The sequence below is a fragment of the Microcebus murinus genome, chromosome 14 (genome assembly GCF_040939455.1).
Source record: "Microcebus murinus isolate Inina chromosome 14, M.murinus_Inina_mat1.0, whole genome shotgun sequence".
Lineage (NCBI taxonomy): Eukaryota > Metazoa > Chordata > Mammalia > Primates > Cheirogaleidae > Microcebus > Microcebus murinus.
In genome coordinates this window covers 73050372-73175570 of record NC_134117.1, presented here as the reverse complement: position 1 = coordinate 73175570, position 125199 = coordinate 73050372, and the positions used below count along the sequence as shown (strand labels likewise).

General features: G+C 53.7%; 2 protein-coding genes, 1 long non-coding RNA gene and 1 pseudogene across 6 annotated transcripts; 1 reads left to right on the top strand and 3 right to left on the bottom strand.

Annotated features, from left to right (window-relative positions):
* Window positions 1–4552: 4552 nt before the first annotated feature.
* On the bottom strand, window positions 4553–6674 carry LOC105877003 (URI1 prefoldin like chaperone). Its single transcript, XM_076010263.1, is given in 5 exon segments — window positions 4553–5426; window positions 5428–5478; window positions 5480–5521; window positions 5523–5712; window positions 5715–6674. Coding segments are annotated over 5 exon segments (1314 nt in total). The 5' UTR covers window positions 6511–6674; the 3' UTR covers window positions 4553–5191.
* Window positions 6675–12723: 6049 nt separating this feature from the next.
* On the bottom strand, window positions 12724–94628 carry RASGEF1A (RasGEF domain family member 1A). Of its 4 annotated transcripts, none has more exons than XM_076010261.1 (13): window positions 94561–94628; window positions 24943–25146; window positions 22200–22322; window positions 19332–19469; window positions 18412–18633; window positions 17956–18030; window positions 17481–17612; window positions 17074–17176; window positions 16918–16997; window positions 15993–16184; window positions 14988–15111; window positions 14489–14561; window positions 12724–14309 (listed from the first exon to the last, which is right to left on the bottom strand). In XM_076010261.1, the coding sequence occupies exons 2-13, from the start codon at window positions 25138–25140 to the stop codon at window positions 14285–14287; spliced, it is 1485 nt and encodes a 494-aa protein (XP_075866376.1). In that variant the 5' UTR covers window positions 25141–25146; window positions 94561–94628; the 3' UTR covers window positions 12724–14284. The 4 variants fall into 4 exon arrangements, with proteins under 4 accessions (XP_075866376.1, XP_012634388.1, XP_075866377.1 ...); XM_012778934.3 differs by lacking the exon at window positions 94561–94628 and adding an exon at window positions 49408–49556; XM_076010262.1 differs by lacking the exon at window positions 94561–94628 and adding an exon at window positions 49408–49491 and having other exon boundaries at window positions 17481–17573.
* Window positions 54237–69281, top strand: LOC142875579 (uncharacterized). The gene is made up of 3 exons (XR_012922918.1): window positions 54237–54322; window positions 57140–57242; window positions 69203–69281. It is a non-coding gene; the product is annotated as an uncharacterized LOC142875579 (long non-coding RNA).
* A 6311-nt stretch (window positions 94629–100939) lies between the features above and the next one.
* LOC142875681 (high mobility group protein B1 pseudogene) lies at window positions 100940–101874 on the bottom strand (annotated as a pseudogene).
* Window positions 101875–125199: the final 23325 nt, after the last annotated feature.

Here is a 125199-nt window from a genome sequence, read left to right as displayed (position 1 = left end):
ATTTAAAGTGAGAGAACTTAATTATTTGCAAAGGTAAGTTGCAGCTTGTTTTTTGAGAGAATCAAATGATAATTTTGTTCCTTTTTTTAAAACTAGCTTTTAATTTAAAGATGGAAGCTAAGGAATGGAAACATTTCTATGTTTTTGACATTAAATAGTACCAATAAAGTATTTTATTACAAAAAGTTAAATGAGAATGTAATAAATTTTATTATATTGTAAAATATCATAAATACAGAAAATATATAACATGTAATTGTGTGCTTTTTTTCTTTTTCATTTTCTTTGTTTATTTCTTTGTGTTTGTTTTTTTTTGAGACAGAGTCTTGCTCTATCACCCAGGCTGGAGTACAGTGGTGTCATATGCCTGGGCTCAAGCTATCCTTCCTCAGCCCCCCGAGTAGCTGGGACTACAGGTGCATGTTACTATAGCTGGCTAATTTTTCTGTTCTTAGTAGAGATGGGATCTTGCTCTTGCTCAGGCTGGTTTCAAACTCCTGAACTCAAGTGATCTTCCTGCCTTGACCTCCCAGAGTGCTAGGCTTATAGGTATGAGCCATCATGCCTGGCTGTAATTGTGTTCTTTAAAGAATCTTATACCAGTGCACCAGCTGCCCATATTAAAATATGAGGCATTACCAGTGACAGGCCAATGTGCCCCTTCTCCATCACATACTCTCATTCTGTCCATGGTAGTCACTATCTGATTTTTGTGATAATTTTTCACTTGCTTTTCTTCATATTTTTCTCAATTGTGTATGTATCTCTACCTAAGATACCGTTTAGTTTTAGCTGTTTTTGAATTTATATGCATTATTGTATCCTCTTTCATTTAGTGTTATTTTTGAGGATCACTTGTGTTAATCTCAAAATCAGTTCATTTTTACTACTGAATAGTATTCCATTGTATTGCAGGGATAGAAAAACTCCCCTCCATCTTCTTAGGGTTCCAGCTGAGTCTGAGAATTCAATTGGCATAGCATTGATTAACAGGAAAAAAGCATACAGATTTATTTAATACAAATTTTATGTGATACATAGCCCTCTAAAAGAAATGAAGACCCAAAGAAACCTTTAGAGTCGGTTACTTATATACTGAATTGGACAAAGAATAGTAAACTGAAAATATGACTAAGTTATGTGGGGAGGCTTAAAATATAAGGGTTACTCTAACAGAGTCTGGACAATATTCTCTTGGTCTCAACTTCTCATCATTGAAGATAAGGATGTTGCCTGTCCTTCTAGTATAGTGAGTATCTTTCACATGGGAATTCCTCTTCTGCTCTTAAGAAACAGCACAAAGGTCAAAGTGATCTTTTTGCACCTGCTATTTCTCAGGTGTCTTTAACATAAATAGTCAACATGTGAGAATAGCATATTTTAACCCCTTCAGTATAAATATACTATGATATTAATTCTACTGTTGGTAAATATTTTTGTTGTTTCCAGTTTTTTTGTTATTCTATTGTGGGTAGCTATTTGAGTTGTTTGTAGTTTTTTGTTGTTGTTTTTGTTATTAGAAGCAGTGGTGTCATGAGCACCATTGTACATGTCTCTTATAAGTGTGCCAGAATTTTTCTAGGAGTAAAAATGCTGAGCTAAAATGTTGTATGCATGTTTAACTTTCCAAATGAACCACCTTCTAGCACTGAGTGAGAGTTTACTTTGCATCCTTGACAATACTTAATTATGTCAGGCTTATTAATTATTCTTGCCCATTTAGCAGGCTTTAGGCATGAATTATAGTTATAATTTGCATTCCTAGTCTTTTTGCCCATTTTTACCAGTTCATAGAAATTCTTCACATATTCTGGATACTAATTCTTGTTGGTTAAATGTTTGCATATATCTTCTGCCAGGATGTGGCTTGTCTTTTTCCCATTCTTGATAGTAGTCTTTGATGAATAAAAATTAACTTTAATGTAACAGTCTTTTTTCTTTATTATTTCTACTTTTTAAAATAGAATTTATTTTTTAGAGCAGTTTTAAGTTCACAGGAAAATTGAGCAAAAGGTAATAGAGTTTCACTGTATCCCCTGCGCACACAAATGTAGTTTCCCCCATTATCAACATCCCCACCACAGTAACAAAGTTGTTACAGTTGATGAACCTACATTGACCAGTCATTATCACCTAAGGTCATAGTTTACATTAGGGTTCACTCTTGGTATTGCACATTCTGTGAGTTTAGATAAATGTATGACATGTATCTATGTCATATACAATAGTTTAACTGCTCTAAAAATCCTCTATCCTCTGACTATCTTCTTTCTCCCTACCCCCTGGCAACCACTGATTTTTTTACTATGTCATGTATTAATAGCTGGAATCATATAGTATGTAGCCTTTTCATATATTTGTCTCTTTCACTTAGTAATATGCATTTAAGTTTCTTCCATGTCTTTTTATGGCTTGATAGCTCATTTCTTTTTGGCACTGAATAATATTCCATTGTCTGGATGTACCACAGTTTACCCATTCACCTAATTGAAGGGCATTTTTTCTTTTTTTCTTTTTTATTTTGAGACAGAGTCTCACTCTGTTCCCCAGGCTAGAGTGCTGTGGCATCAGCCTAGCTCACAGCAGCCTCAAACTCCTGCAAGCCATCCTCCTGCCTCAACCTCCCAGGTAGCTGGGACTACAGGCATGTACCACTATGTCCAGCTAATTTATATATATATATATATATATGTTTTTATTTTTTAGTTGTTCAGCTAATTTCTATTTTTTTTTTTTTTTAGTAGAGATGGGGTCTCACTCTTGCTCAGGCTGGTCTCAAACTCCTGAGCTCAAAGGATCCTCCCACCTCAGCCTCCCAGAATGCTAGGATTATAGTCGTGAGCCACCACGCCCAGCCTGTAGAGCATCTTGATTGCTTCCAAATTTTGACAGTTATAAATAAAACTGCATTAAATATCCATGTGCAGGTTTTTGTGTGGACATAAGTTTTCAACTCTTTTGGGCAAGTAACAAGGAGCACAATTGCTGGATTGTATGATAAGAGTATTTTGTGTTTGGTAAGAAACTGCCAAATTGTTTTCCAAACTGGCTGTACCATTTTGCATTCCCACCAGCAATAAATGAGAGTTCCTGTTGCTTTGCATCCTCCCCATCTTTTGGTGGTGTCAGTATACTGGACTTTGGCCATTCCAATAGGTGTATATTGGGTCATTGGTGGTTTTAATTTGCATTATCCTGCATTTAATTTGCAGTATCCTGATGACATATGATGTGGAGCATCTTTTCTTGTGCCTTATTTTCCATCTGCATATCTTCTTTGGTTAGGAGTTGGTTACTATTTTTTGTTATTGATTTATGACCTCATAATAGGGAAGGATTTCTTATAGATAATGTTGTATATTACCTTCTGAATATCTCCTACTTGGTTTTGCTTTTTTTTAGTTAGGTCTTTAACCTAAGTGGAAGAGATTTTTCAGTACGATGTGAGGTGTAAGGATTGCATTTCACTTTTTTCCAGCACTGTGTCCATACTTGACCCACCTATCTGCAAAACCAGTCTGTCATCCATCAGATGTCCCTACATGCCTGGGTCCAATTCTGGGCTTTCTCAGTTCCATTCAGTTGTCTTTTACCACACCATTGCCACACAGTTTGACTTACCATAACTCTATATAAGTTGATACCTGAGATACTTTGTCTACTTCATAGCCTTTGTACTTTCATATACATTTTAAAATAAGCTTGTTAAATTTCACAAAAACTTTTCTGAATTTAATTGGAATCTCTCAGCTCTCTATAAGGTCATTTGGGGAGAATTGACATGCTTGTATTTATGTTATGACATGTGCCAATCCTGGAACATTACACATCTCTCTGTTTAGGTCTTTGTTGTCTTTCAGTTAAGTTCTATAATTTTTCATTATTCATGTATTATTTTCTTCCTAGGTACTTTGCCTTTTTGATGCCATTTTACCTGTCCTTTTATTGTCTGTCGTTGGTGTTTAGAAATCATTGATTTTTGCGTGTTAATTTTTGTGTTCAGAAACCTTGCCAAAAACTGTTAATTCTAATAATGTATTTTTAGTTTCTTTTGCATATTTCCTGTTTATATGTCTATATCATGTACCTATGAGTAGCGAAAGTTTTATTTCTTTTCAATTTTTAAATCTTTAATTTCTTATCTTCCTATGCTGGTCAGGATTTTGCTGTGCAGTGTTGATGGAAGTAGTAATAGTGGGCTCCCTGCCCATGCTTCTGATTTCAAGTGCAATACTTTTCAGTGCTTCATCAGTAAGTGTGGTATTTGCTGGAGGTGTTTTTGTAAATACCCTGATTATCAATTTAAGAAAGTTCCTTTTAATTATTATTATTTTTTTTAGAACATAAGACATTTTTATTTAAGAAATCTATTTTTTAGCATCTAGACAACCTTTCCTTCTCTCCCAGAACTTCATCCAAGTGAAAACCACACACACATACTGAGGGAGAGGCGGTACCCACCTACGGAGCCATAAGAGGGTTTGTCAGGAAGTGCAGGCAGCACATAAGAATCAAAGACACATCTATACTCTGAATCATAAAGTTCACAACATTTTGGAGACCAAGTTTCGTAAAATCTTTACTTGAAAAAAAAAATGTTTTACAAAATGTCAGACTTCCAACCAAAGAAACTTTCCCATAGGGTCCACGTAGCTTTCTGCCTTAAAGATTACAGTAGGACATTTAGAGGGGATAGGTTTTTTTTTTAAATAGCCACCTAGCTGCAAAAACCTACAAGAGAAGGAGATTTTATTTTAAAGTGCCTTTAAAATGTGAAAGCAATATAATTGTTGGAACTGTTTGAAATTTTAAAATTTTCTTTAAAATGGTCCGTATGGTAGGCACAACATTACAGCTGGTACAGAACTGCCTGTTTCATCTGAAACACAAAAACAATGCATATGAACAGTACTTTCTGAAAAGTAACTCAAAACGCTGCTACTGCATCATAAGGCAGACTTAGACAAGAATGTTGACCGTGTTCAGAGAATTAACAGAACAAGCTGAATATTGAAGTATTCAAACATTTACTTTGATTTTTTAAATAAAACAGATAAGGGCAGAAGAACCTGTTGCCAAACTAACTTAGGAAGCCTCACTTCCAACAACACGTAACATGTTCTGTTACGTGTGCTCTCAACAAGTGCACCGCTGGGTTTTAGGATGTGAATTCCCATTTCCCAGGCAGGGCCTAGTTTTTCTGTTGCAGTCTGGCAGCTTTGAACTTTGAAACCCTCTTTACAGTTTCTTCTGATGCCTCAGACAGAACTCTCCGTTCTGGAATGGTGGGGAGCGCGATGGCCGGGTGGGGCGCTAAGGTGGGCGATAAAAACTCTTTCTCTATCACCGTTCCAGAGAAAGCCTCGTGCGTCCCCGGTGAGGGCAGGAGTTTCTTCTGGTGGCCGCCCCGCTGAGGCTCCTCCTCAGAGCGCCCTCGCCGCCGTCGCTGCCGCCCCGTCCTCGCAGCTGAGGCTCCTCCAGCTCGGCGGCGCTGCTCTCGCTGGTGTCGCTGCACACGCTGCTCTCTGCTCCGCGACTTCAGGATGGACTTGCGGGGCACGCACTCTCCGTTCACCAGGTCCACAAAGACTCTGTAAATGTCAGCTGGAGTCCTGATGGCGGGCAGCTCCCGGGCCGAGTGGCCACCCGAGCTGCTCTTCCGCTTGCGTTTGGCTTCCTCTTTCTTTTCGCTGAATTTTAAAGTGGTGTTTTTCCAGTATTTATTCGGACCCTCTTAGGCTCCACAGTGTGCGAAAAGTATATTGTTGGTATAGAGTCGTCTCCGAGCCCTGAAGCGTCATGGTCACCGTCACCATTGTGGTCGTCGTCATCATCATCACTGTGATGAGAATCTGAGCCATTCACTGAACAGTTCGACTGACTATCCGTGTGACCATTGAACAGTTCTGAACTTGTCACGCCCTCGTGACAACTGCCGGGAGCGAGCGGGACTGTCACTCGATGAGTCACTCCCTCGTGTGTGCTTCCATCGTCCTTCTCCTCCTCAGAGGAGGCTGCGTCCTCTGCGTTGGCAACCACGGGGTCGGGCTTGCTATCAAGTTCACCCAGCAGTTCTTCTTGTCTCTCCAGCTCTTCAAGCCGAGCCCACAGCTCCGTATCAGCAAGCAAATCTTTGGATTTTACATCATTTTCAAAATCTGCTTCAAAAGTATCTGAAGTTTTTGGTTTGGAATGGGGTTTATGAGCAATTCGGTGTTTTGCTTTAAACTCAAAGTCACTTCTAATTTCTTCTCTTATGTCAACAATATCCCCTGCTGCATCACTCATTTTCTGCAAATCTTCTGTGAATTCAACTCTGGATTCAAAATTTTTCATCACTTTTTTTAAATCATCTATTGTTTTTCTTACATGTTCTTTCCGGTGCTCAACTAAACCTACGGCCTGCTTTGCCGAGCACTTCGCAAACCAGTTGTCCCCGAGTAAAACAGTGACTTCATTAGTGTGCACGAGTTTTCCCGGCATGAAGGCAAACGGGCCGAATGGTACCATAATATTATAAGACAACTTATCAGGCAAGGTACTGAGTCTTTCTCGCAGGGCATTATAGTCATTATCTACCTTCGTCCAATGCTGGATTTTCTCTTGGCAGTTAGTGACCACCTTTTCCTGCTCCTCGCGCAGCCTCGCCGCGTCCGGGGAGAGGCTGGGGCGGGCCCGGCGCGCGGGGCTCCGGCCGGCGGGGCCTGCATGGCGCGCGCGGCCTCAGCGGCGCGAACGAGTCCTGAGCCAGTGCCTGCGGGGGCGGCGGCCCGGCGCCCGCGTGCTCGCCCTCGCGTCCGCGCGCCCGGCGCCCGGGGGCCCGCGCCCGCCCTCGCCGCCGCCGCGGGGGCCGCATCTCACCGGCGCATGCCGCCCGCCGCCGCCGCGGGCTGGGAGTGCAGGCCGGAGCGCGACGCGCCGGAGGTGGCCGGGCCCAGCCTGGCGCCCCTTTTAATTATTATTTGGTGAGTTTTTATCATGCTAAGAGCATTTACCAAACACTTTTACTACATCTGTTGAGATGATCATGTTTTTCCCACTCCTTTAATGGGTGTATTAAATTGATGGATTATATTAACAGATTTTCTGAAGTACTCTTGCATTCCTGTGGCAAACTCCCGTGGATCATGATGTATTATTCCTATTTTACATTGCTGGATTTGGTTTGCATATATACATACATATACATTCATTTACATATCTGTGTATGTATTCATGGGGGGGTGTAGGTATGTTTATATTTCAGGTGTTTTTCATCTGTGTTTATGAGTAAGAGTGCCTATAACCTCCCTTTCTCATCGTTAACAGATTTTCCTATTAAAGTTACACTACCTTATAAGTTACAGGTGTTCCTTCTTATTCTGTTTCTAGAAAAGTTTTGTAAAACTGGAATTATTTTTTCCTTGAACAGTACTGACTGAAAAGCACCTGGGCATAAACTTTTCTGTATGGGAGGATTTTTGATCACTGGTTCAATTTACTTAATGGTTCCAGAACTATTCAAATTTTCTTGTTTTTTCTAGAGTCAGTTTTGATTGAGTTCTTTTGGGTAAATTATAATTTTCTTGAAATTTATACTGATAAATATGAAAATTCAGATTAAATGTACAAAGTTGTATGTAATATCCTCTTTATTCCTGATATTGTTTATTCTTTTGTTTTTTTCTTGATCAGCCTTGCCAGGGGTTGGCAAGTATTTTTCAATCCTTTCAAATAACTGACTCTTACTGGCCCCGTATGAGACATCCAGTTGCTTTACATCCTCCCTAACACAGTATTTCCAGTGTTTTTAGTTTAAACTCTTTAATTTTAATTTCTAGTGGGTACAGTCATCTCATTTTGTTTTTAATACATTATCATCAGAGAAATAAATACCTTATCATATGCTTATTGGCATGTGGCTGTCTTCTTTTGTGAAATGCCTGTTAAACTTTTTTGCCTTTTACAAAAAGTTGGCGTATCTTTGTTTTTTAATTGAATATAGTGAGAGTTACTTCTATATCATCGATTTGAGACCTTTGTAAGATTTATATATTGCAAATATCTTCTCCTTGGCAGGGCCTATTTTTCACTCTTTTAATGGCATCAGTTAATAAGCAAAAGTTCTAAATTTTAATAAAAATTATTTAATCTATTTTCTTTCTTTTATGGCTAGTAATTTTGGTGTCTAATTTAAGAAATCTTTGCCCTACTCCAAAATAAAGGAGAAATTTTTGTGGTTGTTTAAGACCCTTCATTACATTTCATATTTAGATCTATGATGTATCTGGAAATAATTTTAGTATATGAATTGCAGCAGGAGTCAAGATTCATCCTTTAGATTTCCTTTTAGTGGGTATGCTGATAGCAAACTCCATTTTATTTATTTATTTATTTGTTTGTTTGTTTATTTATTTTGAGACAGAGTCTCCCTCTGTTGCCCAGGCTAGAGTGCAGCGGTGTCAGCCTAGCTCACAGCAACTTCAAATTCCTGGGCTCAGGCAATCCTTCTGCCTCAGCCTCCTGAGAAGCTGGGACTACAGGCATGCGCTACCATGCCTGGCTAATTTTTTCTATATATATTTTTTTAGTTGGCCAATTGATTTCTTTCTGTTTTTAGTAGTGGTGGGGTCTCGCTCTTGCTCAGGCTGGTTTCAAACTCTTGACCTTGAGTGATCCGCCCACCTCGGCATCCCAGAGTGCTAGGATTACAGGTGAGCAAACTCCCTTTTAGTTTGTCTTTAGATATTTTTATTTTATCTCACTTAAAAAATATGTTTTTGAAGGGTAGAGAATTCTAAGTTGGCAATTGTTTTTAGCACACTGATGTTGTTATACTGTTTTCTGGCTTCAGTTGTGTCTGCTGTGAACTATCAGCACAGCAGTTGCCACTCCTTTGCAGGCAGTCCGCCCTCTTTCTTTCTGGCTGTCTTCAAGCTCTCTTCTTTCTCTTTGTTCTGCATCACAATGATGTATTTGTGTGTGGACTTTTTTGTCTGATCCAGGCTGAGATTCTCTGGGCTTCCTGGCTTATCTTTTATCAGTTCTGAAAAATTCTCAGCTATTATATTTTCACATATTACCTCTGCCTCAATTCTCTTTCCTTTTATGACTCTGATAACATGTTAAAACTGATATACCCTCCATGTCTCTTAACTTGTTTCTTATTTTCCAACTCTTTCTCTGAGTTAGATTTTAGTAATTTCTTTAGAATTATGACCAAACAGATTTGGGAAAGAACCAAATAGAACATATAGAACTGAAAACTACAATAATTGAATTTTTTTAAGTCCAACAGATGTGTTTAATAAGATTAGACCCAGCTAAGGAGAGATTTTTAAAACTGGAGTATAGGTCAGAATGTTTGCTTTTGCTGGGTACTTTGGGCAGTACAAGTCCAAGGCTATGTTAAACTAAATTCTCAGTTAAAAGTTTGTTAGACCAGTGTGATTTGTGCTGCAAAACTCACCACCTGTGGTCATAAATTATCAGGGGTTAAATTTCCCTGCCTCCATTCAGTGTTAAGCTTAAAAGTAGGCAGTTTTCCTTAACCCCCTTGGAGTTCGGGTAGAGCATTTTATTTCAAGTTCACTGTTAAACAGAGGGGTGGTTCTTTGGGATTCCAGCTTTATGGGCTAAGGTCTCCTATATTTGATTCTTTATCATGAGCAGGCCCTGGACTTTCTTCTTTATCCCCCTTGGACTTGAAAATGGAAGCTCATTGTCCCCTTCCTCAGGCAAAAGCTAGCTTCAGAGCTTCCCTGACTTCTCTGGGCTTCTTCCTTCACTTGGATTTCTTAATTTTACACAACTTTCCTGGTTGTTTTCAGCAGCTGAATACTTAGTCTTTCATGCTACCAGAAATGGACAGGTGTCTAATTTACTTTATTAATACTCTTCACAGCATTGTTGCAGAACAACTCAACACTGTCCTGAAAATCTGTACCTGAGTGTCCTGGTTCTGTTGGGGTGTATACATGGGAGTGTTCTGGCAGCCCCTCACCATCCTCAGTGTTGTGACTTCCTTTTTGGGAATAAATTATAAATTGTGTTAACATAATCTAACCTGGCCTGTACATGGGTTGTAGGTTTGCCTTTAGAAAGTAGTTTTGAATCTCAAATTTGTGGGGATTTTCTTCCATATCTGTATAGATACTAGTTGAACGCTTAAGTGACTCTTCAGTGATGTTAGTATTAATATATCATTGTATTGACTGGAATGTCAGGTGTTCCTTTGAGAAGGGGACTTATAAGCCTCTGCTTCACTTTTCCCTGAAAGCTGCTGCTTTCTGCAGGACACGTGCTGGCATCATTGGAGTGCCCCCGCCCGGCCACAACACACCGTGCTGCCACGAGCCAGGCGCCACGCTGCTTTGTCTGTTACCACAGCAACCTCATGCGAGAGAGACACCACAGTTCCCATTTTAATCATGAGGAAATGGAGGCTAAAGAAGGTGAGTAGCTTGTCTAGCCATCTCCACCTGGGAACTGGAAACCAGAGCTCAAATCCCAGCATTGCAACTTCACTTCCTTGCCCTTAGTGCCTGTTCTGCCTCCCTGAGGAAAGTGACATACATTTTATGTATAGGTATAGTAGGTGTGTGTGTCACAAGTCATGTTTGTCACAGAATGTATGTCTCTACATATTGGTCCTTAGCTTATTCTGCTATATTTGTTCCGAAACACGTGTGAAGTGTGAGGTGACATTCAGCTGTCACATGGGACTGTGAGGAGCCATACACTGTGCTGGCCATGGGACACAGCCGCATTAAAAGCAGCTTCTGCAAAGAAAGAGCCAGAACTAGCGCATGAGACAGACATGACAGCCCCGCAGGAGATGGGCGAGGAGGAGCAGGTCCCAGGGAGCACGGGGCCACCACCAAGGATGACCTGGGGACTCCTGCAGAAGGAACCAGTGCTTCCAGGTGTGTGAGGATGGGTCACCAGTGCAGATGGGGGCGTGCTGGCGGGTGTGAGGTCAGTGTGCCTGAGGAGGGGCTCTGGGGGGTGGGACAGGAACCCATTCAGAACCTCAGCAGCCAGAGCTGCTCACGGGGGGCATGTAGCCCAGTGCTGTTTCTCGATTCAGCAGGTCTAGGATAGGGCCTGAAAATGCATATTTCAGACAAGTTCCTGGCCCCACAGGAGAACCACAGCCCTGAAGGAACTGCTTGCGGGGGAAGGGTGGCCAAGAGCGCTCACCTCACACTGCTTGGGGTCATGTCCCAGGCACAGTCCAAATGACACGCTGCCCCTTCTTTAGCTGAGGCAGGTGGATACTTCTGAAAATAACTGCACAGGAAATGAAGGATGTCATTGGATTTAAAGACCTAAAAAGTGGTGTTATTCACCCAAAGCTCAAACATCCTCACTGGTGTCCGGGTTTGCTCCACAAACACCTGAGCCCTTGTCATGCACCATCTGCTCCACGGGGCACTGGAGGGGTGACAGGCAGCAAGGCCCTCAGGCCCAGCCTTCTGTTGAGTACAGTGGCCCATCCATAGCTGTTGAGGCTCACATTAGAAACGCAAGTCCTGTCACACTGGCCACATTTCAATGAGAAGTGCCCACGTGTGGTTAGTGGCTGTGGCACTGGACAATGGGGAGAACATTCCCTCCCACAGGAAGTGTTCTGCCGGGCAGCACCTGTCTCACCGCAATGATGGACGCTGAGGCATTATCAGACTTGAGCTGTCAGCTCCAAAGACGCAGCACAGGCTCCTACGAGCTGCATGGCTGGTCGGAAGGTGGTGAGTCATTTCCTGATGGCTCACAGTTCGTTATAGATGGACTCCCCATTACGGACTCTTTCTTATAGACCTGTTTCTCACAGACCCCGTTACAGACTCTTTCCTCCTCTCACCACTGCACTTGTCTAAAAAAGCTGTAACAAGAGAACCTCTGGGCCGGGCATGGTGGCTCATGCCTGTAATCCTAGCACTCTAGAAGGTCGAGGCGGGCAGATTGCTTGAGGTCAAGAGTTCGAAACCAGAAAGAAATTAATTGGCCAACTAATATATATAGAAAAAATTAGCCGGGCATGGTGGCGCATGCCTGTAGTCCCAGCTACTTGGGAGGCGGAGGCAGGAGTTTGAGGTTGCTGTGAGCTAGGCTGACGCCACGGCACTCACTCTAGCCTGGGCAACACAGTGAGACTGTCTCAAAACGGAAGAAAGAAAGAGAACCTCTGGTGTCTTCCAGCCAGGCCCTGTGGACATAGGGATGGGCGGCCTGGAGGAACGGAGGGTGGCTTTCTCTGGTGCCTCAGTTCTTTTCCTTCAACTCCAACTCCCCAGCCCTCTCAGACCCCTCTTCTTCAGTGCTCAAGTGCGGCTCACTGCAAAAGAAGGGGCCCCATCTAGACTGCGATCTGCAGGCTGCTGTGTAGGAAGGTGTCAGCAGGGGCTCCCCCACCCTGCCCCGGGAGAGACTGGCTAGCCCTGCACTGCGGGGGCCCTCACAACCTGGTCTAACTAGGGCTTCCAGACTCATGTGACCGTGTAGTATACACCAGTGATATCTTTTGGGGCTCACATTGAGGAATGCAGGACTAGAACACCCCTTGGGTATAGCTGTTTCTAGTCTTGCATTAAGTCACTGGAAAGCCCTTTGTCAGAATGTGTTGCCCGCTATAGATGACAGCCCCTTGCCCAGCCCCTCCTTGGAAGGCTGTGCCAGGCCTGGCAGCCTCCTCCCACGTCCCGCATGGGCCCGCATTTCTGCACACACACAGCAGGCAAGGCAGGGGAGCGATGTGTTCTTTTATTGATGCAAGTATGTCCAGTCACACCAAAGCTGACATCCTGCATTATGGTACAGCTTTATAATCGGAGTTCATCTCAAAATACCAAAACATCAAATTTAGGGTATGTATCAAATTAGGAAAATAAAGTAGCAGACGTAGACACTGTTTCAAGTAGGTACTAGAACTTACCACCTGTGAAGTGCACGTGGGTGTGAAGGCCCTTTAACACATGTACAGAAAACGTTCTAACACTATATTCCAAATATATATTCTCAAGTTTTAAGCCTTTGTCTCAAAGACAAACAAAGCAATATGTACTATCCATACACAATCTGTACTAGGTAGGATGTGGGAAAGTGCAAACACACTGTGACAATACAGTGTAACTATTCTTGCTCTTGCCCAAGGCCAACTCCTCCCCAGGGCAGCCTGCCCGTCTCCAGGCTCTCCCTGCAGCTCTGGGAGGCGGGACCTGGCATGCGGAGACAGACAAGGGTACTGAGCTCCCACAGGGAGACAGCCTGCCTCTGGCTTTCTGAGGGAGAGCCGTCCCGCCCCACGGTCAGTAAGGCCCAGGGCAAACGCCAGGAGGTCGGCATGGAAAAGGGGTGCGCTCCTCGAGGCTGGGCGCAGAGAAAAACCTCCCAGTGTGGGGCAGTTCTGTCTGCACGGGCTCCAGAGTTCTGGCGTGGCGGATTCTGTGTCTCAGATTCCAATCTGGGGAGGGGCAGTCCACTAGCACACCACCTCTCAAGCTGCTTCCCTCCCTCTGTGCATGGGCTTCAAGAGCAGCTCTACATGTCACTGTCCCACAGCTTGCTGTGCATTCTCTTCATCAAAGCTCATTGACTTTCAAACTGATGACTCCACAACTCCCTCCCTTACATTTTAGATTTCTTCTTTTCTAAATGTAACTAAAGAATGACCTGCCAGACACTTGCTCACAGAAAATATACTGCCAGGTGCCCTTGCCCCTCCCTGACCCCACAAATCCCTGACAAAGGAAAATGAAAATGTAAACTTTGGAAAGCCCATACTCAAAGGGCTTCCAGAAGTGTGCAGATGAGACCTCCGGGCCACTGCCCCGCAGGAGCCTCCAGGCCGGGGCTCGGGAGGGCGGCGCCTGCACGGAGCAGGAAGACAGCCCCAGTACCCTCTAAGGCACTAACCCGTCAGAGACACTGGCTGCAGAGGCGTCCGAGCAGGCAGGGCTCGAGTTGGTTTTGGTTGGGTTTTTAAAAATTGTTTTTGTAAGATGTTAATAGTCAAAAGTAGAAAATAAAAATCTCCATTTCGTCAGAGTAAGACGCTGTCGTGGATGCCATCTCCAATGATGCTCTCCCCACCCTCCCCAAGCAGGGCCTGCCCTGCTATTTAAAACAAACAAAAAACTTTGTAAGTGCCAAAGGTTGATGCATGAAATAATTACCACTTTTTTCTCATAAAAGTTATATACAAAACAGACCCCAACCAGTGAGGCCACCTCAGCTCAGCCGTGTCAATCAAGGTTCACACCTGGTGTGCACGCGTGCTCCATCCGCTCCGCAGCCGTGTCGCGCCTCAGGCTCTATTAAGGAGGGTGGTCCTGAAGGAGGACAGGACAGGCAGCGCTCAGGCCCCCAAGCAGGCAGGGGCAGGGCCTGGACCCAAACCAGGGCCTCGGCCTCCTGCCTACCAGGGCCGGGGGCCAGCAGCCCTGCACTGAGGCCCACCCGCAGTTCTCTCCCTTCCCTGCAGACCTGGGTGTTCCTGGAGCGCTCCTACCTGAGGGTCTTCCAGCTGTCCTTTTCCATGTGGTTCTCGGGACCTTCACTTTCAAAGGAGGCGATGAAGAGAGCTGAGAGATGGGGGAGGCGCTCAGAACCCACACCCCCATGTGGCATCTGTGAATACCCGGTTTTCCCTCCCAGGGCAGCAGCTGGGCCCAGGATATGATAGCGACCTCTGGCTGGGCTGTACAGTTCTCTACTGCGTGGGGCTCCCGGGCTGCCTGTCAGGGACCATGGGAAGGCTCCTCACCCTGCAGCGCCTGCCTGACCCTTTCTGGCCCTTCTGAGTGGCCTTGGAGCCTGATCTTCTGTCCTGTTCCCTGCTCACAGCCCACCATCACACTCACTTGCCCCTGTGGGCTGAGCTCGCCCATGTGGTACGGAGTAGCCACCAGGCCACCTCCCGGGCAACCCCCAACAGGTGTGGGCCTGGACAGGAGTCAGGGTGGCACATCCAGGTGGGAGGGCCATGCTGCCACAGAAGCATCCCTCACCTTCCTCACTGTAGATGGGCGCCGTGAGCAGGTAATTCTGAATCTTCTTGTCCTTCTCGAAGGGACACTCTACCTGTGTCCATGTCATGAACTCATGGATCTGTCTGGAGATCTCCCAAAATTTCTGAAAGGGAAAAGACCAACTAATGTTCATCTGTTTCCTTAACCTCCAAACCTTTGGTCAGTGCAGGGTACATGAGTTTTCGCCTCAGTCTGCTGCTCACTTTGCTGGTCCCAGCAAGATAGGACAGTGGCCCTGCATGGCTGAACCCATGCCAGCAGTGGCACATGGTATGGTGTTAGAGCCAGTAGGTGTCCTCCAAGGCCACTGTGTCCTGCCTGGGCCATCGGGCTGGCAGCACGTCTACGCCTCCCTATACAGGGACTGAAGAGGACCCAATCTGTGACCCCGGCCTGAGGCAGGTACCCTGGCCACACCCAGCCCATCAGCACCAACCACAGCATGTCAGGATCTCCCTCTCCAGAGCCTATGTAGGATCCATAGCTCCCACCCTCACCTGTGTGAAGTGGGCATCTAACAGCCATGCCCATCACCTGCCCAGGCACTCCTGTCGTGCCCTCCCGTCCTTGGCCAGGTGCCCTGAGCCCCACCAGGCAGGTTCTTGGCTTTCGTCTGGAATTCTCTGCCCCTGCCTCCCCTCTGCCCAAGGTCCTCCTGGCTCCCAACCCCCAGGGACAGCCCCTCCTCTGTCTCCCTGCTGAGGTCAGGCTGTAGCCACAGTCCTGAGTAAGTGCGGTTCCCTGTTGACTCCCAGCTCTGTAACCAGGTTGTCCACCCAGAAGGGCAAGGGGCACCTCACACATCACAGTCAAGCAGCACCCGACCCCTCCCCTGCCACTTTCAGACCTGAAGGCCCTTCTGACCTTAGGCAGGGCTCGGGAGACCCACAGACCCTGCCCCAAGGCCACAGCCTTGCAGCCACAGTGCATGGCCAGTGTCTGCCTGCCCCGCGTGGTGCTGGGGCGCTGGGAGGCTGAGCTCACCTTGAAGTTAATGTGCCCATTGGGCAGGTGGTTGGTGTGGATTTTGTGCAGGAAGTAGATGTCCTTAACGAAGAGGTTGAACACAGGGATGACGATCTTCTCTCGGCTGCTGTTGGCCATCTGGGACCTCTGCGTGGCGCCCTGCAGGGCCGTGCGGTAGTTGCAGAAGTTGCTGGAAGGGTCCATGTGGTGCTGTGGGCACAGGGAGGCTCTGGTGAATGTCCCAGGCCAGCGCCCCTCATGCCTGCTCAGGACACCCCTCTGCAGGGCCAGAGCCAGTGGACGGAGAAAGGTCTCCAGCGTGGGCGGCCCCAGAATGCGCGCACGGGAGGGAACGCCCAAGGGGACCTGGTTGAGCCCCACAGCCAGGGGCTTCCAGGTTTCAGTCCCAGTGTCTCTGGAAAGCTGGACAAAAGTGTCACAGCCCTACCTGCTGCGCCTACCCTCTCCTTCCTGCCTTCAAAACTTTCCTTTGCTCCTCTTTGCATGCGTATCAACACCTCCGAAACCTGAGCAGCCCCATGACATACAAGTGTTTTGCGAAAAATGGATTCTGGGATCGAATGCATCAGGTAAGGCTGCAGAAGAACTTGTCTGCCAGCCTCTGGGCCACCCAGACATCCAGGCCCAAGAGAAGGTGACCCAGGAAAGGCCAGCCAGGCTCCACTTACTCGCGCAGCCCACCTCACGACTCAGGACCCCGCTTTCGCCAAGCTCTTTGTTAACTGCTCTCCGGAACTTGCCCTGGGCAACGCTCGGTCCACCAGAAGCAGCAACGGCCTAGCCAGGCAGAGCTTGAGGACCACAAGCTTGAAGACAGCAGCGCCAGGCTGGCGGGAGCCGCCGGCGCAGCGCTGGCAAGTCTCCACCCACTGTCAGCACCCCTCCAGGTGGCAGGGCAAGGCTGTGCGGGGCTCCTGCCTACCTCCAAGACGTCGAACTTGGCCGTCTTGACTTTGGACCAGGTTTTCTTCAGCCGTGCCACGGGACTGAGGTTCATGCCAGCTACAAGGGACAGCAGGTAGGGTCAGGGCCATGGAGGCAGGCTGAGGCCCCCCACACTGGGGACCTGGGCACTCACAGATGATGGCCATCATGGAGTTGAAATTCCCCATGTTGAAGCACTCCCGGGCCACGTCGATGAAGAACTCCAACATGCGGGTCCGGTGCTTCTTCTTCACCACCTGAAAGGCGCAGGGTGGCCTCAGCATGGCGCCACCGGGGCACCGACCCTGCTCAGCTTTCCCAGCCGTGAGGAGAGCTGCCTGCCCAGCAAGGCCCTACGGCCGGCGGTGCTGGACACAGAGGAAGCACAGGACTGGGTGTCTGTCAGCACTGAAGGAGGCACCGCCAAGGCCCCAGACATGCAAGGAAGACTTCGTGCATTTACTTTTAAAGTTCCATCACCCAACTTCAGGTGGGGTGGGAGTGAGGGCCTCACAGGGCATGGAAACTCGGCAATCTGTGTTTGCTGAGGGGCATGCTTACCCGGCACACCTCTGTGGCCACCAGCATGCTCAGGCAGTTGAACCAGTTGTCGTAGGCCTCCAGGCTATAGGTCTTGGTCAGGTCCCCTCGGCACTGTGAGGACACAGCAGGTCTCAGGAAGCCTGGAGGACCCTGGTTGGACAATGAAGTCCCCATGGCTAGCCTGGCCCCCCAGGCCGCAGCTCAGCCTGCTTCACGGCAGCCCAGACCACTCCTCGCTGCCCAGTGCAGCGCCAGGCTGGCCCCCGGGCCGAGCCTGCAGCTCCCTGCTGCATCATGTGCACGCTCATGCAAGACCTCTGAAGCAAGTGCCCTCAGGGCCAGGGCCACACCTGCCAGGTCTCGTGGCCCCATGCTCTCCAGAACGTGCTAGGTGAGGCCCACACCCACCCTGCATGGGCCGCAGGCACCAGGCCGGCCAGGCATGTGGCGCTGGCTGGGGACCCAGAGCATGCCACCGGCCTCTGCCACTCACCCTGTGGTTGTCTAAGGAGTCCACATGGCTGATGATCTGCATCAGGTCCTCAGGATGGATGCTGCTGACCCTGTCCTGGGGGTGCGGAGACAGCAGGGGGAGGGTCAGAGCTGCACAGGGTGTGTTGGGAACAGGGGGCCAGCTCAGGGCACAGGCCCTTGGCCTCCTCCCAGGCCAGTCCTCCATCTTGGGGCCACCACGGTCCCCACTGCAAGGCAGCACTGCCCTCGTCTCTCCCTTTCACACAGGGCTGCCATGCTCCCACAGCCCCGAGTACCAGGCACAGGGGCACCTGCTGCTCAGATGGACACGCCGTCTGAGGCTGGGGAGCTGGCTTCCCCACCCATGACCCAATCTGACTATGGGCCCTACAGCATTGTGACAAGAAACACCACGGCCTGGTGGCCCTACACAGCAGCAATAGATAGCCCCCTCCCTGCATGTGGCAGCACTGACCAGCTCAATGTGAGTCAGCTGCTGGGCCAGCACCAGGGGGTCGCAGCACACACCCAGAATGTCCTTCTGGGCGGCTGGTGGCTTGGTCTTGAGGACGGACCCTTTGTCCACAGCTGGTGGCCGAAGCTTCTCTCGCAGTTCCTGGAACTGGCTCCGGGCGGCCAGGGACAGCAACAGGCTCTGTGTCATCTGGGCAATGGCCTTCTTCACCGTGCCATTCTCCTGCGGGAGTTGGGGGTAATGAGGGTGCTGGTGTGGCCCGGTGGCAAAGCCACCACCACTCTGGGGAAACCCATCTCACCTCCAGAGACATGCCTGACCAACAGGAGCCCACACCCCCTAGCCAAACCTGCCATGAGCCTTTGGACCTTGGATGATAGAGCAGAGTACAGCACCGGCTCCTCTGAGGGCCGCTGGGGAGGCTGCTTCTCACTGCCTTCCCACGGGAAGAGGGGCCCCAGAATGGAGCAAGGCATCGGGAAGAACTTCATCCCTGGCCAAGAGCAGCGGCAGCCTGGAGTCCCTGGCCCCTCCTAAAGCCCTCTCTGGGCCTCTTAAGCCCTCTGCGTAGACAGGAGCTACTGAGTACATGGAATTTTGGGCCAGGCTTCTCAGGTCCCCCATCTATACACCAAAGGCCAAGGTTGAGATCGGAGCCAGAAAAGGCAAACCCTTGATATACCCCACTCCAGGGTTCTTGCATACAGTGTCACGGGTGAGTCTGGCCAGTCGCTGACCAACTGAGCTGTCATCTAGGGTTGAGAGAGATTGAATAAAGCCACCCAGCAACCCTCTTGGGGGAGTGACAAGGAAGGGGACCATATATAGAGCTGTCCCTGAAGACACCACCCTCCTGAAGGCAGATGCCCCCACCCATCCACATATCCAGAGAGCCTGGCCGGAGCTGAAGGAGCACTGACCTCGTCACACTGGGTGACGCGGTGTGTGATGGCCTTCAGCTCGGCCATGGCCTTCTCGTCCTGGAAGTCATACGGGAAAGCCTCCGTCCACTCCTGCAGAAGCTGCACGATCTTGGCTGAGAAGGACTTCAGCTTGGCCTGGGGCAGCATGGGACAGAGTGAGGCCCCATGGGCCAGAGTGGGCAGGCGGCAAGATGGCAAGAGGTGCAAGCTGCCCGCACCCCAGGGCCTGTGCTGGGCACATCCCCCACCTGTGTGCACCTGCAACTTTGCCACACCTGAGCCACCTAGACTCCTGTTTGTTTCATTCCCCTTAATTCAACTTTCTTTCTCACTGAAATAAACTCATTCTCAAAAATCCTACCCCATCACTGCATAATATAAAAAACTACTTCAATTTGCTATAATTAGTAGTAGCTCTAGTTACCCGGAGGAAAAGCACAATCAAAATCAAGCAAAATGAGGTTAGATGAAACTCTCATCCTCCCCCCTCGGTTAAATGAAGGTTGGCAAGTGCTAGGGGGAGGGAGTGTGCGATCTCGTGTTAGGAAAGACGGCCCGGGCACCCGGTCCTAGCGCGGTCCGCACAGGCCAGGCGCAGGACACGACCGCGTCCATGCGTGGCCCTCTTGGCCACGCCAGCCCCGAGCGCTCCGAAGACGGCCGCGCAGCCTCTGCCCGGGGAGGGCAGGGGAGAGCAGAGCTGCCAAGCGCTCGGCTGCTGCCGTCCCACTGATCCATTCCGGACGCCCCCAGGGGCCACGACCCCTCCTGCACCAGCCAGCCCACCCGGTTCGCCCACGGCCTACGCCCGACTACCCCGCGACCCCGCTCCCGCACCACCCTGCCCCGACACCCTACCCTACGCTCCTGCGCCCCGGCCGCACCGCCTCGGCCCTGCCTGGTTCCAGTCAGACCCCACGCGCCCACCCGAGACCCAACCCACATCCCACACCGCCCCGCCCGACGCCCCGCAGGAACCAGACTCGCACTCCCGCGTCAGGCCGCGGAGCACGCGCAGGGCCGGGCTCACCCAGGGCTTCTTCCTCTCTGGCTCCTCCGGACCCGCAGCCTAGAATCGCACCCCAAGTCGCCCGCTCTGGCTTTTCTCCTCCTGCTCCTCAGGAGCCCTTTCTGACCCCCAGGCTGCGGCCCCAGCCTGACTGGGCCCCTGCCCACGCAACCTGCGGCCGCCCCTCTGGCCACACCGCCTGTGCCAACATCGAGCATGCGGCGGGGCCGGGCACTCGTGGCCTCCCCTGCGACCCTCCCGCGGCAGCAGGCCGGGCGCAGAGCGCCGCGCGGGCAGTCACCCCCAAACACGGTGGGCCCTGCTCTGCGAAGCCCGGCCCGGCCGCCCAGCGGCCCCCACTCCGCCCCTGCCTGGACCCTGGACCCTCTCCTGCCACGCCTGGCTGCTCCCCCCCTGCCTCCCCCCAGGGCCACTCCCTCAGCCCCCCCAGGGCCACCCCGCGGCCCCCCCTGCCCCTCTGCCTCCCCCCCCCCGCCCCTCTGCCTCCCCCCCCCGCCCCTCTGCCTCCCCCCCCGCCCCTCTGCCTCCCCCCCCCGCCGCCCCTCTGCCTCCCCCCCCCCGCTGCCTCCCCCCCCCCGCCCCCTGCCTCCCCCCAGGCCAGCCCCGCCCACCGTCCCTCTGCCTCCCCCAGGCCAGCCCTGACCCCCGCCACCCCTCCTCTGCCTCCCCCCAGGCCAGCCCCGCCCCCCCTCTGCCTCCCCCAGGCCAGCTCCGCCCACCGTCCCTCTGCCTTCCCCCAGGCCAGCCCTGACCCCCCGCCACCCCCCCCTGCCTCCCCCCAGGCCAGCCCCGCCCCCCCTGCCTCCCCCCAGGCCAGCTCCGCCCACCGTCCCTCTGCCTTCCCCCAGGCCAGCCCTGACCCCCGACACCCCCCCTCTGCCTCCCCCCAGGCAAGCTCCGCCCACCGTCCCTCTGCCTTCCTGCCTTCCCCCAGGCCAGCCCTGACCCCCGCCACCCCCCCTCTGCCTCCCCCCAGGCCAGCCCCGCCCCCCTCTGCCTCCCCCCAGGCCAGCTCCGCCCACCGTCCCTCTGCCTTCCCCCAGGCCAGCCCTGACCCCCGACACCCCCCCTCTGCCTCCCCCCAGGCCAGCCCCGCCCCCCCCTCTGCCTCCCCCCAGGCCAGCCCCGCCCCCCCTCTGCCTCCCCCCAGGCCAGCTCCGCCCACCGTCCCTCTGCCTTCCCCCAGGCCAGCCCTGACCCCCGCCACCCCCCCTCTGCCTCCCCCCAGGCCAGGCCAGCTCCGCCCACTGTCCCTCTGCCTTCCCCCAGGCCAGCCATGATACCCGCGCGCCCCCCCCCCGTCTGCCTCCCCCCAGGCCAGCTCCGCCCACCGTCCCTCTGCCTTCCCCCAGGCCAGCCCTGACCCCCGCCACCCCCCCTTCTGCCTCCCCCTAGGCCAGCCCCGCCCCCCCTCTGCCTCCCCCCAGGCCAGCTCCGCCCACCGTCCCTCTGCCTTCCCCCAGGCCAGCCCTGATACCCGCCCCCCCGTCTGCCTCCCCCCAGGCCAGCCCCGTCCCCCCACCCACCCTCCCCCCCACCCCGCCACCCCCTGCCCCTCTGCCTCCCCCCAGGCCAGCCCCGCCCCCCTGGCCACCCCCCCTAGGCCACCCCCACCCCCGCCGACCGCCCTCCCCCACCCTAGGCCGGCCCCCCGTCCCGTCCCCCAGGCCGGCCCCCCCCACTGCCCCCCAGGCCAGCCCCACCCCGCCGCCCCCCACAGGCCGGCCCCCAGCCACCGGCCACAAGGGGTTCGGCGGGCGGGGCAGCAGCCAGAGCCCGGCCTCGAACACTCCACGCGAGCAGCGGCCCAGTCCCCCGGCCCCCCGCCGCCTCACCTTTTCAGGCTCATCCTCCAGCTGCTGCCGTTGCTCCAGGTAGATCTGCCCCACACGGGCCAGCAGGTCGCGCGGGGGCACGAAGACTCGGGAGCTCAGGAGAAACGTGAAGATGTACGTCCTCTGAAAACGGCCGGGACAGCCAGTGAGGCGGGCGGGGCGGCGCGGGGGCTGGAGGCGTCGCCTGCCCGGCCCCGAGCCCGCCCGGGCCACACCCGCACCTTCCCGCGCTGCAGCCAAGCCGTGCTCCGCCCCCAAGCCGTGCTCCGCCCCTAAGCCGTGCTCCGCCCCCAGCCGTGCTCCGTCCCCCAGCCGTGCTCCGCCCCCCAGCCGTGCTCCGCCCCCAGCCGTGCTCCGCCCCCAGCCGTGCTCCGCCCCCAAGCCGTGCTCCGCCCCCAGCCGTGCTCCGCCCCCAGCCGTGCTCCGCCCCCAAGCCGTGCTCCGCCCCCAAGCCGTGCTCCGCCCCCAGCCGTGCTCCGCCCCCAAGCCCCACGAGGGCGCCGCAGCCAGGGTGCGCGGGGGACCGCGGCACCCCCTAGGCCCGGCTCGAGGCCTGTGGCCGCTCCAAACCCCACAGGGCCCGCTCCTCAGCGGGGGCGGGGCCTGCCCGGCGGGAGCGTGGATGGCGGGCGGGGCTAACAAGTGGGCGGGGCCTAGCTGGGCGCGTGCCCAGTGGGCGGACGCGAGTGGGAGCGTGGCACGCAGGCGGTGCTTACCCCTGGGTGGGCTGACTGGCAGGGGTGTGGCAAGTGGGCAGAGCTGACAAGCGGGTGGGACTCAGCCAGGGACGGGCCGACTGGGGGCGTGGCAAGTGGGCAGGGCCTGACCCGCGCAGGTGGGAGACGGTGGGCGGAGCCGGCCCGTGTGCGTGGGGGGGCGGGGGCGGGGGCGCGGGTCATGGCACGGTCGGCAGAGCTGACCTATGGTGGGTCTGACCATTGGGGGCAGGGCATAATGGGACCCCGCTCCTGTCTCTGACCAGCTATAGGCCTTGACCCCACCGGCCACACCAGGGCCCCTCCGTACCATGTCCACGTGCCCCCTCTCCGGGATCTTGACAGTCTGGACTGAAAGGCCGTGGGGGTCACGGCTGTCTGCCTACGGGCTCTTCACACTGCCCTGCCTGTGAACAGGGGGGACTTGCGGGTGGGGGCGCTGTTAGGTCCGGACCTCACTCTGCCGCACATAGCTGCTGTGCGCTGGGCGGCCAGGACTCTGCCCCTACTCCCAGCCGGAGGAACCAGGTTTTCCTTGCTCCAGCTGGAAGCAGGCCGGCCGCGCTCGGTGGGAACGCAGCCTCCTGGAGCAGGACTCGGGGGCCTTGGGCCCCACGCAGCCCACCCTGCAGCATCAGGGCTGCTCTAACCTCCCACAGACTCCCCGTGACCTCCCCAGGCTGTGCAGCACTGGCACTCGGCGGTCCCAGCCGGCAGGTGGGACTCTCAGGGTCCCCCTTCTAAGCAAACAGCTTAGATGTGGAGGGAAGGCCCACCACCGAGCTCTCAGCCAAAGGCAGGGGCACCCAAAGGGGAAGCCCGCGCACCTCCGAGGAGCATGGAGACTGACTGGTGTGCGCGTGTGCGCACGGGCGCGCGCCAGCACGTGTCTGCTTGCCCATGCATGCAGGGTGGTGGCAATGAGGGAAGGGCGGGGTGGGGGAAAGAGAGGACCCAGGGGCTCAGCAGAAGAGCCAGTGCCCACCCGGACAATCCTGCCCCGCCACCCTCTGTTCTCTCCTGGGAAGCAGGTCAGGATCCCGAGGCACTGTTCTGGGACTCCACAGGACTCCTCTGGGGCAGGCTGCTGGGAGGGCCAGCCCCTCCCCCAGGCCGCCTTCCCGGGCCTTGGGCCCAGCCCTTGGCGCGGCGCCCAGGCACTCAGTGGGCGTGTGTGCTCGCGCGCGCAGCCCCCGCCCAGCCTGACAGGGTTTACGGGGTGGACGGGCGGATGGATGGAGGACGGGACCGTGCAAAGCCAAGCCCTCCCAACCCTGGGCTAGTGGAGGTGGCCCCGCAGGTGGGGAAGCCAAGCTGACTCCCAGGGCCAGCAGCACAACTGCCCTCTGGAGGGAGAGAGGAAGCACAGCGGAGGCCTCCCAGAGGAAGGATGCTCAGCTCACAGAGGGGGGCAGGCAGGCTGCAAGGCCAGTGTTGCTAAGAGATGTCACCGGTCAGAGAAGGGGAAGTCCCACTTGACAAGGGAACGCTTTCTGTTTTGAGAATGTATGTGTGAGGCCATCTTGAGGCGAAGAGGGAGGATCTGGGTTGTTGAACCACCTGCTCTCCAGCTCTGCTCCTCCCTGTCCCCGGATCTGCATGGGGGGGAGGGGTGGCAGCCGTCCCCTTTTCATCCTGGACCACCTGACTTTATGCACAGAACGAATTTCCCAGCCCAGCCGTTGGCTCCAGGACTCAGACCTGCCTCCTCAGGACTCTTGAAACTACTGTCTTGCTCCCCAGAGCCCCAGCCAGAGCTCAGGCCCCTGGAGCCCCTCCACCCGCGGCCTGGGGAAGCAGCCGGGAGGCCACTGCAGGTTCCTCAGGCGCCTAGGCTGGGTGGGGGGTATGTGCAGAGCACAAGGCAAGATGGCACCGGAAGCGAGGCTGGGCCCCCACCGCCCAACCCCCCAGGCTCCGCCCACCTCTGCGGCTCTACCTGGGCTCCCTCTCCTCCCAGAAGCAGCCTCCTGGGGAGCCTGGGTCCCGCCCATCAGCCACACCGCCAGGGGCCCTTGGGAACTCACGTCAGGGTAATAGTCCACCCTGGGGACCAGGTGCTCCATCAGGGCCTCCAGGGACCCAGAGATGAGGCGTCCCTCTTGGAAGATGAGTTCTCCGGAGGCGCCGCCAGCCCCACCTCCCCGCTCCCCCATGCCGGGCTGCGCCTGTCCGCTACAGCTGGGCCCGAGGCAGCTGGAGAAGACGACGGACGTCTGGGGCATGGTTTCCTGAGAGAGAAGGAAGAGGCGGTGAGGCATCCAAGGCGCCTCCACGGGCCCCTCCCAGGCACAGGTGCACGGTGAGCCCCATCAGGGCCAGCGAGGGGCACCTCAGCCCCAGGGCGGGCTCCACAGTGATCCCCAGCTGCTGCACATCTGATCAGTGTCCCTTCAGCACCTGCTCCCTGGGCTAGTGGAGGTGGCCCCGCAGGTGGGGTGCAGGGAGCACCCCACCTGCTCCCTGCACGCTGGGGTTCCACCCAGTAAAGAGACAGAGGCAGCAGGCAGTGTGTGGCCAGGGTGGCCCAGGATGAGGTGGGGTTTGAACTGCTATTGTTTGCCCTGCAGCTCCAGGGATGAGAAAGGAATATCCTAGGGACAGTGGGTGCCAAGGTCCTGACCCAGTGTGTGTGCAGGGCCGAGCAGAGGGGCGGCCTGGGCACTCACACCATGACCACTGCGGGCGGGGTACGGTGCGCTGCTTCTCTGAGACACGGACCAGTCAGTGTGTTGCCACAGCCCAGCAAGAGGCCGTCAGGTAAGGTGGTCAGGGGAGCAGGGCTGACCCACACTGATGGATGGTCCCAGGCTGCACAACTGACTGGCATGAGGAAGGGCATGAGGGCAGGACTTGGGGAAAGATCTGGAACTTGCTTTGGGATTGGTGGCATCCGAATGCCCCTGAGATGCAGATGTCTGAGCAGGTGGGCAGCAGCGTGGTAGGCTAGGTGCTCACCCTGGACTGTCTGCTATGGCATGGCCCACTGTGACAGGGCCCGAGGTCCCTGCCTCACACTGCAGCTGGGAGCTCTCGTGAAGTCCAGGGGAGTCCGAACCATTTGGGCCTCAGTTTCCCCACTGCCCCAGACAGCCAGCCACACCTGGGAAGGACCAAGTGGGGACAAGGCGATGTGGCATTTGCCAGCCAGGACCTCTGACACTCGTGACACAAGTGTGGCCTGTCCTGGCCTTGGCTGGCACTTGGGCAGTCACTCCCTCCCCACCCTCGGAAGGCAGACAGGCACAGGTGCAGCCGGCTGGGGTCAGATGGAGGAGCCAGGCCCTCCTGCCACAGTGGGGCACAGTCTAGACCGCAGGCTGCCCTGCTGCTGTTGCTGGCAAGTGGGTGCTCTGCTCCAGCACTGGCTCCCAGGCACAGCCCAAAGCCACATTGCCATGGGGCATTATTCAGAAAGCAATGGAAAGTTCCTCCACAGCCCCCTGTGGGTGGAACCTGGGGAGGGGTTTTCGAGGGTAGAGACTGGGGAGGGGTCTGGTAGGGGGGCCTGCAGCACACAGGGGTTCAGCAGGGCCTCAGAACCCTCTGAGGGAATCGGCGGAGCCCACAGGAGCCACGTAGAGCCACTCTGGCCCAAGGGTTACGGATGCCCCAAGATCTCCCCCTCCTACTTCCCCTAAGAGCCACTCGAGATGCACCCAGGGGCACTGCCCCAGCCCACAAACCAAGTCACTGCAGGACCTAGGGAAGTCCCCAGAACCCCTCCCCATCCAACCTCAGTCCCTGGCAGGGTCCACTCCCACCTGGCCACCAAGCACTTTGAGGAGGTCTCCATGCTGAGTGCTAGGTGGGAGAGGCAGGGTCCCTGCGTGGCTACTCCCGGGTGGGACGAAGTGCACTCTCGGGTCAGAATCCCAGCTCTGCCACAGGCCAGCTCCTTGCTCCTGGCAGTCTCTCCAGCCCTCGACTTTCCACAGCATTTCAGCTGCCTGGCATCACCACCGCTGCCTCCACCCATTCTTGAGGTCCCTGAGGTCTCTTCTGTTCTTGCACTGGGTCCTCCTCTTCCATCCCAGCAAGAGCAGGAACTGTGGCCTGTGGCTGCACACCTGTGTCCCCGCCCACTACTGGGCCCCTTCTAGAGGAAGGGCCACTCAGAGCTGAGCCCAGGCTCTCTGGCTCCAGTCTCAGGAGCTCAGCATGACAGCTAAGGCAAGAGTACCTAGCATGTTAAGGGCTCGAGTTGAATGGTGTCCTCTTCTCCCCACAGTAACCCCCTCCCCCAGGCATTATTCTCCGCAGGCTGTAGATGAGGACAAGGTGCAGAGGGCTGACAGCTGCCCCAGGTCACGGCCAGACCACAGCAGCGACCGGATTCAAGCCAAGCCAGCGGGCAAGGCAGGCAGGCTGACCTGAGCCTGAGCCTGGCTCAGCCACTTGTCGGGGCTTTGTCAGGATCCTCGTCTGTAAAATGGGCACAGCGAGTGCTACTTCAGAGGGTTGCTGGGAGGATAAAACGAGCCCTTGTGTAAGGTGCCAGGCACCGGAGGCATTACCACCCCCAGGAACCACACCCACCGGCCTGGCTGGTCAGCGCCCCTGCAGGCCACACGGGTGCCCAGGACACAGGTGCCCTGAGTTCTAGGCACAGAAGCCCGATGCTCTAAAGCCAAGTGTGGTTCCAGGAGCACACGCAACAGCACCTTTTCTGAGTCAGAAGCCCTGGCAGGAGTGGGCCTCGCAACCCCTCCCAGTGGCTCAGCTGCACGCTGAGTTCTGGACCCCGGGCCAGCAGCAGCAGCAAGCCCCAGTCAATTATTAAAATGCAGTGTTTCGAGTTCCAGGCCAGGCCTGCCAGGTCAAACCTGCATCTGAGTGAGACACACAACGTGATTAGTGCGCAGGTGGCTGGGGGCCCAGGAAACCTGCCCCTCTGAGAGTTTCAGTCTTAGGTGAGCGGCAGCAGCTAAACCAGGTCAGTGCCCTCGTCTGTGGGCACAGTCTTCCAGGGACTTCTCATAGACACTGCCCAGCTACCCCCAGACTCTGATTTACCTGGTCTAGGGGGCAGCCAAGCACGGGCATTTCCCCAGGTTTTCCAGGGGCAATGGGAGCAGGAGGCACAGGCAGCCCCTGTGCAGAGCTCAGGAAGCCCCTGGCCCAGGCAGAGGCAGGCTGGGTGGGCCAGCTTCCCACCCAGCATCTGGAGGACCCTCGTCTCTGCCCCAAGTTCAGCTGGGCTGGCCTGGATGAAGCAGCAGCCCCTTTGTGGGAAGTAGGGGACAGGCTGGCACCCAGCCAGCCTCCTCTCGACTCCTTGCAGCTCCTCCTCTGTTCAAGAAGGAAGGCAGGCACCTTCTAATTATAGACCTAATCAACTCAGAAAAAATGTGCTCAGAGCGAGGGGGTTATAGTGACTCATTGTCTCCTAGAAGATGGGTCTCACCACCTCCAGTCTCCCACACAGGGCTGCTGGGAGTGGGGGCAGGTCCAGGCCACCAGGCAGAGGGGCCTGAAGGTGCAGCAGCCAGTGAGAAGGCCACACCCCTCCCTGCATAGCTGCAGCAGCACTGTGGGTGGCCACAGGTGCTGGGAGGCTGCCTGGCAGAGGCTGAGGCCCTGCGCCATGTGCCAGCCTGGTGGGCTGGCCAAGGGAAGGTGGGCAAAGCAGCAAGGCACAGGGGCTTTCTGCACTACTGCCCTCTCCCCAGGCACCACCCTGCCCAACCGCGGCTGTCCTTGCCCTCCAGGCTCAGCCTGAGGGGCTCCACCTAGTACCCCTGCTGCTGTCCCTAGAGCAGCTGCCCCTCATGGTCCAGCACAGGTGGTACTGCCCTGCGCAGTACCACTCACGCAGGGAAGCACCCACGCAGCCCCCAGCGTCTCGTGCCCTGTCTGCACCCACACGACTGAGTCTTTTCTCTTGGCTGCAGGCCCTGGGCAGGCTCTGAAGTGGAGTAAGGAGTCATGTTCTCTGTCTCCATGTCCATGGGGCAGCCACTGAGCTGCTCTGAGCCTCAGTTTCCTCAGCTGTAAACTGGGTATAGAGTTTCTTGTCCCACCTCCCTGCAGAGCAGTGGGGAGGGTTATGTGAGAAGGCAGAAGCTGATGTGGTTATATCCCTGGAGCAGCACCAGATGTGGTCACGTGCCACATCTGTACCTTGCTTCAGTGGCACCCGACTGGCCCAGCACCAGCTGCCACTGCTTCTGACCTTTGGCTTCTGACCTATGTCCTCTGATCTAGGGCCTCAGAGCCATCAGCGCACACCACACCTCCTGCTCCAGAATGCAGGTTCTGAGACGACACGTGGGCCTGGTGCACAACCCTGTGTGCACACCCTATAGGCACACTTCCACCCACGGGACACAGGGGCAGCAGGCAGAGCCCGTTCCTCACCCCACATGGACTATTTGGGGACACAGAAGCTTCACAGAGCCTCCCCAGAGATGTCCATGGGACCAGCTGAGGGAACACACCCCGGCGTCTCAACACACTTCACGCCCCGCTGCCCGGGCTGCAGTCCCGGCGAAGCGCTCCCACCGCGCTTTCGCCTCAGCTGACCCCGGGAAGCTGGGCTTGGAGAAGAGCAGCCGTTTGAGTCTGTGCCCCTCCAACATCTAGCACAGCCACTTGCTGATGGCTCCGCGGTACCCAGAGGGTGATGGGTCAGATGCCCAACACGGACACACAGGGGCCAGGCCTCCCCCAGCTGTTACTCCCTGTGTGTGAGCTGCAGCGGCCACACTGTCACACCTGACACTGACATCTGAACTTGACAGCGGCTGTGGGGTGCACAGGGGAGACGGAGGCAGTACAAGTGCTCACATGGCAGTACGAGTGCGCGTCAGTACAGACAGACGCTGCGCCGGGGGTCTGCCAGGCTGGCAGCAGGAACATGGCCCTCAACCTCTGGGATCCTTTCTGGAAGGTAAATTTTGGAGCTCTGGATTAGTACAATCCAGGTGAGAGGCCCCTTTTAGGGGACACAACCAAATACGTTAGCTTCTGAGTGCTCACAGCTCCCCCACAATACACACACATATGTATGCACAGGTGTGTGTGCACACAGGCACACATGGGTGCACATGCAGGTGCATACACAGGTGCACACATAGGTGCACATGCAGGTGCACATGCAGGTGCACACACAGGTGCACACAGGCACACACAGGTGCACACAGGCACACACAGGTGCACATGCAGGCGCACACACAGGTGCACACAGGCACACATGGGTGCACATGCAGGCACACACAGACACACACACAGGCGCACACAGGCACACGCAGGTACATATGCAGGCGCACATGCAGGCGCACACAGGCACACATAGGTGCACATGCAGGTACACACATAGGTGCACACAGGTGCACATGCAGGCGCACACACATGTGCACACAGACACACACGGGTGCACATGCAGGCACATACACAAGTGCACACACGGGTGCACATGCAGGTGCACACACAGGTACACACATGGGTGCACATGCACACACACAGGTGCACATGCAGGGGCACATACAGGCACACACACAGTTGCACGCATGGGTGCACCTGCAGGCGCACACAGGCACACATGGGTGCATATGCAGATGCACACACAGGTGCACGTGCAGGGGCACACACAGGTGCACACAGACACACACGGGTGCACATGCAGGCACATACACAAGTGCACACACGGGTGCACATGCAGGTGCACACACAGGTGCACACATGGGTGCACATGCACACACATACAGGTGCACATGCAGGGGCACACACAGGCACACACACAGTTGCACGCATGGGTGCACCTGCAGGCGCACACAGGCACACATGGGTGCATATGCAGATGCACACACAGGTGCACATGCAGGGGCACACAGGTGTGCAGACACACATGGGTGCACCTGCAGGCACACACAGGCACACATGGGTGCATATGCAGATGCACACACAGGTGCACATGCAGGGGCACACACAGGTGTGCACAGACACACATGGGTGCACATGCAGGCACACACACAGTTGCACACATGGGTGCACATGCAGGTGCACACAGGTGCACACAGGCACACATGGGTGCACATGCAGGCGCACACACGGGTGCACATACAGGGGCACACACAGGTGTGCACAGGCACACACGGGTGCACATTCAGGCGCACACACAATTGCACACATGGGTGCACATGCAGGCGCACACACAGTTGCACACATGGGTGCACATGCAGGCGCACACACAGTTGCACACATGGGTGCACATGCAGGTGCACACAGGTGCATACAGGCATACACAGGTGCACATGCAGGCACACACACAGGTGCACACAGGCACACACAGGTGCACATGCAGGCGCACACAGACACATAACCCCCCCACACCTTCTAAGGAACACACTGCGCCAAACCATGGAGAAAGCATGGCAGGACAGAGGGCCCAGGGGAAAGGAGGAGTTGGGCAGGTGGGGGGAGCCAGGAACTGAGAGACTCTCCCCTTTTAACAGCGTAAGAGCAGAGATCTTAGGCAGCCCCAGTGCAGCGAGACATCCCGGGAGAGACAGGCAAGAGAGTATAGGAAGTTTGTGCAGAAGACTATGAATGAAATTCCCTTTTGCGGCTTCTTCAAGGGACAGTGTTCACTAATGCAGTCGGTGCCCATCCCCCAGGCAGCACAAATAGAGAGGAGGGTCTGTCTCTGGTCACACTTGTGCAAGAGCCAGGTACATGTTCCCAGAGGGCAGCCAGGCAGAGACCCTGCACCCCACCCCATCGCTCCAGGGGCCCCTGGACCCCTGAGAGCTGCAGCTGCAATGGAGGCCCAGATGGTTCTGGGCCAGGGCCAGAGCCTGCTGTGCATGTCGTCTGCATGTACTCTCCAGCGTTTCCAGGCCTGGGTGACAGCAACAGCCCTTCCCACTGCCCTGAGGGTGCCCAGAGAGGGTGAGAGCGAAACAGGGTAGGGGAGGCCTGACTCCACCAGTGGTCTCAGGAAAGACTCCCACAGCTGAAGTTGCCATAAGGAATTTATTGTCCTTCAATGCATGTGGGTAAGAAATACAAGTGATGTTGACTCCAGAGGAACACCCAACGCTGCACTGTCGCTGTGCAGGGCCCTTCCTCCCTCCTCATGCCTGTCCTGGGCAGCCATGTGCCTCCAGGAGGGGTCTGCTTTCGCAGGGACAGGCCCTCACTCTCACCTCCCCACTGCCACGGCTGAGGGTCCCTGCCCAGGAACAGGGCCTGGGGACCTCCAGCTCACGAAGGGACTCAGTGACCAGCCTGGGCAGGGGCCTCAACCTTCGGGAGCCACAGGGGAGGGCCACAGCCTGCCCCGTCGGTGGGAGACAGTTCTCTGAGCTACCTGCTCCCAAGGCCAACTCGGCTCTCCGAGACCCATCTTGGGAAAGGGATGTGACAAGCAGTCACCCCCCACCACGTCTGCACAGAGCCCTGAAGGGACTGAGGGAGGAGTGTCAGAAGGAGCCCCTGGGGGTAACTGGCCAGCTCCACCACAGCAGAGTGGGAGCAACAGCCAGGAGGGGACGGGGTCAGGCCTCTGTTCAACTCTACAGGCAGCAGCTGCCTAGGGCGGCTCCCCGCACACAGTCAGAATCCTAGGACCCCTTCTGGATCCTGGAGTCTGCAGCTCTGGAAATGTCTCAGAAACGCAGAAGCAGAGATAAGCTTTCATTTGGCATGTTGTATTTAAGATGTTTGTCATTAGGAGTCAGAGCCGGGCCGTGTCCTGGGCAATCTATTAATATAACTCATCTCATGTAAATGCAAGTCTCCCATAACCCAGGGAGGCAGCCCAGAGAGGGCCATTTCTCAGATGGCGACGCCAAGGCTCCACTCACAGGACCCACCACTCAGGCCGGCAGTGATGCGCAGGTCTGCCCAGGCCTGCCAGCCCTTGGCCCTGCCTTTTCCTGGACAGTCATCTCTCCTCGACGCTGTCCCTAGATGCTCCCAGCAGGGCCATGACTCCGCTGCACCTCACTCAGAGGGAGGCTGGAGCCCTTGCCCACACACCTGGCGAAGGCACATTCCCAGCATGCTCTGCACATGGCCCCAGGGGCTGACAGTCTCCCAGAAGCTCATCTATGGACCCCAGATTAAGAAACCCAGCTTCCTGGAAAACTGGGACGAAAATAGCCCTCGGGGCCCATCTCACATGTATCCCAGGACCTGCCAGGAGGAGGAGGACGGTAGAGCAGCCCCCTGCTTCTGCCAGGCGTGGTAAGGGGGCTTCTTTCTGAGGCAGCATGTGTGCTTCTATTTTTTAAACTACTCAACAAAAACGGAGACTATTTTTAGCTCACCAAGCTGCAGGGCATCAAATTAGCAACTGAAAATTACACATCTTGCCTGTCTCCCTTCTGCAGGCTGCAACAAGAGAGAGAAAATGCTCCTGTGGGGAGCTGGGGGCTAGCCCTGCGCCCGACCCAGCAGGCCATGCACCGAGGAGGGCAGACTCGGGCGCGGCGGGGGAGAACCCTGCCTGCTACTTGGACCCGGCCAGTGCCATGGGAGCCCAGCTGCTCTCCAAGGACCAACCAGCTGGTTCTCTGGAATCATTGGCACTGGGTGGGGTAGTGGGTGGGGTGTTGCCCAGAGCCCTCCTCCTTGCCCCTTCGTTCATTCACTCATTCACAATGCCAGCAAGGACCTGCCGGGAGAGCAGGTGCACAAAGGAAGGAAACAAGGCTCCCTGGCCCCAAAGAGCCTGGTGGAGACTTCGAGGCTGGCACACACAAGGACCACGGATGACGGCCTGAGCTGCAGGCGAGAAGAGGACCTGTGCTGTGGACACAGGAGGGGAGGAGAAGGTGTCAGGAGATTGGGGGCAGGAAACCTTAACCTGGGCAGGGAGGGTGGCCTTGAAGGAGACTTCTGAAAAGGACAGAAAGGAGAGCCACTCCTTCCTTCCCGTTGGCTCTCCAGCAGGCCTTCCCTGGAGCACTTCCTGTCTGGATCACTTCCTCCAAAATGAGTATTTAATGAGTACCTGTGTGTCAGTCTGCAGGCGCCTGGTCCCCACCCTGCCAGAGCCCCGGCCACAGCTCATGCCACGGCGCGCAGGGCCGGCTGCAGTGGCCGCGCTCTGTATGGTCTGTTTCCGGGTGGACTCCAGGCTCCCTTCCTGGCTCTCCCAGGACGCTGTGGGGACCCTCACCTGACAGGCTCGCAGGGAGCTCTGTAGGACACGGCGAGGCAGGTGCAACTGCGAACGAAGTGCCTGTCTGAATGCACGGAGGGCACTACGTTTACAGGACTCCTCATGGGAACACAAACCTTTCAGCAAACCTTTAGTGGATCCTTTGCATCTGTGAGGATTTTGACCCACTCTGGGATAGGAGACAGCACTAGTTATACCGCCCAGGGGCTACCCCTGCCAGTAGAAGGGGCCAGGAGAGTGGGGGCAGAAAGACGGTAACCTTAACCTGGGCAGGGAGGGTGGCCATCAGGATGCTGGCGGTGAGCCAGAATCATAACTAAGAAGCTGCCCACTGTGGGGACGGTGGAAGGTTGAGGGGCCCACCCAGCTACAGGCTCAGCCAGCGTCAGGGAGGGGAGAAGGGAGGGGTCAGGTGTCCTCCTGGTGGACAGAGGCTCAAGGACTCGCACGGGAACCTCAGGACCTCCTCCTGCACAGCCTCGCCCTGCCGCCCCAGCCTGAGTACCATCAGGATTGGCCAGACGGCAGAGCAGCTGGGCCTCCTTTTCTGTCCCCATCCCCGTCCTTGCTTACTGCTCCCCTCTGGCCCTGCTGTTCCCAAACTGGGTTCACAGAGCAGACAATACAGGGCAAGGAGACACCTGGCCAAGGTGGGACCTCCAGGGTCCCACCTGCATCAAAGGAGCACGGGCGGAAGGGGAGAAACACTGTGGGGCTACCCCATTCCCTGGACCCCACTAATTGGCAGAGAAACCAGGCTGGGACAGCCTGTGGCCTGTGGGGCAGCAGGGTGGCTGGACCCCCAGCTGTAGAGGGGAGGCTAGGACCCAGCCCTGGGGGTGCCACCCTGGGACGGGAAGGGGGGTGTTTGTCCCACGCAGCCAGCCACCCCTGTCCATCCTCCTAAGGGTCTCTGCTCTAACACCCCTGTCACAGTAACCTCAGTGTCCCTGCTGCACACACTCTCCCCTTCTTACCCTAGGACTGCTGTGGCCTCTCAGCCCACACTGTGGGCCCGGGAGCCAGATGACTTGAACCCAGGTCCTCCATCCCCACCTGGGGCCAGGTGGGAGCCTGCACCCAGGTCCTCCCCAGCTCTGCAGAAGAAAGTGAGGTGACTTGCAAGTGGCCTAGCCCCTCTGGGCGTCATCTGCACCACAAGCAGGTGACACTTGCCTGAAAGAGTCTGCAGCTTAGTTCTCTGTCATTTCTAGAGATTCCAGTGAGTGCAAGATGGGCCTGGAGCCACACCCTGCCTCTGTCTGCCCCAGTGGGCCCGGGCCTGCGCTCACCCCAGGTAGTGCTTCCTGGCCCATATCAGAACCACTTCCCCCAGCCCCAGGGCCGGAAGGTGCCCCCACAACAACCCCGCCTGGACTCTGACACTCCTGCCCTGGAAGCTTCCTCCAGAAGCTATCTCCCCTCGCCAAAGCCCAGCTCTCACACCTTCCCCACTTTGAGCCGAATGTGTCTCCCCCAACTCTGGAAAGCCCTGGCCCTGTGTCCTGGGAACACGCAGGCGATGGGCAGGGCCCGGCTGCAAGTGCAGGCTGGGCGCCAGCAGGCTGGGAGCAAGCCAGGCCCGCCCCGTGCAGCCCTGCTTCGTGGGCGACCCTGAGTGTGAAGTGAAGGTCAGCGCCTGGCGGGCTGGGATAGCACCTGAGCTGTGGGACACTGACGGGCACCTGTCCTACAGGTGCCCCACTGCCTTCCCTCCTAGACACAAAGGTGGGGGGGCGGGGGCACCCTCTCCCTGACCTCACTTCTAGGTCCCCTCTCACCTCCCACGCCCAGGACAGGAGAAAGTGGAGAGAAGCTGCCTCCTGCTTCCTGTCCCAGGCATGGGGCTCAGGTGGGGGTGTGGCCTGGGCCTTACAGGCCTGCACCCGGGCAGGGGGTGCAAACCGAGGCAATCTTGGCAGTCAGGCTGCCATGGAGGAGCGGGCTGGGGGCCAGGTACAGACCCCATCCCAACTGAGACCACCCTCTGTGGTCCCTCCCTAGAGGGGGCATCCACTGAAGACTGCTCATCAGTCTGGGCAGTGGCCCGGGCATCCAGGGGCTCAGCAGGAAGACGCCAGAGTATCTTCACACCCAGGCCCACCCGGGGTGTGCGGCTGGCAGCAGAGCCAGGCCCAGAGCCAGCCAGGGGTGCAGCAGGACGTGGCCGCAAAAGAGAGGGGCAGTGAGCTGGCTGGTCAGGGCTGAGGGTCCTCGGGAGGTAGGGAGCCCGGGCCTGAGGGACAGGCCACAGGGCCAGCCACAGGCAGGCCTGCCCAGGAGGGAGAGGCAGCCTCAGCCCCTCTGCAGCTGCAAGGGATGCCAGAACACGGAATAAAGAACATACAGCTCTTTTATTTTTAAATGACATCTAATTAGACTGAGCAAAGATTTTTCTTTTGTGTTTAAAAACAAATAAAAATCCATTTCCCTTGCTTGAATTGTCATCCTCCTGGCAGATGCCCAGAGCGGCACCCCAAGCCCCCACTGCACTGTGGGGCTTTCAGCTGCCAGCTCCCCACTGGGTCAGACGGCATGGCCTTGTCCAGCGCCACCGCCTCCCGGAAACAGGGCCAGGACACACGCCCCGGCCTTCACAGCCCATGCTGTGTGCAGGAGCAGCTTTCCTGCCACATGCCCTGTGTCCCCTGGCCCTGGGGGCTTGCAACCAGGTGGTCGGACCCTTGGCAGCCCCCAGAAGTACCAGCCACATAGGGCAGCTCACCTCCTGCCACTGCGCCTCCAGATGAGGAGGAAAGGCCCAAAGGGCTTATGTCATCAGCTCCAGGCCTCACAGCCCAAAAGTGGTGCAGCGGGGATTTGAACCCTGCAAGTGTGACCACCGAGATCTGACATGCCACCCAGGGCCATCAGCACAGGGTTCAGGGCAAGGGGGAAGGGTGCCAGTGATGGCAGGTGGCAGCCAGCCAGGGCCCTGAGGGACAGACACGGCCCACACAAACACAGGCACACACACAGACACAGGCACACACACAGACACAGGCACACACAGACACAGGCACACACACAGACACAGGCACACACAGACACAGACACAGGCACACACAGACACAAACACAGGCACACACACAGACACAGGCACACACACAGACACAGGCACACACACAGACACAGGCACACACAGACACAGACACAGGCACACACAGACACACACACAGACACAGGCACACACAGACACAGGCACACAGACACTGTGTTTGTGTGGGCCTGGCCTGGAAGGAGCCTCGTGTGCAGGGTCAGGCCAGAGCACAAAGGGCGCTCCCAACCCGCTGGAGCCTCGCTGCCAGCCAGCAGTGTGATCGGAGGGCTCTCCACTTACTGGGCCACCTGCCACCTTCCTAGGGCACCACCAAGGCCTTGCTCCCCCCTGTCCAGACGAGGTGCAGGTGTGGGGCTAAGGACAGGCCTCCTGCCTGCAGGCCGGTCCTTCCTGCCAGTGTATGAGCCATTCTAGCAAACGAACTGAACCTGAGAAGGGCTCGTGGAAACGCCGATGTACCCAGTTGGTCAGAAGTACAGGTCACCACCCGAGACTTGTGACTGGCATCTGAGGCGGAGGTGGTCTTGTGGGACTGAGCCCTTGATCTGTGGAGCTGGTGCTATCTCCACGTGGGCAGTGCGAGAACTGAACTACAGGACGCCCAGCTGCTGTGCCTGGGGAATCTGGTGTCAGGTGTGTTGGGTGACGGAGAGAAGACAGCAGTGGGTCTCTTCCCCCATCTCTATTAAAGGCAGACTCCCAAGAACACAGCTGTGTCCAGGAAGTGCAGTGAACACCTCCACACGGTCCAGAGAGATGACCATAACTCGCTACAGCCCCTACAAGTGGCAGATGCCCAAGGGGTGAAAACACTGCAGCACATACTCTGGGAACAGAGAACCAGAAAGGCAAGGAGGCAGATGCGCGAAATATTGGGCCCCAAACACAGAAAGGCACTTTCTACTGCCCAGAGTCTCCACCCACACTGCCACACATTATAGCACCTCTGAGACCCAATGAAGTCCCCAAGCAGAAACGTACAGGTAACACAATGACATGAATACAATGTAATGAAACTGGATATTAATAAACAAGTGGTGAACCGAAAAATGGTACCCACCTCATAAAAAAACTTCCCTAAATCATGTTTGTGTTAAAGAAGCAATCCAAACTCCTATTAGAAACACGGCAGAAAAATAACCCTGATAAGAAAACTGTGTCATAATTGATATGGCCAAAGCTATACTCAGAGAAAAATTCATAGGCTTCAATGCATTAAGCAAGCAACACAAACCACTTGATTCAAAAAGCGTCTAAATAAAACAAACTCATAGCAAAGCAAACTAGAGGAAAAAATTGCTAAAAGGCAAATTAGTGGATTTAATCAAAGAAAGAGCTGAACCACTTATTAAATTCAAGAGCTGACTCTTTGAAAACACAAATTAAAAGTATAAACCTCTGGCAATTCTAATGAACCAAAGGAAGGCAGGAAGGGAAGGAGGAAGGAGGAAGAAAGGAAGAAAAGTAAAGATACTTTGGGCATGAAAAAGGGAATCTAACTACAGATATGGAGAAAAAACTTTTGAAGAATCAACTACCTAACTCTCTGCTAACAGATCCGAAAGCTCTTTCAACCGGGATACCAGCTAGAAATGTAAGTAACCAAAACAGACTAAAAATGTTTGGAACCCCAAAAGACCAATAACCATAGTACAAATTCAGTTGACAGCCAACTAAACCTCAGGGAAAAATAAAAGCAAGCTCTGGCTGAGCTTTTATTCCAAGCCTTTAAGACTAAGATAATTTTATATAATATTTAAAGCATTTCAGAGCACCACATGTACCCACCATCAAATTGGTTTTAACTGACCAACACTTAAGTGCACATATAGTAGGAACATTCATCAGGTGTCGGGCAGGTGGGAGGGGGAGGAGGAGATGGGTCTATTCACACCTAATGGGTGCGCACTGCCCGGGGGATGGGCACGCTTGAAGTTCTGACTCAGGTGGGGCAAAGGCAATATATGTAACCTAAACATTTGTACCCCCAAAATATGCTGAAACGAAAAAACTTTTTTAAAGAATAGTTTGCCATTAAAAAATAATAAAAAATAAAGTATTTCAACTACACAATTCATATTGAACAGCCTTCCTATTTATTTTATAAAGTTAACATAACCATGGTTTATAAATGTGACAAACAGATCTGAATATGGATGAAAAACACCCTAAGCCACACCGCGACACCCCAGTAAAATGGGCCCCGCAGCGTGTCTGAGCACAACAGAGCCTGGCCAGTGGGATCTGTCCCAGGCACAGGAAGGCGACTCGGCTCAGGGAAGCCAGTGAGCGACACACTGGCGGCGCAGGGGAGGCATCCCGTCCCGGGATTGTGCGGGGCGCCGCGGCTCTGCTGAAAGCGGCTCCGTGGCGCAGCCCCTCCGCGGCAGCGCGCTGGTCACCAAGAGTGCCCGTGGACACACGGCCAATCTCAGGCCGGACAAGACGCGACAGGCCTTCTCGTTAAGGGAAGCTCAAGCCAGAGGAAGTGCCATTATTTACTGCTACTTTGCACCTTTTAGAAAACACAGCAAGAAAATAAAAGACACATCAGAAATGAAGAGCCAGCACGCTCCTTATGTGCAGGTGACACGATTAAGTTCTCATGTCCTCCAGGAGGCCGGACTGAGCATCTGTTCAAACTAACACGAGAGTTCAGTGATCAATGACCTAACTTAAATTTTTAAAAAATCACTAGCTTACCCATGTACCTCCCACGGGCACAGGTGTTCAGCACGCCCGTGTGGCACCGGCACCGGGTGCTCACACCCGGGGCAGCAGGGGGACGGGCTGTGTCTGTGTGCCGTGTCCATGTGTGTCTGTGTGTGCCTGTGCCTGTCGTCTGTGTGTCTGTGTGTGCCTCCGTGTGTGCGTCTGTGTGTGCCTGTGTCTGTGTGTGTGTCTGTGTGTGCCTGTCTGTGTGTCTGTGTGTGACTGTGTGTGTGTGTCTATGTGTGTGTGTGTTTGTGTCTGTGTGTGTGCCTCTGTGTGTGCGTCTGTGTGTGCCTGTGTGTGTGTCTGTGTGTGCCTGTGCCTGTGTGTGTGTGTCTGTGTGTGCCTGTGCCTGTGTGTGTGTCTGTGTGTGACTGTGTGTGTCTGTGTGTGTGTTTGTGTCTGTGGGTGTGCCTCTGTGTGTGCGTCTGTGTGTGCCTGTGCCTGTGCGTGTGTCTATGTGTGTGTGTTTGTGTGTGCCTGTGCCTGTGTCTGTGTGTCTGTGTTTGTGTGTGCCTGTGTCTGTGTGTGCCTGTGTCTGTGTGTGTGCCTGTGTCTGTGTGTGTGCCTGTGTCTGTGTGTGTGCCTGTGTTTGTGTGTGCCTGTGTCTGTGTGTGTGCCTGTGTCTGTGTGTGTGCCTGTGTTTGTGTGTGCCTGTGTCTGTGTGTGTGCCTGTGTCTGTGTGTGTGCCTGTGTTTGTGTGTGCCTGTGTCTGTGTGTGCCTGTGTCTGTGTGTGTCCCTGTGTTTGTGTGTGCCTGTGTCTGTGTGTGCCTGTGTCTGTGTGTGTGCCTGTGTCTGTGTGTGTGCCTGTGTCTGTGTGTGTGCCTGTGTTTGTGTGTGCCTGTGTCTGTGTGTGTCCCTGTGTTTGTGTGTGCCTGTGTCTGTGTGTGCCTGTGTCTGTGTGTGTGCCTGTGTCTGTGTGTGTGCCTGTGTTTGTGTGTGCCTGTGTCTGTGTGTGTGCCTGTGTCTGTGTGTGTGCCTGTGTCTGTGTGTGTGCCTGTGTTTGTGTGTGCCTGTGTCTGTGTGTGTGCCTGTGTCTGTGTGTGTGCCTGTGTCTGTGTGTGTCCCTGTGTTTGTGTGTGCCTGTGTCTGTGTGTGCCTGTGTCTGTGTGTGTGCCTGTGTCTGTGTGTGCCTGTGTCTGTGTGTGTGTCTGTGTCTGTGTCTGTGTGTGCCTGTGTCTGTGTGTGTGCCTGTGTCTGTGTGTGTGCCTGTGTCTGTGTGTGTGCCTGTGTTTGTGTCTGTGTGTGCCTGTGTCTGTGTCTGTGTGTGCCTGTGTCTGTGTGTGTGCCTGTGTCTGTGTGTGCCTGTGTCTGTGTGTGTGCCTGTGTCTGTGTGTGTGCCTGTGTCTGTGTGTGTGCCTGTGTGTGTGTCTGTGTGTGCCTGTGTCTGTGTCTGTGTGGGACTGTGTCTGTGTGTGTGCCTGTGTCTGTGTGTGTGCCTGTGTCTGTGTGTGTGCCTGTGTTTGTGTGTGCCTGTGTCTGTGTGTGCCTGTGTCTGTGTGTGTGCCTGTGTCTGTGTGTGTGCCTGTGTTTGTGTGTGTGCCTGTGTCTGTGTGTGTGTCTGTGTGTGCCTGTGCCTGTGTGTGTGTCTGTGTGTGCCTCCGTGTGTGTCTGTGTGTGCCTGTGCCTGTGTGTGTGTGTCTGTGTGTGCCTCCGTGTGTGCGTCTGTGTGTGCCTGTGCCTGTGTGTGTGTCTGTGTGTGCCTGTGCCTGTGTGTGTGTCTGTGTGTGACTGTGTGTGTGTCTGTGTCTGTGTGTGTGCCTGTGTCTGTGTGTGTGCCTGTGTCTGTGTGTGTGCCTGTGTTTGTGTGTGCCTGTGTCTGTGTGTGTCCCTGTGTTTGTGTGTGCCTGTGTCTGTGTGTGCCTGTGTCTGTGTGTGTGCCTGTGTCTGTGTGTGTGCCTGTGTCTGTGTGTGTGCCTGTGTTTGTGTGTGCCTGTGTCTGTGTGTGTGCCTGTGTCTGTGTGTGTGCCTGTGTCTGTGTGTGTGCCTGTGTCTGTGTGTGTGCCTGTGTTTGTGTGTGCCTGTGTCTGTGTGTGTGCCTGTGTCTGTGTGTGTGCCTGTGTTTGTGTCTGTGTGTGCCTGTGTCTGTGTCTGTGTGTGCCTGTGTCTGTGTGTGTGCCTGTGTCTGTGTGTGTGCCTGTGTCTGTGTGTGTGCCTGTGTGTGTGTCTGTGTGTGCCTGTGTCTGTGTCTGTGTGGGACTGTGTCTGTGTGTGTGCCTGTGTCTGTGTGTGTGCCTGTGTCTGTGTGTGTGCCTGTGTTTGTGTGTGCCTGTGTCTGTGTGTGCCTGTGTCTGTGTGTGTGCCTGTGTCTGTGTGTGTGCCTGTGTTTGTGTGTGTGCCTGTGTCTGTGTGTGTGTCTGTGTGTGCCTGTGCCTGTGTGTGTGTCTGTGTGTGCCTCCGTGTGTGTCTGTGTGTGCCTGTGTGTGTGCCTCTGTGTGTGCGTCTGTGTGTGCCTGTGCCTGTGTGTGTGTCTGTGTGTGCCTCCGTGTGTGTCTGTGTGTGCCTGTGCCTGTGTGTGTGTGTCTGTGTGTGCCTCCGTGTGTGCGTCTGTGTGTGCCTGTGCCTGTGTGTGTGTCTGTGTGTGCCTGTGCCTGTGTGTGTGTCTGTGTGTGACTGTGTGTGTGTCTGTGTGTGTGCCTGTGTCTGTGTGTGTGCCTGTGTCTGTGTGTGTGCCTGTGTTTGTGTGTGCCTGTGTCTGTGTGTGTCCCTGTGTTTGTGTGTGCCTGTGTCTGTGTGTGTGCCTGTGTCTGTGTGTGTGCCTGTGTCTGTGTGTGTGCCTGTGTTTGTGTGTGCCTGTGTCTGTGTGTGTGCCTGTGTCTGTGTGTGTGCCTGTGTCTGTGTGTGTGCCTGTGTTTGTGTGTGCCTGTGTCTGTGTGTGTGCCTGTGTCTGTGTGTGTGCCTGTGTCTGTGTGTGTGCCTGTGTTTGTGTGTGCCTGTGTCTGTGCCTGTGTCTGTGTGTGTGCCTGTGTCTGTGTGTGTCCCTGTGTTTGTGTGTGCCTGTGTCTGTGTGTGCCTGTGTCTGTGTGTGTGCCTGTGTCTGTGTGTGTGCCTGTGTCTGTGTGTGCCTGTGTCTGTGTGTGTGTCTGTGTGTGCCTGTGTCTGTGTCTGTGTGTGCCTGTGTCTGTGTGTGTGCCTGTGTCTGTGTGTGTGCCTGTGTCTGTGTGTGTGCCTGTGTTTGTGTCTGTGTGTGCCTGTGTCTGTGTCTGTGTGTGCCTGTGTCTGTGTGTGTGCCTGTGTCTGTGTGTGCCTGTGTCTGTGTGTGTGCCTGTGTCTGTGTGTGTGCCTGTGTCTGTGTGTGTGCCTGTGTGTGTGTCTGTGTGTGCCTGTGTCTGTGTCTGTGTGGGACTGTGTCTGTGTGTGTGCCTGTGTCTGTGTGTGTGCCTGTGTCTGTGTGTGTGCCTGTGTTTGTGTGTGCCTGTGTCTGTGTGTGCCTGTGTCTGTGTGTGTGCCTGTGTCTGTGTGTGTGCCTGTGTTTGTGTGTGTGCCTGTGTCTGTGTGTGTGTCTGTGTGTGCCTGTGCCTGTGTGTGTGTCTGTGTGTGCCTCCGTGTGTGTCTGTGTGTGCCTGTGTGCCTCTGTGTGTGCGTCTGTGTGTGCCTGTGCCTGTGTGTGTGTCTGTGTGTGCCTCCGTGTGTGTCTGTGTGTGCCTGTGCCTGTGTGTGTGTGTCTGTGTGTGCCTCCGTGTGTGCGTCTGTGTGTGCCTGTGCCTGTGTGTGTGTCTGTGTGTGCCTGTGCCTGTGTGTGTGTCTGTGTGTGACTGTGTGTGTGTGTCTGTGTGTGTGTTTGTGTCTGTGTGCCTGTGCCTGTGTCTGTGTGTCTGTGTTTGTGTGTGCCTGTGTCTGTGTCTGTGTGTGCCTGTGTCTGTGTGTGTGCCTGTGTTTGTGTGTGTGCCTGTGTCTGTGCCTGTGTCTGTGCCTGTGTCTGTCTGTGCCTGTGTCTGTGTGTGTCTGTGTTTGTGTGTGTGCCTGTGTCTGTGTGTGTGCCTGTGTCTGTGTGTGCCTGTGTCTGTGTGTGTGTCTGTGTGTGCCTGTGCCTGTGTGTGTGTCTGTGTGTGCCTGTGTCTATGTGTGTCTGTGTGTGCCTGTGTCTGTGTGTGTGCCTGTGTCTGTGTGTGCCTGTGTCTGTGTGTGTGCCTGTGTCTGTGTGTGTGCCTATGTCTGTGTGTGTCTGTGTGTGTGTCTGTGTGTGCCTGTACCTATGTGTGTGTCTGTGTGTGTGTGTTTGTGTCTGTGGGTGTGCCTCTGTGTGTGCGTCTGTGTGTGCCTGTGCCTGTGTGTGTGTCTATGTGTGTGTTTGTGTGTGCCTGTGCCTGTGTCTGTGTGTCTGTGTTTGTGTGTGCCTGTGTCTGTGTGTGCCTGTGTCTGTGTGTGTGCCTGTGTCTGTGTCTGTGTCTGTGTGTGCCTGTGTCTGTGTGTGTGCCTGTGTTTGTGTGTGCCTATGTCTGTGTGTGTCTGTGTGTGCCTGTACCTATGTGTGTGTCTGTGTCTGCCTGTGTCTGTGTGTGTGCCTGTGTCTGTGTGTGTGCCTGTGTCTGTGCCTGTGTCTGTGTCTGCCTGTGTCTGTGTGTGTGTCTGTTTTTGTGTGTGCCTGTGTGTGCCTGTCTGTGTGTGTGCCTGTGTCTGTGTGTGTGTCTGTGTCTGTGTGTGCCTGTGTGTGCCTGTGTCTGTGTGTGTGTCTGTGTGTGTCTGCGTGTGCCTGTGCCTATGTCTGTGTGTGTGTCTGTGTGTGTCTGTGTGTGCCTGTGTCTGTGTGCGTGTGTGTGTGCCTATGTTTGTGTGTGTGTCTGTGTGTGCCTGTGTCTGTGTGCGTGTGTGTGTGCCTATGTCTGTGTGTGTGCCTGTGTGTGCCTATGTCTGTGTGTGTGTCTGTGTCTGCCTGTGTCTGTGTGTGTGTCTGTTTTTGTGTGTGCCTGTGTCCGTGTGTGTGTCTGTGTCTGTGTGTGCCTGTGTCTGTGTGTGTCTGTGTGTGCCTGTGTCTGTGTGCCTGTGTCTGTGTGTGTGCCTATGTCTGTGTGTGTCTGCGTGTGCCTGTGCCTATGTCTGTGTGTGTGTCTGTGTGTGCCTGTGTCTGTGTGTGTGTCTGTGTGTGCCTGTGTCTGTGTGCGTGTGTGTGTGCCTATGTTTGTGTGTGTGTCTGTGTGTGCCTGTGTCTGTGTGTGTGTCTGTGTGTGCCTGTGTCTGTGTGTGTGTGCCTATGTCTGTGTGTGTGTCTGTGTGTGTCTGTGTGTGCCTGTGTCTGTGTGTGTGTCTGTGTGTGCCTATGTCTGTGTGTGTGTCTGTGTGTGCCTGTGTCTGTGTGCCTGTGTCTGTGTGTGTGTGCCTGTGTCTGTGTGTGTGTGTGCCTGTGTCTGTGTGTGTGTGTGCCTGTGTCTGTGTGTGTGTGTGCCTGTGTCTGTGTGTGCCTGTGTCTGTGTGTGTGTGTGCCTGTGTCTGTGTGTGTGTGTGCCTGTGTCTGTGTGTCTGTGTGCCTGTGTCTGTGTCTGTGTGTGCCTGTGTCTGTGTGTCTGTGTGCCTGTGTCTGTGTGTGTGTGTGTGCCTGTGTCTGTGTGTCTGTGTGCCTGTGTCTGTGTCTGTGTGTGCCTGTGTCTGTGTGTCTGTGTGCCTGTATCTGTGTGTGTGTGTGCCTGTGTCTGTGTGTCTGTGTGCCTGTGTCTGTGTGTGTGTCTTCAGGAACCGCCCAGCTCTGGCTCCGCCACCATCGCCGTGGGCCTGCCCTGCCAACCAGGTCAGCCACCCTGCAGCCGCTTCCTGCTCACGCCCAAGACACCGCGCCACTGGGGCCTCAGGCTGCGCACTCCAGGAACATGCTCCTCCCTCTTCTAAAGATGTCTGTTGTGTGTGCCTGGGGTCCCCAGGGAGGCTGGGCCCCTCCTACTCCCGGTGCCGCTACAGTCTGGACCTCGGGAGCCTCAGTGTCCTCACCTGTCACTGCAAGGGGCGCTGGCCCACTGGGAGGCTCTGGCTGACAGGCAGGGCGCGCAGCAGCCACACGCACAGTGGGGAATGCAGAAGGCCGCACCCCAGCCAGGAAAGCGTGTGTGAGCGGACAGCAGGGGCAGGGTGACCCCAGGGAGCCTGAGACTGTGGGACAGTGGGTCTGCCAGCAAAACGTCTCAGCCAGCCACCACTACCAGGCCACAGGGCCAGAGCTTGGGGAGCTGAGGGCACAAGAGGGAGGAGCAGAGGAACACGGTGGGGCCCGTGTCGTCTGTATGCTCCCACCTGACTGCTCACCCAGGTCCCTTGGGAGCCCCCAAGACCCCACAACCTGTCCACCTTTGGGCCCCCTATCCTGGAACCCACAGGGACCAGGCAGCCCAGAACCTGGCAGAAGGTATTCTGCCTGGGAACTCTGACCCCTGACCTCCTGGCTGACCTCAGGCAAGCCACAGCCCTCAGGACCTCAGTTTCCCCATGTGTAAAGCAAGGAGGTGGGACTAGACAGTCTGTACAGGCCACTTCTACCTCTCATGTTTGTTCCTTCCTTCCTTCTCTCACTTACTCACTCAACAAACATCCACTGAGGCCCTCCTGGCCTCTGCTGCACACCTGGGAATGGGCCTCAGTGTCCACCAGGGGAGCAGACGTAAACCACAGCACAGCATCATCTCTCCGGGATTGGGGGTCTATGCTGGGGCTAGGCAGGCACAGGGGCGAGGAACTAGTAGGGAGAAGGCAGGGAGGGCTTCGTGGAGGGGCAATTCCGAGATAGGCATCCAAGGATAACCAGGGGTATTCCAGTGGGTTAAGAAGAGGAAAGACCGGGGGATATGACAGTTTGGGCTTCTCCTCTGGTCACTCACTGGCAGGCTCCCGGAGGGCAAGGCCCAAGAGCCCAGAGGTGTGGAGGAGCAGGCAGCTCCCCCTGCACCCACCCAAACCCTACTTGTCCTGCCAAAGCCAGTGTCCAACTCTGTCCCCCAGCAGCCCTTCCTGATTGCCCAGCCCGCAGGGGCCTCTCACGTCGTTGTGGTCCATGGTCCATGTGACCTTGCTGGTGGTGCTGTCTCCAGCGTTCCCTGCACCCAGCCAGGCCTGACCCCAGTGCACACAGGGGACTGGCGATGTGGAGGCTGCTCTCCTTCCCCAGCCCTGTACCCTGGGGTCACAGTGCCCCCAGGTTAGTCCTCACCCTGCCTCTCCTGGGGGAGCTCACACAGAAGGGGGCCCAAGCAAGAAGGCCCAGCAAGATGGGGTGTGGGCCCGGGACAGCAGGTGCAGGCACAGGCAGTGTGGCCAGGAGGTGGCACGGGTCCTGCAGGATGGAGCAAGCCAGGGCTCCAAATTAGCACAACCGGTCCAGACCTCTCCCTGAACTCTAGGCCTCCCACCCCACCACCAGGCCACATCCCCAGGGTGGGGGGTCAAACTGTCCCTGCCTCTGGCCCGCCACCTCCTGCTGCACCTGCAGCCTTTCCCACTCCAGCACAGCACCCTGTCTCCTGAGCCTCCCCTCACTAGCCTGCACCCTGCCCCCGCAAGGCCTCTCAGCTGCACCTTCAGCACCGCCTCGCCTCAGCCCGCCCCTCCCCCGCCACCTCCCTGTCTGAGCCCGTGATCTGCTCCTGGACCACTGTGGTGGCCCCTGCTGTCCTTGGCCCCTGCACACAGTAGCCAGTAGTGCCATCACAACCCCAGTGAGAGCACACCCCTGCCGGCCCCCACCAGCCACGTCACCTCACTGACCTCCCTGGCACCTGGACAAGCAGGTGGCTTCCTCTTCCAAGCCCTGTCCTGGCCTTTTCCTGGCATGCTCCCCTGCTCTCCCCTCCCTGACCTCGTCAGGGCCCTGTGACATGCCTGCCCTGGATACCCTACAGCACACACTACCCTACGGCACACACACCACCCTGGCTGATGGTCAGCATGCTGGGCACCGACCCTGTCAGACCCCTGCTTGTTGGGTGAGCAGCACTGGCATCACCAGTGCTGGGGACGTTGGGTGGGCCCTGGGGCCCAGCAGGCCCTGCAGCCGTGAGTGCAATGTCATGTCCCTCTGGGCTGGGGCGTTTAACTGCCAATACAGGGCCCTCCCCCCACCATGTGGCCCTGTCGGCCTGGGTCCCTGAGCAAGGGCAGACTGGAGCAGGACCCAGTCAGCCCACCATGGACACTGCAAGAGTGAAAACTACACCATGTGGTCACAGGCCACGACACTGGGAGTTGTTTTGTCGACAAAAGGACATTTGTCTACCGAATAACCTGAACTCCCCTAGCTGATCGCTCCTGTTGCGTTCTTGTCCTCTTCTGCCTTTACTTTCTCTGTTGAGCACCTAGCGCCTGTGACGCTGCACCTATTTCCCTCATCGGCCGTGCTCTCTGCGCCTGTGTGAGCGCTGCGAGAACGCGGCGGTGGCGCGTCGGGTTCCGCCGACTTGGCCCTCCACCGGGATGCCGACAGTGGCGCTGGGTGGGCGGCGGCGGAGGGGCAGGCGAGGCCCGCGTCTCCCGCCGGGTCCTCTTCCAGACCCGTCAGCACAGGGCCTGGCCAACGAGTCTGGGCCGCGGCTGCAGCAGCTGCCCCGCGTCTAAACAGACAGCCGGGAGGGGCAGGAGGCCCGGCGCGCGGGGAAGCCCAGACCGGCTCCCGGCCTCCTCCCGCAGTGCCCGCAGGAGCCCGCACTCCGGAAGCCCGCGCGGGGCTCGGCTCTCGGGGACGCGCGCTCGCCCACACGCCGCCCGCGCGCCGCCGCCTCGCAGCAAACAGGTGGCTCTGCGCACCTCACGTCCGGGAGAGGACCCAGGGCCGGTGGCCCCTCCGAGGCCTGGAAGCCCTCCCTCCCGCCGCGGGTGCCGCTCTGCCTCGGCGGCCCCGGGACAGCAGGCCGCGCCGGGAGGGCACGGCCACCTGGCAGAGGGTGGCCCAGTGGGGACGCGCAGAGTCGCGGTGGTTCCCCAGGACCGGCTGCCTCCCAGGCCGGGTCCGAGACGTTCCGGACCGTCGTACCCTTCCCGAGCCGCGCCGGCCGCGCGGCGGAGCCAGCGCCCCGCGCTCCCACCGCAGCCGAGGCGCTACGCTGCGAGCGCGCCCGCGCCGCCTCCCGCACCTGCCCCGCGCCGCAGCCCTACCTGGGGCTCCAGGAACATCCTTGCTGCCTGCTCCCCGCGCTGCTCCTCCGCCGGCGCCCGCCGCCCGCGGACGCCCCCCACCCGCAGCCTCCAGCCCGCAGCCGCAGCCGCTCTGCCGGGGCGGGACCCGGACGCCGAGCGAGGGGCGGCAGGGGCGGGCCAAGAGCGGGGCAGGCCAGGGGCTGGAGGTGGGGCGCGGCGGGGCGGGGCCGGGGACCCGCCGGAGAGCCGCGTCGGGGTCGGCGGGGACTGCAGGAGGCTGGGGGTGGGGCGCGGCGAGGGGCGCCGCGTGAGCCCAGGGCGCGCGCCTGGCACCGGGTTTGCGAGCACCGCAGGTGCAGAGGCGTGGGACGGCCCGCCGCGGTGTCGGTGGCAGGGCGCGGGGCCGGCGAGGGGCACCTTGCGCGTGGTGGCTCAGCGCAGGATGGTGGCGGTCGGTCGTTTGGTGAGGTCCTGCTGACGGAGGGCCCTTGCACCCCCACCTCCTCCCCGGCGCCTGTCCTGCCCCGCCCCAGCCTCACCTCATCGTAGATACCGGCCGCAGAGCTGCAGCAGGTGCTCGGCCCGCGTCTGGCTTGAATGCCTCCCCTGACGGGGCACTCACTCCACGCGGCTCTGGCCTCGGGCGCCTCAAGGAACTGTCTGTCCCTCCATCTCCTTGGAGCACGGGGAACACAGCAGCTGCTTTTGCGGGAGCGCTAATCCGAGACGCGGCGAGGGGCGGGCGGACACGCGGCGCAGCGCGGCTCATCCCGCCCCGCGAACCCCAGGGCCCAGGAGGAATCCTGTCAGGTGACTGGGCCTCCGCCGCGTTCCTGCAGCGCCCCACCCCGCCGGCTGTGAGACCGGATGGAGACGAGGGACTGCGCCGAGGAGCGCCCTCTGGGGCGTCGGAACGAGTCGCGAGCCCGGCGGCTCTGGGTGAGCCGCGCTGCTGCCTGGGGACGCCAGGGAGGGGCTGCCTCCGCTTGCACCGCACAGGGAGGAGCGGGGCTGCCCGCAGCGCTCCGACAACCCCAGAGAGTTCACAGGCATACCACTGGGCCTGGGTGGACGGCGATGACCCTGACCGTGTCCTGCTGGCCCAGGAGGCCCATCCCCCACCCCAGTGCGGCCCAGTAGCCTGTGAGAGGCCACCTCTCCTCCCACCTACCTCGCGCCAGCGCCAGCGGCAGGGCTGGCTGCCAGGCTGTCCTGATGGACAGTTATTTCTGTCTTGAGGAATCCGGGCCTGTGCTGGATCCATTTTCTGGCCTCCCCCAGGAGGGTGCAGGAGCTGGAGGCACCCTTCTGCAGCTCCCCAGCCCCTACATCTCTGCCAGTTAGTGCTGGCCCTGGACTGGGGCACTTCAGTGAGCCTGCACTATTAATCACTGCGTGGTACAGCTCCTGTGGGCGGGCAGTGGGGGACACCAGGCAACCAGGCGGGAATGGTGCATCAGCCCCCAGCATCACACTGTCCCCCTTCTGTTTCTGTGTCCCATTTTAGGCCAGCTGGAGGATGCAGAGCTCACAGTGGCCTCGTGGGTGACTGGTGGCATCAGAACAGTCTGGGCCGGTGGGTTCTGGGCCTGCATGGGCTTCACATCCCTTCAGACCCCTCCTCTCCACAGCACCAAGAGGGTTGAGGCTTGGGGTTGTGCCCCTGGGTAAGCCTGCCGGCAACTGCCCCCCAGCACTTTCCTCAGCCCTGACCTGTGGCCCTGCGGGACACCTGGTGCTGAGGTGGCCCTAGTTTTGCCTCGGGAAGTCCGTGTGGACAGTTGGCCCTGCTGCCACCTGCCTTCACAGCGAGCCTCCCCTTCTGCCTCCCTGGGCATGGCAGTCTAGAGGAGGTGGCTGACACGAACACCCCACACCTTGTTCCTATATGGTCACTGGGTCACTTGCCTCTGTGCTCAGCCACAGATTACACCCGAATCACCGAGGACCTGGAGAATGCAGGCCTCCCCAGGAGAAGGAGGGCCTCCACCCTGCTGTCTCCTTTGTTCACAGGTGAGGCCACAGCATTCATGTGTGTTCCTGATTCACGTCCTTCCCAGCCCCCAAGGACAGAGGCAGGCTCCTGTGCCAAGGGCTGACCCCAGCCAGGGTTCCTTCTGCTTAAAGCTGTGGGTGGGGCTGTCCTGCAGGGAGGACTTCTGGAGATCAACCCAGGATCCCACTGACCCTTTATTTATTTATTTATTTTTGAGACACAGTTTTGCTTTGTTGCCCAGGCTAGAGTGAGTGCCGTGGCATCAGCCTAGCTCACAGCAACCTCAAACTCCTGGGCTCAAGTGATCCTCCTGCCTCAGCCTCCCGAGTAGCTGGGACTACAGGCATGAGCCACCATGCCTGGCTAATTTTTTCTATATATATTAGTTGCCCAATTAATTTCTTTCTTTTTATAGTAGAGACCGGGTCTCACTCTTGCTCAGGCTGGTTTCGAACTCCTGACCTTGAGCAATCTGCCTGCCTCGGCCTCCCAGAGTGCTAGGATTACAGGCGTGAGCCGCCGCACCCGGCCACCACTGCCCCTCTAGAAAGGGGAGAACAAGCCCGCTGTGGTGTGGCTAGTGGACATCTGCTGGGGGTTCCATAAAGAGAAGACACAAAGGAAGAGATGCCCTGTCCTTCCTCCAGACACCTCCTCTAGGGGCTGGGCACGTGGCCCGGACCAGCACATCCATGACCATGAGAGGGCACTCCAAGGGTGGCAGAGCAGAGCAGGGAAGCCTTGTTCTGGGGTGACAGGGACCAGGACACCCTCACAAGTGCAGACACCTAGGAGCCAACAGGAAGCGGACACAGGAGACTGGACGGCTGCAATGGGCTCCCAATTAGGTCTGCCCTACTGTCTCAGCACGACAGCCAGAGGGTCCTGTCAGAACCTGAGTCAGGCCCCGAGCCTCCTCTACCCAGCACCTCCATGGTTCCTGCCCCATTCCCAAGGAAAGACAGAGTCCAAGCAAATGCCTGTGTGCCCTGGGGACCGTCCCCACCTGGGACCTCAGCGCCCCTGCCCGAACTCCTTTCCCTGCGAGGAATGTGCCCTGCCGAGCACCCAGAGGGCCCCCGAGGTCTCCCCTGCATGTCACCTTGTGGGCCGATACGTACAACATCTCACCCTCCACCCCAACCTCCTCCCCGCCGCGGACTGTGCCCCTCGTGGGGAGTCAGCCCAACAGCCCCGTCCCTCAGCCTGCTCTCAGAGGGCTCGAGCTCCAGGAGGGCAGGGTCCCTGTTTTGTTCACTGCTGCTCCCCAGCGACGGTGGCACGTGCCCATACACGCACTTGGCACCTGTCTGCTGAATGTGTGTGTGCAAACGGAGATTCGGAGATGCGGGTGTGGCTCGAGGTGTCCGCAGCGCGGGGCGGATCTCCAGAACATACCAGAGCCTGTACAAATCACAAAGGCAGCAGACCCATTTTTTTAAAATGGGCAAAAGACTTAGAGACACTTCACCAAAAAAGGATTTCCAAAGGGCAACGAAGATAGGAAACAGTCATCAGGGGAAGGGAAATTAACCTACAATACAGGTGTGTTTCCTGTACACCCAGTGGAACAGCCACAGGGAAAAGGCAGAAATGCCCGGTGCTGCCAGAGCTCTCAGCTGCCGGCAGAGGCAGCGACAGCCGCTGTGGCCACTCAGACAATGCTCCGAGGACAGTGCCCAAGAGAGCTGAGCACACGGAAGCCCAGAATCCCGCCCCAGTGCAGGCCTGGCAGAAATGCCGGCAGACTCGCACCAAAGGGCACACCCACGGGTGTTTGCCGCAGCACCACTCACAGGCCTTCAAACTGCACACAGCCCAGGTGTCCCCAGCAGAGGACTGGATCCTGCTGAGCGGTGACGTGTTCACACAGTGGAACTCGCCACACGGACGAGAATGGACAAAGACAACCACATGCAAGGCAAGTCTCACCACCATCAAGTGGGACAAAGAAACCAGGCACAAAGAACACCCAAGATGGGACCCCGAGCACACCCAGACCCACGGCCCCCAAAGACGCCCGCACTGCTGAAGCCAGGGCAGTGCCGGCCTGGGGGCAGGGTGGACCTGGATGCCAGTCACCCACCTATTCTCCCCACAAGCGTCTCCAAGGGCACACTATGACTTTGCAACCTTTCTGTGTATATGTCACACTTCAAAACAATTTATGCTCAGAAAAAACTGAGAGAGAAACACTAAGAAACGTCTTAGCCAGGGCAGGTAGAAGCCTTGTGGGTCCCCGGCCCTTCCAGGCTCGCTGTGGGCTGCACCTCGGAAGCCGCCCCAGAGGAAGGAGCACTCCAGGGTTTACTGCCCTCCCTGGCGCCTCGGCCACAAAGGCTGTCTCCGCGGAGATGCTGCGCCTCCTTGGAAAGGCACAGCCTGCAAAGTAAGGCCGCGGCGGGCAAGAGGTGTCCGCTGGGCTTGGAGGGCGGAAGGCGGCCTGGGGCAGCGACAGAGCTGGGGAGCAGAGAAGCAGGACCAGAGGCCACAGCGGGCGACCAGAGTCACACTGGTGCTCACAGAGACCCGGGAAGGCTGAGCCCACGGGGGACTTGGGTTCCAGAACAAGGGGTCAGGTGACAGCAGGGCTCTACCCCCCTGCCCTGCTGGTGCCACCTCCTCACTGGGCCGTGCCCTCGGCCAGGGGCCGCAGGTCTGTCCAGGGCACACAGCAGGCCGTCTGGAAAACAGGAAGCGCAGCGAGTCCAGCCTGAGCACGCTCCCGAAACCGGCCGGCCCCTCGCCCTCAGGCCTGGCTCTGCCCGCCGCCCCGCCGCCGTGGGCTGCCGTGCCTGCAGAGCCACGCACAGAGCCGCGCCTCCCCGGCCTCACGAGAGCCGGGACGGCCTGGGCACGCTCACGCCCAGGCTCAAGCGCAGCGCAGGCTCCAGGGTGGGGTGTCTGGAGGCCAGCCCTGTGCCCTGGGTGTCTACTGGGGACCCCAAGGTCTGGCGTTTCCCCAACACTGCCCCATTAACACTCCCATTTGGAGAATAATATTCCAAGAAAAGAATCGCTGTGGTTTTAGTACCACCAGAGCAAAAGGTGTAGAAAGCTGAGGGGCAGCTGACCCCGCTGGGGCCCCCGCATCACAGAGGCAGCCACTCTGCCTGAACAAACAATCCAGGGGCGGCCAGTTGCCCGCAGGCCTCCCCCCACAGCCCCACAGGCCCTTACCCTTTGTCCTGAGGAGACAGGGGATTGGGGGCGGCTGTGCCTTCCACCTTGACCGCATGTGAGTAGCAGGTAACTAGCCGTGACGAAGGTGCTGACTGCTCGGGACAGCAGCTACTCCCTGCACCCAAGAGGCCGGGAGCCACGCCTGAGGGGAAGAGACCTCGTGCCCACACATCATCATGGTCCCTGCGGCCACAGCTGTCATCCCCCAGGCCCAGCCCTTCCCGCTGCCTGAGAGCCCAGGGACCTGGCGGGCGGTGGGTCTACAGAGGAACAAGGTGGGTGAAGCAGGGAATGGGGGAGGGTGTCTGCGGCCGCCAGCTCAAGGGAGCCCATGCATGATGGGGTGCCATGTCCCACTCGGAGCCCAGCTTTCTTCGTCTGAGCCAAGCAGCTTGGCAGGGAACAGTCTTTCCCCAAAGGCGTGTGTACCGCAGGCTGGCGAGGTGGCCCTCCCTGCAGGTTGGACACACTGCACTCCCAGTCAGTGCCCAGGGTGTGAAGCTGGGCTCCCAGGGGCCACCTGCTGGGGCCTGGGGGCAGGGGCAGTCAGGACAGGGACCCAGAAGCTGGGCCTGTGGAAGGCATGTGACCTCAGGCTGGGCAGGCTGCTGGCCTTGGGGCACAGCTGAGGCTGCACTGCCCAGGAGGGAGGTTTGTCTGTGGGACAGAGACGACAGGGCTGGGGAGGATGGAGGCAGGAGAGAGGGACCTCCTAGGCTGGCACAGCCTCTCTCTCCACTGTACAGGGAGGGAGACTGAAGTCAGGGCAGTGCTGGCCTGGCACGGGGCACCATGATGACAGGCACTGAGCAGGGTGCGCTGCACAGGAGCTGCAGTCTGGCTTGGCACCAACCCACACAGCAGCACAGTCCAGGCTCAGCCTCTACAAGTCGCACGGACTGGGACCTGCTCAAGGCCCAGCTGGCTCGGGGGCTGGCACTCCTCTGAGGCTGCAGGTCCCCAGGGCTGTGGGAGGGCAGCGCGCCTGAATCTCAAGGGGTGAGCCTTGGGGTCTCCGCAGGGGGCTTCTCAGCATCCTCGGATCTGGCCTTACAGTGCCTTCCTGGGAAGTAGAAACAGCACCCTGGCCCTGAAGGGCATGGCTGGCGAGCGGGGAGCAGGCTGGCTCTGGCCCGCTCGCCCTCAGCCTGGCGCCGTGTGTGGCATGCTCTGGAGAGAGCACTTGGCAGAGCCTTCCTCAAAGGTAAGTGACCACAGAGCTGCCTTCTCCTGAGCGTTCCAGGAGACCCTGCAGTGGCCAGGGGAGGGCCCTAAACGCTCACCCCCTTGCTAGCTGGCCACTCTGGTGCATCCGCTCACCTGCACCTGGTCTGGCTGCGACTCCACAGTCCTGGCCCTGGGAGGCTGCCTCCAGACAAGGCTCTCAAACTGGACCAGATCACCCCAGAACTTGCTGAAAAGTCAATGCAATCCTTCCTGCCCCCATGGATGTGTGGGGACTCATTGCTCAGGGCGGGCAGCAGCGGGCAGAACTCCAGGAGCTTGGGGACACCTCTGCACCAAGCACAGCCAACACAGGTGCACAGGGGACAGTGAAAATGATGTCCAGGTAGAGACGGGCAGGACTCAGGCCATGGCAGGTGGAGCCCCGGAGGAGGCTGCAGCCACCAGGCAGGAGAGGTGAGGGCCAAGGCATGGCCTGGGTGGGAGACTTCCTGGAGATGAAGCAGGTTGTGACCACAGAGACCCCTCCCCCATCACGGGGCGGAGGACTGCTGTTCTAGGAGCACACACTGGGAGAACACTCCTTGACACCTGCTGAGAAAGGGGGCTTGCAAATGCAAACAGGAAAGGCCCATCAGCAGGGAGCAAACTGCTTCACAACAAAGCAGATTGCAATTTAAAGCCTGAGTCATCAATTTTCACCTGTGAAATCTGCAAAAATAATGTTAAAGGTAACACAGAGGGCTAGCTCTGGTGTGGGGCACAGGCCAGGGCCACAGTGGGAGAAGGAGAGGAATGACGGCAGGGAGGTGTCCATAGGCACTCACAGGGGCAAAGCCACTCCTTGAGGCAGGCATCTGCGGGGGCACAGCGCATCAGTGTGCGTGTGTGTGACCTTGTGTGTGCACGCACATGCACGCATGTACATGTATGCATATGCACGTGAACTTTGTGCATATGTGGGGTGCTTGTTTGTGTGAGTGCATCAGGTGTGTGTGTGTGCATGTGCATGTGTGTGTGTCCACCCCTAAAAACAGACAGATACATACACACACGACAAGGTCAAGCAGGGTGCCACCCCCATACCCTCCCCCTCACCTCATGTCTCCTGCCTCTCTTCTCCCCACGGCCTTGTCAAGCGCTGCTCAGGCTTTCTCCAGTGACTGTGAGTGGCTCTATCACAGCACAACACGATGCGTGCTCTTTTTCTAAAACCAGGGCATGAGGTTCCCTGGTCCCATGGAGGCTGCAGCAGGAGGCAGCAGCCCACCAGAGGTTCGGCACTCTCTGGGGTCCCTCACAGGCTCCCAGAGAAGAGAGACTTGCTCCCACCAGCCAGGGTGTAGCCAAGGAAGGGAGGGTAGGTGGGGTGTCGTGGATGAGCAGAGGGCACCTCCGTCCTCCAAGGGGCTGTCTTTCCACTCTGTTGTGAAGAACCCGATGAGTCCCCCACACAGATTCACCCACTCAGAACATGTCCCAGCGTGTGCTCGGCCCCTGCAGACACGTGCTCAGAGGTGCTCCCCCAGCTCCTCCTTACATCTCTCGCTTCTTCCTCCAGCTGGCAGACCAGAAGGCTCCACATGGTGCCAGGCAGGGACAGGCTGGGGAGCTGATGGGCGCAGGCAGTGGGCCCCTAAGCCAGCCTGACACACTCCCTCCTCGGAGACTTATATTACCCACCCTTCAAATTGTCCTTCTCCCTCCCCTCTGCCCCAATGCCTTTCAGACACCACCCTGCCACCTCCTCCAGGAAGTCTTCCTGATTCTTGGAGTGTCCTCAAGGGCCTGCCCCTTGGGCTGCCAGCCCCTCATGCCAGGTACCTCTCACCAACTCTTCCTCCCACTCACTCAGGACAATTGGCGGCTGTGAGGATCTAAGCTCAGAGTACCTGTCTTCTCCACAGGGTCAAAGGTGCCATGTTGGATTAGCAACATCTGCCTCAGGCGAGGGCGTGGGGAAGTAGGCCTGCACCCCTGCAGCTCCTCACCTGGGCTTCTCAACAACTGGTTGGTATTTCTGCATTCCTAACTAGACCATGTACTTATTCATTTAAAAGCAATGAATGTTTACAATGTGCCAAGTTCTCAGAGACACCGTCCCTGCTCTTAGGGCTAACATTCCTAGGCCTGGGCATTAGAGGCCCAGTAAACACATAAACAAATGAACGATGTCCAGCTAGTGACAGGAAAGGCGATGGCACAGACCTGTGGGGCCGGGAGGAGCGTGGGCCCTGAACACGCCCCGTGCAGCTGGGTGCCAACTTCTTCAGGACTGCGTGTTGGGCTGGGCACGCGTGCTGCAGGCCTCACTCCACCAGGGGTCACTGGGATCCTTGCAGCCCGAGGGGGGCACTGACCCTACAGATTGAGGCTTTGTTTCCATTTTTAAAAGGAGAGGGGGCTGAGGCCACTGGGGAGGGTGACCGGGGCTGGAGGGAACAGCGTTGGGGGCCTCACTGCCCCATCTCCCAAACCACAGCGCCAGGGAGGGGGGGTGTCGTGCGCTCTTTCTCTTGCAATCAGGGGAACGAGTCCTCCCATGTCTGTGCCATCCCCCAGCACCAGGAAGATGTCCCAAGACCACAGGGTCCTGTCTCTCTTCTCTGCACCTGGGATGGGGCTCTGGGGCCTGTTCATGGGCTGCTGACCTTCTGTTCTCTGGGCAGAATCCAAATGCCAGGGGTACGATTTTGGAAGTGCAAGCACAGCTTATGTGGACTTTAGGTATCTCAATAATCCAAAAATGCTTTTGTAAGAAGAATAAACAAAAAACAGAACCCATAAATAGCTCCTCCTGGTATGAGATAAAGGGACCCAGGGCCAGGACATGGAGCAGGACACATCACAGCTGATGTGTGGTACAGGTTGGGGTGCAGGTGGGCGGATGGGCCCCTGCAGGGCTAGGGGTGTAGAGCTTGTTGTGAGGCCCTGGGTAGGCCCTGCCCCTCTGTGGGACTCAGTTTCCCCATCTGGGCTGGGGGTAGAAGGGCCCTGGACCCACTTTGGGTCCCCCCATCTCTGCATCCCCAGCCCTGGCTCCAAAGGGCAGCACCCCAGTGGGACCCGGGCAGAACCACAGTGCCGATCCTGGTGTGTGCGACTGTACCAGCAAGAGGACAGCTGGCCAGCTGGGCCCTGAGAGGGGAGGGGACAGTGCTGCCGTGCCTCCTATGCCCTCTCTGCCCTCCATTTCCTTGCCTGGGGCTGGGTCCAGGCCAGGTGGAGGCTGGGCCACCCGTACTCTGGGAGCCTGCAGGTCAGCCAGGCAGGAGCAGGGTCCACGCTGGGCACTGTCCTGGAGAGGCCAACGTGGCCGCTGGGCCTGGCACTCCCACTCTGCTCTTTGGGGAGGGCCAGGGAAGCTGCGGGAGCCTGAAAGCAGCTGGACCGCCACAGGGCTGTGCCCGTCACAGACATGTCCAGGCAGGCGTCTCATTTGGTTGTTCTAGGAACTGGGCAGACTCCAGGGTCCTGGAGAAGGTGCCGTGGGGCCAGGTGACGACCTGCCCTCTCCTCTCCACCGACCACCTGACTGCTGCCCCCCATTCTCAGAGGAAACTGTGCCCAAGAGCACATGTCTGAGACCCCTTGGTGTGCGCTGGGCAGGGGAGGGTGCTTAGGGCCAGCCTGGCTTTGTGGGGGTCTCAGGGCCAGCAAGGCAATGACAGGGACTCTTAATTGTCTAGTCCTTGGCCAGCTCCAAACTCCTTCCCTAACCTCCTCAGCCTCCTGGGGCTCCTCCCTCCTCCCTGACCCTGGGGCTCCTGGTCTGTTCTACTTCACCCTCGGGGAGCCCTCGGCCATGGTGGGGCCAGTTCCTGGAGCTGACCACTGACACCCTGTGATGCCCAGTGTGGCCCTGTCCTCTCATTCTTACTCTTTGCCCCTTTTCAGACACACACAGTCTCCCTGACCCCAGCCCCTCTCTAGCTGCCTCCTAATCTCTATTTCTTCCTACCCACATTTCTAGCAAAAGCAGCCTGCACCTGCCCCTCCCCAGCCTGACCCAGCTCCTCACTCCTGGCCCTGCCTGGCCCGTTGGGGGCACCTGGCCAACTAACGTAGCTTCCCAAGCCCAGGCCCAATACCAGGGAGCCCCACATGCTCATGCCAGGATACAGGGCCAGCCCAGCTCTCCCGGTCCTAAGCTGCTCCTCCTCGGGGACTCCACTGCACTCAGTCCTCAGGGACCCCTCCCAGCACTTCCCCAGCCTCCTAGACCAGAGCGTTTCTCTGAGTGGGAATGTCTCAGGACGGCCACAGGGCCCCTCCTTCTCCTACGGGGAACAGAGGCCTGTCCCACAGTCACTTGGGTACAGCACACGGAGACCCACCCTGTACCCTGTGGGCGGCAATCTGGGCCCAGCATAGCCTCTGACCCGCCTGGCAGGGGAAAGGGGTGCTCCAGATCCACCTTCAGGAGGTTTTAGCCATTGCCAAACACGTGGTCGCCTACACCCAAGCTTCTGAGTTTACTTCACAGACCTAAAATATTTTAAATAGTTGCCCTACAGGTTTTGATGGCTCACTTATATTTTATTGTAGCTTCTCCCTAACCTCTTACTCCCTGTCCCAGCCCAATGTCCACATACAGTCCCGCAGCTCTGCAAAGGCGCCAGGGTGCTCCAGGCTGGTGGAAAGGGAATCCAACGTCAAACGGAAATGAGGCAACCACGTGTGCAAGAGCCCACATATGCTTCTAAGTCTGTGTCTGTTCCTACAGCAGAGATAAATGTCCCGAAGTTTCTTTCTTAGTCATTCCCAGGATCAGAGGCTCTCAAGTTCAACATGTTGGTATTCATTGTTCCAAGCAGCGGTGCTTGGCATGAATGCCCCGTGGCTTCTCCCCTGGCCCCAGACACCTGCAGCTCCCTGGCCAAAGCCCCTGGGTTCCAGGAGACTCCTCATGCTCTGTGACAGCTGCAGGACAGTCTAAAGGGAGGCTGCACTGTCACATGTGATGGATCCCCCGCAGAAGACGCGTCACCACAGACTACAACACTCCTGTAATGGGCATCCCCGACCAGGGGTTTTACTCAGACACATGACAATATACAGTATGAAAGATAAACTCCAATGTTGGAGTGTTGAATCAAAGGTTGTATGCATTATAAGTTTAAAGAGACTCACAATAACTGAGGAACAGAAAAGTAAATGCCACGTTATCGCTTATAGTGGTAGCTGAGCCGTGGCCACGCAAGGACACACAGGGTGGAATAACAGACACTGGAGACTTAAAAGGAGGGAGGGCAGGAGGAGGTGAGGGATGAAAAATTACCTACCTGAATGTGCACTATTCAGGTGATGGGCTCACTAAAAGCCCACTTTTTTACCACTATACAATATATACATGTAATGGAATTCAACTTGTACCCCCTAGATCTACTGAAGTAAAAAAAAAAAAAAATTTTAATAAAGAGACATCTCAGAAGTGTTTTCAAAAGAGGATGGCCCAGATAGTGAAATGGTGGAGTAAGGACCTCCAAAACCCTCTCTGCCATAAACACAACAAGAAAACTAGCAAAATGGTCAGAATCCATTTTTTTAGAACTTTAGAAATTAACCAAAAGCTTGCAAAAATCTGAGGAGCATTCATTCACAAAACACAACTGAATCTCAGTAATAATCACAAGTTTCACAGAGTTTGAACTTGACCTACTCACATCCCCAACTTTCTACTCCCCAGTGCCTTGAAAAATAAGACCCCATATTCGTCATGAAAAACAGCAGCCTGGCAGCCACTGGAGGAAACAGGACAAGGATGGAACTCTTCCAAGGCTTCATCCCCAGAAAACTGCCATTATTTGACTTGTCAGGTGGTTCCCATGGAGACCCTACTTGTAAGGATGTCTGACTCAGAGCTATCCAAGTACAAAAACACTATTTCCCAGGGATGATTGTCAAAAACAATTACAAGCATTTAATTTCACAATGCCTGAAGCAATACATAGCAGTGAAGCAAGCAACAGACTAACAAAAAAGTTTAAAAGAAAAGTTCGGTAATGAGGTGTCCATAAGGGCTTTAAAAAGCTGCATTGCATTCCTGGGAATCTGAGGGCTCGCGCATGCTCAGGTCTGTGCATGTGCTCAGGAGAGTCCTTACGAGATGCTAAGCTCTCGCTTCTAGCTAACTTTGAGGCTCCGTGCAAACAGGAAGTGAAAACTAAGGCAGGGCTGTCAACTGCCTAGCTGAGAGCTGATGGCACACTCCAGCACACAGAGCCCCTTGGCAAAGATTGGAAGACTTACTGGCTCTGAGTATTTAAGAAAATTTCTGTCCTATCATTAAATGACCACTAAGATAACTGAGTAGAGATTTCAGTACCATACATGACAAGAGAATACAGACTTTGCATAATTAATTCAGAAATGTCACAAAACAACTATTACTACAACAAACAGTAACCACAACAAACCTGGCAGAGGGGGTTGAATCTGATTTCCATAACTGACTTACTAGACAAAAACTTTACATTAGCTACTTTAAGTATGTTCAAAGAATTGAAAGAAACCATATCTAAAAAACTAAAGGAAATATAGGAACCAAGGCTTCACCGAGTAGAGAATATCAATAAAGGAATATAAATTATTTTTTTAAAGAAAGAACCAAGTAGAAATTATGGGGTTGAAAACTAAGTAACTGAAATGAAGCATTAACTAGAAAGGCTCAAAAACAGCTTTGAACAGACAGAAGAAAGAATCAGTGAACGTGAAAACTGACCAATTGATATTATTCAGTCTGAGGAAAAGAACAAAAAAAAAAAGAATAAAAAAATAAATAAATAGGCCAGGTGCGGTGGTTCACACCTGTAATCTTAGCACTCTGGGAGGCCAAGGCAGGAGAATCGTTTGAGCTCAGGAGTTCGAGACCAGCCTGAGCAAGAGCAAGACTTCCATCTCTACTAAAAAAAGTAGAAAGAAATTAGTTGGACAACTAAAAATATATAGAAAAAATCAGCTGGGCATGGTAGTGCATATAGTCCCTGCTACTAGCGAGGCTGAGGCAGGAGGACTGCTTGTGCCCAGGAGTTTGAGGTTGCTATGAGCTAGGCTGATGCCACTGGCACTCAAGCCTAGGCAACAGAATGAGATAAATAAATACATACATACATAAACAAACAGAGCCTCAGACACCATAATGGATAGCAACATATGTATAATAGGAGTCTCAGAAAAAGAGGAGAGAGAGAAAGAGGCAGAAAAAAATATATAAATCAATAATGGCCCAAACGCCCTAAATTTAATGAAAAATATTAATCTCCACATCCAAGAAGCTCAACAAACTCCAGGGAGATTTCTCATCAGAAACCTCAAAGGGCAGAAGGCAGTGGGGTGACTTAGTCAAAGTACTGAAAGAAAAAAAGAAAAGCTGTCAACCAAGAATTTATTTTGTAGCAAAACTGTCCTTCAAAAATGAAGGAGAGGCCGGGCGTGGTGGCCCACGCCTGTAATCCTAGCTCTCTGGGAGGCCGAGGCGGGCGGATTGCTCAAGGTCAGGAGTTCAAAACCAGCCTGAGCAAGAGCGAGACCCCGTCTCTACTATAAATAGAAAGAAATTAATTGGCCAACTAATATATATACAAAAAATTAGCCGGGCATGGTGGCGCATGCCTGTAGTCCCAGCTACTTGGGAGGCTGAGGCAGGAGGATTGCTTGAGTCAGGAGTTTGAGGTTGCTGTGAGCTAGGCTGACGCCATGGCACTCACTCTAGCCTGGGCAACAAAGTGAGACTCTGTCTCAAAAAAAAAAAAAAAAAAAAAAAAGAAGGAGAAATTACCCACATAAATAAAAACGGAGAACTTGTCACTAGGAGACCTGCCCTATAAGAACTACTAGAGAGTCCTTCAGGCTTAAATGAAAGGATACTATTTTAACAACTTGAATCTATGTGAAAAAATAAAGAGCACCAGTAACTTTACTGGTTTTATATTTATCTTTACATAGCTAAAAGACAATACAAACATATATTATGCTGTAACTCTATTTTTCTCCTATTGAAATAAAGCAACTGCATGAAACAATAATAATAAATATGCACTGATGAACACACAGCATAAAACATAAATTTTATGACAAAAACAGCACAATGTAGAATGGAGGAAAGAGAGCAAAGCTTTTATATACTATTGAAAATAAGTTTATATTAATCTGAACTACATAATTATAAGTTAAGATGTTAATTCTAACCTGCCAGGCAATAACTAAGGAAATAACTCAAAATTATATAGTAAAATAAATGATAAGAAAAGTTAAATGGTACACTAGAAAATATCCATTTAACACAAAAAAGTAATAATAAAGAAATAGAGGATGAAAAATGATATGACATGAAAAACAAATAGCAAATGAACCCTTATATTTATACTAAATTTAAATGGATTAAACTCTCCAGTTAAAAGGCAGAATTTAAAAAAATGATCCAACTATATGCTTTCCACAAGAGACACATTTTATAGAGAAAGATACAAATAGATTTAAAGTGAAAATATGGAAAAAGATATTCCATGCAAATAGTAACCAAAAGAAAACTGGAATGGCTATACTAATATCAGACAAAATAGACTTTAAGATGAAAATTGTTACTAGAGACAAAGAAGGACATTTATAATGATAAAAGTGTTAATCCATCAACAAGATATAACAATTACAAACATATATGTACCCAACAACAGAGGAAAATTCATGAAGCAAAAACTGGTAAAAGTAAAGGGAGAAGGCCAGGCACAGTGGCTCATGCCTGTAATCCTAGCACTCTGAGAGTGGGGAAGATTGCTTGAGGCCAGGAGTTCAAAACCAGCCTAAGCAAGAGCAAGACCCTATCTCTATAAAAAATAGAAAAGTTAGGCAGGCACAGTGGAGTGCACCTGTAGTCCCAGCTACTTAGGAGGCTGAGGCAGGAGAATTGCTTGAGCTCAGGATTTGGGGGTTGCAGTGAGCCCTGATGATGCCACTGCACTCTAGCCCAGGCCACAGAGTAAAAGTCTATCTCAATAAACAAAGATTATTTTAAAAAAGAATTAAAAGGAAAAATAGAAAATTCAACAAAAATAGCTGGAGACTTCAATAGCCCCACTTTCAATAATGGATAAACAGGCCAGGTGCGGTGGCTCACGCCTGTAATCCTAGCACTCTGGGAGGCCAAGGCAGGCAGATCACTGAAGGTCAGGAGTTCGAAACCAGCCTGAGCAAGAGTGAGACCCCGTCTCTACTAAAAATAGAAAGAAATTAATTGGCCAACTAAAAATATATAGAGAAAAAATTAGCAAGACATGGTGGTGCATGCCTGTAGTCCCTGCTACTTGGGAGGCTGAGGCAGAAGAATTGCTTGAGCAATACTCAAATTGACTTTGAGGTTGCTGTGAGCTAGGGTGATGCCACGGCACTCTAGCCTGGGCAAGAGAGTGAGACTGTCTCAGAAAAATAAATAAATAAATAATAGATAAACAACTAGACAGTTGATCAATAAACAAATAGAAGACTTGAACAACACTGTAAACCAATTGGGCCTAAAGACATCTATAGAACACCCCATTTAATAACAGCAGAATACATATTCTCCTCAAGGACACAAAAAACATTCTCCAGAACAGGCCATATGTTAGGGCATAAAACAAGAATCAATAAATTTAAAAGAACTGAAATCATACAAAGTACGTTCTATGACCACAATGAAATAACAAAAAGAAATTTGGAGAATTCACAAATATTTGGAAATTATACAACACATTCCTGAATAACCAATGGGAAAAGAAGAAAAAATCACAAGGGAAATGGAAAAATACTTTGAGGAAAATGGAAATAAACACAGTATACCAAAACTTATGGAATGCAACTAAATAGGTGCTTAGATGAAAATTTAAAACTATAAACATCCATTGGGGTGAAAGAAATAAAAAGAAAACTATAAACATCCATATTAAAAAAGAAGAACGTTCTCAAATGGATAACCTAACATTCCACTTTAAGAAACTAGAAAAAGAGAAGCAAACTACATAAAAAATAACAGAAAAAGGAAACATTATAGAGTGGAAATAAATGAAACAATGGATAGAAAAACAATTGAAAAAATAAATGAAACTAAAAGTTGGTTCTTTGAAAAGATCAACAAAATTGACAAACCTCTACTATACTGAACAAGAAAAAACAGACTCAAATTACTAAGATCAGTAATGAAGGAGAGGACATTACTACCAACTTCACAAAAATAAAAAAAGCATTCTAAGGGAATACTATGAACAATTATTTGCTAAGAAATTAGATAACCTAGATGAAATGTACAAATTCCTAGAGACACAAACTCTCCAACTGAAACTTACTGAGGAAGAAACAGAAAATCAGAATGATTTTCTATATAATCGCTCTATAAGGAGAGATTGAACGAATAATTGAAAAACTTCTTACCCACAAAGAAAAGCCAAGGGCCAAATGGCTTCACTAGTGAATTCTGCCAAACATTTAAAGAAGAATTAACACCTCCAGAAAGTCTCCTCCAGAAAATAGAATAAAGAGCATTAACCAACTCATTCCATGAAGTCAGTATTGCCTTGATACCAAAACCAGGCAATAATACCACAAGGAAAGAAAACTACAAACCAATATTCTTCAAAAATATAGATGCAAAAATCCTCAACAAAATATTAGCAAATCAGATCCAGCAGCATGTTTTAAAGCATTATTCACTGTGACCAAGTGGTATGTATCTAAGGAATGCAAGGTTAGATCAACGTACAAAAATCAATGTAATATATCATATCAATAGATCACATAATCATCTCAATGGATGCAGAAAAATCATTTAACAATCTTACAGCATAGTATTTAGAGGCAAATTTAAAAAATCATTTAATAAAATCCAGCACCCACTCTTTCAAGATAAAAATTCTCAACAAACTAGTAATTGAAGGTAACTTCCTCAACTTGATAAAGAGTATCTGTGAAAAATACACAACATTATACTTAACAGTGAAAGATCAAGAGCTCTCCCGCTAAGGTAGGGAAAAGAGGAGTCTATCTGCTCTCACCACTTCTATTTAACATTGCTCTGGAGGTTATGGCCAAAGCAATTGGGCAACAAAAATATATAAAAGACACCCAAATTGAAAGAAAGAAGTAAAACTATCTCTATTTACAGATATCATGATCTTATATATGGAAAAGTCTAAGGAACACACACACACACACACACTATTAGAGCTAATAAGTGAGTTCAGCAAGGTTGCGGGATACAAGATCAATATACAAAACTCAGTTGTAATTCTATACGCTGGTAATGAACAATTTAGAAATAAAATTAAGAAAATAATTCCAAGCCAGGTGTGGTGGTTCATGCCTGTAATTCCTGCACTTGGGGAGGCTAAAGCAGGAGGATCACTTGAAGCCAGGAATTTGAGACAAGCCTGAGCAACACAGCAAACCTCATCTCTACAAAAAATTTTAAAAGTTAAAAAAAAATTCCATTTATAATAGCATCAAAAAGAATAAAATCCCTAAGAATAAATTTGACAAAAGAAATGCAATATTGGTACACTAAAAACTACAAAACATAGTTGGAAGAAATTAATGTAGACTTAAATAAGTACAAAAACATGCCATGTTTATGGACTAGGAGTCTTAAATTGTTAAGATGGCAATACTTCCCAAATTGACCTACAGATTCAATGCAATCCTTATCAAATTCTAGTGGCTTTTTTGCAGAAATTGACAAGCTGTTTCTAAATTCACATGGAAATGCAAGGGACCTAGAATAGCTAAGCAATCTTGAAAAAGAAGTACAAAGTTGGAGGACTCAGACTTCCCTACCTCGAAACTTAACTACAAAGCTACAGTAATCAAGACTGTGTGATACTAGCACAATGACAGACATGTAAATCAACAGAATAAAATTGAGAGTCCAAAATAAACCCATGCCTCTGTGATCAATCGATTTCTGACAAGGTGCCATGATAATCCAATGGAGAAAGAACATTCTCTCCAACAAATGGTGCTGGGACAACTGGACAGTCACAGGTGAAAGAAAGCATCTGCACCTGTGCCTCACATCACACACACAGATGAGCTACAAATGGATCAGAGCTCCTACCTAAATGTAGGATCTAAAAACATAAAACTCTGGTTAAAAAAAAAAATTAGATGTAGCAGGTGTGGTGGCTCACATCTGTAATTCCAGCACTTTGGGAGGCCTTTGCAGAAGGATTATTTGAGGCCAAGTGTTCAAGATCAGCCTGGGCAACAAAGCAAGAGACCCATTCTCTACAAAAAATTTAAAAATTAGCTGGGTGTGGTGGCATGCACCTGTAGTCTCAGCTACTAGGGAGGCTTAGGCAATGGTTTCTTACATATGACACACAAATACAAACAATCAAATCAAAAGGAGATAAACTGAATTTCATCACAATCAAAAACTTGTACTTCAAAAGACACTATCAAGAAGTTGGAAAAAACCACCCTCAGAATGGGAGAAAGTCTTTGCATACCACATATACTGTAAGGGTCTAGTATCAGAATATATAAGGAACTCTTACAATTCAATGATAAAAAGACAACCCAGTTAAAGTGGGCAAAGGCCAGCCTGGGCAACACAGTGCAACCCTGTGTCTACAAAACAATTAGCTAGCCGTGGTGTGCGCGCCTGTAGGCCCAGCTACTTGGGAGGCTGAGGCAGGAGGATCACTTGAGTCCAGAAGCTCAAGGTTACAGTGATCGTGCCACTGTATTCCAGCCTGGGCAATAGAGCGAAACTCTGCCTCATCTAAAAAAAGTGTGTGAGGGGGCAAGGAATCTGAGTAGAAATTTCTCTATAAAAGATGGATAAATGACTGATAAGCACATTAAAAGTTACTCAACATCATTAGCCATTAGGGAAATGCTAGAGTGAGATACCACAATGAAATGCCATCTCATACCCACTGGCTGCAGTAAAAAAGACAATAATAGGCCGGGCGCGGTGGCTCACGCCTGTAATCCTAGCACTCTGGGAGGCCGAGGCGGGCGGATTGCTCAAGGTCAGGAGTTCGAAACCAGCCTGAGCAAGCGCGAGACCCCCGTCTCTACTATAAATAGAAAGAAATTAATTGGCCAACTTATATAGAGAAACTTAGCCGGGCATGGTGGCGCATGCCTATAGTCCCAGCTACTCGGGAGGCTGAGGCAAGAGGATCGCTTGAGCCCAAGAGATTGAGGTTGCTGTGAGCTAGGCTGACGCCACAGCACTCACTCTAGCCTGGGCAACAAAGCGAGACTCTGTCTCAAAAAAAAAAAACATTAAAAAAAATAAAATTAAAATTAAAAAAAGATAATAATAACAAGTGTTACTGAAAATTCTGAGAAACTGACATTCTTTTACATTGCTGGTGAGAATGTAAAATTGTACAATTGATTTAGAAAACAGTCTGGTGCTTCAAACTGTTAAAGTTATCATATGATCCAGCAATTTCACTCCTAGATATATACCCAAGATATTTGAAAATATATGTACATACAAAATTCTGTACACAAATGTTCATAGTTTACAGCATCATTCATATTAGCCACAAAATGGAAACAACCCAAATGTCCAACAACTGATGAATGGATAAACAAAACCGACAGCAACACAACAGAGTATTGCATGGCAATGAAAAGGAATGAAGTGCTGGCTCATGCTACACTGTGAATGAACTTGAGGACATTATGCTAAGTGAAAGAAGCCAGACACAAAATCACGTGTTGTGAAATTCCTCTTACATGAACTATCCAGAAGAGGCAAATCCATAGTCATAAAATAGATTCGTGACTCAGGGGCTGGCAGTGGGGGCAGGGCAGTGGCTGCTAATGGGTACGGAGTTTCTTCCAGGGATGAGGAAGATGTTCTAGAATTAGACAGCAGTGATTGTTCCACACCCTTGTGAATACACAAAAAAACTACATTATCTACTTTAAAAGGGTAAACTTTATGCTATGTAAATTATATATTTCAATTTCTTAAAAAGGAAGAAAAGATGATGGCCAACATTCCACTCCAGGACAGCACCGATCCCTCTCGCAGTACCACAGCCTAGAGGTGAGGACGGCCTCCGTGGGCTTCACCTGCATGGCTTTAGTATGAGTGAGAGCGAGCTAACAAGGTACCTTTCTTCTGGACTTGCCTGTTTTAGGGTTTCTCCTTTATTCAGCTGGCTTGTGGATTTTTTCTTATTCTTCCATTCAGTGAGAGCTGAGGGTGTGCCGTGCGCTGCTGCAGCAGTGCACGGTGACGATATGCCCATAAACACAGCCGACCAAGTCCCGGCCCTCACAAGCGCACAGGACCAGGTAGAACACAAGTACCAAACACGTAAATATCCACCAGCTGCCAACGGCCGTGGAGAAGCCGGAGCCGCAGGTGGAGCGGAGCAGGCACAGAGCCCGGGCTTTGGTCTGGTCGGGGCAGTCAGGGCAGACTGCTCCGACGGGGGAGTTCCCAGCAGAGACCTGCATGGCCACGTGGGTCCAGGCAAATCAAGTGCAAAACCCTAGGGCAGAGCCTGTAGCCTCTTAAGGAGCAGTGAGGAGCCCAGCGTTGCAGGCTGCAGCTGCAACGAGATAGCAGGAGGTGAGAACAGCCCTGGCGGGCCTGTGACCAGGACAAGGGCTTGGGTTAATTTCCTAGGGTTTGCTGTACAAATGACCAGGAACTGGTGGTGTAAAACAACAGAATGTCTTCTCAGTTTTGCAAGCTGACATTCTGAAACCAAGGCCTCGGCAGGCTGAGTTCCCTCCTAGCCTCTGGTGTGGGTGCTCCTCCACGGCATCCCTGCCTGCAGCCACCGACCTCCAACCTCTGCCTCGACCCCCGCCTCATCCTCAGCTAGTGTGACCTCATTTTACCTGCCACATCTGCACAGACCCTATGTCCAAATAAGGTCCCACCCATAGGTTGCAGGTGGATCAGGGAATACTGTTCACCCAGCACAGGGCCCCTCTCCAGCCCCTCGGAGCCGTGTCTGTTGGGGTGCCTGCCTCTGCCATCCATGCTCACACCCACTTCCCAGTGCTGGATGGAGAATGACCCCACTGGGTCTAAACCTCTCCGGGTAGTTTGTGGAGAGGAGACTGCCTGCTGGACACCTGCAGAACTGCCCATGCTCCAGGGCGGCCTGGACCTCGGAGGTCTGGCTGTGGCAGTACAGGGCCAGAGGGGCAGGTCCTGTGCTCGCAGAGGACAGAGACAGGGGTGTGCTCAGCGAGCAGATGTGGATCTTGAGAGAGAGAGACCAAGGACAATGTCACAGCTTTGGCCTGAGAAGAGGAAACAAGACCTACAGATTTATACGCACATTTTACACAGGAAGAGACCCTCTGACTTCTAGTTCCAGATGCTGAAGGGTCTTCCTTTGTCACAGGCATTTAAATAAATAAAGATGCCGAAGGGAGCACAAGCATTTTCCCTCCCCCCCCTCAGTGAAATAAGAGGAAAAGCTGTGGAAGGGGCAGGTGTGGGTGGACGAGAGCGCCCACACTCTGGACGAGAGAAGGCATGGGGTCTGGGCAGAGGACGCCGGACGGGGCGAGCCCAGCTCTGAGCAGAAGTGGGCGCCGACACAGCCGGCGCGGGACGGTCTGTGCCAGAGGGGCTCAGCGCCGCAGGGGACAGGCCGGCTCCCCAGAGGGCCCGGCGAAGCCCCCGACTCTGCACCAGGGCAGGGGGCACCCGCAGGGGAGGCCGCGCTGGGCCGGTCCGACCGGCAGAGAGGGAGCGCACAGCGCCCTCACGCCCGACGGCGGGCGGGCGGCCGGGCCCCAGGGCGCGAGGAGAACGAACAGCAGGGCGCAGAAGGCCAAAGCGCCGGGAAGGGCGGCCCGAGGAAAACACTCCAGCCAACAGAGGGCGCCCCGGAGAGCGCGGACCGAGCGGCGGGGCCGGAGCAGGCCGGCCCGCCCTCCCCGCCTGGCCCTGGCGGCCGCGCCGGTTCCCGCGCCTGAGCGCCCGCGTGTCCAGCCCGCGCCCGCGTCCCGGCGGACACCGCCTCTCCCGGGAAACTGCTGGCTCCCGCGGGCCCGCCCACCCCTGCCAACCTCACTCTCTGCCATCGGGGTCCTCCTGGGGGTGCTCTGCTGCCTCAGCTTCCTAAAGCACTTTAGTGGCTTCCCACCCCTCCAAGAAGGAAGACAAAACCGGTGACTTGGCCAGCAAGACCCAGACTCTCCGTGGCCGACCCGTCGAGGTGGGTGGCGCTGCTCCCTCCCTGCTGCCCCGCCCCCACCCTCTTCCCAGGCGCCCTGACATCCCCCCAGCCTTCCTGCCTCTCTCAACACTTCCCAGGTCAAGGCCACACACCCCTAGGGTCATTCCAGGACTGTCTGTCTCCACCAGACCTTCAGCTGCTTTCCCCCACCCCCTTCCAGACAGAGCGAGTCCCTGTGATCTCTTCCGCACTATCTGGGGTTTCTGTCCCCTGAAGGACGTCGCTGCCAGAGGAAGTCTGGAAACTCCGGCCACATACCACACTGCCTCTGTCGGGAAGAGGCTCTCAGGGGAAGGGGCTGAGCCCAGAGAGCCCACAGCCACTGTGGCCCTCCTTGCTGTCTGGCCAGAGCCCCCCTTCTCAGTGGGAAAGACAGAGCTGCTGCCAGGGGGTGGAGCTCTGCCTTTGCCTCCCTCTGGTGTCCCAGTGTGCCCACCTTCCTCAGACGCCCACAGAGTTCTGCTGCAAATGAACCCTCGTGAGGAATGAGACAGAAGTCATGATAACAATTTATGCTCCATCCACTGGTCTTGGGACAGGGGCCCCTGGTCGGGTGGGAACGATGTCCTCAGACAGAGGGGCTGGCCATGGTGTAGGAGCCCAGAGGGCTTTTCTCCAGGCCTGGGAGTTGGCTGTCCTGTGGAGGGGTCTCTTGGCTGTTTGCCACGACGAAGGACACCTGAGGAGTGAGGGCGGCCAGCTGTCCAGAAGTGGCTGAGGGAATCCCTGCTCTGGGAGGAAGTGGCCTCCTCAACCCTCCAGGGTGAAATCTCAGTGTCTGTGTCCAGGTGTGGGTGGTACCTGTGCAGCCAGGTGTCACGGCTGCTCGCTGCTGCCACAGCTGGAAATGCCCAAGGCTGGGGTCCCCAGGGGCAGTGTCCCTCTGCTCTGAGTTTCTGAGGTCTAGACTGTCACTGGGTTGGCCCCCCAGGCCAATGGCAGTGCAGGGTCCTGCCTTGCCAGCCAATATCACAGCTAAGATGGAACTAGAATGGCAGCATCTGCACATAGCTCAGGCCCGCAGGGCACCCCGACCCTGGCCAGCCCTGGATTGCTGCCCACGCCCCTGCCAGCCTGCCATGCCAACTGCGCGTCCCTCGGGAGGAGCTGACTGGGAAGGCTGGGCAAGAGGGGCCGGGGACACAGGATGCCCCTGCCCCCTCGGCTCCACACCAGGGGCCTGATGCACACGCCAGGGTCTGACCACACCTTGATCAGCAAAGGTGCTCCTGCAGACATTTTCTGTGTTTGATGTATATTTCAAAAGCAAGACTATTCAGTGCTCGCTTCAGGGAGAGTCCCTGAGGGAGGGAGACAGCACAGTGCTCACAGCAGGGCCAGCAGCCAGGGCGAGGACCCCACCTCTGTGTCTCCCACTGCGGGGGCTGGCAAAAGCCCTTCACCTCTCTGAACCTCCATTTCCTCATCTAGAAAATGTGGTGAGTGATGTGTGCCTAGGACAGCGGGTGCGGCTCCCGGCTGGGCACCCCCCTGGCACTGCACCCCATGGACCAGGGAGGTCCCAGGCCTGCAGGGTGCGCTGCCTGGGAGCCAGCGCCTTGGACACTGGTTCCTCTCCAGGCGGGAGACAAAGGAGGATGGCCGGGAGGGAGGGCATCCCCGTGCCAGCCCGAGCGGCTTTGCCAGTTCCCAGATCCATGTACCCCGTCACCAGCCACAGGGAGACATTGTCCCAGCTGGCCAAGGACAGTCCAGTTTCTGCCTATTAACTGGTATAATTCACCTTCAAAAAGTGCCCCCCACCCCACCAAGAAGACCACTAAAAATAGATTCCTGGGCTCATCCCCCAGACTAACTAGAGTCTGGGGTTGTGGCTCTGGAATTTATATTTTCCACCAGTTTGTTGGGTATTTTTTTCCAGAGATGGGGTGTTCCTCTCTCACCCAGGCTAGAGTGCAGTAGCATCATCATAGCTCACTGGAGCCTCAAACTCCTGGGCTCAAGTGATCCTCCCATCTCAGCCTCCTGAGTAGCGGGAACTACAGGCATGTGCCACCACACCTGGCTAATTTTTAAATTTGTGGTAGAGATGGGGTCTTGCTATGTTGCCCAGGTTAGTCTTCAACTCCTGGGCTCAAGGGAACCTCCTACCATGGCTTCCCAAAGTGCTGGGATGACAGGTGCATGCCACTATATTTTCCACCAGTCTAATGGGATATTCTATTGCTCAGCAAGGTCTGAGAACCTAAGTGTGGGGTATACATGCAGGAGCAAAAGAGGATGGGCACCCCAGTAGGGTCCCTTCCGTGTCTCCATTCTATGTCAGCTCTTTGTTTACATCTGCCCCTTGCCCAGCCCCTAGGTCCGGCCAAAAATGTCAGTGGCACCCAAGGGGGATTGTGGCCCAGCTGTTTTCCCACCTGCCACCTGGCTGCTTCCCCTGGGGAGGTGCAGAGAGGGATGGGGGCTGGGAATCATCAGGGAACATGGCTCCCCAGACCTGGGGACTGCACAGTGGGCCCTGCTGCAGCCAGAGACACCGGGGTCCTGGTGGAGCCGTGCCTGCAGGACCTGCCTGGCCAGGCAGAGGCTCCAGCAGCTGAATGTCCAGAAGGAACAGTGTGTGGAGGCGCCTGGACCTCACCTGGGGCAGTGGGCTCTGCCTTGAGCCCACAAGGTGTAGAAGGCAGTGGATGCCTCTTCAATGGACTGCAGGCCAAGAGAGAAAGCTAGGAAGGTGCCAGAAACCCAGAAATCCAACAGGCAGGGCTGTGAGATGAGGCCCACTGTACCCTTCTGAAACCCCACTTTTGAGACTTAGTTTCTCTTCCTGCCAGTCCCAGCACGCAGTGCTGATTAGCCGGTAGCTGCCACCTGCAGCCCTCATGAGAAGTGTCCCCGTGGGTCCCTGCGGTCCCCTGGGTGGCAGGGGCCACATGCTACCTGCCTGCATCTCCCTGCACGGCCTTGAGCAGCCCCTTGCCATTCCAGGACATAGGGTTTTCCCAGGAGCCCCTGCAGAGGAACCATCTCGGGCAGGAGCAGCAGCGGAAAGAAAAGCAAAAGCCACACAGGTTTCTGCCGCTCTTCCCGTGCTGCTGAGCACAAGCTGTCAGCGTTTGTGGCAGACGCAGAGCCCATGGCTGTGCGTCCCACCTCTAGACGCGGTCAGGGGGCAGCACTGACCCGTCAGTCGTGCAGACCTGAGCAGGCTGTGACCTGTGCTCCTCGCAGCAGCAAAAGAGCAGCCTCCCTGGCTTCCCGCCAGACAGGCAGGGGTCCAGGCCATCCTGCTTCCGCGCACACAGCCGCTCCCCCAGCACTGTGAGGTGGGCAGGTGCTGCTGGGCAAGGACCGGGCCCAGTGGTGGCCACGGGCCAGTCCTCAACCCCTCCTCGTTGCTGTCAGGTTCCGAGGGGGCAGGGGAAGGCACGCATCACAGGGAGTCCCTGCAACACCACTGACCATGGGTGATGCAGGACAGGTGGGTGGGAGACCATTAGGGTTGTGGCAGCACCCCAAGGACACACAGGGGTGGCGTCAAACTCCCACCTGACCCTGGTCAGGGGTGTGTTATCAGAGCTCAGGTGAGGACCCGGAGGGCACCTGCCCCCACTAATGCTGGAAGACTGAGGGCAGTGACTTGCCTGGGGCAGGCCCCAGAAGCAGAGCCCTGAAAGGCCGACCCAGGCACCCCTCCCGTGCTTGTGCCCCCCACAGACACGTGCACACATTCTCTGAGTCAGGGACAGTCCTCTGGGCTCGACAGTGCCAGCAGGCAGAGCAGGAGGCACAGCAGACCCTGAGGCTGGGCCAGGAAGGTAGAGCAGCCAGGCCCGAAGCTGTGGGCCTTTCCAGGAAGCCAGGGTGTGGACACAGAGGCAACCTGGAGGCTGGCCCACGTGGGGCTCCTTGGGACCTTAGTCATCCTGAAGGGAAGGGACGCCGTGACTGCCAGCACACTGCAGGGCCTGCTGGGGCTCAGATGCCTGTCAGGGGGCACACGTCCCGGCCTGGCAGCAGTGAGGCTTCCTACAGAAGGGGCCCAGCTAGGTCCACCTAGGCTGTGACAACCCAAGGCCCATCTGCAACAGGCCTCCCTGACACCCACCCTGCTCTGCCCACTGCCTCATCCTCACGTGACCCGCAAACCCAGCCTGTGTGGACACGGGCGTCTAACTGCCCAGACTGCAAACCCTGGGGGCTCCGCAACCTGGGGCTGTTCGCTTGTCAGTGAAAGAGACTCTGCAGATGTGGTTAGACTCTTGAGATGGGAAGACAGCCCCGGATTATCTGGGTGGTTCCAGTCCAATCACAGGAGTCCTCAGAATCGAGGACCCTCCTGGCTGCAGGCAGAGAAAGGGCGTGGTCAGAGAAACGGTGGCGTGAGGGGCCCAGCACATGCCTCATGCGAGGCCCAGGGGGAGGCCAAGAAGCCCCAGCCAGCAGGGACCTCACGGAACGAGATTCTCCCATGGACGCCTGGGTAACCACGGCCATCACCTGGGCCTCAGCCCACTGCAGCTGGAACAGCTCTGACCTGCTGAACACCATGACAGCCAGCGTGTGGTGTGGGAGCTGCTAAATGTGTGGAGGGTTGTCCCAGCAGCAACAGGAGACAGGGACGGCCACCCAGTGCTCTGCTGCACAGCACCGGGGACGGGGCGGGCGACACTCGGGCTCCACAGCACAAGCCTGCCTGCAGCGCCCGGGAGTCGGGCCGGGGCAAGGCCCAAGAGGACTGGGCAGGACTCCCGTGCCAGAGCCAGTGCTCAGAGGACGCCAGCCCTCCAGGCTGCAGTGCCGCGCCTCCTGTGCCCCGCCACCCAGGGAAGAAGCGAGCTGGGCAAGAATGCCCGACATGGAGGCCCAGGAACTGGAGTGGCAGAGGGCCAGGGAGGGAGGGAGGCTGCCTTCATCTGAGAGCGGCACCGAGACGGCGTGGGGCCGCCGTCGACCACCCCCGTAAATGCTACCAGCTGCTGCCTGTTGGGTCTGTGTGGCCCTGCTGAGGCCAGGCTTCCCTGGGCTGCTCCCAGCCAGGACAGGCACAGCAGGCACTGGGGCAGCCCTCCGCACCACTCCTGCCTGGGGTCTCCCTGGCAGGCACCTGTCCTGCGGGCCGCCCGGCCCAGCCCTTCTCAGGCTGCGGGCTGCAGCTCTCCTGCCGGCCCTTCCTGGCCGCGCCTCAGGGCTTCCGGCAGCATCCCTGCAGGACCCCACGTGCATCGTCCCAGGGGGCCTGGGACTGGGCTCCACACCCAGCCGCACAGGGCGGCGGGGCCCTGACGCGGGCAGGCGATGAGGGTGGCCGCTCCAGTGTGCCGCATCGCCACAAGCAAGTCTAGGCGCCGGGTGGTAGCGCAGAGGTGGGACAGGCCACTGTGGCGAGCCCCAAGCGGTGGCCATCCGGGGGTTCCTGAAGTCTGTGGCTAAAGGGAGGGGACAAAGGAGGCCCCTCATGACACGTGAGCAATGACCCCAGAGACACTTGGCCACGTTCCCGTCAGGTTTGACACTTGGGACCCCTGCAGCTGGTGGCCAGGGCCATCCCGGGACCTACTGGAGGCCCTTCCACCCAGGGCCTCCCAGCGCACAGCCCAGCTGAGACACCTGGGGCTTTCCTCCCAGGTAGAGGCTGCCACATTCCTAGGCATCTGGAGGAAAACTGGGAAGCACCAGGGTGTCAGCACCCTCCTGGGAAGCCCCCTAGGCCACTGCTTGGTCACTGCCTGGCAGAGTCCAGCCCCACCCAGCCCAGCCCCTCCACCAACATCGGGCTTGGCTGCAGGATGAGCCTCTGAGGAAGCACACAGGGATCCAGGAACCCCCACAGCCACTGCCTCACACGGCCCCACCCAGGAGCCGACACCGTCCCTGCCCTGCACTGGCCTGGCTGACCGCCCAGCCCCCAGCTCACCTCCGCTGCCTGCTCAGCATCCCTCCTTCCTGCCCCACTTTGCCACCTCTCTTGCCTGGCTTGCCACCTGGGCCTGGAGCCCCAGGGGCATCCTGGACAGTGGAGTGGGCCGCAGTGGGACAGCTGAACCCAGTCCCGCCCCATCTTCTTAGACTGCAAGCTCGGGGTGCAGGCGCCACTGCCCACAGAGCCCCGCATCTCTCGGCCACCAGCCCGTGCGCTGGACTGAAATGTTGCAGCTTTGTCATTTACTCTTTGCAGTCAGCCCTGTGAACAGTGCTACTGGCTCGTTGTCCAGAAGCACAAACTGAGGTCAGAGGTGTGAACTGAGTCTGTCCAAGGACACAAGACACTGGTCAGGGCCAGAGCTGAGACCACAACCCAGACTCCCACGTCAGGGGCACCTAAAGCCTAGTGCTGGCTCAGCCTCCAGCTGAGGACCACCAAGTGGTGGGCGTGTGGCCATTCCTGGGAGCCCCAGCACCCCTGGCTCCTCTGGGAAGAAGCTCTGGAGGGACAGCCTGGGGCCACCAGCTGGTTCCCAACTCTGTCTGCCTGCTCACACCCCACTACCCCAAAGAAGGACCAGTCCAGAGCAGGCCAGGCCAGTGTGGTCTGGGCTCCCCTCCCACACCCTCCTCTTCCTCTGGTTGCCAAGCAACACTACAAGCTGTAGCCTGCATGTGAATTAGGAAAGTCCTTCCCTCCTGCCTTTCCTCTCCTGCCCGCAACCTCTGCCAGGCTGTTCAGGTAAAGGCCCCCCTCTGCCTGAGGAAACACTGTGTAGGACGCCCCCAGAGCCTGCCCGCAACCTCTGCCAGGCTGTTCAGGTAAAGGCCACCCTCTGCCTGAGGAAACACTGTGTAGGACGCCCCCAGAGGGCCACAGGGGGCCTGGCTGCAGGGAGTCCACGCTGCTGACCGTTCTGGCCACACCACGCCATGCATGCTGTGGCACTCATCCAGATGTGGCCAGGCTCACCCACTGCTGGACCTGGGACCTAGGAGACAGAGCTGGGGTGAGCCCGTGGGCCTGGAGGCCCTGGGCCAGGTGGGAGGGCTTGGCAAAGGGTGGACCCGAGAACGCCGGGCCTGGGCCTGGCCAGCCTCCCCTTGCCCTAGAGCAGTTTCACAGAGGCAGTGGTGGAGATCCAGAGGTGGCAGCCACTCACACCAGGCAGGAGATGGACAAGCTGGGCTCCAACCCAGGGCTGCCCTTGCCGCCCACGTGCTTCCTAAGCTCCCCATGGGGGATCGTGTGGGCAAGCGGCTCACTGGCTTTGGACATGGGACAGAGGGAGAGAGGGTGACTGCATCTGCCAGCGGAGCAGGCAGGAGGCGCAGGCCTGGGCCATGCACAGTGCTGGGGAGCAGGTTCTAGGGGTGCAGGTAACCGGGGCAGACAGTCCCCAAGCAGACACATCAGGGCATCTCTGACCAAGGCACCAGGGCCTCAGGCCTCTCAAAGGAAGCACTGGCCTGGCCTCCCCCAGGAGGGGCGGGGAGGGATGGGGGCTGACTCATGGAGGGCTCGAGGAGAGAGTCTTTGGGGGCTTTGCACAGAGTGTCCTGGAAAGACAGCCCTGCTTCCCACTGGGCAGTGTATGCTGAGCCGCCATGTACCCTAGGAGAGCAGGGCAGCCTGAGCCCAGCTGTCCACCTTGCAGATGGGGAAACTGAGGCTGGGGCTGCCATGCTTCCTGTCTGACCCTCATGGCCCAGGATGTGGCTCCCACTGGGAGGAAGAGGGACAGGAAGAGGGAGGGCACATCTGGCCACCTCACCCCATCCAGCAACCAGCAATGGCAGCCCAAGAAATGCCTGTGGTGCTGCTTCACAGGCCAGCTGTTTTTGGGTGCTGCAGGCCAACCCAGAAGTCAGACCTGCCAGGGATGAGGTGGCCGTGGGGCCTCTGAGCCACAGTGGGATGCCTGGAAAGCCCAGGCTGTCCCCATGGCACCCACGAGAGCTCTGTCCACTGAGTGGGCAGAGTGACTAGAGAGAGAACAAGAGGGAATCCAATGTCCCTCTTGGGTTCCCTCTTGGGCAGCAGGCCCAGATGTCCGAGTACATGACCGCAGCTTGCAGAGAGCCTGCTGGCACCCTCAATGTGCTCCCCTGGGCCCTGGGATTGCGGCTTACCAGGTGGGCCCTTTCCCTGCCCCAGCCCAAGCCACCCAGCACATCTGGGGCCCAGGCCTCTGCTGCTCCCAGGGACTTACGCACAGCCCCTCTCAGTGGGCGCCAAGGGCCACGGCCACCAAGGGCACCCACAGCTGGAGCCCCCACAGCACCCCTTCTCACTCTGCAGTGAACAGCACTGCCCAGAGTGACTGGCTCCTCCTGGCGGTCCCTGCCTCAGTTTCCTCATCTGGACAAGGGGGCAAAAGCAGTCCCATCTGCCAGGGTTGCGGCATGACCCCGAGCCAGCATGGCAAGCCGCTCACCTATCCGCAGCAGCCCTCTGAGGGGCAGCACCCTGCACCGGAGCCGCAGCCCACACGCCCCAGGGTGTGACTGGGCCTGCCCTCACCGCGCCCGCTGCACCCGGGGTGGCCCTTCTTGCCCTGTGCTGAGGAGGGCTGTGCAGGGGCCTGCCCTGCTGTGTTTCCTGCTTCCTCAGGCTCTGGGCAAGGCCCTGAAGGTCAGCACAGGCCTGACTGGAGCCTCCTGGCTCTGGCTCTGTGGCACCTTGTCTGTCCCCGCAGGAAGGGGAGGGCAGGCGGCTGAGTGGCGGGGGGGGGCAGTGGGGGCCGAGAGGGTGCAGTCAGGGTGCTGTGGCTGCAGGGGCTGGGCAGGAGCGGGCCGTGTGCACCATCGCGGGGTGCGCACGAGCAGCGTCTTCAGGGCTCACTGAGGCCTGGAGGGGTGGCGACTGCCTGGATCAGTCCTGTGAGCAAGCGCCCAGACTGCTGGGGCTGCGGGCAGGCAGGGCAGGGCGGCAGGCAGCATCCAAGGTGGAGGGGAAGCCACCGGTGGGAGCGCCATGGGTCACTGTTGGTGACCAGAGGGAAGGCAGGCAAGGGGCTGTGGGCAGCAGCTGGGGCTCCTGGACACTCAGCGCAGGCCTGGTGAGAGGGGCAGCGCAGCTGTGGCCACCAGACGCACCTCCCGCCCAGGACTGCCCTGCTCACCATGCTCCATCTTCTAGAACTCAGCCTTGTGCAGTGGGTTGGGAGGCTACTGTTAGGTTTGCTTTGGGTGGGAGCAGGGAAGAATGTATAGGATGAAAAGCGGTTAATGGAAAGCTCAGAGTGATCACAAAGCCTGTGAAACAAGCAGGGGTCTGGAGTCCAGAGGTTGTAAATCTCACTCTGACCACAGGCGGCTGCAGACCGCTTAATGTTCAGAGCAAAAAATTCACCCTCCCCAGACTTCCATCCAAACCTATAAACCCCCGGCTCTCCCTTTTCTCTAGTGGACGCTCTTTTTGGCCTCCACCCGTCTGCACCCAGATGCTCAAATAAACAGCATTTGCTACACATGAAGCTCCGCGTGTCTCCCTCTCCGCTCTGGACCTAACAAGCGTTCATCCTGCCAGAAACACCACAGGGACTGCAGGGGCGAGCGGGAGAGGCGGCGCAGCGGGAGGAGGGCCCGCGGTGAGGTGAGTGCGGAGACGCTCAAAGCAAACGTCCGCAAGCAGCTCGGCTCAGCAGAACCCGGGGTGGCTGTGAGAAGTCAGCCCTTGCCCTGCTTTTTCTAATGGGCTGATCTCGGGGTAACCAAATAGCAATGGCTGATGAGGGAACATCTTACAGAAGAATTCCTCAAATGCATTCAGAAGGAACTGCAGAATTAGACAGGTGCTGTGTGGCAATCCTCGATGCCACACTTGACTTACACAGTGTTCATCAATGGATGACACTGTCAGGGGGACAGACGCCAGGGAGGACAGCCCATCTCCATGTTCAACCCACTGCGACCAGACCTGACATGGCGACTCAAAGGACATGGTAGCACCTTGGAGCACTCCTGCCAAGATAAGGCGAGCCTGCACAAAATGAAAACCCCATGTGAGGAAACACTGGGAGTGGCAGAGTCAGTTAAATGGCGCCACGGAGAAGTCAAACAGGTAAGTCTTAGAGGTAACATACAGACAACTCACTGAGTTTCTATAAGGCAATGACATTTTTTTTTAAAGAAGGGGGAAGGGGGCCGGGGTGGTGGCTCACACCTGTAATCCTAGCACTCTGGGAGGCCGAGGCGGGCGGATTGCTCGAGGTCAGGAGTTCGAAACCAGCCTGAGCAAGAGCGAGACCCCGTCTCTACTATAAATAGAAAGAAATTAATTGGCCAACTAATATATAAAGAAAAAATTAGCCGGGCATGGTGGTGCATGCCTGTAGTCCCAGCTACTCGGGAGGCTGAGGCAAGAGGATCATTTGAGCCCAGGAGTTTGAGGTTGCTGTGAGCTAGGCTGACGCCACGGCACTCACTCTAGCCTGGGCAACAAAGTGAGACTCTGTCTCAAAAAAAATTAGGCCGGGCGCTGTGGCTCACGCCTGTAATCCTAGCTCTTGGGAGGCCGAGGCGGGCGGATTGCTCAAGGTCAGGAGTTCGAAACCAGCCTGAGCAAGAGGGAGACCCCATCTCTACTATAAATAGAAAGAAATTAATTGGCCAACTGATATATATATAAAAAATTAGCCGGGCATGGTGGCGCATGCCTGTAGTCCCAGCTACCCGGGAGGCTGAGGCAGAAGGATCACTCGAGCCCAGGAGTTTGAGGTTGCTGTGAGCTAGGCTGACGCCACGGCACTCACTCTAGCCTGGGCAACAAAGCAAGACTCTGTCTCAAAAAACAAACAAACAAAAAAAAAAAAAATTAAAAAAAAAAAAAAAAAAAAAGAAGGGGGAAGGGGCTCCTTTACAATGAAGAGTCTTAAGAAAAATAACAACCAGGCCAGGTGTGGTGGCTCACGTCTATATTCCTAGCACTCTGAGAGGCTAAGGCAGGAGGATTGCTTGAGCCCAGGAGTTCGAGACCAGCCTGAGCAAAAGCGAGACCCCATCTCTACTAAAAATAGAAAAATTAGCTGGGCACAGTGGCGCATGCCTGTAGTCTGAGCTACCCGGGAGGCTGAGGCAGGAGGATCACTTGAGCCCAGGAGTTTGAGGTTGCTGTGAGCTGGGCTGAAGCTCTAGCCCAGGCAAGAGAGTGAGACAAGAAAGAAAGGAAAAGAAGAGAAGAGAAGAGAAGAGAAGAGAAGAGAAGAGAAGAGAAGAGAAGAGAAGAGAAGAGAAGAGAAGAGAAGAGAAGAGAAGAGAAGAGAAGAGAAGAGAAGAGAAGAGAACAACCAAACACCACACATGGAGTTTATTTTGGTCACTGACTTTACAAACCAACTATAATAAGGCATTTTCAAGACAGTTAAGGAAAACTGACTATGCGTGGAGTTTTAGGAAGGAACTGCAGCTAATTTTGTCCAGTGCAATAACGATCACGTGGTCCTGCAGGGCGCTGTCCTCGCCCACCCGCTGGCTTGCTATAGAGACCCACAGCCAGAGTGGGGGGGGGCGAATGACTAGGGCCAGGGATAGGCTTTAAATGTTCAGCCAAAGAAAAAAGAATAAGAGAAAGAAAGGAAGAGGGAAGGAAAGGGAAGAGGGAAGGGTGGAAGGAAGAAAGGAAGGGAGGGAGGAAAGAGGGAAAGGGAAGGACAAAATGAGTGAGCGCTGTAAACTGGTAACCCCAACTGCTGAACTCCAGCAATCAGCATGTGGAGGTTCGTTTTTTTTTTCTCTTTACTTTTCAGAATGTTTAGAAATTTTCAGAGTAAGAGTTAAATTTAAAACATGAGAACAGGCGTGGTGACTCATGTCTATAATCCTAGCACTTTGGAAGGCCAAGGTGGGAGGATCTGCTTGAGTCCAGGAGTTTGAGAGCAGCCTGGAAACATGGTGAGAGCCCATTTCTATAAAAAGTTTTAAAAATTAGCCAGGTATGGTGGCATGTGCCTGTAATCCCAGCTACTGGGGAGGTTGAGGCAAGAGGGGCACTTGAGCCCAGGAGTTGGAGTTGCAGTGAGCTAGTCTGCACCCCAGCCTGGGAGACAGAGCAAGACCTTTCTCAAAAAATAAATAATAAAACATAGTATCATTACACGAACACAGTCAGAACAATGAGGCAGACAGGAAAGGCTAGAAATGACCCCAAACACATATGGCAGCTTAGTGCATGGTAAACGTAATACTCGAAATCCGTGAGGACAAGGCGATTATGTAATAAGTGGTATGGGACAGATGGGTGGCCATTTGGAAAAACACAAGCTGGAGTCCTGCCAGATGGATCAAATATTCACATTGAGAAACAAAACCATAAGCCTATGAGAATACATGAGAATTTCTTTATAGTTTCAGAGTAGAGAAGGCCTTTCTGTTAGTTTAAACTCTGTGAAATTACTGAAAGGCAACCATTTATGACCTACAGAAAGAGTCATTTCACAGGGCTCACACCTAATATGCATGAAACAAAACCGCAAAATCATTAAAAAAAGATGGCTCTGGCTAAATACATTTTAAAAGTTCTACATGGCAGGCAAAAATCATAACATGAAAACAGTAAGTTGGGGGACCGTTTGCAGCTCACCCTCTGAAGTGTCAGTTTCCTTCACTCAGGCGGGAGGGCTCCGGTGAGTCAAGGAGAAAACCGCTGTGGCTGCGGGAGCCCGTCCCGTTCCTGCACCCAACGGGCGCCGGGGAGGAGGTCGGCCTCTCAGCTGCCCTGGGCGAAGGGCGGGGGCTGGGGGACGGGCTCCGCCGCCCACGGAACAGAGTTGGTGCGGCTGTGGAGCACAGTTTGGCAAAATCTATCAAAATGACAAGCGTGCCTCCGTTCCACCTGTTAAAAACAGCCAGGCCACTCTCTGTGCACCCAGGCAGGGGCTCCAAGATGTACCCTGAGCTAAGAGCCAGGTGGCCCGGACGCAGCCGTCACACGCAGGAGTAACACACTGCGCGTGCGCCACCTGACCTCGGGAGGGGACACGGGTAACCGGCCGCCTGGGATGGGACAGACATGCTCCACATGGACCCCTTTTACTTTTAAAAGGCTATTACAATAAATACACTTCACTTTGTAAATTGAGGTAGAGCAGGGGCTCTGGGCTATGGTCCTGGCCTTGCCACTAATCTGCACTGGGGTCTTGGAGAGGTCTCGTCCCTGGCTGTGCCTGCACCTCCCATCGGATCTGGCTTCTCTCTCCGGGTTCCTGCAGCCCTGGGGAATCCGGCCCTGCCTCTTCCAGCAGCTTCCAGGGATGAAGCAGATGGAAGGCTGGCTCTCTGGCCCGCTTCCACGGCAGCAGAAGGGACAAGAGTGGCACCAGCTCTGCCACCCACTGCCTGAACGCTGAGCTGTCTCCCCTTCGGAACCACTGCACAGGGGACCCGCAGCTTCATCACCAACCACTAGCCCTCCCCTCACACCGGTTCCAGGACACCCACTGCAGGCTCGAGTCCAGCACCATGTCTAGCCCTGACTGATGGAGGGCCCAGGGCTTCAGAAGGACAGGCCTACTCTGGAAGTCCTGTCTTGGCCCCACTCCCCCCGCACTCTGCCCTGCTGGACCCACTGACAGGCCACGCCCAACCCCACCGTTTGTTGACCGCTGACCACAGCCCAGGCCATGCACTGAGAGCTTTATGCTCCAATGTCACTTCATTCTTCTGACTGTCGTAAGAACAAGGATTTACCCCTTTACAGATAAGCAAACCAAGGCTCAGCAGCATAAGTAATATTTTCAACACCTTACAAAATTTTAGCAGCAGGACCAGAGTCAGAACCCAAGCTGATACTTCCCAGACTAGTGACTAAGGTCTCCCATCCCTGCCCAGCACTCTAACCCCACACCTCCTGGGTAGACCCAGGGCTCCCAGCCTGCTCCCAGCCGCACCACCCAGCCCGGTGCTCCCCAGTGCCGGCTCCCCCACAAGAGAGCCCAGCACACCTCCCGCAGCTCTCCGCTCCACCACTCAGGCGGCGCTGGGCCACGCGGCCAGACCGACACAGGCAGCTCTGACAGGCACGCAGGGACAAGTGGGCAGGATGCATCAGACGAGCAATGTCCTGGACAGGGAGGGGAAGGGAGAGGCACAGAAAGAGGGTGGAGTTACCCACAGGCACACATCCACATGCACCCAGGCAACCACACCACACGGCCGTCCTCCAGCACAGCATTCCTCGGAGGAAGCACCGCCTTCTCCAGTCTTCACAGCCAGAACAGTGCACACGCCCCAGTAAAAGGTTTCTCCATTACCACCACGAATGACACCTCCACTGTGAACCAGCCCCACCGCTGCTTCATCACCACCTCCATCACGACCTCCTCCTCCCCCTCCCCCTCCCCCTCCCCCTCCCCCTCCCCCTCCCCCTCCCCCTCCCCCTCCTCCTCCTCCTCCTCCTCCTCCTCCTCCTCCTCCTCCTCCTCCTCCGGTGGAAGCTTGTGAGAACAGATAGCCATGAGCAAACTGAGGTTGAGGGACAAAGGCCAAGAGCCCTGCAAAGGAAACAGGTCCGCTGCTAGCGGCATGGAGCACAAGACACCCAGACCTATAGGAGACGTATAAAGAGCAGCCACCACTGGGGAGGGAAGACAGCTCCAGAGGGGCTGAAAAGCTGAGGCTGAAGCTGAGCAGGGGCTCTGCAAGGAGAGAGAGTGAGATGCAGCGGGAGAGAGCCAGAGTGGTCTTTCCAGAGGCCCCAGCTGCACAGTGATGCACGTGCCACATCTGTTGGCTTTCCAGGGAACCCCACACTCAGTGCCACTCCATGGATCTCCTTCCCTCAAGCAAGCTCTGGTCCCCGGTCTGTCCTGGAGGAGGCACATGACTCTCCACATCGGGGCTGAGAATGTGTCAGGTGTGGACTAGCACATGCCACAGCTGGCCGGCGGCATGGCCTCCGTTGGCACCATCCATGTGCAGACACAGATGAGCTGTGGAGGTGGCATGAAATCCCCAGTCTACGTCCTCCAGCTTTCTTGCCATGCCTGGACGTGCCAGCATTCACCCATCTTGGGGCCTGGCACTCACTGTTCCCTCTGGGACCAGACATGCACTCAGCCTCCTCCCCTCTTCCTCCAGGCCTTGCTCAAACCCAGCCTCCCCAGGAGGCCGCCCTAAGCACCCTGGAATGGAAGCCCTGGCACTCCTCTGTCTCCCAGTCATCATGTTCGTTTGTTGTCAATTTTCAGACTGCGTCTGCACTCCCAGAGACCAAACTGCCACACACAGTGGCTAGGACCGTGGTCGACGCCTCTCCCCACGTCGCACCTCCCTTCTTTGATGGCTCTGCCCGAGTCCGTCCTTCAGGTTGGGGGACCAGAGAGCACATCCCTCACATGGCTCTGGAGTCACGGTGGCGTGGGAGGGGCAGTTGGCCTGGGTGCATGCCCGGGACTGGCCGCTTCTTGGCTATCAGCTGCAGGCAGGGTTCTTAACCCTCCGAGCGTCGGCGAGCATGTCCGCACCCACCTGGGCCACTATGCCTAGCTGCCCCGGACACATCAGGTGGGCGGCTCCAACCCCTTGGGGCCCTGGTGCTGACACCGTGTTGGGTGGGGAAGAGATGCCGTGACCATGTGGTGGGTGCCTCGGCCTGCCCCTCCTCCACACATCAGTCTCATCTGGCCCGCAGGGCTGTCCTAGGAAGTGACATTCCCCTTCCTAAGAGGGCAGGGGCCATTCTCCCACAGTCCCCTGCCCCGGGCCTCTACCCACGCCCAGGGCAGTGACTGCACAGGGTGCTGGTGATAACAGGGGCTCGCAGAGTGTGCTGTGCCCTCCGCATTCTGAAGCAGGCCTGGACACACATGTTCTCCACGCCAACCCGTGCAGCAGGCCGCTACCATCCACACCTGCGGCACGATGTCTGCCTGCGGCTGGGCTTACCGTCCCCTGGGCTCCTGCAGGGGGTATGTGGGCCTTGTTCTGGCCCCCTGCTGGCCTGGGGAGGAAGGGTGTATGCCCCAGGACCAACAGACTCAAGGGGCCGTAGTCCACTCCTCCTGCCGCCACCCAAGCCCAGGCAGTCAGTGCTTCTGGCCAAAGCACATGGCTGTGCCCTGGTGCGGGGCACAGGGCGAGACCGGGAAAGGCGTGAGAGCTTCCAAGGGGCACAGCCATCGCAGCTCGGAGACCACCTGGGCTGCACGGGTTTCCGGCCGGCATCTGTCTCCTTGAGCCGGGAGGGCCGGCAGGTGGGAGGGGCGCGTCATAAAGCCCGGGGCTCTGGAAACCGCTGTGCTGGCGCTGAGGATGAGGCAACTGAGGCACAGTCCAGGTTAAGTCAGCGTAGCCACCTGCGTCCTCTGAGCAGGTGAGGGTGCCACGGGCAGGTGATGGCCTGGCCTGTCAGGAGGCCCGCAGTGAGGGGCCAGGGCCGGGTGAACACGCCCCTCCTAACACCCGCCCTCATCCTTCATGGACAACCTGGTGCCCCATTTCCTCAAGGGACACCTGTCACAACTCGTCTGACACCAGAGGGGCACATGCCTTTCCTGGGGTGATGCTGTGGCCACACGAGGCGGCTGGTCCCTTGGGAAGGAGAGCAGTGTGGCCCAGATGGCAGGGAGCTCAGAGGGGCCTGGCAGGCTCGGGTGGGCTGCCGAGCCACAGGGCTGCTGGGCTGTGGCGCTCCCACGGGCCAAAGCACAGGCCCAGGATGCCTGTGGCTTCTCTTTGTGCCACACACACCCACGCTGGCCCTCATCGTCCACCATGCAGTGCAGCCTCTCCACACCTGGCAGGCTCTCCAGGCAGCCCAAGTGCCACTGCCCCAGAGCTGGCCTTCCTAGGAAGGGTGGGCAGGACAGGGGACGGCAGCAGGGAGAGGGTGGCTGGGGCCGGTGTGCGGGCCCTGGGCTCCCAGGCCAGTGCCCTCGCCCTACACCACCCTCACTGGTCGTCCCTGGACAGATGGACGGAGCTCCCCTGTCCACCATGCCAGCATAGCCTTTGGTCCTGGGGTCCAGCGATGAGGAGCACCCAGAGCAGACCCAGCGACACTCACAGTGGACCCCAGGAAGACCGACATCCAGCAGGGTAAGCCAGGAGCCAGCTGGACCTGAGGGCACATCCTGAGTCCCCTAAGGGCTGGCTGAGGGGCTGCAGGCAAAGCAGGCAGCCTCCTGCCTGGGGCAGCGACAGCGTCCCTGGAACCTCCTGCTGGGCCCACTCAGCTTCCCCAGGGCTGGGCATGCTGTGGCCATCCACCCTGAAACCTTCCCGTGAGCAGCATGCAAGGGTCAGACCGCAGCTCCCTGCCTCGGAGGGAGGCAGACCGTGCGCGGTTGACCCTTGGGAGCTCCCTGCCGGCCAGGTGCGGCCTCACCTGTAAGCGCACCTTTTCGGGCCTCCTCCGGCGGCACGGTGCTTGCTTCCCCACACGCGTCTCCTGAGGGTGCACACACCCTCTCTAAACCCCCACATCAGAGCCCCCGGCCCAGGTCCGTGTGTGGGCACTGGCCTAAGTCACAACTGTCAAAGGTGTGCATGAGATAAGAGGACACAGGACGGTGTCAGAAGCCCCGTATAGGAAGATGAAGGGAGGCAGCAGAGGAACACGTCACCCACCCTCCAAAGTGGTTCTTGGCACCAGGGAGAGACCTGGGCTCGAACGCTACCTCTGCCCCTCTCTCCAGACCCAGGAGGTTCAGCAATAAAATTGGTATAATGATGCCAGCATCAAAAAAAAGACTCTGGTGGGGACACACAGGTTGTGGGCATCTCCCTGCCACGCCCTGCCCTTCTGGGAAGTGGCTCCGGCTGCCTTGGCCTTTCCATGAGGAACAGCTCTCAGACCCCTGGCCAACCCTGCCAGCTCGGACCAGTGTCATCCCTTCTCCTATGTCCTTGAGAAGCTTCACCACCACCACCACCAACAACAACAACACCAAAGGCCAGGTGATCTGGCCCACGTGCCTGCAGGTCACCTCAGAGCAGGTGTAACACACTCCAGCTGGGTCAGGTGAGCTCGGCTCCCAGGGCTGCCCAGGCCAGAGGAGGGAGGGGCACAGGGCATGAGAGGCCCCCTCCCTCCAGCGGGTAGTATGGGCAGGACGTGAGATCTCCCTGGGCAGCTAATGCTCACCTGTCCTAGCTTGGCCTGAAAAGGGACTCCATTCCTCATCCAGCCCAGGACCACCCATTACTTATAACAATAATAAAATGAATAACTGACACACGTCCTGCCTGCTATGAGTAATTAACTCATGAAAGAATCAAGACACCCCCAGGAACTCCCAGAGCTCCTTCCTGTGAGTCTCCAAACCCATCCAAGCCTAATGCTCCCAGCTGGTCCACCGCCCCTCGCCCATGCTGTGAGGGCAGCACCGGGGTCCTAGCGACCAGAGCCAGGCTGCACAGCTCTGCCCAGGAGAGGACACAGCCCAGGAAGGCTTGTTCGGAGCACACAGAAAGGGCTGGCACAGGACAGTCTGCAGGGCAGTCCCAGGCAGGAAAAGTCTGCGCCTCTAGGTCTGGGTTTCCACAGCGACAAAATGCAGCTCCTCACCATGGAAATGCATGGGGCTAGGGTTGGGCACATGCACCTACCCCCAAGAAGGAAGGCACCCCTGCTGTGGCTGGGATCCAGGCCACACCCACATGGAATCCAAGATGACATTCACATTGGGTGGGTCTGGGTGCCGGAGGCCTGAAGAACCCAAGGAGAGAGGGTGGGGGAGGGCCCACCAAATCTGGACAGCCTTGGTGGGGGCGGGGAAACAGGCTTCCCGAACCAACCCATCAGAACAACCCCTCCCAGCCCCTCAGCTTCTGGGTGAGCCAGGCTCCTCCACATAAGCCACTCTTTGTTAACACTGTTGCCACGGCAACTGGATCCAGGAGAACTCTCTCTTCAAGGTAGAGTCTGGGGTGACACTTGGAGAAACAGAAGTAGAGGTAACAACAAGCAGGGTGCTGGCTTCCCAGCACTGCCCCTACTCTTCCTTCCTGAACAGGTCGGGCTTCCAGACACCCCCGTGCCTGTCCCAGAGCTCTCAGGTCTGCTCTCCTCTCTTCTCCCTGAAGGGGCAGCTGCAGCGCTGCCCAGGCACCTCTGCGCACACTCCCAGATGCCTCTGTGCCTCTGCCCCACCATGCACAGTGGCTCAGCGACTCCACACACATCCCATGAATGTTTGCTGAGTCCACCAGCGCAGCTACCATCTCGGAGCTGGGGGCCAACAGCCCTGGTGTAGGCGGGACTGCAAGGAATCACAGACAAGTACACCAGGGGCAGCGTGCTACAGAGAGATCTGGGGCACCCTGCACAGCAGGAAGGTGCAGGAAGGCACCCTAGGAGGCTGGGAGTCAACTGGTGGGGGAGCATGGTGGGGAATCCTAGCAGAGGCCAAGGCCAAGCCCTGCGTGGGGAAAGAAAGTGCAGGGAAGGATGGGGAAGGGTGCCGCTGCAACTGTCCAGGCCAGGGGTGCCAGCGCAGCCCACAGAGGTGGCAGTGTGCAGGGAGAGGTGGAGGGGCAGGAGAGAGATAGGACTGGCTGATGACTCAATGCAAGGGGACCCCACTGCCCATCTGCTCAGATGGGGAGCGTGGGGCAGGCTGTGCCTGGTGGCTCTGGAGTCATGTAGCAGGTACGCATGCTGCTGGAGCCAGAGGACAGGCAGGGCTGACAGGAGTAAGGAATGGAGGACAGGAGGGAACAGAAACTGTGCCTGGGGAGGGTGGTTGGGCCCAGGCCCTGAGGATCCCAGGACACAGGGGCCTGGAGGGAGGCCAGAGGACTAGAAGAACCAGGGCTGGCTGAGCCTGGGAGGCAGGTGCATGGGAGTAGGTCCGGTGGACGTCCACAGCCTCTCCAGAAGGTTCCCTGAGCTGAAGGGGGCACATGCCAGGTTGGCATGGGCTGGGAGTGGGCGGGAAGCAAGGACATGGAGGGAACGAGCCAAAGACACAGCTCCGCAGGCAGCCAGCAGAGGCGAGATGGGGCCGTGGCTAGGCAAGGTTTGTGTAGTTTCCAAGATGGGGGAAGCTTACGCAAATAACTTCACCTCTGAGGCCCACCTGTCCACCAGGCAGTGACGTCTGTGCACCCCACACATGAAGTGCTCACCCCAAACTGCTCAGTCTGCAACCAGGGCGACTCCTTGAGGCCCAGCCCCAAGGCAGAGCTCAAGGTGGGGAGGGAGCCCACAGGCTCTGTCTGTTCTCCCGTGCTGTGTCTGCATCCCAGCCCTGAGAGGACCCTGAGGAGCTTCTATGTCAAATGTACAGGCATTCTTTTAGAGACAGGGTCTCACTATATTGCCCATGCTGGTCTCCAACTCCTAGCTTCAAGGAGCTGGAGTTCCTTCCTTCCTCAGCCTCCCAAAGTGCTGAGATTACAGATACGAGCCACCACGCCCAGCCATTCCCATGCCAAATGAATGAGGTGCAGAGAAGCCTCCCAGGACGGGGCCCACTGGGTGTTGCCCAGAATAATGCTCAAAGGTGCCATGTGGTTCTTAGGAGCCACTTTTGCAGAACCTTCAGACATCTGAGGCCACGTGACTACTCCCGCTTAACTGCCCTCTCCCCTGCCCATTAGCCCGTATTCCCTGTGGATCCTAACACCTCATCCCTCTTGGCCAGAGAGCCCTCTCGGGCCCTCTCTCTGCAGCGCCCGGGGCAGGCCCTGCCAGCTGTCTCAGGAGGCATTCCGAGGCTGAGCCCTCCCTCACTCTGGGCAGGCCGGGATGACTGTCAGGGTCTCCAGCTTTCCTTCACCAATGCCAGCCGACCTTCCCAAACCCTGCTCTGGGGTCGTTAGACGGGACATTCTGAAGGGACTCGTAGCAGCTAGACTCTGGACTGCGCTAGAACATCTTGCACACACCCACAGCGCCGGGCTCCATGCCCAGGAGGAGGTGCGAAGGGCACACACCCGGGAAGAGGGCAGCAGCCCTCCCCAGACCCCTGCAGGCCAGGAGGCCTCATTAGGTGGCCAGTGGGTGTCAGAGGCCCCCCACAGCCGTGGGCCCATTGGTGCCACTTCAGCACCTCTCCCTCCCCCCACGCGCAAGGAGGGCGAGGGAGCCAGAGGCAGGCTGGAGCGGTGGGAGTTAAGGAGGCGGGTTTCTGCTCAGCATGTGGAAGCTCTCAGAGAACAACAGCCTGAGCGACCAGGGCTGAAGCAGAAGGCCTCCAGAGGACAGGGGGGAGGAGCCCGGTGGGGGGCAGGGAGGGATTTGGAGATGGCCTGAGTCTTCCTCCCCTCCCCCAGCCACACCCCTGGGGTCCACCCCCAGCACCCCAGGGCCTCTCCTCAGGGGTTGGGGAGGCACCGGCCCACCTAGCCTCTCTCCGGAGAGGTTGCCAAGCCCCAGCCCTGCCTTGACAGAGCACATTCACGTGGACTACTGGACGATCTGGCTTCTGCAGAACAAAGCTTTCCAATTCTGCTTTCTGCTGGCACTCTACAGGTGGGGAGGAGGCCACACCCAAGTGCCCCGCCCCCATGACGGTCTACTCCTCCCCTGCCTGGGCTCCTCACTGCCGCTGGTGCAGTGCTGCCCTCCCCAGCCAGCAGGGGCCTCCTAGCCTCTGTCCAGCACCAATGCTGTAACACCAGCATTTCTCCCTCCTCCCCCTCCCTCTCCTCTCCCTCCCCCTCCTCCCCCTCCCCCTCCTCCTCCCCTCCTCTTCTGCCTGCAGTTGCTAAGTTACACCAAAACCCCTCTGCTCTGTGTGAACTGTTCCATTTCCACGATTTGCCAGGTGGAAGGGAGCCATCAGGCTGGCAGCTTGAAGATGCCTCCCAGAGAAAAACAGTCACTGGCTGGCTTTGGGGGCCCAAGGCACACCTGGGGACACCTGCGTGCGCTCCCAAACCTGGGGAGCCGTGTCCAGGAGTACCACTCTGTACTTCACCAAGGAGTCTGAGAGCGCCACGCTGTCACTCCCTTCTCAGGGGCAGGGCCTCTGGCTGGGTCACTAAGACCCACTGCCCTAAGGACAAAGGCTGGAGGGGAGAGAACCCACCCACCTGTCCTCAAGCCACCCAGCTGAGGTCCTCCTGTCCTCCCACTCTAAGGTTCCCAAGCAAAGTGTCACTGGACATCAGCATGGAAATGCCTTCAGAAGTTATCAAAACGATGGTGTCAGTCCACAGATGGGGAAACCAAGTCTCGGAGGGCCTGCCTATGCTTCCTAAGTCAAGACCGGTGGTCCTCTGGCTCCCGGTTCAAGACAGACAGGAGCTGTTGCTTTGCTCTTTAGGCTCTGTCCCAGTAGAGAAGGGTCCAGACCTAGGACAGGCTGGGCTGGGCAAAACCGCATCCAGAGGGCAGCAAGAGAGCCCCAAGGGCAGAGAAGACCAGGACCTCCCTGAGGTTCCTTCAGGCCAACTGGCCCCCACGTGTGCTGGGCTCTGGGGCAGGTAGCCATTTGGCCCCTTCCCTGGCCCCAACAGTGGGAGAAAAATGACCTGGGTCGGAGGGTGAGCCATAGGTGGGGGACTCACTGCCCTGAGCGGGGAAGGAGGGAGCCCTGGCCACCACCAGGTCTCAGCCCCCGGGGAGCACCCAAGAGGCGGGCTGCCGCATCTCTGTAAATATCCACCAGGTCCAGCACTCAGAGGCAGCCAGAAACGCAGGGGCAGAGACCTGCCTGCATCCCTCTCAAATCAGCAGGAGCCCCCTCCGCTCGCACACACTCGGCCAGAGCCAGCTGCACCTGCCCCGGCTCCGTGCAAGCAAGGCCGGGGCAAAGAGAGCACGGTCCTTCAAATGACCCTTGTATACGGGGCAGAACAGGACACCTCTCCATGTCCCTGGCCCTCTCCCCTCAAATGCAGAGCTCACGCCCCAATTCCTCACCCAACAGCCATGGTGTGACATGCCACTGCGGGGGCCCAGAATGCAGAAGAACAAATGGAAACTTCCAACTGCGCAGCCCCAAGAGCCTCAGCTTCCCCACCCCTCCCCCACGCCAGACCCGGAACACGGACCTGGCCGCGGTGCCCACGCCCGCCCTCCGCGAGCGCTCCCGCCACACCCGCCCCGGGCCCTGCAGGGGGTGTGCAGGGGGTCCCGGCGCCGACCGGCAGGGGCGGAGTTCTCGGCAACTGCGTGCGCTGGGCTCCCGCCGCCCTTTCCCGCGCGCGGCCCCTGACCCGCGCCCGCAGCCTGCGCCCGGGTCCCACGACGGCCGCGCCGGGGACCCCGGGCCCGCGCCCGCCCCGCCCTGCCCGCGCCGGCGACCGGAGGGAGGGACGGAGGGTCGGCGGCCGCCGCCTACCTCGGTCGGGGCCAGCGTCACTCCCGCGCCGCCCTCGCGCCGCAGTCGGGCCCCGAGCAGCGCGCGGCCTGCGCCGCCGGCGGCTCATGCTCGGCTCGGCTCGGCGCCCGCCGCGGCCGCCCCCGCGCTGCGCCAGCTGCGGGCAGAGCCGCTCCCAACGCAGCCGACGCGGCGGAGCGCGGGCGGGCGCGGGAGCGCGGGGCGAGCCGGGCGGGCGCGGGAGCGCGGGGCGGGCGCGGGGCGAGCCGGGCGCGGGGCGAGTAGGGCGGGCGCGGGAGCGCGGGGCGGGCGCGGGGCGAGCCGGGCGCGGGGCGAGTCGGGCGGGCGCGAGAGCGCGGGGCGGGCGCGGGGCGAGCCGGGCGGGCGCGAGAGCGCGGGGCGGGCGCGGGGCGAGCCGGGCGGGCGCGGGGCGGCGGGGCGAGCCGGGCGGGCGCGGGAGCGCGGGGCGGGCGCGGGGCGGCGGGCGCGGGAGCGCGGGGCGGGCGCGGGGCGGCGGGCGCGAGAGCGCGGGGCAGGCGCGGGGCGGCGGGCGCGAGAGCGCGGGGCGAGCCGGGCGAGCTGGGCGGGCGCGGGGCGGCGGGGCAGCGGGCTTGAGAAGCGCAGGGCTGTGGGCGAAGGTGCAGGGGAAGGGAGGGCGCCCGCTGGGGCACGGGACGGCGCGGGGCAGGGAGGGCGCCTGGAGAGGGCGGGCCAGCCGTTCTTCTGATAAAGGACCAGGCGGCAACCCAAAAGGTGATGAGTCTCTGGGGACTCCCGAGAGCTGCCAAAATCTGTGTGGGGCCTCTGACAGTGACAGCGCCTCTGCGGGCGAATCCTGGTCCCTCGGGTAATTCTCCTTGACTGTCACAGTCACCCTGTAAGGCTGGTGTTGTTTTTGTTCCCATTGGACAGATAAGTAAACTGATGCTCCGGGAGGTGAAGTCCCAAAGCCACCTCGAGAGGTAATGCAGAACCTGTTCCTCCAGAACTCCAGGTAGACCCAGGTCTCTCTGAAGGGAGGCTCCTGTCGTGTGACGACAGCCCTGGGGGTCAGGAACGGCTCTTTCAGGCAGACTCAGGCCGGCAGCCACAGGGCGGAGGGTCTGCGTGGGAGGTCGGGAGGAGGCGGAGGCTCGCGGCCCGCACGCAAGTCCTGAGCTGCCTGTGCGGGCGCTGGGCTCCAGGCGGGAGACAGCCTCGAAGGCCGTCTGGCTGGAGTTTGCATTCTTGTGGGAAGTAGGCAGCGAGCAAACCACAGGAAGATAGTTCATGTGTCAGATGACGCAGGTCCCTGGAGGAAGCACAGCAGGGGAAGGGGTAGAGAGTGCAGTTTGTGGGGTGTGGGATTCTTTTTGTTTGTTTGTCTTTTGGAAATGAAGTCTCATTATGTTACCCAGCTTGGAGTGCAGTGGCTATTCACAGGTGCAGTTTACAGGGCACTATAGCCTCAAACTCCGGGGCTCAAGCCATCCTCCTGCCTCAGCCTCCTGAGTATCTGGGACTACAGGCTCAGACCTCTAGTCCCAGGTACTCAGCCACCACGAGCGGCTAATTTTTTTAAGAGGCAGGGTCTTGCTCTGTTGCCCAGGCTGGTCTCGAACTCCTGGCCTCAAGCAGTCCTCTTGCCTTGACCTCCTAAAGTGCTGGGATTACAGGCATGAGCTACCACGCACACCCTCTTTTAGTTTCTTAAGGTGGAAGCTTGGTTTTCAGCCTTTTCTACTGTACGCATTTAAAGCTTTAAAACTATACATTTTCCTATTAAGCAATGCTTTACTGTTTGTCACAAATTCGTTTTTTCGTTGTTGTGTTTTTTTGAGACAGAGTCTCACTCTGTTTCCCGGGCTAGAGTGCCATGATGTCAGCCTAGCTCACACCAACCTCAAACTCCTGGGCTCATGCGATCCTCCTGCCTCAGCCTCCCGAGTAGCGGGGACTACAGGCATGTGCCATCATGCCCGGCTGATTTTTTCTATATATTTTAGTTGTCCAGCCAATTTCTTTCTATTTTTAGTAGAGACAGGGTCTCGCTCTTGCTCAGGCTGGTCTCAAACTCCTGAGCTCAAATGATCCTCCCACCTCGGCCTCCCAGAATGCTAAGATTTACAGGTGTGAGCCACCACGCCTGGCCTTATTTTGACTTCTCTTTTAGCCCATTAGCTATTTGGAAGAGTATTGCTTATTTCCAAATACTAGGGGATTTTCCAGCTGCCTTTCTGTTATTGGGTTCCAGTGTAGTCACACATCAGGCAGAGTGTACACTCTGGATGATTGCAGTTTTCTGAGATATGTTCATATATTCTTTATAGCCCAGAATATGTTCTGTTTTGGTAAATGCCCCATCTGCCCTTGAAAACAATGAATATTCTATATATTTCAATTAAGTCAGGCTTATTAATCAAGTTCAAATTTTTTATGTTGTTAATGAAATGGATCTTGTATTCTGATAGTTCCTGAGAAAGGTGACTTAAAATCTCCAATGTGGCCCCAAACTGAAAACAACTCACAGAGTCCTTCAGTAGGCAAATGGATAGCTGAAGTGCGTAAGATCCATCCGATGGGATACTGCTGAGCAGCGACAAGGAGCACGCCATTATGAAATGCAACAGCTCACGCGGTTCCCAGACGCATTATGTTAAGGGAAAGACGTCAGACTCCACAGGGTCCATTCTGTGTGATTCCGTGTATGTGACATTTATATGACATTCTAGAAAAGGCAAATCTGTGGGGATGGAGAGCAGGTGGACAGTTGCCAGGGGTTGGTGGTCAGAGAGGGGTTGACTGAGCACCAGGAAGACTGCAGGCAGTGAACGTGTTCCTGTGCCTTGGTTTGTGGTGGTGGTCACATGACTCTGCATTTGTCAAGATTTAAAGTAGCTATACACGAAAAAGAGTGAATTTTTCTTTATGAAGATTTAAACATTTTTTATTCACCAATATAATTAGAGGCTTTTTTTTTTCTTGGAGACAGAGTCTCACTCTGTTGCCCAGGGTAGAGTGAGTGCCGTGGCATCAGCCTAGCTCACAGCAACCTCAAACTCCTGGGCTCAAGCGATCCTCCTTCCTCAGCCTCCCGAGTAGCTGGGACTACAGGCATGCGCCACCATGCCCGGCTAATTTTTTCTATATATATTAGTTGGCCAATTAATTTCTTTGTATTTTTAGTAGAGAAGGGGTCTTGCTCTTGCTCAGGCTGGTCTCAAACTCCTGACCTTGAGTGATCCTTCCGCCTCGGCCTCCCGGAGTGTTAGGATTACAGGCGTGAGCCACCGCGCCCGGCCTAATTAGAGGCTTTTGTGAATATTTTGTCATCTCTTTTTGTTCATATGTTGCCCCTGAGCTTTTGGCTTGCCCTCCTTTTTGCAACATCTGTTTTTATCGGGGCAGTCAGGCTGGTTCATTGCTGCCAATGAACCCCATTGCCCCTGATGCCATGGAGAGAGCCTGTAGGGTGTGTGGGTGAATTGGACAGAGCAGTTGACAGATAGTTGCCATAGTCGTCAGATAAAGGACGATGGTGGCTTAGACCAGGATGGTCATGGCTGTGGTGATGAAAAGCATCTGCAACTGGACATGCACTGCAGATAGGGCCAAAAGTACCTCGTTCAGAGAAAAAGGAGGAGCCAGGGAGGACTTCAAGTTGCTGAGCCTGGACGCGTATCAGTCCTTTTGCCCAGAGCACTCTGCCTGCATCCCTTCCCCCACACGCAGGCAGGCACATGTGCCGCTTCCATGATGCGACTCTTCCAGCGAAGGTTAGGCAGGGGCTTGCTGTGGCCACGCACTTTCCCCAGTGTCCGCCCCAGGCCTCCGCTGATGGGGGCTGCAGGCGGGAACTCTTTTGCAGGAGGGTCTTCTGGCTGTGGCTGTGAGCCAGGGCAAGGGGGCCGGGAAGGGCATGCCAGGGCGTGTCTGCACAACAGGACACCACAGGTCTTTGACTGTAGCTTTGTTCATGCTGGCTTTAGGTAGAGGGACTTCTACAAGCTGTGGGAACTGAAACTCGTATGTCCAGGACATTTCAGCCCCCTACTGTTACTGTCACATACACATTGTCCTGCCCTAAAGGACTCCTCCTTCACGATCTCTGAGGCAGACCTCTCATCACCACCTCTGCCCCCACTCTCAGCTCTTCACTCCCATGGCGGTGTCCACAGGTCACCCACTGCACCGGCTTCTGGATCACTGGTCGCCACGCCCCTCGAGCCCGCCTTCCCAGGACTTCAGCCTCGCCCTCCTGACCCCACGTGCCAGCCGCACAGCTTCGTCCCCACAGAGCAGCCTTCCAGGCACCCTCGCCAGTCCCCTACGTGTGCGTGCTCCTTTTACCTTCTTGTCCCCACCTGGCAAAACTGCCTTCTCGAAATGTCCCCTTGGGTGCCTCAGTGTCTAGAGGAAAGCGCAGGCCGGCACTGGCGCCGAATGCACAGGGACTCGCCGTGGAACTGGGAACTCAGCTCTCCTCAGTCATCCTCCTGTGTTCCTGTCTCCTTTGTTTAAATCGTGAGCTGTGCCCTACACACAGAAGAGCGTGTGAAACGTGCGTGTGCAGTCTCAGGAGTGACCGCCACGAGAACACCCATGAAGCCGCCACCAGGGTGAGCACTAGGGCCCTGGGCCGAGGGGCCTGTGCCTGCCCCGCCCGCCCCAGAGCAGCCATCATCCCTAGAGAGCAAGGCTGGGTTCTCAGCCTCACGAGTCACACTCCACACTTTCCGCTGTCACTTTGTCTGTGCCATCGGCATTGCCTTTGTGAGAGGCACTCACGTGGTGGGCAGCTGCTGTTTGTCCACGCCCACCATTTGCGCTGACGCGTGGCTACGGCAACCCCACCCAGGAGTTCACTGTCCAAAGTTTTGGTTACCTGCAGCCAACTGGGGTCCAAAAATAGGTGGGTGCAATACAACAAGATATGTTGAGAGAGACCACATTCACATGACTTTTACTACAGTATATTGTTTTAATTGTTCAATTTTATTATTGGTTATTGTTAATCTCTTACTGTGTCTAATTTATAAATTAAACTGTGTTAGAGGTATGTATGTATAAGAAAAACATAGTATCTGTAAGATCAAGTACTATCCAGGCTTTCAGGCATCCTCTGGGGGTCTTGGAACATATCCCCTGCAAATAAGGGGGGACTACTGTGTACTGTAATATCTCACCACAAAAAAAGATAAATATGTGAGGTAATGCGTATGTTAATTAGCTCAATTTAGCCATTCCATATGTGTACACATTTCAAAACAACATGTTGCACACAGTAAATATATACTATTTTTATTTGTCAATTTAAATAATGAATTAATTTTTTAAAACATTGTAATATATTTATTCAATTACTAATAGGCATTTGGGGAGTTGACATATTTTTGCTATTATGAACAATGCTGTTATGAATATTCATCCATTTGCTGAACAGATATTTCTTGAGCAATTACTATGTACCGCATTCCAGTAGTTTTTAGCATGTTCGTAGAGTTGTGTAACCATCCCCACAATCGATTTTAGAATGTTGCCATCACCCCAAGAGGAAACCCTGAACCATTTAGCTGTCATTCCCAACCTCCCTTCACACCCTTCTCCCCTAGTCCTTAGCAACTGTTAATCTTCTTTCTTTTTTAGAGGAGGGGGAGGCACAGAGTCTCACTCTGTCACCCAGGCTGGAAGGCAGTGATGTCATGGCTCACTGTAACTCAAACTTGTGAGCCGAAGTGATCTTCCTGCCTCAGCCCACGACACACGGCTAATTTTTTTTATTCTTTATAAGGCAGGATCTTGCTCTTGCTCAGGCTGGTCTCAAACTCCTGAGTTCAGTTCAAGTGATCCTCCCTCCGTGGCCTCCCAGAGTGCTATGATTACAGGTGTGAGCCACTGCACTTGGCCCATTAATCTACTTTCTGTCTTTATAGATTTACGAATTCTAGACAGTTCATGTAAATAAGAACCATATAATAAGTGGCCTTTTGTGATTGACTTCTTTCACCTTGCATAATGATTTTTTAACTTATTTTTAATTGCCAAATAAATATCATATATATTTATCATGTACACCATGTTGTTTTGAAACACATATACAGTGTGGAATGGCTAAATCAAGCTAATTAGCATATGCATTACCTCATGTACTTATTATCTATTTGTGGTGAGAACACAAAATCTACTCTCTTAGCAATTTCCAAGAATACAGTACATAGTTATCAACTATAGTTACCATGTTGTACAACAGATCTGCTGAGCTCATCTCTCCTGTCTAAACGAAAGTTTGTGTCTCTTGACCAACATTTCCCCAACACCCCACACCCCAGCCCCAGTAACCACCACTCTAGTCTCTGCTTATATGATATCAAAGTTTTTAGATTCTTCTACCTATAAGTAGAATCATGCTATATTTGTCTTCCTGTGCCTGGCTAATTTTATTTAACATAATGTCTTCCCAGTTCATCCCTGTCATTGCAAATGACTATAAGGCTGAATAGTCTCCACTGTGTATGTGCGCCACGTTTTCTTATCTGGTCATTTGCTGACAGACACTTAGCCAGGTTCCAAATCTTGGCTATTGTGCATTCGCTGCAATAAACATGAGAGTGCAGGTATCTCTTCAACGTACTGATTTCATTTCCTTTTTTTACATTTCAATTTTTTTCTTTAAAAGGAGTGAGTTGTGTATAGGGGGGTTAAATGCTTTATAGATAAGAAAAACAACCCAACTTATTCATCATCATCTTCTTCTTCTTCATCTTCTTCATCTTTCTCATCTTCCTCCTCTTCCTTCTTTTTCTTGCTTTTTTCAGCCTTGACGACTCCCTTTTTTGCTGCAGCAGGCTTTCCTTTAGCTCGGTGTGCAGCGATGTCCCTTTCGTACTTTCCCTTCATCTTCGCGGCCTTCTTTCCATAAGGCTGCTCGTCATCTGCAGCAGCGTCATTCCACATCTCTCCCAGCTTCTTTGCAACATCATCAGTGGAAAGGCCAGGATGTTCTCCTTTGATTTTAGGGCGATACTCAGAACAGAACAAGAAAAAGGCCAAAGGAGGCCTCTTGGGTGCATTGGGATCCTTGAACTTCTTTTTTGTTTCCCCTGTAGGAGGGATATAGGTCTTCATTTCTTTTTCATAACAGGCCTTGTCCGCCTTTGCCATGTCTTCAAGCTTTCCTTTCTCTTTAGCAGACATGGTCTTCCACCTCTCTGAGCACTTCTTAGAAACCCTGAGAAGCTGGCGGAAGCATCCGGGTGCTGCTTCTCGTGCTCCTCCCGGCAGGTTTGCACAAAGAATGCGTACGAGGACATTTTGCCTCTCGGCTTCTTAGGATCTCTTTTGCCCACGTTTAGTTATTTTTCGTCAGCGAGGCACAGAGTCGCCCAGTGCCCGTCCGGCTCTCGCTTGCCCGGCGCTGTCTCTGTGGAGCTCAGTGCGCTGCAATGGCTGTCCAATTTCCTTTGGACATGTACTCAGTAGTGGGATTGCTGGATCTTCGCTCAGTTTTCCATTGTTTATTCTTGTTCTTAGTGATTCAGAAGATTTCGATACAGCCTAGGCCCTAGTGCGATGAGAGCTAAATGTGTCACAAACATCTTCTCCCCACTTGTGGCTTATATCTTCGCTCCCTTTGTGCTGTCTTTTGATGGAGACACCATCTGAATTTGTGTGCTACAGTCCCTCTGTGCCTCTCTTCCTTTATGGCTTGAGCTTTTTAATCTACTCTTTTCTAAATTCTCTAAGCATTCCCAACAATTTCAAATCTTCCAGGCCTTTCCAAACCTCCAGCCTTCTCTCTATTTCTCTCTCTCTTTTACCTCACAGGGAAATTGGAAACTATCATCAAAATTGTCTCAACTCTTATCCCAAATTTATACATTTGTCCGCACACCTCCCTCCCTCTCTCCTGTCAGTGTGAAGGACATTCTCTCATAGGCCACCCTCTCTCCCTCTGCCCTAGATCCCATTCTCTCCTCCATTTAACATTATGCCATCAAATGTACCCTTCTAGGGGAGGGAAAAAATATCTTCCCTATACCCTTCTAGCTTCCCAGCTGGAGCCCCTGTTTCAAAAGACAGATTAACAGGAGAAAAACAAATAGAGGTTTATTAACATATACTTCTCATATATACACAGGAGAAATTCGGGATGAGTAAACTCTCGAGTTTACTCAGGTGGCTAGAACTTGGGCCTAAATACCCTCTGCAGCTAAAACCAATGAGGAAGAGTGCTGGAAAGGCCAACAGTGGACATGTGACCAGGAAAAGCGGGGCAAACCAGGCTTGTCAAGCAAACTTAAGTCTGGGCCTTCTCCACTGAGTGAGTCCCTGGTGAGTTAGAGCCCTCTTCCTTGTCCCTGCACAGACAGGGAGACACCCTTATAAATGGGGGTTGTCTTTATACATTTCCCTCGTCAAAGGCCAACTTATACTTTGATTTTAGAGCTTCTCCTGAGTCTGCTGCTTCTCAAAATAATCAGCTCAAAACAATCCTTATGCCAAAGAGGCATATTTTGGATGTGTGAAATTAAATAATTCAAGCTTAAAGATGTTGGAACTTTAAATTATTTTGAGCCTTGAGAGAAACGTGGCTATGTGGCCTGAGTCATGCAGAACGCAGCCGCCGCTGCTGCCCTTTCTGCGAATGGTTAGGACAGGCCTTGCAGTGCCAGAGATAACACCCCTTTAGGTCATCACCCCTCCTCACAGAATCTTTAAGCAATCTTCCTTGGAATGTAGTAAGCTGTAACCAATCAAGTTATTGCAATGTGCCTGTTGACTTTGTATGGAAAATGTTGCAACTCAATTAACTGACCTGGACCTCATCACTCTGACCCCACTCATTCAGAGCCTGTGTTTCCCAAGTGTCTGTCCTCAAGCTTTGTGGTCAAATAAACTCTATATTTAATGTGTTTTCTGAATCTTATTGATTAAGATTATCGGGCGGCATATTCTGCCATCCTACAGGCATATTACAGGGTAGCCTATTCTGCCATCCTACACCCTCTCCTCTCTCTCTCTCGAACGTCGCCCATTGAGGCATCTAACGCTTCTTTTCACAAGATACCTGGGCCCTGTCGGCCTCACAGGTTCCATCCTGCCTCTCTCTTCCCACTGGGAGCCAGGCTTCCCTGCAGAATTGACTGTCTCCACACTCCCGCCAATCTGCCCACATCTCAAATATTCGATTAAAATCATTCTTGTTGAGCTTGCCAATGACTCACTGGTAATTTCAAACACTCGAATGTGACCATGTCTCTCCCCTTCCTTGAGAGATGACAGTCACTTGCCATCACATTTAAAGGTCAAGAAAAAGTTCCATGAATGTTAACAACTCTAAACACTTGTCCTTTTGTCAAAAAAGAGAAAGGTGTGACATGAATTTCAATAACTCCTTTCAGTGATTTGCCGTGTGGTGATCAGCAAACCTCTCTGTGGTACACAGGATTGTCATGGTCACTCCCTCTCTCCTCCCAAACTGTTTGGGTTTTCAGTCCACATGTGAGGGGCTTAGGCATCACTACTGTGTCCTAACAACAGATAAAATGCTGCACAAACTGAAAAATCAACAATTCTTCTTAGACTCATCAGAGAAATTAGATCACAGGGCAAACTGCTGCCCCAAAAGGGAAGACAGACAGGCAGATATAGTCAATCAATCACTCTAGCAGAAACCTGCCTGCAAGCCAGGGCTGGGGTGGGAAAAGCTAAACTGTAACTGAGAACTTACTGGAGGCTCAGTGTGGACAAGCCTGCAAGTTAAAAACTCCAGGGGGGCCCAGTTTAGGGGTGTGCTCCACCTCCAGGAGCTCCACTGGGTCCTCATGCTGAATACTAGAGGAAAATCTCTTCAGGAGAAGGGAAAAGGAGCCAGTTTGAAATATGTCAGAGCATTCTGCTCTTAACAAAGCCTGCCCTCAGGAGAAACTATTTAACCAGAGGTCTAACTGGCCTGGGGAAAGGAAAATGCCCAGCTCCAGCCCCTCTCACCATCCTGCGCCACCTAGGTAGGGGAAAAATAAAAAACAGCTGAGAAACGCTGGCAATGTTTCCAGTGCGGGGCACAGGCTCACCAAAGACTGAACCCTAATTATAGGACTGTAGGACACGTCCCTGCTCCACACAGGCACCACGACAGGCCCATTTGCTGAAGTTGCTTTCACCTTGTACGTCATGTCCAGAGCTCAACAACAAACAACAAGGCATATTAAAAGGCAAACTCTGAAAGACTAAATAAGCATCAAAGCCAGACTCAGATATGGCAGTGCTGTTGGAATTAGCAGAGCAGGAATGTAAAACAGCTATGAGTAATATGGTAGCACGCTAATGGATAAGCAGACAGCATGCAAGAACAGATGATGTAAGCAGAGAAGTGGAAAGCCTAAGAAAGAACCAACAAGAAATTCTAGAGATCAAAATGCCGTAACAGAAATGAAGAGCACCTTTAAGGGGCTCATCAGTAGACTGGTTGTGGCTGAGGAAAAAATCTCTGAGCTTGAGGATATGACAATAGGAGCTTCCAAAACTGAAAAGCAAAGAGACAAAAAGATTGAAAAAAATGGAACACGATACATGAGAACTGTGGGACAACTCCAAAGTTTAACACACACATAATGGGAATACTGGAAAGAGAAGAAGGAGAGAAGAGAACAAAAGCAATATTTAAAGCAATAATGACTGAGAATTTTCCCCAAGTTAATGCCAAACACCAAAGCACATATCCAGGAAGTTCAGACAGCACCAAATAGTATAAATGCAAAAAATTTAATTAATAAACTATACCTAGGCATATCATATTCAAACTTCAGAAAATCAAAGATAAAGAAAAAATATTGAAAAAATTCAGAGAAGAAAAACACTTTACCTATAGAGAAACAAAGGTAAGAATTACATCTGCCTTCTCACAGGCCATACAAGGCAGAAAACATGTATGAAGTCAAATATCTAGAGTGTTGGGAGAAAGAGACCACCAACCTAGAATTGTGTACCCTGTGAAGTATCCTTCAAAAGTGAGGAAGACAAATAAAAATTGAGGGAATTTGTTGCCAGATCAGCCTTGCAAGAAATGTTATTAATAAAAGGAGTTCAGGCCGGGCGCGGTGGCTCACGCCTGTAATCCTAGCACTCTGGGAGGCCGAGGCGGGAGGATTGCTCAAGGTCAGGAGTTCAAAACCAGCCTGAGCGAGACCCCGTCTCTACCATAAAATAGAAAGAATTTAATTGGCCAACTAATATATATAATATAAAAAAAAATCAGGCCGGGCGCGGTGGCTCACGCCTGTAATCCTAGCACTCTGGGAGGCCGAGGCGGGCGGATTGCTCGAGGTCGGGAGTTCAAAACCAGCCTGAGCGAGACCCCGTCTCTACTAAAAATAGAAAGAAATTAATTGACCAACTAAAAGTATATATACAAAAAATTAGCCGGGCATGGTGGTGCATGCCTGTAGTCCCAGCTACTCGGGAGGCTGAGGCAGGAGGATCGCTTGAGCCCAGGAGTTTGAGGTTGCTGTGAGCTAGGCTGACGCCACGGCACTCACTCTAGCCTAGGCAACAAAAGTGAGACTCTGTCTCAAAAAAAAAAAAAAAAAAAACAGCCGGGCATGGTGGCTCGTGCCTGTAGTCCCAGCTACTCGGGAGGCTGAGGCAGGAGGATCGCTTGAGCCCAGGAGTCTGAGGTTGCTGTGAGCTAGGCTGACGCCACGGCACTCACTCTAGCCTAGGCAAGAAAGCGAGACTCTGTCTCAAAAAAAAAAAAAATAAAAATAAAAGGAGTTCAGATATAAGGAAAATGATATAGGTCAGAAACTTGGGTCTATATAAAGGAAGGGCACTGGGGAATGAATTAAGTGAAGGTAAAATAAAAACATTTAGTTTTCTTATTGTTAATTGATCTAACAGATAACAGTTTCTTCAAAATAATAGCAACACATAACGGGTTGGATTATGTGTGCTTGCATACGTGTTTGTGTCTGTGTGTGTGTATATGTGTAAGTGAAATGAATGGCAGCAATGGTACAAGGAATGGGAGCAAGGGATTAGGAATATTTTGTCATTATAAGGGGCTTTAACTACCTGTGAAACGATATAGTGTTATTTGAAAGTGGTCTTGGATTAGCTGTAAATATCTAGTGCAAACTGTAGGGCAACCACTAACAAAAGTCTTGATTTTTTTTCCCAATTTTCAAAGTTTTGTTATCAACCATCTCTCTGCAGTTTGCTTACTCTGATGAAGCTGATTAAAAACTCCCAGCCAGAGCAGAGCAATTCACCAGCACCAGCATCAAGCAAGTTGCAAGTCTGTCCTTTGCCACAGAGTGACAAGACATTTGAGATCCAGTCAAGACGATAGCTGTTGCCCAGGTGTGGTGGCTTACGCCTGTAATCCTAGCACTCTGGGAGGCCCAGGTGGACGGATTGCTCGAGGTCAGGAGTTCGAAACCAGCCTGAGCAAGAGCGAGACCCCGTCTCTACTATAAAAAATTAGAAAGAAATTAATTGGCCAACTAATATATATATACAAAAAATTAGCCAGGCATGGCGGCGCATGCCTGTAGTCCCAGCTACTCGGAAGGCTGAGGCAGGAGGATCGCATGAGCCCAGGAGATGGAGGTTGCTGTGAGCTAGGCTGATGCCACGGCACTCACTCTAGCCTGGGCAACAAAGTGAGACTCTGTCTCAAAATAAAATAAAATAAAATAAAATAAAATGTTTTCAAAGCAGTATCCAGAGAAAACATAGAGCCTTAAATGCATTTATTAAAGAAAAAGAACATTAAAAATAAACGAACTACTCTCTTAGTTCAAAAATAGGAACACCAAAACAAGCCCAGAAAGTTGAATAAAGTGATTGATAATGAAGAAAGCAAAAAGTAATGAATAGAAATCAGATATTCAGTAGGAAAAACCATAAACCCAGTCAGGCCCTGGGAAGGGCTGTACACGGACTGAGCAGACCTTCCAGAGGAAAGGAGAGAAAACACAAGCCACAAGTGGAGAAAGACAAAAAAGGATACTGAAAACAAAATAAGTTACAGTAGTCCAATATATGTGATGAAAGGTTTGAAGTCAAAAGCAACATGCAGAAACTTATAAGGAAATATGAAGTATCAAAATGAGTGAGAAAACCCTAGTAGACTAAGAACTATACAAAGAAAGAAATGGACAAGAGAATAAAAGGTTTATCCTAAAACGCAGTGTCATTTTTTTTCAGACAATGTGACTTTCTTTTTTTTTTTTTTAGAGATAGAGCCTCGCTGTGTGGCCCCAGCTGAAGGGCAGTGGTGTGATCATAGCTCATTGTAACCTTGAATTCCTAGGTTCAAGTGATCCCCCTGCCTCAGCCTCTCGAGTAGCTGGGACTATGGGTGTGTACCACCACCCATGGCTAACAATGTGACTTTCTACCTAGAAAATTGAATTAGCAAACTTTGAGAATAATTAGGACAAATTCAACTATGTGGTGAGACTTGCCTATCCATGCCAAGCCCTCCTAGCTATCAGAGGTGGTGAATTATAATATATAAAAGAGAAATATCATTTGTGATAACACTACTACGACACAGCCAGGGGTAAACCCAACAAAAAAAGGACAGGACTGATATGGATAAAATTATAAAGTGTGGTTTCTATAAATGTATTTTTAAAATACATTTTTAGTATTTAAATACAATTTTTAATAAATGTATTAAAAACGAATGAATAAATAGAAAGATATGCTGTGTTCCTTGATGGGACAATTAAATATGTCAGCTTTTTCCCCAAATCAGTGTAGAATTTAAATTCAGCATCAATTACAATCAAACAGGATTTTTCCCTATGAAATTGACAAGCAGATTCTAACATTTAAAGGAGAACATGTGCAAGAATAGTAAAGACAGGTATGAAAAGGAAAAAATGAGGTAGGGATTCTCTATGATATAAAGAAAATGTAATAAGCTATTATAATTGAAACAATATGTAAGAATAAACATGTAGAATAGACATTCAGATTTTTTTTTTTTCTTTTTGAGACAGAGTCTCGCTTTGTTGCCCAGGCTAGAGTGAGTGCCGTGGCATCAGCCTAGCTCACAGCAACCTCAATCTCCTGGGCTCAAGCAATCCTACTGCCTCAGCCTTCTGAGTATCAGGGACTACAGGCATGCACCACTATGCCCAGCTAATTTTTTCTATATATATATATTAATTGGCCAATTGATTTCTTTCTATTTATAGTAGAGACGGGGTCTTGCTCTTGCTCAGGCTGATTTCGAACTCCTGACCTCGAGCAATCCACCCCCTTGGCCTCCCAGAGTGCTAGGATTACAGGCGTGAGCCACTGCGCCTGGCCAACACTTTTTAAAAGAATACATTTTGACACTGGCCCATGCATTTAGGAACTTCCTGTACACATAAAGATGGGCTATTTAAAAAGTGGTACTTGGTTGACTGGCTGTACGTTTGTGACATAATAAAGACAGATAGCTATCTCACAACACTAAAGCAAATTCAGGTGATGTGCTGATCTGAACTCTCCCAACAAAGTTATAATTTTAAAGAAAACATTCAGAAAAATATTTACAAGTGAAGAATATATAAAAAGATATATGCTGAGGTGGGAAGGTCATTCTTAAGAAACAAATTACAAAATCTATGAAATAAAGGATTCATAAATTGAACCCTATCAAATTAAAAACAAAAACTTTCTCTAGAATAAAAGACACTAATTGTCAACCTAAAAGACAAGTCATGGTGTGGAGGCAACACAGGCCACATCTATACCAGGCAAAACAGTCCCTGATATATCAGGAAGGAAAACTCAACAACTCAGAGGTGAGAGAATGTGAACAGACACATCAAAGAAGAGGAAATAAATGCAAACAGCCAAGAGCCATGAAAAAACGTGCAACCTTAAGATACAAGATACATTTTCCACTCATCAGCTTGACAAAATTGTAAATATTGAAAATACTCAGTATTGATGGCAGTGTAAATGGCTACAGCATTTTTAGAGGGCAATTTGGCCATAGGTACTAAAATTAAAATGTGCAGTTCCTCAACCAAAATATTCCACTTCCTATACACATGCATAAACAGGCTATACAAGGATGTTTATTTAGCACTGTTTATAATAGCAATATAAATATATAAAATAAAATAAATAACCCCAATGTCTATCAGGATGGAAAAGTGTAAATAAATGATCGCTATTCCCCAGTTTAGAAATGAGGCAGTCCTATCTGCATTAATATGGAAAGTTCCTCCAAGACTACATTTAGTGGACAATGCATGCTGCAGAAGCACGGGTCCACAGGACACTATGTTAGCCACGTGTGTCGCTCACACTAGAAGCCCAAATTACGCAAAAGCAAATTAAGCGAAATCTCTCAGGAGGGTTACATGGGCCAAGCACTTACCGTGTCATCTTCGGAGAAGGCCTGGGTTATGTGCCCGGGAGCAGGCAGCCATGTGGAGGACAGTTTCCTTCCTTTGGCCGCTTTGGTACCAGTGCTGACAGGAGTCGACAGCCACAGATGGGCATGCGCAGCCGGGCGCCGGCTACAGTCAACGGCCACCGATGGACACGCACAGCGACTGTAGCCGACAGCCGTGATAAGACTTTTCTAATTTTTCATTTGTCAAAATAACACTGTGAACATTTAAAAATAACGTAAGGAAAACATATATGTGTATGTTACCTATTCTGATTTACATGACAAGTAAAGCTGCCTGTAGAGTAAAACAAGCCTTCAGTGCTTTCAAGCTGTCCTCATCACAGAGAGCGAGGCGAGCCGGCACTGTGCGCCGCTGCGGGCCAGCTTTCCCGCCGGTGAGCGCGGGCGAAGTGGTCAAACAACAGAACATGTTCATGTAGTATTTGTACGATTAGAATATAGTCAATGTAAGTGGGAAGGATCTGATTTGGTTTGAAGCAAAGATATGCATTAAAAGCACCGGCTGAGTCTGGGTGATGCTTCTCATGGGTTGCCGCTGTCTTCCCAGGTCATGAAATCCCCCAGATGCATAAAGGAGAGGTGAGAACGCGAGTGTCCTGCTGGTCATTGCCCCTTGTTGCTGGGGCAAAAGAAATAGCTGCCTCTCCTTTCTCTTAACAGTGTGTTTCTCTTCCTTAATAATGTTGTTGGAAGGTGTTGGTGGGGGAAAGGTGCTAGTGTTCAGTTTCTGACTCTGAGACATCAACATCCAGTTTTTGCACATGGCGCCGTCCTTTCTGCCTGCAGGCGCGTGGCTGGCGTGGCACTTCTGAGCAGAACACCTGCTGTCCTTCTCCAGATCCTTTTCCGGGCCCGCTCTGCAATGCTCGATCTTACCAGAAGGTGTCAGCAGAACGTTTCAGACATTGTCCAGAACTCGCTTCTTCCTCGTGGTCCAATGATGAAACACTGAGGGCTGTGGCCGTCCAGCCAAGCTCCCAGGAGCATGTGTACAGAAAGTGACACGACCTTCAGGGCTGCCACCTGGGCAAGAGAAAGTTAAGACTGTCAGTTGCACAGCGGTGCCCTGACTCCGAAATGCTGGGCTGTGAAAGTACATTTCAGAACTGATAAAACATGCTCCTCCCACCTACAACCCAGATGCCCAGTGAGGGGCAGAAAAGGCCAGCATAGTCTTCTCGTCACCCCTGCAGTGAGGCAGGGGTGCAGTGAGGCAGCTCCAGCTCAATTTTACAGATGCTTACAGAGATTAAGTCAATTCCCCAGGGCCACACAGGCAACAACAAATGGCAGAGGCAGGTTAAACTCTGAGACGTGTGGCTCTGAACCCAGGGCTTTTTCTACTCTGCTGCACGTCTAAGGGGCTTCCTAGAGGCTTGGGGCTGCGAGACTCACCCTGTGAAATCCCAGGGGGCCCAGCGTGCTCCTCCCTGCCCCAGGACCGGATGAGGGGCAGGCCGTATGAGCCGCAGGCTGTGCTGCAGGGGACCTGCACAGTCCTGTCGCAGCCTGACCCTCTGGTGACCTTGCTCTGGACTTTCCCCTCCCTGGGCCAGAGCAGCCCCACTGTAGAAAGGTCATGCTGGACTCCAGGGTCACTGAGAGCCCCTGAACTCCACAACCTATCACTAAGCAACTCCAGAAAGAAAACTGTGAGGTGCAGCTCCCTTCCCCTGCAGCTGGGCTCGTGGGCCCCATGCTCCTGCCTGGACTAAAGGTGAGGCCTCATCCTGCTTGAGGACCTCGGACTTCATGGCTGCAAACCACTGTGTTGCTGAAGTTCCCTGAACTGACCCTGCCTCTTCAGGGCACATGGCCCCCACAGTCCTTCGGGTCCAGGGAGCGCCTGTGAGCAACAGCCCTTGGGCTCGGACAGCTAGCCCTGCCCCTGTGTGTGGGCAGCTGGCCCACCTTCCAAAAGTTCCAGATTGTGGAGGGAGAGCCAAGAATGGGGACAGCAGGTGCACGGCCAGGACAGGCACGTCCTCCTCAATCCTGGGGAAAGGCTGGGAGGGGCACAGGTGGCCTCCCAGGCTGAGAGGCTGCTGCTGACAGAGCAGGGATGGTGCCTGAGGTCCCAGTCACCCCACTCCCTTCTGTGGACACTCCACCCCCTCCTGTGGCCACCCACCCCTCCTGTGGTCACCCCACCCCCTCCTCTGGTCACCCACCCTCTCCTTTGGGTCATCCTGCCCCTCCTGGCCAGTCTCCTTGGACTCTGGAGCTCAGCCTGCCTCCATGCCATCCACTGAGCACCACGGGTTTCTCTGTCCACTGTGGCCACAGCTGGATTCCCTTTGGGATGCCCCAGGTCACTCTGCTCCCCACACAGAGGACTGCAGATACTGCCAAGTCACTGCCCGCCTGGTCCCAGAATTCCATCGACACTTGCGTGGTGGAGTCACTTCTCTCCTCCTCATGGGGCTCTGGGGAGGGGCCCAAAGGCTCAGGCCAGCTGCAGCCCAGGAGTCCCTGTCCCTGTCCCTGCCCAGGACAGCCCATCCCATCAGACTGGGCGATGGCTGCTTTGGACAGGGAAGGCTGAGTGGCAGTGGCCTGTGCTCCCTGGGCGGAGCTGAGGCCAACTTGCAGTGGACATTCAGTGCAGGTGAGAATAATCCCTTGTGTCACCAGCCACTGGGATCGGGGCCCATTTGTCACAGCAACCTCTCTTAGCCTGAACTGGCTGGCATGGGCACACAGAGGGCCTGGGGTGGGTGCCTTGCCACCTCCCTGTGGAGATGAGGTGTATATTGTGCCAGTAAAGTGACCTAGAAAGGAGTTCCGTGAGGAGCAGAGGCAGGGAAGGCAAGGACCTTTTGGGGATGGCTGGAGACAGGGGCAGTGGCTGAAGCTGTGGCTTTATCAGGAGGCTCCGGCCTCTGCTCACCGTTTGCATGAGGAGTGAGGTAATCCACACATCTGGGGGTGCTGGGGCCGTGGGTTGGAGACCCAGACAGACCAAGTGATGTTGCTTCCTTGGGTGTGTTTCAGTGCAAAAATAGTATGATTACTTAAGTATTTTGGCAATCGCAAACTTTTGTGGTCCCTTATTTGGGGAAGGTCAGGGGTCCCATTTGAGATATGCAGCAGAGGCTGTGCCAGCTGGCCCTGGTGAAGATACGGCAGGTCCCTGGTGCCTACGAAGGCAGGATGGTGTGGCCAAGGATCCAACGCTGGAGGCTGGGTGCACTGGTCAGGGAGGGTGGGCTGAACTGGGAGTAGGGCAGAACCGTGAGAAGCCCTGTGTCCCACCCCAACCCAGCTCTGCTACAGGTGTCCTGCCAGTGGGGCAGGTTGGTCAGAGGCAGGCTGGGCTTTGCACAGGAGCCGGGGACACCTTTGTGGCCTTGGCCCAGGGATGGAAGACTATCACGTGGACAGAGATTGTCAGGGCTGGATGGTGCCAGGAGCCTGCACTGTCTAGCACTCATGAGAATAATGTTTTCTTGGAGGTGCAAGGAGATCTCATGAGGGACATTTATCTCAGCAAACCTGAAGCCCAGCCACAGATTTAAGTGGAAGGAACACAGACTTCTGCTCCCTGTTAATTTCATGCTTGACTTAACTATTCTTAAGTGATTCTGGCGCCGGTGCTGATGCCCCTGAAATGCTCTTACTTTTTTCCCAGCCAATCTGTCTCTTCCTTTACCCCAGAAGATTCAAACTCTTACTTTGAAGCTCAAGTTTCCTGTCTTAGGAGTTCTTGGCATCATCACTTGTGGGAACATGTTTATTTTGCCTGTCCTAGGAGGGAGGGCATTGGAGACAGGATGATGATGATGATGATGACAACCTGTGTCCCCAAGCCACTATCACAGGCCACGCCGGGGTTGAATGTGTGCATCTCATGTGTGTCTTATCGAATTCTCTCCACACAGCCGCAGGGTGGGCTCCCTGAGGGCGGGGCCTCCCACCACTACATCCAAGCGCCTTCCACGAGGCCTGGCATAATAGCAAGCCCTTGATAAATGTTTGTTTTTCAAAAAGCAGTATTATTTGTTCTTATTTTAACATTTTAAATAAAAGTGAATAAAATTTTAATCTTTTTTTAATTAAACTTTTTCTCTTCTTGTATTTTTTCTTTACCCATATCTTTTTAAGCAGCATGTCAAGAGAAAAATGGAGTATTATTATAACCCATATTTTTTTAAACTGAGGTTTGGGAGATTAGATTTGCCCAAGGCCACTTGTAGCTGGCTGAATAGGAGTGAGAATCCAGATCTCTCAGACCCAAAAAGTTGAAATCTGCCTTTGGGGATGAGAATCATTCCACCTCTCCTAGGGGTCACATTGGACAGGAGGACGGAGTTAGGGAAAGAGGCATTTGGGAAAGATACAAGGAAGAACTTACCAACAGGATGGGCTATTACGTTTGGATGCATTGTGATTAAGGCTGCACATTAATCCGGGAGCTCTCAATTGCATTTCCAAATGCGGCCACACATGCTCTTTTCAGAATGCGACATGGACAGCCTCCAGAAGAGGTGAGGTCCAAGTCCCCTGCCCCTGACCTGGGCAGCCCTCAGTAACTGCCTTGGCTTCTAAGACAGGTCCTGCACAGTTTCCTGGACCTCTCTGGGGACCTGCGCCGTGGGATCAGCTGACAGGTATGAAGTCAGCCGCTGTGCTGGGAGGCCACGTGGAGAGCCCACCAGAGGTAGAGATGCCCATGAATGCCCAGTGTCCCCACGCCCCACTGCTTGGGGCTCCCCAGCGTCAACTACCAGACAGGGGAGGGGGTCTTCAGGTAGACCCAGCCCAGCCTTCAAGCCACCATGGCTGTTGCAGAGTGGAGAGGATGACATGTCCACTGAGTCTGCCCCAACTGCAGCTTGGTGAGCCACACAGGTATCACCATGGTTTCGCATGCTCCTGGTGGAAGCCATGGCCTGGCCTGGAAGGCAGGTAAGGGGCATGGACTGTGGAAGCTGCTCCACACCCTACTGCTGTAGAGACGCCGAGCATCTCCCCACCTGTCTGTAGTGAGGCCTCGGCACTCCGCCCTCCCACTACGATGGGTAACGTGCCTTCCGCAGGGACCCTTTCCACCCCTGCAGCATCACTTCCGCAGTCAGCATCAGCCTCAACGCCTCGTCCTGCGGTCTGAAAGTGCGTGTCCCTCCAAAACCTATGTGTTGAAATCTTAATCCCAAAGTGATTGGTTTAAGAGGTAAGGCCTTTGGAATGTGGCCAGGTCGTGAGGCTGGAACCCTTGTGAATGGGATTAGTGCCCTTATAAAGGAGAGCTCCTGCCCCTTTCTGCCATGAGGATGCAGCTAGAAGGAAACATCTATGAAGCCCTGACTATCTGACAAACCTGCCAGTACCTTGATCTTGGACCTCCCAGCCTCCAAAACGTAGAGATAGAAATTTCTATTGTCTATAAATGACCCCGTCTAAGGTATTCTGTCACAGCAGCCCAAACAGACTAAGACACCTTGTTAGTAATCCTGCCCTTAAAAATACCCTTTGAACTCTATTTCTCTCATGCCTCTTTTTCACTCCCATTTTCAGCAAGATAACACTCAAAAATTCATTTACATTCATGGTCTGTACTCATTCCCATCCTATCACTCTTGAACCAGTTAATTTCATCAACCCCAACTGGTCTCATAGGGATGCAATGACCCCCACACGTGCAGTGGGCAAATCCAGCATGCTCTGCCCACCCTGCCGGGCTGTTTCTACTTTGGGGCTATTACGAATCAAGCCATTATGAGCATTCACACACAGCTCATTTATACAGACTTCCATTCCTCTTGGGTAAATACCTAGGAATGGAATTGGTGGGCCATGCAGTGGGTGTATGTTTAGTTTTTAGAAGAAACTGCCTGTGCAGGCCGGGCGCGGTGGCTCACGCCTGTAATCCTAACAGCCTGGGAGGCCAAACCGGGAGATCACTTGAACTCAGGAGTTGGAGACCAGCTGGAGCAAGAGTGAGACCCCATCTCTACTAAACATAGAAAATTAGCTGGGCAGTGCGGGGGAGGGGGTGAGCACCTGTAGTCCCAGCTACTCAGGAGGCTGAGGCAGGAGAATGGCTTGAGGTTGCTGTGAGCTAAGCTTACACCATAGCACTCTAGCCCAGGTGACAGAACGAGACTCCAACTCAAAAAAAGAAAAGAAAAGAAACTGCCTATTGAAATGTGCCTCTTCCCACTCTCACAGCCAGTCTGTTTGCTTTCTGTCCTTGCCAACACTTGGGGTCCTCAGCCTTTCTCCTTTTAGCATTCTGCCTGGTGGAGTGATAGCTCATTGTGATTTTAATTTGCTTTTTCTGATAACCAAAAAGGTTGAGAACTTTTCATGTGCTTGCAGGCCATTTCTGAGATGTGTTTACATTCCTCAACCATCACATTGGGTTTTTTTGTTTTGTTTTGTTTTTTTGAGACAGATTCTCGCTTTGTTGCCCAGGCTAGAGTGAGTGCCATGGCGTCAGCCTAGCTCACAGCAACCTCCAACTCCTGGGCTCAAGCGATCCTACTGCCTCAGCCTCCTGAGTAGCTGGGACTACAGGCATGTGCCACCATGCCGGCTCATATTTTCTATATATATATTAGTTGGCCAATTAATTTCTTTCTATTTATAGTAGAGACGGGGTCTCCCTCTTGCTCAGGCTGGTTTTGAACTCCTGACCTCGAGCTATCCGCCCGCCTCGGCCTCCCAGAGTGCTAGGATTACAGGCATGAGCCACCTCGCCTGGCCCCATCACATTGTTTTTAATTATCAAGTGGTAGGAGCTCTTTGTATATTCTGAATACCAGTTATGTGGCAGAGATAATTTTTTTTTTTTTTTTTGAGACAGAGTCTCGCTTTCTTGCCTAGGCTAGAGTGAGTGCCGTGGCATCAGCCTAGCTCACAGCAACCTCAAACTCCTGGGCTCAAGTGATCCTCCTGCCTCAGCCTCCCGAGTAGCTGGGACTACAGGCACGAGCCACCATGCCTGGCTGATTTTTATATTATATATATTAGTTGGCCAATTAATTTCTTTCTATTTTTATGGTAGAGACGGGGTCTCGCTCAGGCTGGTTTTGAACTCCTGACCTTGAGCAATCCGCCCGCCTCGGCCTCCCAGAGTGCTAGGATTACAGGCGTGAGCCACCGCGCCCTGCCTTTTTTTTTTTTTTTTTTTTTTTTTTGAGACAGAGTCCCACTCTGCCTGGGCTAGAGTGTCCTGGTGTCAGCCTAACTCACAGTAACCTCCAATACCTGAGCTCAAGCAATCCTTTTGCCTCAGCCTCCCGAGTAGGTGAGACTATAGGCACGCACCACCTCACCCTGCTAATTTTTCTAAATATTTTTAGTTGTCCAGCTAATTTCTTTCTAGTTTTAGTAGAGAAGGGGTCTCGCTTTTGCTCAGGCTAGTCTCAAACTCCTGAATTCAAATGATCCTCCTGCCTCAGCCTCCCAGAGTGCTAGGATTATAGGCATTAGCCACTGTACTCAGCCAGAGAGAATGTTTTATGAATTTTTCTCCCTGTCAGTGGCTTGCCTATTCATCTTCTTAATGGTGTCTTTTGAAGAAAAGTAATTTTGATGAATTATAATTTATCAATTTATAAAATGTTGGGAAAATATGATTGAGGAATTAATGAAATGTGGCTCATAAAATCATTATTCTATTATATAACCCAATATTACTATATTAAAGACAGAAACAGGAGTTTGCAGGGTTTGCCCTGAAGGAATGTGTGGACTCGATGGTTCACGTATTAGAGGCTGCTGTCTCAGGAGCGCTCTCTAATCTCCAGTGGGGATGGTTTCCAGGAAGGCTTCCCGGTATCTCAAAATCTGTGAGCTTCCCTGTGTCTTGAAAGACAAGACAAGGCAAACATGGCCCACAGGATGGGAGCCAGAGACAATGAGTGCACTTTGCCCAGAGAAGCGCCCCGGTGGTTATAAACAACCTGCTTATAAGAGATGGGCTTCCTGCTCTCTCCTGTCTGCCTTTAAGTCCACCATAACTAATCAAAGAAATATAGAGTCACTATACCTCTTTTGTTTTACCTTTGTTAATTGACAACTACCTCTTAGAATTTAGAAGTTAGCCCCTGAAAGACTTTGTACCTGTTTGTTCACATAGATAGATTAGCCTTGAGAGAAGCCCCTTGAGAGGACTTTTGACCCTAACCCACTACCTGTATCCCCTAGCAACTGCATTCCCTGAGATGCAAATATGTCACCCTGACAACTGGTAATTGATGTCTGTGATTATAAAAACCTGTACGAATCTAACCATATTGCTGGCATTTATGGGGATACGCCAGTCTCCTAGGTACCCCCTGCTGTGTTATATCTGATCTTTATATATATATAAAACTATAAACTATACCTTAGTCTCTGTGTATTCTTTTATTTTTTTGTATCTCCTATCAATTTCCTTATCCTCTGTGGCGACCCGTATCTTAGGGACTTGGCTCCGTGGGGAGAAGCAGCTGAGCTCCTCATGGGCCTGCCTCAACTACTCTCCCCTGCAGTAAAATGTGATGGTTATTGATTTCTGTATCATAACATGTCTTACCTCTAAGTCATGAAAATATTCTCCTATGTTTTCTACTTTATAGATTTAGCTTTTATGTAGACCTATGATCCATCTAAAATGAATTAAGGCTGGGCGCGGTGGCTCAAGCCTGTAATCCTAGCACTCTGGGAGGCCGAGGTATGTGGATTGCTCGAGGTCAGGAGTTGGAAACCAGCCTGAGTAAGAGCAAGACCCCATCTCTACTATAAATAGAAAGAAATTAATTGGCTAACTAATATATATATATAAAAAAAAATTAGCCGGGCATGGTGGTGCATGCCTGTAGTCCCAGCTACTCGGGAGGCTGAGGCAGAAGGATTGCTTGAGCCCAGGAGTTTGAGGTTGCTGTGAGCTAGGCTGACGCCACGGCACTCACTCTAGCCTGGGCAACAAAGCAAGACACTGTCTCAAAAAATAAAATAAAATAAAATAAAATAAAATAAAATAAAATAAAATAAAATAAAATAAAATGAATTAAATAGTCCAAATATACCAATTGAAAGAGATTGGCAGAGTGGAATTAAAAAAAAAATGACCAAAAATACAATGTCTATGAAAAACTCACTTCAAATTCAATGATTTATAGGTAAGATGAAAGTAAAAGGATGGAAAAGATAAACTATACAAATAGTAAAAAAGAAAAAAAAAGAGAAGAAAAAACCAACAAAACAAAACAGGAGTGTTTATGTTAATATCAGATAAAGTAGACTTCAAAACAAAGGAAATTGCAGAGACAAAGAAGGACATTACATAATGATAAAAGGGTCAATACATCAAAAAGACACAGTATTCCTAACTGTATGCACCATACAAAAGGGATTCAAGATACATGAAAGAACGCTTGTAAAAAATTTTTTAAAAAGATACACGAAAGAAAAACTGATAGAAGTGAGATGAGAAATAGACAAATCCACAATTATAGTCAGGACTTCAACACCCTTTTCTCAGAAACTGACAGAACTACTAAACAAAAATATCACCAAAGAATAGAAGACCTGAAAAAGACCATCAGGATATAACATACATTCAAAGAAGCCTCCACCACCAATAGCAGAATACAGATTTACAACAGCTAAAATATGAAAGTAACCTGGGTGTCCATGGGCAAATGAATGGATATGCAAAATTGGTATATACATACAATGGAACACCATCCAGCATTTAAAAAGAAGGAAATTCTGACACATGCTACCATGTGGATGAACCTTGAGGACATCATGCTAAGTGAAATAAGCCAGTCACAGAAAGACAAATACTACATGATTCCACTTATATGAAGTACTTGGAGTAGCAAAATCGGACAGAAAGTAGAGTGGTGGTTACCACGCTGGGAGGAGGGAGGAGTGAGAAGGTCCTTTTTAATGGGGACAGAGTTTCAGTTTTGACAAGATAAAAAGAATTTTGAAGGTTAGTGATGATGAAGCCTGCATATTATTAATGTGTTTAATACCACTGAGCTATACACTTAAAAATGGGTAAGATGGTAAATTTTATGTAACATGTAATTTACCAAAATAAAATATATTGAAAAGAAAAAATGTTCACAATAAGTTAAAAAAAAGTTACAAAACAATTGATATCCTAGAATCTGATTTTTCCTTTTATTAAAAGGAAAAAAAAAAAACTTAAAGAGATCAATGACTTAACTATAGGAGCTAAAACCATAAACTCTCAGAAGAAAACATAGAGGTAAATCTTCATGACCTTGGATTTGACAATGGAGTCTTAGTTATGATACAAAAAGCTCAGTGATGGTTAAAAAAACATTAAACTTCATCAAAATTAAAAACTTTTGTGGGCTGGAAGCAGTGGCTCATACCTGTAATCCTTGTACTCTGGGAGGCCAAGGAGGGAGGATAACTCAACATCAGGAGTTCAAGACCAGCCTGAGCAAGAGCAAGACCCCGTCTCTATTAAAAATAGAAAAAATTAGCCAGACAACTAAAAATATATAGAAAAAATTAGCCAGGCATGGAGGCACATGCCCATAGTTCCAGCTACTGGGTAGGCTGAGGCAGAAGGATTACTCGAGCCTAGGAGTTTGAGGTTGCTGTGAGCTAGGCCTACGCCACAGCACTCTAGCCCAGGCAACAGAGTGAGACTATGTCTAAAAAGAAATTAAAAATTTTGTATATGCAAGGACATTGCTGAGAAAACGAAAAGACAATCTACAGAATGGGATAAATTATTTGCAAAGCATTTATCTGAGAAGGATCTAATATCTAGAACAGGTGTCCTCAAACTACGGCCCTCGGGCCACATGTGGGTGTTTTTGCCCATTTGTTTTTTTACTTCAAAATAAGATAAGTACAGTGTGCATAGGAATTTGTTCATAGTTTTTTTTAAACTATAGTCCAGCCCTCCAATGGTCTGAGGGACAGTGAACTAGCCCCTTGTTTAAAAAGTTTGAGGACTCCTGAGCTAGAATATATAAAACACCTACAGGCCGGGCGTGGTGGCTCACGCCTGTAATCCTAGCACTCTGGGAGGCCAAGGAGGATGGATCGCTCAAGGTCAAGAGTTTGAAACCAGCCTGAGCAAGAGAGAGACCCCATCTCTACTATAAATAGAAAGAAATTAATTGGCCAACTAATATATATAGAAAAAAATTAGCCGGGCATGGTGGTACATGCCTGTAGTCCCAGCTACTCGGGAGGCTGAGGCAGTAGGAGTGCTTGAGCCCAGGAGTTTGAAGTTGCTGTGAGCTAGGCTGACGCCACGGCACTCACTCTAGCCTGGGCAACAAAGCGAGACTCTGTCTCAAAAGAAAAAAAAAAAAACTGGCAAAGGACTTGAATAGACATTTAACAAGATACACAAACAGCCAATAAATACATGATTAATATGCTCAACATCATTAGCTACTAGGGAAATGCCAATCAAAACCACAATGAGATGCCACTTCACACTTACTATGATGGCTATAATTGTTTATAATAGAAAATAACGAGTGTTGGTGAGAATGTGTAGAAACTGGAATCCTTGTGCACTGCTGTTTGGGATGTAAAATGGTACAGATGCTGTGGAAAATAGTGTGTTGGTTCCTAAAAAGCTAAACATAGGGGGCAGGTGCAGTGGCTCTTGCCTGTAATCCAAGCATTTGGGAGGCCAAAGAGGGAGGATTGTTTGAGACCAGCCTGGGCAATAATGAGACCTCATCTCTAAAAAAAAATTTTTTTTAATTAAGTAAAAATTTTTAAAAAATGAATTGCACCTGCTTCTTTTTATTTTTTAAATGTGACTGCTCGAGAAGCTAAGAGTCCATGGGAGCTGTGCGCTGGGGGATTCTGCAGCCCCTGGCCAATCTGAGGCCACACAGGGATCCTTGCTCCTGGCCCCAAGGGTGGGTGGGTCCCACCAGGAGGGCACAGCATTTCCTTTGTAGCCCACCAGCCTGCAAGTGTTATCATTTCAGTTTATGAAAACAAAGTGGCTGAGGTTTCTGAAAGGTCCAACGAGGGGCACCAGAGTCCAACAGGGACCCAGCCTGCCGGCCACGGAGCCTCCCCACTGGCCACGCCAACCCTGCTGGGACGTCTCACCTGTGCCCGATGTGCTCCTGGGATGCAGTGTGTGCACATCTCTCCCCCATAAAACACCCATTTTAAGAGTAAATTCAATAATTTTTAGTTAATTTATGAAATTGAGCAACCATCAGCACAATCCAGTTTTGGGGAATTCCACCACCCCATTCCCACCAATGCCCAGGGACCCACTGACCCACTTCCTGTCTCTCGGGATTTCTTTCTCTGAGCAACTGATAAAAATGGAATCAGACATTAAGTGGCCTTTTGCGTTCGGCTTCTCTCACTTAGCATGACCTTTTAAAGGTTTATCCATGCTATAGCATGTTCTTTTTTATTGTGAATATTTTTTTGGCCTGGGAGAAAGCGGATGTGCCCCATTTCTGACTTTGCAGAGTAGGTGTTCTAATTTTGGATGAGAGATGTCTCTCCCCTGCCCTGGCTATGGTACCTCCATACTTTTTTTTTTTTTTTTTTTTTTTTTTTTTTTTTTTTTTCTTTTTTTGCTAGATCAAACAGAAGAAATATACCTCCATACTTGATGGTTCTGCTTTTCAGCTTTACCCTAGTATATTACAAGATTATCCTATGTGCTCTTTACCGATTGTGGAGAGAAAGGAAATGCCAATTTTATGTCACTATCTTTTTTTGTTTTTTTCTTTGAGACAGAGTCTCACTCTGCTGCCCAGGCTAGAGTGCCATAGTGTCAGGCAACCTCAAAGTCCTGGGCTCAGGCGATCCTCCTGCCTCAGCCTCCCAAGTAGCTGGGACTCCACGCATGTGCCACCATGGCTGGCAAATTTTTTCTATATATTTTTAGTTGTTCAGCTAATTTTTTTCTATTTTTAGTAGAGATAGTGTCTCACTCTTGCTCAGGCTGGTCTCAAACTCCTGACCTCAAGTGATCCTCCCGCCTCGGCCTCCCAGAGTGCTAGGATTACAGGCATGAGCCACCGTGCCCAGCCGAGAATTAATCTTTTATAAGTTAAAAAACATAACATTACCAAGTGCTGCTCCAATCTTTTTTCCTTTCTATATGAAAAATGCACCTTATTTAATAATTCTTTAATAATTGTACATCTCAATCTCATGATTTAGTCTGATAAACATTTTGTTTTTGGCCGGGCGCAATGGCTCACGCCTGTAATCCTAGCACTCTGGGAGGTCGAGGTGGGCGGATTACTCGAGGTCAGGAGTTCGAAACCAGCCTGAGCAAGAGCGAGACCCCTTCTCTACTAAAAATACAAATAAATTAATTGGCCAACTAATATATATAGAAAAAATCAGCCAGGCATGGTGGCGCATGCCTGTAGTCCCAGCTACTCGGGAGGCTGAGGCAGGAGAATCACTTGAGCCCAGGAGTTTGAGGTTGCTGTGAGCTAGGCTGACGCCATGGCACTCACTCTAGCCTGGGCAACAAAGCGAGACTCTGTCTCAAAAAAAAAAAAAATTTGTTTTTATTTACTCAAATAATTGTGCTTAGATGATAAATTAGCCTGCTAACAATGTGGCTTCTTACCTACATGTGTACTTGAGATAGGGATGGGCAAGCTTTGCTGTCATAAGACCCAGATCAAGGTCACCAATTAAACTGGAGACAGCATCGAAACTGGTGCCAAAACCAGATAAAACCAAGATGGCCACAAAAAATGACCTCAAGTTACCCTCACTATCCATTTATTATCCCCTGCCTACAATGTGTTCGCACACTAAAGGAAACTCCCACCACACCAGTTTACAAATGCCATGACAACTCCAGGAAGTTACCCTGTATGGTTTCAAAGAGGAAGAACCCGTGGTTCTGGGAATCCACAGAAATCTTATGAATAATCCACCCTTCACCAAACATAAAAATAAGTAGAAGGTATAAAATAAGACCTCGGAAACCCACAAAATGTTCATTTCTGTTGCTCTGGGAGATAGCTCCTGCTCTGTCTATGGGTCAGCCACTTTTTTTTTCTATCTCAGTAAACTTGCTTTTGCCTCACTCTGTCAGCTTGGTCTTGAATTTCTTCTTGCGGGAAGCCAGAACCCACTTGGTCTTCAAGCAGACCCCAATGTTGGGGTCCACTTTCCTTAACACACTGACAAGAGGGGTCCCTTCCACATGCCTGTTTGCTCACTGTGTAGATGGGGTGAAATCCTAAGGTCCCATCCCCCCAGAGCATGTGGTTTCCCACTGATCTTTCTTCTGTAGAACCTAAGAGAGCTCATGTCATGAGTGAACACTTTTTCTAACTCCAGTTTGCATTTCTTTGGTCAAGTGTATGTGTGGAGAGAGTTATGTGTGACACACACACAGATATACATGTTTGTGATACAAGCGCTATTAAACACACATTAAGAGTAGAAAAGGTGACTTTTGGAGCTGGGCTAGTCCCGTCTTCCTGCCTCGCATTCTGCCCCCAAGGTGTGGAGGTGGAAACCAACACTTCCCGGCTGTGGGGACGTTTCCAGTCTCCTTTCCTGAAGCCAAGGGGGGCCAGACACCCAGATTAAAGACAACCCTCCTGATGCTCCAGAAGGAAATGCAGGAAACAGGTTTCTATTTGGTGACGCTCTCAGTGGGTGACCACGCCACCTGCCAATCAGGCTGGTGTTATTCCCCTTTGGATCCTCCCTCCCATTTTTATATCTCTCCACCTATCATCCACCTTTCCTTTTTCTTTTTTTTCTTCCCTCTCCCTCTTTTTCTTTCTGATCTTAAAGTTTTGTCAGGCTCTGGAACCATGTTTGATGTGCATATCTGATCTTGTGCTTGGTTTTACAGAAGATACTCCTAAAAGTTTTTTTGTTTGTTTGTTTGTTTCTCCTGAAGTTTTAAATATGGTTGCTATAGGTTTCTTTTTTTTTTTTTTTTTTTTTGAGACAGAGTCCCGCTCTGACACCTGGGCTAGAATGCTGTGGCGTCAGCCTAGCTCACAGCAACCTCAAACTCCTGGGCTCAAGCGATCCTCCTGCCTCAGCCTCCCGAGTAGCTGGGACTACAGGCGCTCGTCACCACACCCAGCTAATTTTTTGTTTCTATTTTTAGTTGACTGGCTAATTTATTTCTATTTTTAATAGAGACGGGGTCTCGTTCTTGCTCAGGCTGGTCTCGAATTCCTAAGCTCAAGCAATCCTCCTTCCTCAGCCTCCCAGAGTGCTAGGATTACAGACCTCAGTGAGCCATGAGGCCCGAGGCACGGCCAGGTTTTGGTGTA

Coding starts and splice junctions, on each gene's coding strand:
- RASGEF1A (XM_076010261.1), bottom strand. CDS start 25,140: ATGCCCCAGACGTCCGTCGTCTTCTCCAGCTGCCTCGGGCCCAGCTGT. Junction 18,634..19,331: donor GCGTCACCCAGTGTGACGAG/GTCAGTGCTCCT, acceptor CAACTCCCGCAG/GAGAATGGCACGGTGAAGAA. Junction 17,177..17,480: donor TGGCCACAGAGGTGTGCCGG/GTAAGCATGCCC, acceptor TGCGCCTTTCAG/GTGGTGAAGAAGAAGCACCG.